The sequence below is a fragment of the Bos indicus genome, chromosome 14, assembly GCF_029378745.1.
Source record: "Bos indicus isolate NIAB-ARS_2022 breed Sahiwal x Tharparkar chromosome 14, NIAB-ARS_B.indTharparkar_mat_pri_1.0, whole genome shotgun sequence".
In the NCBI taxonomy this organism is placed as follows: domain Eukaryota; kingdom Metazoa; phylum Chordata; class Mammalia; order Artiodactyla; family Bovidae; genus Bos; species Bos indicus.
In genome coordinates, this window is record NC_091773.1 from 76,809,820 (window position 1) to 76,953,998 (window position 144,179).

At 43.3% G+C, this 144,179-nt stretch overlaps 2 protein-coding genes and 1 non-coding gene across 3 annotated transcripts; 1 reads left to right on the top strand and 2 right to left on the bottom strand.

The window, feature by feature from the left end:
* Window positions 1-5,547: 5,547 nt before the first annotated feature.
* Window positions 5,548-61,893, bottom strand: ATP6V0D2 (ATPase H+ transporting V0 subunit d2). Its single transcript, XM_019974131.2, has 8 exons — window positions 61,371-61,893; window positions 47,663-47,834; window positions 20,051-20,229; window positions 18,786-18,865; window positions 16,707-16,784; window positions 9,418-9,594; window positions 8,155-8,232; window positions 5,548-6,481 (listed from the first exon to the last, which is right to left on the bottom strand). Exons 1-8 carry the CDS (start codon window positions 61,498-61,500, stop codon window positions 6,320-6,322), a joined length of 1,056 nt encoding a protein of 351 aa, XP_019829690.1. The 5' UTR covers window positions 61,501-61,893; the 3' UTR covers window positions 5,548-6,319.
* A 3,974-nt stretch (window positions 61,894-65,867) lies between these two features.
* LOC139187064 (small nucleolar RNA SNORA61) lies at window positions 65,868-65,993 on the bottom strand. The gene has a single exon (XR_011570761.1). It is a non-coding gene; the product is annotated as a small nucleolar RNA SNORA61 (small nucleolar RNA).
* A 29,381-nt stretch (window positions 65,994-95,374) lies between these two features.
* PSKH2 (protein serine kinase H2) lies at window positions 95,375-105,087 on the top strand. Its single transcript, XM_070802180.1, is given in 10 exon segments — window positions 95,375-95,631; window positions 96,138-96,172; window positions 96,175-96,264; window positions 96,267-96,490; window positions 96,492-96,523; window positions 96,525-96,686; window positions 96,688-96,793; window positions 104,788-104,836; window positions 104,839-104,944; window positions 104,946-105,087. Coding segments are annotated over 10 exon segments (1,203 nt in total).
* Window positions 105,088-144,179: the final 39,092 nt, after the last annotated feature.

The following is a 144,179-nucleotide window of genomic DNA, read 5'->3' on the forward strand; positions in this document are numbered from 1 at the left end:
GACTCTCAGGAGTCTTTTCCAACAACACAGTTCAAAAGCATCAATTCTTCGGTGCTCAGCTTTCTTCACAGTCCAACTCTCACATCCATACATGACCACTGGAAAAACCATAGCCTTGACTAGACGGACCTTTGTTGGCAAAGTAATGTCTCTGCTTTTCAATATGCTATCTAGGTTGGTCATAACTTTCCTTCCAAGGATAAGCGTCTTTTAATTTCATGGCTGCAGTCACCATCTGCAGTGATTTTGGAGCCCCAAAAAATAAAGTCTGACACTGTTTCCCCATCTATTTCCCATGAAGTGATGGGACCAGATGCCATGATCTTTGTTTTCTGAATGTTGAGCTTTAAGCCAACTTTTTCACTCTCTTCTTTCACTTTCATCAAGAGGCTCTTTAGTTCCTCTTCAGTTTCTGCCGTAACGGTGGTGTCATCTGCATATCTGAGGTTATTGATATTTCTCCAGGCAATCTTGATTCTAGCTTGTGCTTCTTCCAGCCCAGCGTTTCTTGTGATGTACTCTGCATGTAAGTTAAATAAGCAGGGTGACAATAAACAGCCTTGACATACTCCTTTTCCTATTTGGAACCAGTCTGTTGTTCCATGTCCAGTTCTAACATATAATAATCTTAAAGGATTATTTTAATTCAAATGATTAGAGCCATGGTTAATGACTCATGTTAAAGTTGGTGGCTCAGGTAATACTGGTATTTCACAGAATTACCTCCAGCACAGGGAACAGTTGAACTATGAACTGATAATTCCCTATGATATGGTTTACGTTTATTTATTTGCACGTGTGGTTCTTGCATAACTTTCTTCCAGTCTTTCTACTGAAAGCCTTTCGGGTTCTGAAAGATTTGTTCAATACAAACCTCTCATCACAGCACCAGGGTGAATCCTTGCACACAACCATGTGATCTGGACACCCAGAGCTAGAATTGATGGTCACCCAAGCTTCCATATTTCCACATATCTTAAGAAATAGATTGAGTTAAAATATATCTAGTCATGATCACTAAGGGGCTTCCCTGATATCTCAGACAGTAAAGAATCTGTCTACAATGTAGGAGACCTGGGTTCAACTTCTGGGTTGGGAAGATTCCCTGGAGAAGGGCATGGCAAAGCATGCCACTATTCTTGCCTGGAGAATCCCATGGACAGAAGAGCCTGGTAGGCCACAGCCCACGGGGTGGCAAAGAGTCAGACATGACTGAGCAACTAACACAACCACAACAACCAACAATCACGGTCACTAAAATCTTACCTATAGATTTCCTTTCAATTTTCACTTACATTTTGGAAAAAAAGAAGCCAGCCTCATAGAAACAGAGAGTAGAAAAGTGACTAACAGGGGCAGGGAGTGGTATAAATAGAAGTTGGTAGAAAGGTCCAAACCTTTGGTTATAAGATGAATAAGGTCTTATTAATAGAATCGAACGTGTTACTTGATGACTATAGTTGGTAACACTGTACTGCATATTTGAAATTTGCTAAAGAGTAGAACTTAAATATTATCTCCCATACAAGAATAAAGGTGTTACCATGATGGGAGGACTCGCTTCACAGTGTCCGTGCCCATGCATATCAAATCATATTGTGCACTAAAGTATCTTACAATTTTGTCAATTATTCTTCAAAAACCTGAAAAAAACGAAAATATGTTAATTTTAAAAACTCCTGATGTTGCAGAAATGAACTGTAATATATTAGCATTTCACTCATTTTTTAAAAGAGCAGAAAATTAAAAATAAAACACTAAATCAAACCAAAAATTTAAAAACAGTGAACATCTTATCCAACAAAATATGTATCTCATCAGCATGAAGAGCTGAATACAGAATGAACTGCTTTAATTTTTCAAAACTTACAAAAGAAGAATCTGAAAATGTTTAGTTTAAAATCTAAAATTGCTGTTTGTTCAAAAAACGACAAAGGTAATAATGACTATCACCTCTGAAGAGTGAGACAGGGTCAGCGAGTCTGGTGCTGCCAGACCTTACTGGAAAGCAAGATGCCGCCCTGTCCCCTGGAGTTGCTCGCTCCTATCTGGCCTTGGGCGTGACATTTCTGTCTTCAAACGGCACAGAAGTAGTCCCTCCGGGTCAGAGTCAAGACTCATTTGCAGGTGATATACGTAGAAAACCATACCTACCCCAACCACCTGCAAAGACGATTGGAGAGTGGATAGCTTCGGCAGGCCTAAGAAAGGACTTCAGAGTGGCCACAGACACTGTGGGACCTATCAGTGGATGACTGCTGAGTGCCACTGTTCCATTTGTACTACTGCAAAGAAGTACCCTCGATTTAGCGGTTCAAAGCAGCAACTCTTTATTAAGCTCAAGGATACTGCAGGTCAGTAATTTAGGACAGGACTTGTCTAGGTAGTTCTCGCCTGGGATCTCTCATGCAGTTGTGGTCAGGTGTTGGGTTGAGCTTTAGTATCTGAAGACTAGCCTGGGCTAGACATGGCAGTCTAGATGTGATACTGTTGGTTGGGGCTCAACTGGGATTGTCATATTTGAATATACCTTGCTTCTCCATGTTGTCTGAGTGTCTAACCTTGGCTGCTGTATGTGGCTTGGCTTCCTCACAGTATGGGAGGCTCAGGGAAGCTGGACTACTTACATGGTAGCTCAGGACTTAAAATCCAGTAAGCAAAGGGAACTAAATAACCTTGGAAGGCATACAGCACTGCATTTCTGGATTTTGCTGGTTATGAGTAAGTCACTAAAGATAGCTTATGTACAAGGAGAAGGGACAAAGAGCCCCATCTCTAGGTGGAGGAGTTTTAAAGAATGTGAAGACATATGCAACCTTGCAGTAAAACCACTGCAACCAGTCTTAATGAGAGCCTGCTCTATTGATAGGGAGTCTGGTACTTGCTTCCTGAAATGGAGATCTAATAATTTCTTATGTATTTATCCATAAAACTTGCTTCCAACTTTGTCAAAAAGAGATCCACACTAAGTAGAATGTTGAAAACATTCTTACAGATATCAGAAGTCTGCATAGAGCTACCAATGTACTTTTATAGCTTGTCAATGATCCCAGTCTTTAAATGACATTTTGTGGATCTGAACAGAATGATAATTTTCTGGGGACAACTTCCAGTATATTGATTGACACTGGTTTCTATGTGCATCTTCTTCATGTATTCTCTTTCCTTTTCAAAGAGAACCCCAACTTGCCTTCCCTTGGAAAAGCAGCCAGCTGTTCTCATTGAGCAGTGCTCTGATCAATCATATTTCACTTAGTGATCAAGTTGGTTGTTGAAGCTGGAAATTGCAGCAGAAAGTGACTGAGGAGAAAGTGGGAAAGTGATTGATGGGAGGCCAGACAGAGTAATGAAGATGTAAAAGAGGAAAATGAGCATAGGAAATTGCTCAGGGCAGGTGGTTTGGCCCTTACGATAGTTTCTGCAGCCTATTCTCTTATTTATAAAGCTCCTACATTTTGTAACTATGCAGCCATCCAAACTAACATAAAAACTCCCAATATCAGGTCTCGCCGCAATGCGGGAGACGTGGGTTGGATCCATGGGTTGGGAAGATCCCTTGTGTTCTTGCCTGGAGAATTCCATGGACAGCAGAGCCTGGTGGGCTACAGTCCATAGGATCGCAAAAATCGGACACGACTGAATGACTAACACTTTCACTTTCACATATATCTTCATCTTACCTGTGAGATCTGACACTACCAGCATGTTTCAAGTGGTAGGTTAAAAGTTATTACTGATGAAACCTCTCAAATCTGATAACCAAGTCTTTCTTCACTCTACAAAGTTTTATTTATCTGTCTTAATGTCTTATTAAGTTTCTGCCATGCTGCGGGGAAGGGTTAATTCAACTTGTCCAATATTCAGCAAGACAGCCTTAGGTGAAATTCACCCAGATTCAGAATGGTCCTTTTTATTTGCTGTCAGCATTCCAAAAGCATTGCAACAAATAAAAGGACTGCAATTTTTTTTCCTGCCTCAGATATTCTCCAAATTTCCTGAGAACTGCAATTGCTGATTTTGAATCCCCAAGCACCGCAAATTCTCCTGACTGAAAAACTTTCTTATAGATTTAACAGGTTCCTGCCCACAGACAGACTGATAAATGACTTTGGAACCTTCGAGAAGGGGGTGGGAATGAAGGGGTGGGGGTGGCCGGAAGTCTGCCTGTGGCGCGGGCTGGACCGGGTGCAGACTGAGCAATTCTGGGTGTAGAATCCACTGGAGTACCGTGTGCCAAGACCAAAGTCAGCCGATTATAGAGGTGGAAATCTGAGACTGATGGAATACTGCTGGGAGGTGGGTGCTAAAGGGATAACAAAGAGCCTCAGCTTCCACCACTTAGGAAACGAAATGCATTTTTGCCTCGTGGTTTTTTGTGTTGCTTTCTGTACCTGATTTGCTGGCCTCGTTTCCAAAGGGTCCCCGAGGTAGGACAGAGAAATCGGATCCCAGCCACACTTAAAGGCTGTAACTTCGAAGCCAAGTTTTCCCAACAGCAGAGGGTGCACCCCGTCTCTAACAGGGCACAACCTGCAGCATGCGCCGCATGAGGTGACAGGAAATTCCCTTCTCTTCTGTCCACACGATGGTTAGACTTGGTGGCTAGGGCGGGGTTGCGGGGGCTGGAGGCTTCATTACCCGCATGGAGGTGATGAGAGCGGTAACCGCAGCCTGCAGCCCTGGGGCACGTGAAGGGCCCACACGGGTCATGGAGAGGCGGGTGGGAAGGGCTTGGTCTGAGAAAGCACCACTTTCTCTAAGGGGCCGCTGTGCAACCAGCATCTTTGCCCTCGACCCTTAGGGACGCCCAGTCTTACCAGTCTCCCCCGCTGCAGACTGCAGAAATGTAGTTTACGGGCATCTCCTGGCCTCCAGGCTTCGGAGGGGAAGACAGCAGCCGCAGGTAGGGGCAGGGGCGAGCCGGGGAGGATGCTTTCCACGGCAGAGGCTGCCCCTGGAGCAGCTCCTGGTTCTGGCTGCTGAATCCGCGCTGGAGCCTTTACAGCACGGCCTCCACGTGGGCACACGGCCCGGGCCCCTGCACAGCTGAGCAGCAAGGCACCTGCCTGCCTTCTGACTCTCTGAGCCACTGTTTTTCCTCCTGCTTAAAAAATTCCTATCACTGAAATTAGGAAATATTTTATAAGTTCAATTCCCAACCGCCCCCCCCCCCCCCGCCCCCACCAAATGGATTTACTTCTTGGTCTTTGTACTTAATTCAGTATAGGTATACTCCGTGTATTCCTGGACTTCCCTGGTGGCTCAGACAGTAAAGCGTCTGCCTACAGTGCGGGAGACCGCGTTCGATCCCTGGGCGGGGAAGATCCGATCCCCTGGAGAAGGAAGTGGCAACCCACTCCAGGACTCTTGCCTGGAAAATCCCATGGACGGAGGAGCCTGGCGGGCTACAGTCCAAGGGGTTGCAAAGAGTCGGGCACCACTGAGTGACTTCACTTTTCTATACTCTGTAAATATTCTTACTTGAAGAACTTTCAAATATAAATATATGTTTACCTTTTAAATATAGCAAAAAAACCCAGATTTTTCTATTTAGGAATTTTTTATTATTTTTAAAGAAAGCACTGGAACAGTGTTTGTTGATTTTTCTTTCTCTGGTAAACTGGAGTTTTATAGAGAATCCATATCCTATGAACCTATGATTTACGTTTCTTAATGAATAAAATATAACAATTTTTTCTTCTCAAAGTATTAATATGGAGAAACTGTAAGAAAGAGAGGTATACCTTTTGTTTAATGAAAGTTGTGAGAAAATAAGTCATAGTCGGCAGCCTTAATAAGAAGTTTAACACTCGTGCCCCTGTGGGACATGATTTGGAACTCTGGAGCTTTCCCAAGCCTACCAGATCAACGTGCATTAGAAGAAAGTACAGTCTTTTCCACCGTGTGTGTGCTCCTTGATGCCTAGGTACTACTCTGGATTTTTGTGGACATGGATAAGGAATGGACAGTTAATGAGTAAAGGAGACACTCAGCTTGTGGAGAAACATGGAAAAGCAAAACACTTCTTAATAGATTTGATTTTATAAGAAGAAAACGAGAATAGGGAAAGCACCACAGGTTAATTAAAATTAATGTCTAAGGCCCAGTGAAGAATGAGACATATAACAAGATTTAAGGCTCCTGGCAAAAGATATGCTTTGTTTCAGGGTTGCTTTGCTGTTTCCAGTGGGTGTACAATTCATGAAGTGCAACGTCTCTTACTTTTGTGTGATCTAGATAGTACAACACAACTCTTTTATTTCCCTCATAACTTCCTCTTAATGTTTATGATTTTCTGCATTTGAGGCCCCTCACTGGGTTATAAGATTGGAATGTAACTGTTAATTTTAGTTCGTTGTCTCTGTGAAATGCATTCGGCTATCCACACGATATTTCTCATTTCTTGTTCCTTCAGCTTGGTGTATGCATAAAACACACCATAGTGGAATTGCCTGTTAAATGCCAGCACGTTCATCTGTACCTGAGGAAGGAAAAAAAAAAAAAAAGGACCATCAACTTATATGGAACATACTACATTAATGAAATAATATGAAGCTACAGACCAGCTAGTGCTTGTTTAGTGCTTATATGTATTTAAATAGACAATTTCCAAATTGGGTCAAAGAAAGGGAAACAGCAGGAAATTCAGCAAATCTGAAAGGAGAGTGTCACTTTGCAGAGAAAGGCAGACAACCAGCAGTTTACGAAGTAAGTTTGGAAAATTACAAGACAAGCTCCAAATCTCAGTAGCACTGTGAGCACTGATTCACCTTGGGAGGACTTCGTCTGTGTGTGTGTGTGTGTGTGTGTGTGTGTGTGTGTGTGAGTAACTTGGTAGAGAATTGATTTGGCTTCTCTCATTTAGATAAGATATTTTTCCTTGGTGCACAACGGTTTACAATTTTCAAGTCGTTTTTAGGCTATTGGACTCCTTTTCAGGGCAATGTCATACAGGACTCTGGAATCTGGACCAGGTTACGCTATGAGTTTCCTTAGAAACTTGACATATAGTTAAACTGTTAAAAGAAAATTAAAAAAAATTTTTTTTTTAAACTAGGGTACAGTCTGAAATGGAACAATCCCTTTATTCTTTTCCATTTAGGAAAAAGAAGAGGTACCAAGTCCCTTACTCTGTTCTGAAAACCTCCAGCAAAGCTGTCAGGAAGGGGAGGCTCCCCGCTGTCAGGAGCAGGCAGGCATTTTTCCCGCCAAGGGGGGCCCTTTAACAGAGGTTTTTGCAGAAGCGCAAGAGTGTGGGCTTTTAAAGCATCCCTAATATATGAAACAACTTGCATTGTTTTCACTTCCTTCTAGAGAGCTGTTAGAAAATGTCTAGAGTAGGGCTTACAGGAAGACTCTCATACTGCTTTCTGGAGCCAGTCTGACCCTAAAGTGTGGGTAAATTTCAGGCTTCTCTCTAAAACTAGTGGTTTTAGGGAAATGAATAAAACACATCATAAAATATTGTCCGGATATGGGGGGCCCGCCATCGGGCTAGCTGCCCGAAGTCCTCTCATTGCACGTTTTAGTAGCCCATGAACTGGCTATAAGATTAAAGTACTCTTCTGCCTTTTCAGGAAAACAGAATAATCTAGACTGGATGGATTTCCACGCAAATAATTCCTAAGTGTTGTAACTGCACAGGAGTGATAAACCCTCCTTGAAGAAGGGATGGGTTAGAGGGTGTGCCCTTAACAGAGTGTGCTCCATGACGCCTGTCAACACGTGATCATGAGGGCATCCTAGCTTTGTTTCTCTGGGTAATTATGGACGAGCTACCTCACTTCCATATTCTTGCCTGGAGAATCCCCTGGAGAGAGGCGGCTGGTGGGCTACAGCCCACAGGGCCGCACAGAATCGGGCATGACTGAAGTGACTTAGGCACAGCGCAGCTGCCTCACTCCCGGAACTTCACTATGAGCACATCTGTCTGGATGGGACAATCCCACAAGAAGCCATCATTTGTGAACCTCAGGGCCTTGACGCTCCAAGGCAGAGATACTGACTAATACCTGTCCAAGCTACGGACGTGCCTAGTCAGTTGGCCTGGTCAACTGTAAAGAAAACCCAAGGTGTTAAAAAAATACAAAAACTAAAACCCAGAGTATGAGAAAAAGGGTGTAAATGCTGGGAGCATTTCCATTTCCACCATACCTCACGCTCATAAAACACATCCTCCAAAGTCTTTCCCCCACTGCTGTCACTTACGGCCTCAAACAAAGGCTTGTATACCTGAAAAACAAAGGCAAGACATTCTTTTTTAAACAAGTCTTCATGTTTTATAAGCATAAAAATCATATCTTTCCAGCAACATAAGAATTGTGCATCTGTTTTAGAAAATCTATCCAGAAGGCCTGAATGTTTTTTGTAGGCTCTTTGGTCTCTTGAGGAAATAACAAAAAAATCCAAACAAGGAGAGGAGGGATGGAATTCCGTTCTGTGGGCTTATTCAGGCCTACAAGGCGGGAGGCAAAAGCAATTCCGCTCTCTGTGCACGTGGTATGAGCTAATTTCCACGTTTGTCTCTTAGGGCTGGTTAGACACATTATAGAGGCTAAATGAGTGCTCGTGGGTTACTCAGTGTGGCTTCACGGTTCTTTGAGATGACAACTGATAAAATCCATATGGAATTTTAAGTGAGGAAGGGGTGAAAACCGGGGAGAAGCTCAAATTTTAAGATTGCGCTCAAGAGCCTCTTGCAGTGACGCAAGAGATGTTACAAAGATTCATGCATTGTTGGTTGGCTTATCTTTCCCTGGGGGCAAAAATCCATAGGCAAAGATGAGAGGGGTGTCATTCTAGTTCTGGAAAAGCTCCCTGGAGGGTGTGTGTTACTGTCTGCAAGTCAGAAGGGAGGGTGCCAGGGGATGAGGTTATACCCTTGAGCTGAGAAGCTTCAGGCTGTCCAAGAGCAGCCGGGTGCCGCAGTAAGAGAGGAGGCGGCAGCCCTCCTTCCCGAATGCTGGCCACCGAGCAAAGGGTGTGGTAAACAGTATGACCATTTCTCCCGTGTCCTTCTAGGAGACACTCTGTACCTAGCACTGTCTGTCCAGTGGGCACTTGAAAGGGCAGCTGGGGCAGGCTCTTACACATAACTCTGACATGAGCTCACATTTCCACTGCACCAGTCCCTTGGGGAATTTGCTCTATCAAGCACTTTATTAAAAAAAAAAAAAAAGGTTCGAATGACCATCCCCTGGAGATTTAAACAAGTACTTGCTTGGCAGGAATCTTAAAAAACACACTAGCTTGGGTTAGAAACTCGATGTATTTCTTTGGGAGAAACATCATAGCAAGAAATACTGCCTTCTAGCCTATAAACATTATAACCACGTTAGATAAAGTGTAAATGTGATGTGTGGACTTCTAAAGCATGCGAGAGGAAATCATGCGAGACATTCCGGGATAAGCACGCACTCCGTAACTGTCCGCTACCCTCTTCATCTGCTCGAAGTCCTCCGCCTGGGCCAGCAGGCGCAGCCCCTCGGGGTGGAGCTTGCCGCAGGTCGGGTAGAGGGTCTCCCGGTCCTCTTTGCTCAACTCGGTGCCAAAGGAGTTCAGAGTGATGATAAAAGCACGCCGGTCAGCCTCAAACTGAATTTGCAAGACATGAGAGTCAATGAAATTGAACCACCTACTAAATGCTCTAGACAAATCCATTTTCGAAACGATCTGCTTTCTTTCCAATCTGTGGCTAATTATAATACAGACGTGTTATTAATATCCCCACAGTCTCTTCCTGTCACAGAGCAACTCTGCTGGCCAGAGAAGGAGCTCACAGCCCAGGAGGCCAGGGCATCCCACTGCAGTTCCCAGGCTCTCTCTTATCAGTTACTCAAGTGTTTCTCTCGTGTAGCCCCCTAGAGTCCCAAACGCCCCTTCCATAAACATCAGAATAAGACCAACTTGCTGGGATCGATTCAGAAATAGGATGAGATAATGTACACAGAAGGTCCTGGCAAAGTGTTTAGAACAAAAAAGTGCATGTCATACCAGTTAACATCCCTTTCTGAATGCTGAGATCAGTTCAGTTCAGTCACTCAGTCATGTCTGACTCTTTGCGACCCCATGGACTGCAGCATGCCAGGCCTCCCTGTCCATCACCAACTCCCAGAGTTTACCCAAACCCATGTCCACTGAGTCAGTGACGCCAACCAACCATTTCATCCTCTGTCATCCCCTTCTCCTCCTGCCCTCAATCTTTCCCAGCATCAGGGTCTTTTCCAATGAGTCAGCTCTTCACATCAAGTGGCCAAAGTATTGGAGTTTCAGCTTCATCATCAGTCCTTCCAATGAACACCCAGGGCTGATTTCCTTTAGGATGGACTGGTTGGATCTCCTTGCAGTCCAGGGACTCTCAAGAGTCTTCTCCAATACCACAGTTCAAAAGCATCAATTCTTCTGCTCTCAGCTTTCTTTAGAGTTCAACTCTCACATCCATAAGTGACTACTGGAAAAACCATAGCCTTGACTAGCTGGACCTTTGTTGGCAAACTAATGTCTCTGCTTTTTAATATGCTGTCTAGGTTGGTCATAACTTAAATTGGGCTACTTACCATTTGTTTGTACTTCGCTGGTATTGGTTTTCTTCTTTCAAGTCCTAGGGTAGATATTGACAAATCTAAGCCTGTCTCTAAGGATCGTGGGACTTGGGACAAGTGACTTTGCTCTCCGGACCTGTTTCCTTATTTGTAAATGGTGAGGTCTGATCACATGCTCTCTCAGGAGGGGTCAGTCTACTCCCCACCTGTCTCCTCTGTGCTGAGCCCTACTAGACACTGAGCTCCCAGCCCCACGTCCCACCTCTCTGTTTCATCTGACCAGCAAATCCTTCTTGAAATCGCCCTCTATTTCTTCACACTCCTGTTGTTTCTGCTTCTACCCACGCTGACCATTCCATCTCGGTCCGTCCCCCACAGGTACCTCCTCTGCCTGCCAGGGGAATCTGCCATGATGACCTTGGGCTTAGAAGACCGTCTCCACCTACCCAAAGCAACCTGTGCTTACCACATTATTTTAAAATCTCTGCATGTTCCTTTCATCCCACTGCACTCTAAAATCTTTGAGGGGTCATGTCTGTCTTATTTATTTTTTGAATATCTAGTGCCTGACACAGGAAGATCTTAAACGTTTACCAACTCCAACAGAATAGTCCACAGTTCTACCACTCTAAAATTCTCTAATATTCTCTACCATGTTGCTATCCAAGGTGTGTTTCAAGGATTCGTAGCTTTGACCTCACTGGGAAGCTTGTTAGAAGTTCAGAATCTTAGACTGTAGTCCAGACCTAGTGAATTAGAATCTGCATTTGAAATAAGATCCCAAGCTTGCTCATATGCACATCAGAACTGAAATGAATTGCTCTACAGTATTATTTTTTTTTTTACTAATTAACCAATAGCAAATCCAGACTTACAACAGATCTTACTGGAACTGTTTTGTTAGAACAGGTGTTTCCTATCAGTAGAGCGAGAGTTGGTTTCTCTGATTCTTTTGATTGCTCTCATGGAAATTATGGGTGCGTCAGAGGCAAGGAGAAGCCTTATATGGAAGCAAAGGCAGCTGCCTCTGGCTACTGAATATAATCAAACTTGTCAGTAATCTTAGACCTTCCGGGATAAGAAAAGAAATGCAATAGGAAGATTTCATGGCAAAAAGAAACCCTGAAAATAACCAACAGGGCAGGCGGAGCAACAATGGAGTTCATCGCCCCAGATGCTCTTCAGCGTCCTTTCTAGCGCCAAAATGTTAGAATCTCAAGGAGAGAAATGGGGTGGGGTGGGGAGCACTGCAGGCACCAAGGCGGAGGAAGAAGTCGCGCGGGCAGAGCGTGACATCGGGGGGCAGTGCCCGAAGCTCCAAGTCCCGGGATGCAGCTGCAGAGGCGGCAGGGACAGGTAGCTGGGAGGGAACGGGAGAGGCTTCCCAAGCCTCGCCAGAAGAGAGGACTTTGACGGACGCGGCTGCTTATCTGCACACGCCTCTCACTTTCCAACTTCTGGTCCTTCCCCTTTGCCTACAGAGCACACACACCATCCCATAACTCTACAGGTTGAAATTCTACCTGCCTTTGAGGATCTCCTGAAATACAGTGTTTTTCATCTGAAGCCCTTCTCTCTTCTCTCTAATCGGATATGATTTCCTTTGGCGGAGCTGGTGATGGACAGGGAGGCCTGGCGTGGTGCGATTCATGGGGTCGCAAAGAGTCGGACACGACTGAGCGACTGATCTGATCTGATCTACTGCTTTCTTCTAGCCTAGAGGCTGTGTGCGTGTTTGTGTGTGTATTCTCTTCATGAAAAGAGCTATAATTTTTGAATTGTAAAGAGGCCATCCTGTCTTTGACCTAAGCAGACACTTTGCCATGACACCTGATTACAGAGGCGAGTAGCTGGGGTGGTACTGGTTTCCCGTAAGCCCAGTATCGCTTGCAGAAGGCAACCAGCCTGTGTAGCACAGCGTACCTTAAACATCCTGTCTTTCCTTTCCCTGCAGATACTCAGGCATTGTAAAACCATAACATTTTTTGTTGCTATTGCAAAAGATAGCTATGCATTTTGACAGATTCAAAACCCTTATCCGTTGCTTATGACAGAGTTGGGCTGATTAGTTTGAAAATTCTTGCCAGTTCCTTACAGGAGGAAGGGTCTCCCTGGTGGGAGCAGTGGATAGAGGGTTGACGGCAGAGGAAGAGCGTGAAGTGAACCAGCCCCTCCTTATCAGCATGTGTCCTGGCCCAGGGAGGTAAAACAAGCATACTCTGTGCTTATTATTTTCACGGCTTCATTAACCATGCAGATCATCGGAAAAGCAGGAAAGAGGCAAACAGTCCCCTGCAGCACATTTGCCTGGGACGTAAGTCAATTTCTTTTTTTAAATATGAAGCCACAATCTCGTAATTAGGTCACATTTTCACCTGAAAGCCTAGGTTTATTCCCTCTTCTACTATATTCAATCTTTTGAAGTCTCTTATCAAATAAGATCAAATGAGAATATATACGGAAGAACTTCAAAATTCTAAGTGCTCTATGGTTGTGCAAACAAAAGGGGAAGTAATTACATGACCTGGGACATTGACATAAAACTGACACACCTCTTCTGATCATATCATTAGACATGTAATAACTGCATACCATGTGTAACTGATATTTTTACTTAAGCATATAAAGATAGTTAAATGGATTTTTAACATTGCTTGAAAAAAAATCTAATAAGGTAGTATCTTGGGTATCGGGAAAGGACAAAGAGAACACAGGGCATATAGTATTTTGACCAAATCCTCCTGGTGACAAGTATTCTTCTAATACTGTGCTGTCCTTTTCACATTACCAAGGATGACAAAGACATAATTCTTATTTGCTCCTGGTTTTTAAAGCATGTGGAGTATGATCTTGCTTAAGAATTAGCACTTGGCATCATACAGAAGAGCTGCAGGTGAATTTGACGTGGAGGTGACCTAGCACAGTAGATAAACACATAAGAACCAGAGCCAGATAACCCAAATCCTGACAGCTGTTTGACATCAGGCAACTTGCTAGCCTTCTCTGTGCCTCAGTGTCCCCTCTGAAAAAGACGTCCTAAGCTACACATCTCAATGTGCTATTTTGAAGTCCAAGTGAATTTATATATATAAAGCACCTAGGACAGTATCTGGTATACAATAAATGTTAGCTATTAATACTGCCGTTGTATACCTCTGTAGGGTTATTATCTTTTTTCTTTTTTATTAAATGAAAGATTATTCTATAGCACTTTACGATTTTCACATTTCATAAAATCCCATAATAACCCTTCCTTTCCCCCATCCTGCCCCTCCCCCTTCACTCTCTCCACTGGTAACCATTAATTTGTTCTCTTTATCCACCAGTCTGCTTCTTTTTTGTTTTATTCACTGGTATTATTTTTTAGATTCCACATATAAGATAACATACAGTACTTTGTCTTATTTCACTTAACGTGCTGCTGCTGCTGCTAAGTCGCTTCAGTCATGTCCGACTCTGTGTGACCCCATAAGACGGCAGCCCACCAGGCTCCCCCGTCCCTGGGATTCTCCAGGCAAGAACACTGGAGTGGGTTGCCATTTCCTTCTCCATCACTTAACATAATGCCCTCCAAATCCATCCAAATTGCTGCAAATGGCGAGATTTCATCCTTTTTCATGGCTGAGTAGTATTCCGTTGTATATATGTACTACATCTTCTTTACCTTTTCATCTGTTGATGGACATTTAGGTTGCGTCCATTCCTTGGAAATGGTAAATAATGCTACTATGCACACTGGCGTGTATGTATCTTTCCAAATGAGTATCTTTGCTTTTTCTCAGATGTGTATCCAGGAGTGGAATTGCTGGGTCATGTGGTAGTTCTAGTTTCATTTTTTTTTGAGAAACCCCACACCAGCTTCCACAGCGGCTGCACCAATTTATGTTCCTAACTACAGTGGCGACGATTTCCTTTTCTCCACATCCTTGCCAACATTTGTTGTTTATATTCGTTTGGTGATAGTCATTTTGACAGACGTGAAGGTTATTAATCGTAACATAACTCTTTCCCACATATTTGATAGGTACAAAGTAGGTGAATCGTTGCTAAGCCACAGGAATTATGCCATGTAGAATCTGTACTTTGAGCCATAGATAATGTGGCTTTTTGTAGAGTGGCTAGTAGTTAAATTCTTGCCTGGAGAATCCCAGGGACAGGGAGCCTGGTGGGCTGCCGTCTATGGGGTCGCACAGAGTCGGACACGACTGAAGCAACTTAGCAGCAGCAGCAGCAGCAATAGTTAAATTTATGAAAAGAAAGTGAGGTGCTTCAGAGGGTCACTAGGCTGCTTGTATTATGTGCTCAGCATGTCTGGAACTCACTTTCTGACAACTGGCATGTCTTAAAAAAATATGTTTTGATGCCCACCACCTATGTAATACAGATAGAGATAAAAAATATTTTTGGAATCCTCCAAAGAGTTCTTACTTCAAGGACTGCTTTGACTTTAAATTTTCAACAGTATCTTTAACTGTAAAAGTTTAATAATTAGATATTTGAGGGGAATTACTTTTATCAGGGGGCTTCCCAGGTGGCTCTAGTGGTAAAGAACCTAGACTGCTAATACAGGAGATGTAAGAGATGTGGTTTGATTCCTCGGTCAGGAAGATCCCCTGGAGGAGGGCACGATAACCCACTCCAGTATCCTTGCCTGGAGAATCGCATGCACAGAGAAGCCTGGTGGGCTACTGTCCACGGGGTCGCAGAGTTGGACATGACTGAAGCAACTCTGCATACACACACTTTTATCAAATGCAGTATCAGAACATTAAGTTAAAATATGTGCAGATGAAGCTATTTCAGCTTTTTCTCTTCTTCTTCAATGAGTAGTTCTTATCAGGCTTTTCTTGAAATTAGAAATCATTCAAATATGTAAATATTAATATCTACCCAGTCCTGAGTGTTCATTGGAAGGACTGATGCTGAAGCTGAAACTCCAATATTTTGGCCACCTGATGCGAAGAACTGACTTATTTGAAAAGACTCTGATGGTGGGAAAGGTTGAAGGCAGGAGGAGAAGGGGATGACAGAGGATGAGATGGTTGGATGGCATCACCAACTCAATGGACATGAGTTTGAGTAAACTCCGGGAGTTGGTGATGGACAGAGACGCCTGGCGTGCTGGTTACAAAGAGTCAGACACTACTGAGAGACTGAACTAAACCCATCAATGAAGCCAGTATAACTGATAATCTAATGATTAAGGATATTCTTTAGACAAAACTTCTTTCCATAGAGCAAAGCAAGAGCTTTCTAAGCCCAGTAAGTTTTTTTGTTTGTTTGTTTGTTTTTTGGCTGTGCCACGTGGCTTCAAGGATTCTTAGTTCCCCAACCAGGGACTGAACCTGTGCTCCTGGCAGTGAAAGCGAAGAGTCCTTGCGCTGGACCACCGGGGAATGCTTTTTTTTTTTAAGATCCAAGTGAAATAGTAAGTCAGCAAAAGAGATCCAGGTAAAACACTCAGAGCAAACTACTCCCAGAATTCCCCTCCGATCCCTTGATCTCTGGCCTGAGTCTCCCGTGCGTGTGCAGATTGACATTTGCAAGCAAGAGGGCCTCTGGGCACAGATGAAAGCTGTGATGATGAAGAGGAATTAAAGGGAGTATAACATCTGTTAGAGAGGTGGGTGCCGAAGGTGGCCTCTGCCAGGCTGTGAGGAGTAAGCGGGCACGCCAACTGTGAATCACCACCCGTGGTCTTTCTGCAGTGGTGCTCAAGGGTTGCTCGTGGGGGCCTTTATTTTAGGACTTAATGAGAAGTGCCACCCGCAGTGGGTTTTGCTGACAAGTTGTGGGGGTTCCCAACAGGCCCGATGTTGGGAGGGAACTTGGTGATTGTTATGGGTACCTATAGTGCACCAGTTGTCCAAACCATAATAAATGTTTAACGAATTGTAATCTGCTTCCTTCATACTATATCCAAGTAAATCATGATCAAACTTCTATAAGCGTTATTCTTTTTTAATTCCCAAATAGCTCTTCTCTGTAGAAAACTGGGAAAATACCACTCTTACTGAAGACATCAAATGATACACATGATAAAATATATTGCTATTTTATTTCCAGATAAAAGAACTTCTAAGAATAAAAAAATGGTAGGATTATATAAATAAAAAGCATGTGAGCCCATTATTTGGCATAAAAAAGTCGAGGTCTCTTTCTTACCTCCAGAATGGGACACATGACTTCCGCTGTGACGTCACCATGATTCTTACAGAATTTATAGAATGCCTCGATGTAGGACTTAAAAAAGAAGAAAGATCACAAAACAAGAAAATGAACATATTTTCCTTTTGGAAATTTCTAGATCAGCTTTTCACGACTTATTAAACTCTTTAATGAAAATTGAATTACTTCTCCCATAGGGAGATATTTTATAATATATTTGATGCAAACTTTCATCTTGCAGCACATTGCACAGCCTAAAAAGCAAAACTCTGTAAAAGAACAAAATTGAACTTACCATAGCTTGAAATAACATACCAAGCACTTTTTTGCGTGGCTCTTGGATTATTTCATAGTTAATTCTCACTATTCTGACAAGACTATGAAACTGTCTTATGAGCTCAGCAAATAGGTCCAGAATGGGTCCTATGAAAAGTGAAAGTCCTAGCGCTCAGGAGACACTTTTGGGATGGCGCTGAGCGTGGGCAATACACAGGGAAGGCAGAGTCTAGGCTGTAGAGTCAGGCAGTCTGCATTTGAGTCTCAGCTCTATTACCTACTAGCTCGCTGACTTCTACCAACTAAATTTACCTCTCCATGTTTCAGTTTTCTCATCTGGGGAGCAGGGATGGCACGTAGTTTTGCTGAGTGGATTAAATGAACTAATGCCTAGAAATGCTTAAAACAGTGGTTTCTCTTAGCTGTATCTCAGGGATGCCTCCTCGAAGCCCATAAGTCTCTCTATAAAACGGAAACTGCTGCAATGCAGTGCCTTGGAGAGGCTTCATATGTTTCAGCATAAGAAGCTAGATAGAGGGCATATCCATTCAGTTGCTCTGTGAGCGTGTCTAAAGATGCTGCGGTTGCATGGGTGGAAATGGACAGCCCCTTTGACTCAGCGCCTATCACACAGGGCATCTCAGAGGGCGGCAGCACGGCCCAGAGAGATGGCCACACTGCACAAGGTGGTGCCTGTGGTGTGGTGTCCACAGGCTGGCCATCCTGGAATGCTGCACACTGTCAGTCAATTAAAACTGTGTGGGCAGGTTCACAGGGCTGAGGACATGGAAACTACATAACACAGGGGTCGCTGTGCGTGCCGCTGCTTTGGAAATGGATTGGCGTTGTTCACCCCACTCATCTATCGACCTATCCATCCATCCATCCAGTTGACACCTTTTATGTGCCAGGTGTCGTGTAAGAGCTAAGGATACAGAGAAGAATGGGATCATCTCAAGAATCTTGCTGGATGGGAGAACTTGCTGCTGCTGCTGTTGCTGCTGCTAAGTCTCGTCAGTCGTGTCTGACTCTGTGCAACCCCATAGACGGCAGCCCACCAGGCTCCCCCATCCCTGGGATTCTCCAGGCAAGAACACTGGAGTGGGTTGCCATTTCCTTCTCCAATGCATGAAAGTGAAAAGTGAACGTGAAGTTGCTCAGTCGTGTCCGACTCTTAGCGACCCCATGGTCTGCAGCCTACCAGGCTCCTCCATCCATGGGATTTTCATGAACTTGACATACGTGTATTTAACTAGAAGACAGGTCAGGACTAAAAAGAGATTTGTTTACATTATGTCTAACCTCATAATTCAGAAGTTGGCTAGCGAGAGCTAGTGCTGGTGCTAAGTCGCTTTCAGTCGTGTCTGACTCTGTGCGACCCAATAGACTGCAGCCCGCCAGGCTCCTCTGTTCATGGGATTCTCCAGGCAAGAGCACCAGAGTGGGGTGCCATTGCCCTCTCCAGGGGATCTTCTCGACCCAGGGACTGAACCCACGTCTCTTATGTCTACTGCATCGGCAGGCGGGTTAGCACCACCTTGGAAGCCCAGTACCACACAGCTGAGCCGATCATTGGTCAATAGAGTGAAAGTATTGGTCATCCGGTCATGTCCTACTCTTTGCAACCCAGCAAGAATAATGGAGTGGGTTGCCAGTTACTTCTCCATGGGATCTTCCCGACCTAGGGAGGCGAATTCTCTACCAGCTGAGCTGCTAGCGAGTAAGTGATATCTAATGAAGAACTCTGGTTACAATGTATTATGTAACAAAGAAGAACATCATATTTGGGAAAACAGTTACCTTGTATAGTTTATTCCGCAGGATTTCAATATTCAGTTCATCTAGAGCATTTTCAGAAGTACAGTCTTGAAAGAACGGAGCTGAAAGCAGAAATTATCATACAAAATACATCAAAATAGGATTTTACATTGTAGAAAATGTTCTGTGAATGTGCCACCCTCTGCTCACCCCGGACTAGGACACTGTAGAGTGAGGGCGATCGACAGCCTCATTGAAGCTGACAATGACGGTGACGGGGAGTGATTACCGAGGAAGCACTTGCTCCGTGCGAGCCGCCAGTAAACACTGGATACACTTGAACATATTCAGTCCTCACAACCTTGAACTACTCACTTCATGGTTTCCGTTTTTGAAGTCCCTCCCCACGTCAGCCGTAGTCACCATTTGCGACCTTACTATGTGACAAGTATGTAGCTGTATTCAAACTGTCCTAGTGTTTAAAACTCTTTGATAGGGAGAGAGTATTGTTTTCAGAATGAGGAAACTGGGGTGAAATGAGTTGTCCCAAGTCCCTTGGTTGGGGGCGACAGGGCCTGGTTTCACGCCTGTGGACCTGGGTTTTCAGACTCACCGTCTTTCTGCCGTGCTATGCTCCTGGAGCAACCGACACTTAATAATGATGTGATTACTTTTCTTTTTAAAGTTTGTTTTAAATGGCAACTATTATGATGAATGATCAACAGTGAACTGCTGTTATCTAGGTTTCCTGACAATGGAGATATAAAATGATTCCTTCAGCATTTTAAATGCTGCAACTCTTGTCAGTGCCAAGCTATGATGACATTAACATTTATTTTATCACGGCTTCAGGTTGTTTGACGGACACTCCTGAGCATCTCAGAAAAAAAATGGCATTCCCAAACTTCTTAAAACAAAGTGTTTCCCAGACACAGCCTTATACAGACAGAAATTTAAAATGAAAAGGTAAGGATTAATCAAAAAAGGAAAATTTTTTGAAAAATTACAAGTTTTATTATTTATTTGCTGTGATCAGGAGTGAAGCCCATGGGTTTGGAGGTTGGAAGATGAGGCCTGGCCTGTCTCGGCTACCAGTGGTCTGTGTGGGATCTGGGGTGGTATCACATCACTTGTCTTGATCTGAAAAAGGAGGGAGCTGGACCAGAGGATTCTGCATGTCCCCTCCCCTTCGAGGAAACTGTACAGTGTGACACTGTGTTCATGGAGACAACTGCGACGTGCAACTGCATTTTCTAATAGTGTGGTAACACACGCAAGCAGCTGCACAATTACTTATGCACTCGTACCTAGGGGTGTCTCGACCAGAATGGCATTGAAGAGGTCAGAAGGTGTCTCTGCAATGTTGACTGCCTCCATCTCCGTGAAGTGGCCCAGGGGGTGGCACTTCACCAGAACATCCTTCACAGGCTTGTTCTGCAGCGCGCCGTTCATCAGGAGGATCACATTGTCGATCATGTAACTGCAGCTGGTGTGGAAGGAGCACTCGATCGTTAGGACTCGATCATTAGGAAAATGACTGCATGAGGATAAGGAGCATCCCTCGGGTTAAATGAAAGCCACACACACACCGTTCAGGCACATACCTGTTCACGAAGGAAATTACATCTCCTTTTATTTTAAGCTCCAGTGTATGAGAGATGTGGCTGCGGTAAAATACTTGACTCCCAGAGGGAACTGTAGTTTGAAAAACCATATTCATAATAACTGACCGGCGGAACCACGTAGAAGATGACCCTACACACTAATTGTCGTATGTGGGGCATGGGGCTGGGGGCAGAGAGCCGCAAGGGTGTAAAATGGTTTGATTTCTCATGATGGACTATGGACTGACAAAGTTGAGAAACAGAACTGAAGGTTTCTTTCTACTTTAAAAACTGACTTTTGAAATCTGTGACGAAGCCCCATCACTGAGGATTCAAAGTTTTAAGTATTTAAAATATGACCCAGCAATCCCACTGCTGGGCATACACACTGAGGAAACCGGAAGGGAAAGAGACACGTGTACCCCAATGTTCATCACAGCACTGTTTATAATTGCCAGGACATGGAAGCAACCTAGATGCCCATCAGCAGATGAATGGATGAGAAAGCTGTGGTACATATACACAATGGAGTATTACTCGGCCATTAAAAAGAATACATTTGAATCAGTTCTAATGAGGTGGATGAAACTGGAGCCTATTATACAGAGTGAAGTAAGCCAGAAAGGAAAACACCAATACAGTATACTAACGCATATATATGGAATTTAGAAAGATGGTAACAAAAACCCTGTATACGAGACAGCAAAAGCGATACTGATGTATAGAACAGTCTTTTGGACTCTGTGGGAAAGGGAGAGGGTGGGGAGATTTGGGAGAATGGCATTGAAACATGTATAATATCATATATGAAATGAGTCACCAGTCCAGGTTCGATGCATGATACTGGATGCTTGGGGCTGGTGCACTGGGACGACCCAGAGGGATGGTACAGGGAGGGAGGAGGGAGGAGGGTTCAGGATGGGGAACACGTGTATACCTGTGGTGGATTCATGTTGATATATGGCTAAACCGATACAATATTGTAAAGTTAAAAATTAAAATAAAATAAAAAGGAATAAAATTAAAATATTCATTTTAAAATTAAAATGTTTTATTTATTAAAAATTAGACTGTTCTGGTCTTTTTCTCTTATGAGAGAGTGAGCTTTCTAGCCTCATCCCCCTCCCAGAACCCCAAGCGTCCGTAGATTCATACTTTATGTGATTTCTTCCTTCAATACAAAGCCCTATATTCCAAGGATGTTCCAAACAATGAGGTGGAGAAGTAAGAGAGACACAGTCGCCTCCTTTGTTGAAACATAGCTAAGGGAAGTACTGGACAAGGATCCACTGGGGTGCCCTGCAGTGCAGCACACAGGCTGCGTAGATTGCGGGGTGGTGCGCGGCTTCAGAGCCGGGAGTTTAAACCTGTCTGGGATCACGCTGATGAGATGGCTGGATGGGATCACTGACTCCATGGACATGAGTTTGGGTAGACTCCGGGAGTTGGTGATGGACAGGGAGGCCTGGCGTGCTGCAGTCCATGGGGTTGCAGAGAGTCGGACACGACTGAGCGACTTGAACTGAACTGGGATCAGACTTCCTAGGGAGTGACTTCAGGCTGCAACTTGCAGAATGAGTAAGAGCTGTCTAAGCAAAAGAGGCTGGGAATGGGGCGAAAGAATGCTTCCAGGCAGAAGGGAGAACACATGGAAAGCCCCAGAGGCAGAGAGCCAGGAACAAGGACATCCTTTTGCCTGAGGCTGAGTGCTGGAGGTGGGGCCCAGACTGAACAGGCGGGGTCCTGAAGGACAAGATGAGGAAATTAGATCGAAGGCCCTGGGAGACGCTGAGTGCCTTTTAAGGACAGGGGAGAATTATGATCTACATAGACAAAATAGGCATTAAAACAGAAGAGGGAAGCACACTTTAGTAAAATGCTTTTCAAAAGTTATACTGCATTTTTATTTAATTATGATAATCACACTGTGATGATAATAGGTACTATTATTAATGAAATTTTACAGACGAGCATCTAGAGGCCCAGACAGGTAAAAAATCTCAGCCATGATGACACAGCTAACAGATGAGAGAGCCGTGTGTCAAACTCGGTCTGATCCTGGAAGCTTTCTCTGAATGCTCAGGTTATGTTGTATTTAGTTGTCAAGGATGACACATCGGTTTCTGGTTTTAACAGTTAGAAGCTGGAGCCATTTGTTGAGATGCGAGTGTTGGAGGAAGAGCAGGTTATAATAGGAGCAGGTTTTGGGCAGAGTGAGCTCAGATGCCCAGGAGGAGACCCCAGGCAGGCTCCAGACATCTGAGTCCTGAAGACAGCGGTGGGGCAGAGACGGTCAGGGGACCGGGTGCAGCATGGGGCGGGTGGGGGCGGTTTAAAGGTAGAAGCAGGTGTTTGGGAGTGCTTGAGGTCACACCTTCAAGTGCACCTCGAGAGTTCCATCCTGAGAACTCTGGGGAACCCCAACATTCAAAGCCCTGGATGGAACCTTAGCAGGAATGACCAGACGGGAGGAAGAAAGCCACAGGAGGGAGTTCTAGGACGTTTCAGAAAGAAGAAGTCAAAGGCCACAGGAAAATCAAGGTGAGGTGAAGTTGCTCAGTAGTGTCTGACTGTTTGCGACCCCATGGACTATAGCTCCTCAGGCTCCTCTGTCCATGGGATTTTCCAAGCAAGAGTACCAGAGTGGGTTGCCAGTTCCTTCTCCAGGAGATCTTCCCAACCCAAGGATTGAACCCAGGTCTCCCACATTGTAGGCAGACGCTTTACCCTCTGAACCACCAGGGAAAATCAAGGTGGACGCTAAAGCCAAGTGTTTTCAGGATGCAGCCACTAAGAGGCCCTCTAACGCCAGAGTGAACACACGTTCAGGGGGATTTGCTTGTGGAAGGGAAAGGGCAGAAGGCAGAAACCTGGCCACTGTGTGTCTAAAACGAGTGGGAAGTAAAGGGGTTTTGTTCGTTTTGTTTGTTAAAAGAGTTCACACTACAGGGCAGCGGAAGGTAACTATATGGAGACCTAGGGGCTGAAGAAACTTTGGACTTCCAGTTTTGGTGTTTTTTTCCTAAAGATGGGAGCGAAGAGAACGTGATTAAGAGTGGAAGGGAAAGAGGCAGCGAGAGGCTGAGGTGGAAGAGACGGAAGGGACAGCTAAGCGATGAGACACAGTCCTCGGGTTTGACAGCGATGGGACTCAACCGCTGCACAGTTTAAGCTTGAAAACAGAACACCTTTCAGGACTTCCCCCGGTGGTCCAGTGGTTAGGAATCTGCCTTGCAATGCACAGGACTCGAGCTTCATCCCTGGGCAGAGAACCCGGATCCCACATGCGACAGGGCAACGAAGCTCCCGTGCCTCAACCAGAGTCCGTGTGCTGGAAACTAGAGTCCACACACAGCAGGTCCCGCCACAGCCAGAGAGGCCCACGCACCTCAACAGAAGATCCCGCAGGCCGTGACTAAGACCAGACACAGCCAAAACAGGATAGATAAATGTGAAAAAGACCAAACCCACCTTTCACAGGATGAAAATAAACCTGTCCACTCAGAAGCACAGTCGCTGGATTCTGGCTGCCTGGGTCACGGACTTCCTGGACAAGAATGCATTTCCAGCAGGAAAATAGTCTCCTACATGGCACCTGAACTTCTAAAAGTTATCCCAAGAAAAACTTTACCTAAAGAAGTTTAGAAGGAGGCACGTATCCCTTCATGAAATTGTGTAACTATGAAGTTTCTTCACCCCTCCAAACAGCAGTGCCAAATTTAGACAGTATAGAATTGGAGAATCCTTTTAATCTCCTGAAAAGGATATTAAAATGGAAGTGCTTATTTAACTGTCCCTTTATGGCTCAGAAGCTATTACCTGAGAGGGGAATTGCCAGCACTTAATAATCTTAGCAGACTCCAGATATTTAATTGTTCCCCATGGCACACCTGTGATGCAGGGGAGCTGCCAACATTCCCGATTTGCGGAGGACTATTAGACCGACGCTGACGGGGGCATACAGTCAGTGAGAAGTCAGCCCACAGGTAACAAAACTCAAGCCCACGCCTGTACAGCGCATGTGGGCGTGTGCACACGTGTGTGTGTGTGTGCACATGTGTGTATCGGGTGCTTTTTTTTTAAAGTTAACAGAAAGGCTAGGTCCTACATTGCAAAGAGAAAGGCATGCGGAGATTGAATTGCTTTATTTCAACTCATTTAAGTTGGCCTTGTTTTTAAGACAGGATAATAATGGCAGTTCTCATAGTTTCGTTCGGAAAACGAACTGAGAACTCAAGATTGGACCACGGCAGGGGAGAGGTGTCTCCTTCCTCACCTCCAGCGCGCAGGCACCGGTTGCATAATGAGTGGCGGTTTGGGGTGGACGGGGATGATATGCCCGGAAGACAGCTTGTTCTCTCCAGACTATGATCCTGATAACCTTCAGGGCCATGCCTCCAGCGGTTAGGAATGAAATCTCTAATGGGTCACTTGAGTCATGTTTGAGTTTAAAGTCACCTGGGTGCTCACCTAGTTCAAACTCCTCATGTTTCAAATACTTGTGCTTATAAGTAGTAACAGAGCCGAGACCCATGTCCCCTCAGTTGGGTCAATGTTTCTCCCACTCATGGTCTAGACAAACTTTCTCATTGAGCCCCTTCCAAATGTTTTCTTCTATAACTCTGACATCGGCACCTGTGAAAATCATGAAGTGAAGTGAAGTCAAATTCGCTCAGTCATGTCCAACTCCTTGTGACCCCGTGGACTATACAGTCCATGGAATTCTCCAGGCCAGCATACTAGAGTGGGGAGCCTTTCTCTTCTCCAGGGGATCTTCCCAACCCGGGATCAAACCCAGGTCTCCTGCATTGCAGGCAGATTCTTTACCAGCTGAGCCACAAGGGAAGCATGTGAATGAACCTAAACTTGTGAGAGTAAATGACACGATTTCAAAAAGTTTAGGTTTTAGAAAGACTAATTTTTAAGAATACCAACCTTTCTTGAGGTTGTCAACATGTGTCAGGCATTACATCCAATACACGCATGGTTCTACTCAAGACTCCCCACCAGTCAGTGCTTAAGGGCTACTTCACACAGAGCAATCAGGCTGTGGGGGTTCCACGCCTTGTCCAAGGTCACATTGCTGGAGAGGGGCCGGGCTGGGAGCCCCCCACCAGAGCCCGGCTCCATGCTGGATTCAGACAAAGCAGCTTCTCCCAGAAGATAGTTTAATATTTCCTTTTGGACTTAGTGTTGTTCTTTTTCCTTCTGCCCCCCAACTTACTTAAGGATCTCGAAGCTAACTAAATTAACTTTCCTGTGATATAACTATCAAATTCTGGGCTAATATAACAGTTGCTAAATGGTCAGACACTAGAGAGAGCCATAATTTGGTGTTAGTGGAACTGTTCTATGAATAAAAGTTTTAAGTACTTAAGTGTCATTAGCAGCAGCTGAGAAATGACCATCATTCCCTAAGCACTCTGGCGTGAGATAGGTAAAGAGAGAGAGCTCTTTTAAGAATATAGTTAGGAGAGGTTCAGAAGAAAGTGGTCACGTCCTTTCTGAAGACACATCTACTAACATGGCTGCTGCTGCTGCTAAGTCACTTCAGTCGTGTCCGACTCTGTGTGACCCCATAGACGGCAGCCCACCAGGCTCCCCCATCCCTGAGGTTCTCCGGGCACAGGGCAAAGCCAGAGGATTTGACAAACCCTTTAGGCTTCTCTGGTCGGATTTTGTCTGAGCACGTCATGCACCATTTGACCCCCTGCCTGAAGCACATTAATATTCAAGGTGTATGAAAAGGAAAACACTCATCAATAGAGTGAAATGAGGGGAAAAGAGATTTCAATAAATTTCTAGAAGCTCTCAAACAAGTAGAATTTTATTGATGGCTTTAGAGCAATGGAAGTCCCTGATCAGAAGGTACATGTGATAGAGCAGCTGCAGAGTTGGGAAACTGCCATGAAAGGTGTCAGGCCTGGACTGGTTCAGGAACAGCGACAATTGGTTCAAGGCTGTAAGGCAAGGGGTCAGGGCAATTGACTACAATAATTTTCCAGGGGTGTGACCTCCCAGGTGGGGTAGGGCAGCAAGTCTTAAGAGTGTTGCCATGGAACCACATGAAACAATTGCTGAAAACGATGCACCAGCTCATTTACTTTAAGTTGATACGTAAAAACTTTTATTGCAAGCTTAAATACTGCAAAGATATTTCTGGTATATCACAGATGTCAGTATTTAAAATGAAACTGTTAAATCAGTCAAATTAAATTATTCAGTGAAGTGTCTGGATACTCACTTGCTATAGGCTGATTTTTGTCCTCCTAAAATTCATGTTGAATGAAATTCCAGCAGAACTATTCAAATCCTTAAAGGATGACGTCATCAAGGTTTTGCTTTCATTACGTCAGCAAATCTGGAAGACCCGGCAGTGGTCACGGACTGGAAAAGGTCAATCCTTATCCCAATTCCCAAGAAGGGTGGTACTAACAAATGTACTGACCACCGGACAATTGCACTCATCTTCCAGGTTAGTAAGGTCATGCTTAAAATCTTGCATGCTAGGCTTCAGCATTATTTGAACCAAGAACTTCCAAATATTCAGGCTGGGTTTAGAAAAGGAAGAGGAACTAGAGATCAAACTGCCAACATTCGCTGGATCACAGAAAAAGCAAGGGCATTTCAGAAAAACATATATCTCTGTATCATAGACTACACTAAAGCCTTTGACTGTGTGGATCATGACCAACTTGGAAAGCTCTCAGCAAGATGAGAATACCTGTATGCGGGTCAAGAAGCAACAGTTAGAACCCTGTGTGGAACAACCGATTGGTTCAAGACTGAGAAAGGAGTATGGCAGGGCTGTCTGCTGTCACCCTGTTTAACCTATACACTGAGCACATCATGAGAAATGCCAGGCTGGATGAGTCACAAGCTGGAATCAAGATAGGCGGGGGAAACATCAACAATCGCAGATATGCAGATGATACCACTCTAATGGCAGAAAGTGAAGAGGAACTAAAGAGCCTCTTGATGAGGGTGAAGGAGGAGGGTGGAAGAGCTGGCTTAAGACTAAATATTAAAAAAACTAACATCATGGCATCTGACCCCATTTCGGCATGGCAAATAGAGGGGGAAAAGGTGGAAGTAGTGACTGATTTCCTCTCCTTGGGCTCCAAAATCACTATGCACAGTGACTGCAGCCGTGAAATCAGAAGATGACTGCTTCTTGGCAGAAAAGCAATGACAAGCCTAGACAGTATGTTGAAAAGCAGAGACATCACTCTGCCGGCAAAGGTCCATATAGTCAAGGCTATGGTCTTCCCAGGGGTCAGGTATGGTTGTGAGAGCTGGACTACAGCTAAAGAAGGCAGAGCACCAAAGAACTGATGCCTTTGAACTGTGGTGCTGGAGAAGACTCCTGAGAGTCCCTTGGACTGCAAGGAGATCCAACCAGTCAACCTCAAGGAAGGTCAACCCTGAATATTCACTGGAAATATTGATGCTGAAGCTGAAGCTGAAGCTCCGGAAGTTTGGTCATCTGATGCAAACAGATTACTCATTGGAAAAGTCCTTGATGCTGGGAAAGATTGAGGGCAGAAGGAGAAGAGGGCATCAGAGGATGAGATGGCTGGACTACATCACTGATGCAATAAGCATGAACTTGGGCAAACTGGGATATGGTGAGGGACAGGGAGGCCAGGTGTGCTGCAGTCCATGGGGTTGCAAAGAGTCAGACACGACTGGGTGACTAATCAACAAAAAATTCATGTTGAAGCCCCAGCCCCAGTGTGATGGTATGTGGACTTGGGGCCACTGAGGCTGTTAATTAGGTTCAAGTGAAGTCCCGATGGTGCAGCCTGCATGATTGGGTCAGTGCTCTTCTAAGGACAGCCACCCGGCATCTTGCTCTCTCTCCTGCTGTGTGAGGGCACAGTGAGGAAGAGAGCCTTCACCAGGGGACCAGATTGGATGGCACCTTAATTTTGGACTTCCGTGCCTCCACAACTGTAGGAAATTAAAGTCCAATTATTCAAGTCACCAAGTCTGTGCCATTTTGTTATAGAAACTCAAGCTCACTAAGACACCACCACTACTCAATTACAAATACATAAACAGAAAGAAATTATGTTGTTCTTTTTTTTCCTAGAAATGTTATATCTACTTCAATTCGCTGATGAAATTTTTACACTAATATAGCGTTTATGTCTTTATGTTGAAAGTCTTTTATGTCTCTCTATAACTCTCTACACATATAATTAAACACTAATTTTTCATTTCCTGTGATCATAGGCTTCAGATGTTAGAAGAGGTTTTATGAGTTATTATTACTGTTACTACCATGTGGATACAACAATATGGGATAAATTTTTAATTGAAATTTATTTATTTTAATTGGAGGTTAATTACAATATTGTATTGGTTTTGCCATACTTTTTAAAGCTTTTTATCTTGAAATAATTATAGATTCCCTAGGAAGTTGCAAAAATCGTACAGAGAGGTCCTAAGTCCTCTTCACTCAGGTTCCACCAGGGGTTACATCTTCATGGCTGTAATGTTAGCATTAGACAATTGACATCGATCCTCTGCACGTGTGTAGTTCTGTTACTTTATCCCATGCGTAGATTGGTGCAGGCACCACCACAATCACGGTACGGAGCTCCCTCGTCATCTGAAGACCTCCAGCGCACCACCCCTTCATTGTCCACCCTTTTCCCGTCAACCATCTCCTCGCTGTAAAGTTTAGCCACTCAGTCATGACTCCTTGTGATCCCGTGGACTGTAGCCCGCCAGGCTCCTCTGTCCATGGGGATTCTCCAGGTCAATAAGACTGCAGTGGGTTGCCATGCCCTCCTCCAGGGGATCTTCCCAACCCAGGGTTTGAACCCAAGTCTCTTGCATTGCAGGTGGATTCCTTACCATCTGAGCTACCTGGGAAGCCCATCTCTGAACCTCTGGCAAGTACTAATTTGTTCTCTCTATAGCTTTGCCATTTTTGTGAATAATATTTAACAAGAATGATATATCATGTGACATTTTGAGATTGGATATTTTACTTCAGCTTAATTCCCTTGAGATACATGTAATACATACAAGCTGCTGCCTGTAAATAATGTAAATATGGACACTTGTGTGTCAGTGTTTATGTAGAAATAAATTTCAGTTTATCTGGAATAATGCTTAGAAGTGCAGTTTGAGTTGTATGGTAGCATATGTTTAGTTCCTTTAGAAACTGCATAAATCTTCTCTCTTAAAACTTCTCCTTACCTTCCCTACTTATAATAGAACTGTCTTAACTATTTCCTCCATATACAGTAAAGACCACATCAGAAAAATATTAATTTTTGCTTCAACTGTCAACTATAATATAGAAAATCAAGAGGAGGAAGTCTGTTGTATTTACTCACGTTTTCCTCCTATTTTATTGTTCTTTTCCTGTTGTTTCCAGATTCCTTCTTTTATCATTTCCTTTCTGTTTCAATAATTTTGTTTAGCCATTCTTTAAGGTAGGTCTATGGGCCACAAATTCTTAGTTTTCATTCTTCTGAGGCTGTTTTGAGTCACCCTTCATTCTTGAAAGATGCCTTCACTGTATACAGAATTCTGGGTTAAGATTTCTTTCCCTTTAGCATTAAACAATGTTACAACCCTTCCTTCTGAACACCATGGTTTATAATGAGAAACTTACCATTGTTCACATCACTTTTCCCCCACGAATATCACAGCTTTCAGGCATTTTTGTGTTTGTCTTTTGGAAGTTTGACTATGATGTATCTTGGCTTGGGTTTCATTGGGTTCCTCTTATTTGGGGTTTGTTTAGTTCTTGAATCAGTAGGCTTGTGTCTTTTGCCAAATTCTGAGGGTTTTCAGTCATTGTTTCCTGGAACAGTTTTTCACCCTTTCCTCTCTTCTCCTCTCCTTTGGGACTCACTGCTGCTTTGCCTTGAGTCCCTGGTGTGATGGACGGTGGAGCCGGGGGAGTCTTAAAGGGTGAGGAGGGAAAAGTTGGAAGCTTGAAATCCAGAAGCTTGGAGAAGGGCTCTGCCCCCACACCCCCCAGTCACCCCTGCAGATGAGTTCTGCACCTCCACCTGCAAAGCAGAAGCCGGAGGAGCCACTTCCATCGCATTCTATCAACGGAGCCTCCTGGCAGCATAGTTCATGACCGCCTGTGCCAGCACGGGCACCCGGCTGAGGTGGTGTCTGCCAGACCCCTCCACCGAAAAGGCCCTGCCTCCTCTTTCCATACTGTCCTCTTTGGAAGTCAAGCATAAGAGGTGGGAAATATGGCACCAGCCTTGAGGATGCAGTGTCTACACAAATCATTCTGCAAGGGAGACTTGTCTTTTCTCCTGCCAGGGTCCTGCCCCGGCTGATCCAGGGTATTCGAAGCGGGGACGGCGTCGGCGACCTATTTATTTAAATATTTTATCAAAGATATAAAGAGTAATAAGATGAGGATAGCTCAGTAGGAAAATCTAGTGGAGAAAAGAGGCCGAGTAGCTTGGTTTACACGGGAGACCAATAAAACTTCAAGGCAAGAAGTGTGCACCACTTACGTAGGCCGAAGGCATCCTTCCGTTCTCCCAAAGGAGAGGAGACACTGAGGCCTCCCCGGTCAGATCTTAGAAGCCCAGGCATAATTAGCAAGCATGGTGGGTTCCGCGCTCCAGATGGAGACTCAGCCAGAATTTGAGAGAGAGAGCGACATGGGGAGACCAAGTTTCAGTGAACAAGGCCCGCACTTTATTTTCCAAAGTAGTTTTTATACCTTAATTATGCATAGAGGATAATGGGGGAAGGGGTGGAGTCATGCAAGGACAGCAGTTCCTGGTTCTAATCGAAGCCAGGCTTTCAAACTTATCATATGCAAAAGTTCAGGTGATTTACATCATCTTCTGGCCAGGAGGCCTGTTAACATTTTAAGGAACTTATTTTTCTCTAAAGGTGATTATTCTAAAGTCAGGCACCAGCCTCCAAAAAGCATTGGACAAAGCTGCATTCCTACAGGGCAAAGGTGAGGTGGGCTCAATCAAAAAAAGAATTAACTCAAGAGTCCAAGGTTACAAACATTGAGGCTACTACTTACATTTCTATACACCCATTATATCAATCAATACACTGCCAAGGACACAGTAGGTAAGGAGTATGGAGACTTAGCAGGAAACATTGGCCCAATAAGTGAAAAACCCTTCACCAATACAATTTCTAATCAATCTTTTAACTACTCAAAGGAATCTGTGTTTAGACAGTTTAGAACATCTCCTGCCTCTCACAGTTGGGAGGCTCTGAACAATCACATGTGGCCGGAAAAACCTATCCAGGCAGGCTAGAGGATTTCCAAAGGAGTTTGTAGGTTAAACACTGTCACACCCAGGAATTATTAACTGGAGCTGTAAGCTAACTCTTTTTTCAGAGAGAGGTAGTGGGGGACAGCCCCCCGTAAAGTCAGAGGTGTAGGTGAGAGCACAAAGCAGAAAGTAGGCAGACTCTGGTTTTGGGGGTAGATGCTCGAGAATTTCCAGGGGAACTCCTGAGGCTCGATCCTGCCTTTGCGTATGCCAAGCCTCCTTCCTCATGACCTTTGCCACGGGCGGAGCTCACTCCCAGCATTCTCCCTCATTTATTAAGGTAGCCAATCATTTACTTAGACCAGGATGGTCTTAAAAAATATTTATTTTATATTTTGGATGATAATTCAGTATAACTTCCCTTAATTCGCTGCTCGGATTGCTCCAGCTTTGGCCCCTGGAGCTCCTGCAGTCTGTTCCTGTGAGCTCCTTTAACACACCCCAAAGCACTTCGGGTTCTTTTGTTTCATTTTTCACATCCTCATATTCTGGTCTTACAAGATAGTTCAAGTTCATCTTGTATATTTCTCGCTCCAGTCCTAGAATAGCTGTTTCTGCAAGGAATGTCGGTTCCCTTTACGGGGGAATGGTTTTAGAAACCAAGATCTAACAAAAAAGCTGAAAATATACCCATTAGACTTAGCAACTAGAGTGGTTTTGAGGGCATGGTGGGGTCGGAACTAAGACTGAAGTGGGTTGAGAAAATAAGTGAGAAGATAGGAGTAGAGACCACCCTTTTTTAAGAAGCTTGGCATCAAGGGGTGGGAAAGGGCAGAATATCATTGTCTTCACATGATTGCTGTGCAAATTAAATCAAATCACACATATGAAAATAGTTTGTAAATAATCAATTATAACAGTAAAAGGAGGCCAAGCTTCGAAACAGATAAGCCTAATTCTAAGCCCAGTTCTGTTACTTAAAAACCATTTTAAAAAGAGCTCCATTTCCTCAGTCTCAAATGGAAATATTTATTCAACTTGAACTGCTGGCACCAGGATTAGTCATACATATGAAAACTCTCCTCCAGTAAAGGAGAGTCACATACCCTTAGAGGAAGCTAATTCTCTGTAAACTGGACCTTGGAGGAAGAGGAGGGAAAAATTAGAAGCTGTATATATAATATTTAGTGTAAAAATTTTGCATTGTTTATACTCTTTCATCAAGCCTGAGATTTCTATATCTCTATACTTTCACACTTGCTGCTGCTGCTGCTGCTGCTGAGTCGCTTCAGTCATGTCTGACTCTGTGTGACCCCATAGACGGCAGCCACCAGGCTCCCCCATCCCTGGGATTCTCCAGGCAAGAATACTGGAGTGGGTTGCCATTGCCTTCTCCAATGCATGAAAGTGAAAAGTGAAAGTGAAGTCGCTCAGTCGTGTCCGACTCTTAGCAACCCCATGGACTGCAGCCTACCAGGCTCCTCCGTCCATGGGATTTTCCAGGCAAGAGTACTGGAGTGGGGTGCCATTGCCTTCTCCGACTTTCACACTTAGTTCTAGTTAATAGAATCCTTTTAAAATTTACCTATTGCTCTTAGAAGACAAGGGATTAACCCCTGGTATGGCATGGAGATATGAGGCTGAAGGCCTCAGTCATCCGGGAGACAGACCATCCACAGGGCATAAACCACGACACCTGTTGGGATATTGGCCCTCAGGTCTGATTTACACCTTTTACAAAATCTGTCACCAACCTGTGCTGCATCTTATTAGAATTATGCTTGTGTGGTCATCGTTTCATATGAAGTCTCTGTTAAGATATCTAAACTTCAAAATGTTTAATGTTTTCTCTTTGGAAATGTAATCACTAATTTCAGAACATGCTGGTTAACTCATCATAAATGATAGCTGCTTTTATGTATAAAAAAGCCTGAACCCCTTAGTGTAGATGGAAGCTCTTCATGACTCAGACTGAACTCCCCCTCCAGGCGCGGCTGGATAGGAAATAACTTGGTGAACTTGGAGATGGGCAATAGATTCATCATCTCAAAGCACTGTGACTAAGGTCTGGCTTCATCACGGGAGGCACACCCTGATATCAAGACTGGTTCCTTCTGCCTAAGCGGCCGGGTCAGCATCCTTTCATCTGCAGCACGTCACATGGTGCTCTCAGCGTCAACGTTCTGTTCTGGGTGAGGAGGAGTGTGATATGTTTCCGGGTCATGCTTGTACATATGGAAAACACAGGAAGAGGGACATAAAATGCACAATTCATGGAAGGTATGGGGGGAGGACGTGTGAAATACATTCATTTCAGTTCAGTTCATTCACTCAGTCATGTCCGACTCTTTGCAACCCCACGAATCGCAGCATGCCAGGCCTCCCTGTCCATCACCAATTTTCGGAATTCACTGAGACTCACATCCATCAAGTCAGTGATGCCATCCAGCCATCTCATCCTCTGTCGTCCCCTTCTCCTCCTGCCCCCAATCCCTCCCAGCATCAGAGTCTTTTCCAATGAGTCAACTCTTCGCATCAGGCGGCCAAAGGACTGGAGTTTCAGCTTTAGCATCATTCCTTCCAAAGAAATCCCAGGGCCGATCTCCTTCAGAATGGACTGGTTGGATCTCCTTGCAGTCCAAGGGACTCAAGAGTCTTCTCCAACACCACAGTTCAAAAGCATCAATTCTTCGGCGCTCAGCCTTCTTCACAGTCCAACTCTCACATGCATACATGACCACAGGAAAAACCATAGCCTTGACTAGACAGACCTTTGTTGGCAAAGTAATGGCTCTGCTTTTGAATATGCTATCTATGTTGGTCATAACTTTCCTTCCAAGGAGTAAGCGTCTTTTAATTTCATGGCTGCAGTCACCATCTGCAGTGATTTTGGAGCCCAAAAAAATAAAGTCTGACACTGTTTCCACTGCTTCCCCATCTATTTCCCATGAAGATCCAGATGCCATGATCTTCATTTTCTGAATGTTGAGCTTTAAGCCAACTTTTTCACTCTCCACTTTCACTTTCATCAAGAGGCTTTGAGTTCCTCTTCACTTTCTGCCATAAGGGTGGTGTCATCTGCATATCTGAGGTTATTGATATTTCTCCCTGCAATCTTGATTCCAGCTTGTGTTTCTTCCAGCCCAGCGTTTCTCATGATGTACTCTGCATAGAAGTTAAACAAGCAGGGTGACAATATACAGTGTTGACATACTCCCTTTCCTATTTGGAACCAGTCTGTTGTTCCATGCCCAGTTCTAACTGTTGCTTCCTGACCTGCATACAGATTTCTCAAGAGGCAGGTCAGGTGGTCTGGTATTCCCATCTCTTTCAGAATTTTCCACAGTTTATTGTGATCCACACAGTCAAAGGCTTTGGCATAGTCAATAAAGCAGAAATAGATGTTTTTCTGGAACTCTCTTGCTTTTTCCATGATCCAGCAGATGTTGGCAATTTGATGTCTGGTTCCTCTGCCTTTTCTAAAACCAGCTTGAACATCAGGAAGTTCACGGTTCACATATTGCTGAAGCCTGGCTTGGAGAATTTTGAGCATTACTTTACTAGCATGTAAGATGAGTGCAATTGTGTGGTAGTTTGAGCATTCTTTGGCATTGCCTTTCTTTGGGATTGGAATGAAATTTGACCTTTTCCAGTCCTGTGGCCACTGCTGAGTTTTCCAAATTTGCTGGCATATTGAGTGCAGCACTTTCACAGCATCATCTTTCAGGATTTGAAATAGCTCAACCAGAATGCCATCACCTCCACTAGCTTTGTTCGTAGTGATGCTTTCTAAGGCCCACTTGACTTCACATTCCAGGATGTCTGGCTCTAGGTCAGTGATCACACCATTGTGATTACCTGGGTCATGAAGATCTTTTTTGTACAGTTCTTCTGTGTATTCTTGCCACCTCTTCTTGATATCTTCTGCTTCTGTTAGGTCCATACCATTTCTGTCCTTTATCAAGCCCATCTTTGCATGAAATGTTCCCTTGGTATCTCTAATTTTCTTGAAGAGATCTCTAGTCTTTCCCATTCTGTTGTTTTTCTCTATTTCTTTGCATTGATCGCTGCACTTATTTCATTCCTCAGCAACAGCTGATCCGCCTTAACAAGCCCGCCAGTTCTTTGCTGTCACACAGACAATGGGGCTGGGCTTCTCAGGCGGAAGAATCTGGCTGCCAGTGGAGGAGACGTAAGAGATGCGAGTTGGATCCCCTGGAGGAGGGCATGGCGACCCACTCCACTATTCTTGCCTGGAGAATCCTGTGGTCAGGAGCCTGGCGGACTATAGTCCATGGGGTCACAAAGAGTCGGACACGACTGAAGCGACTGAGCACAAAAGCAGATGATAGGGCCATGTAGGAAGTATTGTCCAATGTGTCAATTTTCAAATGAAAGCTTTTCTTGACTGCACTGATAACATTTCTGTGTTACCCCAGATGTACTCAGTCCAATGCTAATCCTATATATTCAGATGGGGCAGCCCTGCGTTTAGTCTGATTTGCTGAACAGGCGGCTAAGATTTGGAATCTCCCCATTAATATTCTGTTCCTTCTTGAAACTGGACATTTGGGGTCACATTTCTTACTCCCCTGAAGTTTCCTACTTTTTAAAAAGAGGAAGTGAAAATTAAAGCCATTTTTAAAAGCAATTCATTTTGCTGTCACGTGCATTTTTTTTTTCCTCCTAGGAAAATAAAATATTGAAAAACTATTCTGAAGTCAGCATTGCTGGAACAGCACATTTCAAACAAGGACGCTGGTCACTATGCATTTCTCAAACCCGCGGGAGCTCTGGAATCTCTAGCACTCTTCCCTAGTACTTAAGATTCTCGACAGTCTTGGTCTAACCCATTTGTGTGGATTAAAAATTCTTCAAACTCATTTGTCCTTTTCTATATCAGTGTGTTTGTTCCTACTCCTCTTTAGATGGAAAAAGTATCCATCCCCCACCAGTTGCTAAATGCTGAAATCCTTCCCATCTTTTAAGGCCAATATTCAAATATTTATTTTAAGCTTTTAAAATATCTCTAGCTAGAAATGATATCTTTCTTCTGTCTCTGAAGCTCTGTATTTATATTTATCTTGGTGCAAAATTAATTTTCAGTATACATTGGCAGTAGCCATGGCGAACATGGGGAGGAGTTAGCTCATTCATTCACAAATATTTATTATATATCTAAGGAGCTGAGACCTGGATTCAGCATTAATTCTGTCACTATTCAACTGTGTAATCTTGGGTAAGTGATTTCACATGTTCATTTCAAATGTAATTATTTACAGATAATTCCTACTTGTTTTTATTCCTTACAATACCCTTAGAGACTGTTCATTTTTTGTGGCCTCCAAGAGGCCTGAACCATACTTGCCCAGGACAATAGCACAGTGATGATGTTTTTCAATTGATGAGTACATTTCTTCCTGTAACCCTAACTCTGACAGTCCCTGGGTAAAAAGGATGAAGGAGATTCCTGGTACTTTGTCTAGGGATCATAGCTGCTTATTCCTTGCTCTTTCTACACTTTTCTATTGAGAAGAATAACATTAGCAAGATGGCTTCAATGCTGCCTCTTCCATAGCAGTGTATGTAAATATTACAGAATTGATAGGAATACTCCAATGGGGTGATGACTCTTCTTGTCCATTAGACAGTTAAACATGCTGTGAGTGTATATTGTAGGGTGTTCTCCATCTGGTCAAGAATAGTGACTGGTGAATTTCATGTTTATTATATTCAAAACACCAGTCACAACAGGTTTCGGAGAATCTTATTTCTTTCAATGAGGAAAGAAGAAAAAGAAACAGCTGAGAAGATAGGGAAAGGAATAAAACATTTCTGCTGATAACTGTCAAAATCCAGAACCTGCACAGTTATGGACAAAGCAATGTCACTTCTGGAAATCCCTCATAAAGAAATGCCGGCAAGAGACAGCAAACATAAGAGGTACAATGATTTCCATTGTAGTATTACTCGAAATAGCAAAGAGATAAACTATATGGACAAACGAGGGAACAGTACACAACATATGCTTTAAAATAAAGTAGATCCATGTGCACTCATGGCTTTCCAGGTGGCTCAGGGGTAAGGAATCTGCCTGCAAAGCAGGAGACACGGGCTCGATCTCTGGGTCAAGAAGATCCCCTGGAGAAGGAAATGGCAACCCACTAAAGTATTCTTGACTGGTAAGTCCCACGGACAGAGAGCCTGGTGGGTTACAGTCCGTGGGGTCACAAAAGAGTCAGATATGACTTAGCCCCTAAACAACATTATGCACTTCTGTAGAAAATTCTTAATATCAATAGATTACACTAAAAAAAAAGACAAATTGTAAACAATACATCATATAATTTAACTGTTCTAAAAAAATTAAAACCAGCTATGTATATTTTACATGTTGGTTTAGATATAAATACATGCATACATATAAACTTTTTTCATGTTGAAAAAAATTTGAAAAGGCATACATAAAATTTATGAGTGCTTCCTTCTGGGCTTGGGAAATAGGTACTGAAGTAAAGACTTAACTTTTGAAACCTGTTCTGTGTTTCTGAAAAGCCACCTCATAGGATTGTGGTGAGAATTAAATTTCATGCATGAATAGTGACTGTAGGGTTTCCCAGGGGTTCAGTGGTAAAGAATCCGCCTGCCAATGCAGGAAACTTGGGTTCGACTCTTGGGTGGGGAAGATGCCCTGGAGAAGGAAATGGCCAACAAATCCAGTCTTCTTGCCGGAAAATCGCGTGGACAGGAGCCTGGCAGGCTATTCCATGGGCTTTCAGAGTCAGATGTGACTTAGCAACTACACAGCGACAAAGTGACTGTAAAACTGTTGGTTTGCAGAAAGCACTAAATGCATTTTTTAATAAAAACTATTTAAAAAAAAATACAGGTGCTTCATTTTAAATTTTAAAAATAAAACAAACAAGATAAAATACAACTAGGGCAGTGGTTATATGAATTAGTACCAGGGTTATGGGACAGTCTCAAGTCTTACCAAACAATTGCTGGGGAAGGAGCAGAGATGCGGAGAAAGGGTTACGGGGATCAATCGCGCCCCCTGGTGGTTGACTGCCGCCTAGCCAGAATGTGGATAAACAAAGAAAACGATGCATCTACCTTGATTTCTCACTCTGGGGAGAACTGTTGTAGCATCCTAAGGTCTTTTACGCCCATGACCTTAGCGTCCTTAATCTTCAGACACTACTTTTGCTTTTATCAGTTAAGTGGTATGGGCAATCCAGCAGCAGTACTGGTTAAGCCTATGTTTCTGCTCTCTCCGCTAGATTTTTCCCTCCTGGCCGCGTACAAACAGGGTCCCCTCCTTCCAACCTCAGTCTCAGCATTACCTCCTTTATGCAATCTTTTCTCACTTTCACAGGTGATAAGACCCTAATGAGAAAAATTAGCTGTATTGAGCAAATGTATGTAGATATACTGTGTGTGTGGATTTATTTACATATTATATTCGTGTATATTTTTCAGTAAGCTTCCCTGATGGTGCTAATGGTAAAGAGTCCACCTGTTAATGCAGGAGACGCAAGAGGCACGAGTTCCATCCTTGGGTTGGGGAGATCCCCTGGAGGAGGCCACAGCAACCCACTCCAGTATTCTTGCCTGGAGAATCCCATGGACAGAGGAGCCTAGCAGGCTACAGTCCATGGGGTCGCAAGAGCTGGGCACAACTTAGCTACTAAACCATCACCATGCTTGGTTTAATTCTCTGCTGTTGGTCTCTTGAAATTACTGTTCTTTACCAAGGGCCATGTATTTTCATTTCACTGGGCCTCATGCAACATAGAACTTTCAATTAACACTTATGACTCTATATTGTATATGTGTTTTCAGGTAAACTTGCAACTCTATTGTATATAATTATTATTCTAGATGAGGAAAAGGCTTTGATTGACTAAGGAACTTTTTCAGGGCCCCACAGCTGGTGTACTGTACACTCAGAGCCTGCCTACTGGCTGTAAGAATTTCTCATGTACATCAGGATCCCTGTAGGGCCTACTGAAAGTATAGATTCCTAAACTGCAGTCCAGGATTTACTAAAACCTGATTTTTAGAGGCATGGTCTTGGAATCTGCGCCTTAAGTAACTCTTCCACTGGCTTAGAGAAGAAAGTCTGTATTCAATTCATCTCCAGTCTTAGAACCTAGCATAGGCCTTCACTCACAGCAGTCACTTAATAAAGGTCATGCGGATTAATTAGGCTTCTGTTGTGACACAGCTGGTAAAGAATCCGCCTGCAGTGTGGGAGACCTGGGTTCAGTCCCTGGGTTGGGAAGATCCCCTGGAGAAGGGAAAGGCTACCCACTCCAGGATTCTGGCCTGGAGGATTCTCAAAGAGTCGGACACCATGGAGTGACTTATTCACTCACTTATGCTGATTAAGTATCGTTCAGTTACAGAAAGACCAAGTATTGCTTTTGTAGAAGAGCACCAGTGTTTTCAATTCCAGAGCCTGGAGAATTTTACACAAAGAAGGTCTCATCAGCAGCTGGACTATGGACATTTTTGCTTCCCATTTAACATTCGCATAGAATCTCTGGATATAAAACCTTTAAGATGGTGCAATTTGTAAGGTTTCAGAAGATCTTTTCTGGCCAAAGAATCAAAATCACAAATACACAGTGTTGTCAACTGGGTATTATTCAACCTGATATTTTGTATTGGGGATTTGATTCTTGAGCTCAGAATTTAACAAATTAAATACTTTGCAGACTTGGAGGTCAGGAAGAAACAAAACACATCTAGAATGTTCATGACCAGACGGAAGCCTATATAGTCATTTAAAAATACTAGAAAAAAACTTTTAACATAAAAAAATCCTGATAATAGATATCAAAGATTAAATTATTTTACAGAGTGATCTTAATTCTTTTAAAATGTATGAGTATAAAAATATATCAAATCATGGTGCGACTAAGGATAATTTATTAATTTAATGTAACTTAAATAGGCTTCTTATTCTTTTTGATTAGAAATAAAACAAAACTCTTTATCTTATTTGCAAATGCTTTGTTGCCTTAGCTTAGGATTCCAGGAATCATTGATTGCTTTCTCTCACTCATTGCATCATAAGTCAAGATGCTAAATTCTGTCAGGTCTGCCTAGCAACTGCATCTAACCACTGTCGTCTCCTTCCTATCTCTACTATCAATATTTTAAGTGTAAACGTTTAAAATAGCTTCCTCTATAGTTTCTCTGCTTCATGTCTCATTTCTTCAATGCATCTTTCACAATACCAGCAGAATCACCTTCCTAAAATATGTAGCAGATCATTCCCCCTCACTTTTCAAGACAATGAGAGCTGAAAAGTAAAAACAAACAAGAAAAAGCAGCATCTTTGAAACACTATTTGGAAAACCCAATGTCACATTGCAGAAGGAAATGGCAACTCTTGCCTGGAAAATCCCATGGACGGAGGAGCCTGGTAGGCTACAATCCATGGGGTCGCAAAGAATCAGACATGACTGAGCGACTTCACTTTCTTTCTTTCTACAGTTCCTTTTGGAGAGGGAAATGGAAACCCAGTCCAGTGTTCTTGCCTGGAGAATCCCATGGAATGGGGGTGGTGGGGTGGTGGTGGTGCCTGGTGGGCTGCAGTCTATAGGGTTGCAAAGAGACAGACATGACTAAGCAACTAACACACACATACACAATGTCACATCTTAGGGTCTCTATTACTTACTAACAAAAAGGACGTGGGTGTTTGAAGCAGGGAGCGGTAGCACCCTTCCTGAAAAGCTTCCCTCAACTGGCTGTTGCTGATGGAGACAGGTGAAGCCTTGCATCAGGCCTGCCTCTTATCTCATTCCCCAGTCACACGCCTGCTCTTGCCTGGGCTCCAGCCACGCCTGAGATGACCCATCACCCCCAGGTAGACAATCTTCTCGTGTCTCACTTACACAGTGTATTCTTTCAATCTGATGCCCACTTGAAATCCTGGTTCAAATTCTACCTTCTCTGCAAACTCTTTCAACATCAGGATTAGTCATCTCACCCTCCAGCTCCCTCCAGCTGAATGTTCACGTCCATTGCAGCTGTTGCGTAATTCTGTCAGCTTTTCACCCTTTGCGGATGCATCTACCTGCTCCACTGGAATGTGAGTTCTCACTGACTCAGAGGTATGCTATTTATGTTTTGCCTAACAAGTGATGGGGTGACCAAGTTTGTGATCCAGTTTGTGGAGGAGTCTGGTAAAGAATCTTCCTGCAATGCAGGAGACCCCAGTTCCATTCCTGGATCTGGAAGATCCACTGGAGAAGGGATAGGCTACCTACTCCAGTATTCTTGCCTGGAGTATTCCATGGACTGTATGGTTCATGGGGTCACAAAGAGTCAGACACGACTGAGCAACTTTCACTTCCTCATTTTAGCACCAGAAGACCTGATTCAGAGAAACTTTTTAGGGCAAACCAAGCTGTACAACACAATGCAAAACCTGTAGAGGGTTATAAAGTGTCACTGAGATACTCAAGAACTTTTGACTAGCTTTTCTAAATGAATCTCTAAAGCTTTCTTCACTGTGTGGATCTTAGCCTATGATTCTTGGTTGATGTTACTGTGAAGTATTGAAGAGTATATTTCCTTGGTTATCCTACATTGAGAAAATTTATTTTTAAAGATTAATAAAACTTAAAGCTGAAAAAGTTAAATTAGTATTTTGAATATTAAAATATTTTAATCAGAGAGCTAATCTCAAAAGATAGAAGTTGAAATGCTGCTGGAAAGGGCTGAGTAGGAGGGAAGGAAAACAAAAGAATCCAAGCCTATATTATACAGTCTCTTCATTAAAATGCTATAGGATTCACTCCTTTGTTTCACAGCACTGTGTATAATTATAGTACACAAAACCTCCAGATCTTCCTGCGATTAGGCACTTAAAAATATCCATCCAGATTTTCAAAGCAAGTTTCACATATACAGTAATTATATCACACGAATGTACAGTTCTTGTACATTCATACTGTATCTATCATACCACTTTAAATATAGACCGTTTCTATTAGGGTTGGCTTAATCATTTTCATAATGATACCCTGGGAATTTCCTCATAGGGCGGGAAGTAAGCCTACCTGATGGCAGTTCAAGGTGCTAGATAGACACTTGACTTTGCAATATTTTTTAAAAGAGAAGTAAGAAAAACAGATTCAGAACTACTGGACACCTGTCCTACACACATACACCTTTGTTTTGGTAATGTATCTCCAGGCACTAAAAGAAATCAGTCCTGGGTGTTCATTGGAAGGGCTGATACTGAAGCTGAAACTCCGATATTTTGGCCACCTGATGAGAAGAGCTGACTGATTGGAAAAGACCCTAATGCTGAGAAAGATTGAGGGCAGGAGGAGAAGGGGACAACAGAGGATGAGATGGTTGGATGGCATCATAGACTCAGTGGACATGGGTTTGGGTGGACTCTGGGAATTGGTGATGGACAGGGAGGACTGGTGGGCTGCAGTTCATGGGGTCGCAAAGAGTCAGACACGACTGAGTGACTGAACTGAACTCCAGGCACTGCTGGATGCTGGCACGTCACATGAATGGTGGGACAAACCATGGACTGAGATTCAGAAGACCTAGGCTTTGGTGTGATTCCTTTGGTCTCCAACAAGGGGATAACACTTTTCATTGTAATTAACTGTGGCTAAAGACTCACGGGAATAATTGTGAAAGTGACTTCCAAGTCATAACGTTGGGGCACCATAATGGGACATTTTCAGTTAGGGGTGCCCATCTGAATAACCCAGGTGCTTTCCAAAATACAGGTGGGCCCCACTCCCAGGTCAATTAGGTCAGAATCTCCTGGGATAGGGATCAGGAATATACTTCTGTTCTAAAGGCCCACAGATACTTCTGATTTATTTGCCTTTTGACAAACTGTGGAGTGAGTGCAAGACCATCAGCTTTCTAGAATGATGGACCCACACCAAATGCTTTCCAAATCTCTTAATAATGCTCTCACTTTGAAATACACATTGATTCATTGAGCCTCCGTTTCTCTAATTTGAAAACTGGAGATATAAACACTTCTTTGCATGGTTCTGGTGCAAAGATGCAGGTAAAACATCTAGGTCTGATGCCTGATAAGAAACCTACACATCTGGGGTCTGATAAGTAACTTAAATACCTGCAGATCATAAGACAGAAGGGAGTGTTGGAGACCGTGGCTAATTGGGGAATGCAAGCCTTAATGAAACATATTTTTTAATATTACTGTAAAGACTACCCTGGCCACATAAAACACATCTATAGGAATGACATCTGGTTTTTAGCCCTGACATACCATTCAATAAATAACCAATCCTCAAGTACCATACATGAATTAAATATAAGACATAAAATCCTGAATTGTCTGAAAGTATGTTTCTATATGCAGGTGTAGGATGTATATATAATATATACAGGATTATATATTGATTCAACAAATATTCAGTGTTCATTATTTGCTAATGAGTCCAGATAGAGATACTTAAAAGAACTAGTTCAAAGAGTTTACCGTCAAGAGAGAGAGAGGAAGAAGATGAATTAAAACACGCCCATTACTAACAATGCGAATACTACCAAAACGAGGCTTCCGTGTCCATTTTTGCATTAACATTCTACCCAGGTATCTGTGACTATCTATACATACTTATACACAGTTTTTAAATATCACTAATGACTAGAAATATTTTAAATTTTAAGTATTTATTTTTAGAAACAGTATATTTTAACTAGATCAATATGATATGATATTTAACTAGATAAATATGATATAAAATATGATAGTTTGTTGTGAAATAAGAAGTCTTGCTGAATTAATCTAAGGTTCCTTCCAGGTTTAAGATTCTATAGTTAGAAAACAATCAATCATGGAATCATCACATAAGAGAAACCACTGACCAAATGCCTCAGCGTCATTCTTAGAGTATTTCTTAACATATTGGGGAAAATTTCCATCATGTGAGATCGTCTCTCAACCTAAAAAGTACAAAACCTGGCAGCTTTCAGATTTAATTAAAATTGGACTTGCCCTCTGTCTTCACCACAGGTCAGCTTTTCTGCACTCACCTAAGTCTGAGCAAAATAATTCTGCACAGCCTACTGCTAACATTTATTTCAAATCACTTTTTAGTGGTTTGGGCAAGTTCTTGCTCTTAAGTTTTCATTTCCTCTTCCTTAAAACGGTGATGACCAGAACTGAGTAAGACTTGTCTCTGAAGACTCCATAATCTGACTGGAATTTTCTTCCGTAGCCTCCCTTACCCATCCCGCTCCTCTTTCTGCACAGCCTGCTCCAGCCAAAACTGACCGGTTATTACTCACTCAGCGTCCTTCCCATCGGCATGCTTCAAACCCAGCCTTCTCCGGAATCTCCAACTTCTACTCCATTTCCAGCCTTGCCAACAATGTCGGCCCTTCTGGGAAGCCTTTCCAGAATCTTTCTCAAAGAAAATGCTTGGGCTTTGGACTGAGTCAGACCCAGGTTCATATCTGATCTTCATTCAAACTAGTTGTTTATCGGTGGATTCTTTCAAAACGTCAGCATCTATACCTTGTCTATAAACAAAATCCCAGACTACAGCACTGTTAGGAGGCTAGATTGCACAAACAGGGAACACAGGCGCTAACAACACGTCTCAGGTTCATCAGTGATTGCTTCCTGCCTTGAACTACGATCATTCCTTCTAAGTACTTACTGGATCGTTATTTGGGAAAGACAATTTGAGCTGGATCCCTACTCTCATTCTTTACACCAAAATACATTTTACATGAATCAAAATTTTAAATGTAAACAGCAACAAAAGAATGGAAGAAAAGACAGGTGAATTTACTGATGCTCTGGAGTGAAGGCTTTTCTAAGCAGGACACAATAATCAAAAGATTGTACAATAAAAAAACTGATGATAACTACATAAAAAATGTCAATATACCTACAGCAAAAAAATTAAAATAAAAGTTAAGTTATATCAAATGGACGAAGGGCTAACTTTCTTAATTTATAGAGTCCTTGTATATCAAGGAAAAATGCTGCATACTCTAATAGGAAAAATACACAAAGAATTGGGTCAGGTAGCAAATATACATGACTAGTAAGTGTGAAAAGATATTCCTTTTTGCTAATAAAGAAATATGGAAAGTGAAAGTCAGTAGTGTCCGACTCTTTGCCACCCCATGGACTGTAACCTGCCAGGCTCCTCTGTCCAAAGAATTCTCCAGGCAAGAATACTGGAGTGGGTAGCTGTTCCCTTCATTCCCTCTCTCCAGTGGATCTTCCCAACCCAGGGATTGAACCCAGGTCTCCCACATTGCAGGTGGAGTCTTTAGCTCCTGAGCTACCAGGGAAACCCAAGAATACTGGAGTGGGTAGCCTATCCCTTCTCCACGGGATCTTCCTGACCCAGGAATTGAACCGGGGTCTCCTGCATTATAGGCAGATTTTTTTTACCAGCTGAGCTACCAGGGAAGCCCATAAAGAAATTAAATTAAAGCAAAGAGATAGTTTTTAACCTATTGTTAGGGTAAAAATTAAAAAGATAATATCTGATGTTGGTAATGGTGTAGGGGCACAGGCTTTCTCATGCACTGTTTTGGGGGTACAGATTGGTGCTACTTCCGTTGTGTTCAACTTAGCAAATTTTCTAAAATAAACAAAGGGACATTCCTTTGACTCACTCCTTGCACTGCTAGAAATTTAGCTTAGAAATAAATTCAAGACCTACACTATAATGAGTTAGAGCTAGTTGCAAACTTTTTGTAATAGAAAAAAAAAGTTATTTGTTAATCAGTTCAGTTCAGTCGCTCAGTCATGTCCGACTCTCTGCGACCCCATGGACACCAGCACGCCAGGCCTCCCTGTCCATCACCAACTCCCAGAGTTTACTCAAACTCATAATAATGCCTGATAAACTGAGTTATAATGTCTACCAAACATGGACTTCCACATAGTTATTAAAAATGCATGACGTGGATGAGGATATTTCTAACAAATATTAATGGAGGAAAACTGATGTCATCTGTATGAATTGAAATGTGGGAGTAGGGTGGGTTGAGTTTGTATCAATATACATACACACAGTGCAATTTTTTTTTAGAAAAATAATAAGTAACTGAGAAGTGCTTACTTTTAGGAAGAACTGTGTGGGGAGGAAGGGGATAGGTGGAATAGAGGGATATTTTTATTATAAGCCTTTCTCAACCAGTCTATGGCCTGGATGTAGTAATCATAGCTGTATATTAATCTAAATTATATGTACATGATAGACAGCTCATCCTTTGTGGGCATTCATTCTCAGCTTATCAGCTAAGACAACTGAAGGGGCCCAAAGTTTTGAGCACTGGATATAGTTTGTTAACTAGATTAAGAAATACAATTTACTACTGTGTAGAAATTCAAACACTTTTTAGAAAGAAGGGCCTTCACACCGCAAGACTGGAACCACTGGTGACAGAGAGGGATAAAAATAAGACACGTCTAACTATGATGGGAGCTCCTTATTCTGTTGAAGGGGTAGGTGTGACTTTAAGAAAGATCTGTGATATTTCAACCCCACCTTGACAAGCGATCTGAAAATGTGGCGTAGTACCTACCTTCAGTTCCAACATCTGGAAAGTTTCAAACATCAGCAGCACTTATCACTGCTTAGAATGAATGACCTAATCATGTTTATAAGTAAATGAAATAAATAAATGAAATCTATTTTCTAACAGTGAAAATGTGGCTCTATGCTCTTCCCTGGTCACTTAGACGGTAAAGAATCTGCCAGCAATATGGGAGACCCAGGTTCCATCCCTGGGTTGGGAAGATCCCCTGGAGAAGGGGATGGCCACCCACTCCAGTATTCTTACCTGGAGAATCCCATGGCGGAAGAGCCTGGTGGGCTACAGTCCAGGAGGTCGCAAATAGTCTGGGGACAGAGTGACTAACACTAAGATAAGACACGCTTTTATCAGTTCTCAGATCTGAATGCATTCAAACTTACAAACAGAAGTGGTCTTGAACTTCAGGCCAGCCTAACCCCACCTGGAACTCTTAGGGGTCGCTCGCACAGTTACCCTGGGGAGGAGCAGGGCCCCTGCTGCCACTTACGTCATGTATGTGAAAAAGGTGCTTAGCGGCTCCAGGGAGTGATTCCGGAAATACTCAAACTCTCTGCAGAGCTTTTTCCTCATCTCCGTGTCAATAACAGAAACAGTAAGAGGAGTGGCTTGATTAGCCAAGAAGTTCCCATAATCTGTGGTCTGGAGATGAATTTTCAGATCTGAAATTAAACAAAGCACCAGATCAGGTTAAATTTGGAACATGCATGAAAAAGCTTTACAACACTGACTGAATTTGCAGTAACTTTATGATAAATGCATATTTATTTACTGTTTATTATTTATTTGATTGCACTGGGTCTTCGTTGCTGCGGTGATGTTTCCTGCTGCAGAGCACAGGCTCTGGCGCATGGGCTTCAGTAGCCCCAGCCCCTGGGCTCAGTTGTGGCTCGCAGGGCCTGTGGCACTCAGGCTACAGTAGCTCCGGCCCGCGGGCTCAGGAGGGGTGACTCGCAGGGCCCGGGGCACTCAGGCTTCAGTAGCTCCAGTCTGCGGGCTCAGGAGGGGTGACTCGCAGGGCCCGGGGCACTCAGGCTTCGGTAGCTCCAGCCCGTGGGCTCAGGAGGGGTGGCTCGCAGGGCCCGGGGCACTCAGGCTTCAGTAGCTCCAGCCCGTGGGCTCAGGAGGGGTGGCTCGCAGGGCCCGGGGCACTCAGGCTTCAGTAGCTCCAGCCCGTGGGCTCAGGAGGGGTGACTCGCAGGGCCTGTGGCACTCAGGCTACAGTAGCTCCAGCCCGCGGGCTCAGGAGGGGTGACTCGCAGGGCCCGGGACGCTCAGGCTTCAGTAGCTCCAGTCTGCGGGCTCAGGAGGGGTGACTCGCAGGGCCCGGGGCACTCAGGCTTCGGTAGTTGTGACTCAGGGGCTCAGCTGCTCTGCAGCATGTGGAATCTTCCCGGATTAGGGATGGAACTCCGATTTCCTGCACTGGCAGGTAAATTCTTATCCACTCTTCCACCAGGGAAGTCTGATAAATGCATATTTAATTATTACTACTTTATTCAGTTCAGTTCAGTTGCTCAGTCATGTCCGACTCTTTGCGACCCCATGAATCACAGCACGCCAGGCCTCCCTGTCCATCACCAACTCCCAGAGTTCACTCAGACTCACATCCATTGAGTCAGTGATGCCATCCAGCCATCTCATCCTCTGTCGTCCCCTTCTCCTCCTGCCCCCAATCCCTCCCAGCATCAGAGTCTTTTCCAATGAATCAACTCTTCGCATGAGGTGGCCAAAGTACTGGAGTTTCAGCTTTAGCATCATTCCTTCCAAAGAACACCCAGGACTGATCTCCTTTAAAATGGACTGGTTGGATTTCCTTGTAGTCCAAGGGACTCTCAAGAGTCTTCTCCAACAGCACAGTTCCCTTAATATAAGGTCTACGTAAGATTTAGACTTGCATGTTAATCTCTAAAGCAATAAAAGATTCAATGTTAATGCAGGTAATCAAAAACAACTTTTAATTACATATGAACTCTAGAATCATTGAGCACAGTTGAAAAGAACATTAGAAACCACCTAGTCCAGAGATTGCAAATTGGTTTTAACTGAGCCACTATTTGGAAATAGTGCTAGGAAAACTGTTTGAGGATACTAAGCCTCCATCCCTGCTTGATGGCAAAGAAAAGTTTATTACTAATATTTACCCTACAGATGAAGACATTGAGTTTCAGTGGGTCTAAATGGGTTTTAACCTTTAAAAAACAAAGATCCAATCCCATCACTTCATCAAGATCATGTTGTGAAATTGATTCAAAGCCAGTATCATACCTTTAAAAAAATCTGTATTTTATTACCAATCAATTAAATCAGATCATCAATTATTCTGTTACTTAATTCTGTCTCGTGGAATTATTTAACCTCACTCATCTGAATTTCAAAATACCTGGATAATACTTCTGGAACACCTCCTATTCCAGGATATTACAAAGTCTTAATATGTTAACTCCAAAGAGACAGTTCCAATTTCTTAGTAGTATCTTTTATCTTTTGGTTCCTGTGTGGTACCCAACACATAAGTGTCTCAAATATCTGAACATCAGAAATGTCTTTGGCACCATCTAGCACATGACTGGAGGCAATAGAGCATCCTAGACTTTATTGCAATTTTCACTGAAACATTTATTGAGTATCTATTATGTGCTGTTACCACAGGAGACAAAACATATTCCTCATCTTCAAGCAAACTCATAATCTGGTGGAAGAAGAGGCACGAAAAAACAGATGATGCAACCAGCTGAGTTCAGGAATACAGATAAGAACCTTGATTTATGGGAACATAGAAAACGACTCAACAGATATAAGTTTGGGTAAACTCCAGGAGTTGGTGATGGACAGGGAGGCCTGGCATGCTGCAATCCATGGGGTCGCAAAGAGTCGGACACAACTGAGCCACTGAACTGAACTGAACTGAGAAAATGAGAGCAAGACTCAGAGGGATGAAAGCAAAACAAGCCTAGGAAAGTTTCCGGAAGAAGGTTAAGCCAGAGATGAGCCTTCAAGTGCTACGAAAGAGTGCAAGGAAGGCATTCCATGAATTTGTACAGGTGGGGAGGGGCAAGAAATTCAAAGCAGTTCAGTGCTGTTGAAGAGCTGAGTGGGAGAGAAGGAGGGGTAAGAAATGAAGCCAGATAAATACGCAGGGGCTGTCCCCAGGAAGATTTGGTGTGACATTCTTGATCCTGAGGATAACAGGGAGCCCTGTGGGTGATGAGCTAATCACTCTGGTAGCTGATGCAGGAGGGGGCATTTGCAGTCAAGTGGTTCTTGAGTCTCAGCAGACAGGCATTCTTCAGGGTCTGGAGTAGATCATGCATCAGAAATGCTCTTCATCTGACTGACCGCAGAATTTATTTGCTCAATTATCTATTTAATTAGCTTAACTGAAAAAAAAAAAACATACTCTTTTGCCATGTCTTTTATTTTGACAGTTCAGATTTTTTACAATTTGACAGTGTGCAGTCTCAGCATGGAGAAATATTTGCCAACAGGAATGACACAAATGGTATTTCTTCCAAAACCATGATATATGGCTCACGGGACATATGTTTCTCTTTCAGCTGCCAGTGAGATGCTGAAATTAAATGTCTCAGGTATTTCAGACTCTGCTTAAGCAATCTTGTAAAACTGTGGTTGGTGGACAGTTTAAGATGGGGACCCTGGAAATCAGAACCGAAGAAAATCTTAGCTTGAAATATCTGCTCTGAGTTAATATCATTATCTTTCAATGATAACGATCATGCTGATAGTTTTGGGGTCACATGTTTTTCCTCGAATTTGCCCAAGTGCTTATGTAAACGTGTGTGCCTACATGCTCAGTCGTGTCCAGGTCTTTGCGATCCCACGGACTGCAGTCCAATAGGCTTCTCTGTCCATGGGACTTTCCCAGGCAAGAATTCTAGACTGGGTTGCCATTTCCTGCTCCAGGGGATCTTGCCAACCCAGGGGTAGAACTTGTGTCTCCTGCGTCACCTACATGGGCAGGGTGATTCTTGCTGAGCCACTGGGAAGCCATGCTTATCTTAGTAGGTATGTGATGAATAGAGCTTTGTGGTCAGATACATTTGGAATAAATAAGCTTTCTAACTGCAGGAACTGAAAGCCTTTAATACATTAATTTGAATGATTTCTTTGGAAAGAGTTTGGTACAGAACTTCCCAAGCCACTGGAAAACAATGCAGCCTCCCACAGAGCACACTTTGGAAAATTACTCTTTTTTTTATCCAGAGTCGTGTTGCAAGTGACACTTTTTCTTTTTTATTCAAATGAGGAACTATGAGATCACTGCCAACTAAATCCATTTTATCTGTCCCAAACACAATAGCACAACAGGAACAGATTCAGCTATTATAGCAAATATCCGAGTATGTCACACAGAGTGTAATAGCATATATGCGTATGTGCCTGCATGCGTGTACAAAGAGTCATAATGTAAAAATGCTTCTTCTGTGGGTTGCAGTCACTGGGTTCAGGGAATTAGCTGAGATCTCTTGACTCGTGAGGCAGGAAAACTCTCTGGTTGCTATCTTTTCTCTGTTGGTTTGTCGGGTAGTTCGTTTTTCTTTCCTGTGCAGCTTCCTGTTGGCACTCTTTAAAAATGAATGTCCAGACGGTTCACACTCCAGGTAGGTTTATGCCAAGGCAGCACCTGTACTTGTGAAGGATGCTATCTTTGAGCAGCCCCCTACCTCTTCCCCACATTCTGCTTGATGCTGAACTTATGGAAATTACCTGACCTTTCCAAACTCAGTTTTCTCACCTTCAAAATGGGTTAGAATGTATGCTTTTTGGGTTACTGTGCAGCTTTAAAAAAGATAATGTAGATGAAGACCTTTTTTGCCCCCTTACTTATACCTATCTCCTTCCAAAATAATTTGATTCGATTGGCTGACTTTGATTTTTATTCCCTAAATCAGAATTTTCTTAAATAATATATTACCATCATACTTTACAATTACTTAATTTGAATAAATCTATCACTATTTTTAAAGCCAGATGCTTCTTCCTCCATTTTTGCTACGGTACTGCCATTCTCATGGTGATGAAACTTTGAAGAGTTTTCTTCAAGTCCTCTTTGAAGATTTATTAACTCCAAATCCCCTGCATCGTTTCTAGATATCTTCCCAGATTTCCTCTCCTTATACCCCAATTTGGAATTACAATGTCATAAACCTAGATCACTGTGGCAATCTCTTAATAGATTCTTGTCATAAACCTAGATCACTGTGGCAATCTCTTAATAGATTCTCCCAAGTTTGTTTCCTTTCTGTACTCCATGCCTCAAACTTTCATCTTTCCTAAGAAACGCTTGGATCTTAGAATGACCCTCTAAGTAGCATGGAGCTACTGAATTTTAGGCAGATTAAAAGCAGCTTGCAAATTATTTGTATTTTACCACTGACAGATGATTTTAACATACAATATAAGCCTTAACAATAATCCCCATTCCACAGATGAAGAAGCCGAGGCTCAGAGAAATAACCTGTACATCTTTCCATGCATACAGGTATTTGACTGAAGATTTGGACGTGACTCTCTCCTCACTCAATATTCTGAAGTTCCATAATTAGACCTTTGGTGGCCCTCGAAAATTTTCCCAGCACAAACTCCTGTGTTATTGGAATACTCTAGTACTGCAGGCAACTGCTTTACCCCTCACCAGTATGCCTTTATGTTTTTCTACTTATAGTCCATTAATTCTCCCCAAGAGCCTAGAACAGCTTATCAGCTCAACTCCCCTGACCCCACCTCCAGTTCCCCATTTCACTGACATTTTCCCAACCCACTGCCCTTCAAGATTCAGTTTACTTTCGAATATATCCTCTAGCTATAAACTCTTCTTAAATTTTAATAGTTTTTATTTATTTATAGAATGATTGTTTCCAAAACAAACCAGTGCTCTTTGAAGGAAAGCAGAATCAACAACATAAGAGTCATACACCAAACACTATTAACCACAACCAGGCAAAGGGAAGGATTATTTTAGGGATTTAAAAGTCTAGCAGAAGAGGGTAAATTAATTTGTGTTGTATATACACGGCAATTCAGGCTGTGTTCTTATTACTTCCAGGGAATTCTCGTGATTTACAGTTTACAAAACATTTTCAGAAATGTCTGATTCCCTTAGAAACTGGGAGTTAGGCCAGGGAGATACCATCTATCAGAAAGGAAAGCACCATGGCTAAAAGTTAAGCAGCTGGCTTATACCCCAGGCCCAGGAAGCAGAGTCAGGACAGGCAGACATATTGCGTATTTTCAAATTTTTACCACGTGCAAAACACAGCCTTAGGCTAGGGAAGCTAGGAGACGAAAAAGGATATGCTGTGGTTTCTATCCTTTAAAAAAGGTCTTTTTTTTTTTTTTTTTTAAAGTTCAGTTTTACTGGGGTATAACAAACAAATAAAATTCTAAGGCACTTAAAGTATACGTCGTGGTGATCTGATACACTCTAACACTGTGAAAGGATTCTCCCACCTCGTTAACTAACCCCTCTATAAGCAAACCTGTTTACAGTTTCTGCCCTTGAGAAGCTTACAATTTAGGAGGGGATAGATTCATTTATTCATTTAGGAGTTAAGCCCTTAACTGTGATATCTCAGGGGACTAGATAGATAAACGAGACAAACGTCCTGTCCCAGAATGACATACTTATGCAAATATCACAGATGCTGTACAGAATTAAGTACATTACACGGCACAATAAAGCACAAAATTGAGACTTGTCAATTCTATCCGAATAGGAATGAGTACAAAAGGGTTTATAGAGAAAATGACTTCGAGTGGAGATTTTAAAGAGGAATGGGCATTCTCCAGGCAAGCAAGATGCAGAATGGAATTTGTGGCTGAAGGAATATCTGTAGAGAAAGGCAGAAGAGCTCTGAGGAAATGCTTACCAGGTAGAGATGGGATGGTAACTGGCCAGTCAGCTCAGCTGGTTAGCTGCTGCTGCTCAGCCGCTTCAGTCGTGTCCAACTATGTGCGACCCTATGGACTATAGCCCGCCAGACTCCTTTGTCCACGGGATTCTCCAGGCCAGAATACTGGAGTGGGTTGTCATGCTCTCCTCCAGGGGATCTTCCTGACCCAGGGATCAAACTCAGGTCTCCTGCATTGCAGGCAGATTCTTTACCATCTGAGCCACCAGGGAAGCCCCATTGGTTAGAGTGTGGTGCTAACATCACCAGGGTCACTGGTTTAATCCTCATAGGCCAAGCTGTCTAGCTTTTAAATTGAGTTAAATTTATCCTGCCTGATGGAAGTATTTTTGAACACTGACAATACTGTATATGCATTTTTTATACAAAGCAGAGAAAATAAGTACTATAATTAGGGCTTCCTGGGTAGCTCAAATAGTAAAGAATCTGCCTGCAATGCAGGAGACCTGGGTTACATCCCTGGGTCAGGACAATCCCTTGGAGGAGGGCATGGCAACCCATTCCAGTATCCTTGCCTGGAGAAAACATGGACAGAGGAGCCTGGTGGGCCCCAGTCCATGGGGTCCCAAAGAGTGGGACACGCCTGAGTGACTAACACTTTCATTTTCACATAATTAGAGGTACAAATAGTGTGTAAAGGAGAATGATGAAATTCCTTTGAAATAAGAGTCTTCCTTCTATAAGAGTTTTTTAAATTTTAGACTACCTTTTAATAGATAGTAGGTATTTTCCCTTCCATGCATTGGAGAAGGAAATGGCAACCCACTCCAGTGTTCTTGCCTGGAGAATCCCAGGGACGGGGGAGGCTGGTGGGCTGCCGTCTATGGGGTCGCACAGAGTCGGACACGACTGAAGAGACTTAGCATAGCATAAGGTCTCCTACTTGTCAACTACGTATCCACACCACTGCCACTCATTACTAGTCCCAGTAACTACTATTTTTAATTCCACATGAATCCTTTCACAGTTTATTATGCCTTTTCTTTTTTTTTCTGTAGTTATAGGACATTACATTATATAACTGTTCCATAATTCATTTAACCAGCTCCCTTACAGTGGACATTTAATTTGTTTTTCATTTTCTGCCAGTCCCAACAAAGCTACATGAAGTCCCCGGCCAAGCGTGCATGCATTTAGAATTGTGAGGCCCAACCGCTCTCATTAAGGGGTTCTTACTCTTTCAATGTTTTTATTCTTTAGAGTGGGAGCCCTTTTAGGGCAGGGTATTATCTTTTTCATCTTTCCTTCCCTGGCCCTAACTAGAACGTGCTGAGTACACGCATTAATTCCCACATGAAGGCACAGTTGGAAAGGAATGGAGGTCATGTCCCTTGAAAAGGAAGCATTAATGATTGTTCATAAGCTGTAATCAGCTCCTCTCATCCACTTCCCAGAAACGACAGCAGAGACGACAAGGGAAAGGCTGGGTCCAGACCTCTCACCATACCCGAGAGCCGGGGTCACATTCAGCACGTGTTTCAGAGAAAGCTTCCTGTTTGTTGTTCAGCTGCAGCCCCGGGGACTGCAGCCCACCACGGTCCTCCGTCCATGGAATTCCCCAGGCAGGAATACTGCAGTCTGCGGCCATTGCCTTCTCCAGGGGATCTTCACCATCCAGGGATCCAACCGTGTCTCCAGCATTGCAGGTGGATTCTTTACCTCTGAGCCACCAGGGAAGGCTATTTCTTACTAAATTTTTGAGCTCTGAACTGTTCATCTTACCACTTTGTCTTTTTTTGAACATGAAAGAATACTTACAACGGTCTGGTTTGTAATTTAAAAATCTAATGAAAATAGCAGTGTTGCCATGAAAAGACATGAAGGAGCCTCAAATGTGTGTTATTAAGTGAAAGAAACCCGTCTGGAAAGGTTACATACTTAATGATCCCAACTGTGTGACATTCTGGAGAAGGCCAAACTAGGGAAACAGCACAATGACCAGTGGTTCCCACAGGGGGTCACGGATATGGAGAATAGTCAGAGCACAGAATAATTTCAGGGCAGTGAAAATACTCTGTATAATGTAACAGTGGTGGATACGTGTTGTACATTTGTCCGTTCCCACAGAATATGAAAGAGGAGAGTGAAAAATCTGGCTTAAAATTCAATAGTCAAAAAACTAAGATCATGGTGTCTGTTCCATCACTTCATGGCAAATAGACGGGGAAACAATGGAAACAGTGACAGACTTTATTTTCTTGGGCTCCAAAATCACTGCAGATGGTGACTGTAGCCCTGAAATTAGAAGACACTTGCTCCTTGGGAGAAAAGCTATGATTAACCTAGACAGTATATAAAAAGCAGAGACATTACTTTCTCAACAAAAGTCCATATAACCAAAGCTATGGTTTTACCGATAGTCATGTATGGATGTGAGAATTGGACCATAAAGAAGGCTGCGCACTGAAGAATTGATGCTTCTGAACTGTGGTGCTGGAGAAGACTCTTGAGAGTCCCTGGGACTATAAGGAGATCAAACCAGTCAATCCTAAAGAAAATCAGTCCTGAATATTCATTGGAAGGACTGATGCTGAAGCTGAAGCTCCAATATTTTGGCCACCTGATTTGCAGCACTGACTCATTAGAAAAGACCCTGATGGTTGGAAAGATTGAAAGCGGGAGGACAAGGGGACGACAGAGGGCAAGATGGTTGGATGGCATCACTGACTCAATGGACATGAATTTGAGTAAGCTCTGGGAGGTGGTGAAGGACAGGGAGGCCTGGCGTGCTGCAGTCCAAGGGGTCGAAAAGAGTTGGACATGACTTCGCAAATGAACAACAATATAGAATGTATAAGTCCAATGTAAACTCTGGACTCGATTATGATGTATCGAGCATAGGTTCACAGATTACAAAATTGCACCTTTCTAGTGGAGGACACTGATAACGGGGAGGCTATGCATGTGTGGAAGCAGGGGTTATATAAAAAATCTCTGTACTTTCTCCTAAATTTTGCTGTGAACCTATAGTTGCTCTAAAAAAAAAATTAATTAAAAATTAGCAGTGTTAATTCTTCTGAAGATGATTTTATGGCCCTTTCACATTATTATTTTGGTTCAAGTTACTGTAAATAACTTTTTTAAAAAGTCACTTTTTAGAAATTTTCTGTGTGCAGTACCAGTGATACAGGCTATGTGAACTGGCTTCCTCTCCTATTCCCGGGAAGGACTGAGTCATGGAGCGGCCTAAAACAGAGGGTCCTAGTGACTGGTTCAGCTGACTGTTAGTCAGGGTGAGATCTTGGAGCAGGTGAGTATTTCTGACCACACTCACTTGCACAATCATAAATGCCAGGATTTTTCAAAGCTTTTTGGACAATCTTCATATTTGTCTCTTCCAAAATGACCTGAAACCTCCTGTGTTCCTGGTAAGTGGTTCCAAAACAATTCGTTGGTGTCAGGATACTTTTCTTTTAAAGACTAGAGAAATTTAAAAGACTAAAGGTGAATTTAATCTTTGCCAAATTAGCTTTCCTTTACCGAAAGTGCCTGCTTTGACTCGGTACTATCCCGACACTGCTTTCCCTGCCCTTCTTGACCGTCATGTGTATGGTGAATATTACGTTCAAAAGTAACAGAAATCTAAAGTCCTTAACTTCTGTCCCGAGAGTGTCCATGATTTCTCTCCGCGTGTTTTAAACCAGCTGGGAAAGTGGCTGGGTTTCTCTCGGTAAACTCACAGATGCAACAGCTGAGCTGCTTTTCACAAGTGCCTTATTTCCCAACATCCTGTAAGTGAGAGAGTCATTTCCTAGGCAGGTTGATAAGGAGTCTAGGGGTCCCCAAGGAGAGAGGGGTCTGGAATTCTCAAGGAGGAAGAAAGGACAAACTTTTTTTCCTTCTCTACATTCCTTAGGATTATGTAACAATAATGTATCCTGCCTAAGGACAGTCTTTGGATTAAACCTTCTGTTATCTTAAAATGTAAATTATAGGAGTAGGTCTGATGAGGTCTTTACAACCTCCAGACATTCTTTGGATTCATTGGAAAGTATGTAACTTCTTTGTTAACACTAGCAAGCGGGTATTCTTTCTGCCCCCTTCTGATGCCTATGTCAGAAGCTTTCTCTGTCTCCTTTATACTTTAATAAAACTTTATTACACAAAAACTCTGAGCCATCAAGCCTCGTCTCTGGCCCCAGATTGAATTCTTCTCCTCCGGGGGCCAAGAATCCCGGTGTCTTCGCATGAATCAACAACAACCTTTCATAAGGTAAACAGGCAAGGCAGACCTTATTATTTTCTATATCAAAATGGAGCTGAGAGCAGCATCGACCTATTCATGGATCTTCCATTCATGCTCAGGAGGCAGACATTTTAGTGGAAAAAGTATAATAGCTGCAGACGTCTGCATACCTCACCCTTGGTGAGGTGGTTAGATTGGTCATAGCCACGCCAAGCCTCAGAGTCCTCAACTGAAGACATGAAACCTTTATTTAGATTTATTTTCTCAGCAGTCATTATAACCTGCAGTTTGAGGGCATATTTGATATTCACAAGAGTCTCCAAAAAGATTGGAAACAGATTCAAACACAGTTGTGAAATGAATGGCTGAAAAAGAAATGTAACTGGGAGAAAGGAAAGGTAGAAACCATGAGATATCATGAAAATAATGAACGGTGTACGTAGGAAGGTTTCTTATTCGGGGCTCAGGATGACTTCAGCTGGTCCATGACTCCTTGATATTACATGGAAAATTCCATATGTGTGCACCTGTGTGTATTTTTCTAAGAAATTCACTCTTCAGGGCTTCAAGAGTCTGAAACCTTTCCTTCTCCCCCAAATTGAAGCTGAGGGTGATTTCTCTCTGAATTCTTTAGTGAGCAGGCTTAAACCTTGCTTTGTATCATGAAGACATTTATGTATGGTTTGTGTTTAAATTTGCATTCCTCAACTCATTTAAAAGCCTGCTGCAAACTACTGAATTCATTCAAATGGTTTCTCTCGGAAGCATTCATTCTGCCTTGTGCTCATTAATTTTTTCCTACCTCAATTTATGCTTATTTTCTATATGTGATTAACATTCTCCAGGCACCAAACTCCAAACTAGATATGCTGAAATGATTTAGGATTTGGAATTAAATTGCAATTATTTGTAGCCAACAGAATTAGTTATCATCTACAAGATTTGTCTAGCCATTTCCATCTCTAATGAAAAGAGAGGAGCTCCCTTAACTTAGGCAGTTCTGCCTTAATCCTGTTTGGCTTTACCCTCAGCCCTACCTGAGAAGCGTACAAAGTCATCTTGTTTTTTTGTCTTGTTTTCACTTTCTAATACTCTTCCTGGCAATTTATTACTTTCTTGTTTTTTCTAGAATGATCTGGACATTTTAAAGCACCCTATTATTAACATGATAATGATTTTATAAACATGTTTCAAAGTTATAAATGTAGCCGTATTTAATAATAAAGTGAAAGTGAAGTCGCTCAGTCGCGTCCGACTCTTTGCAACCCCATCCATGGACTATTGCCCATCAGGCTCCTCCATCCATGGAATTTTCCAGGCAAGAGCACTGGAGTGGGTTGCCATTTCCTTCTCCAGGGGATCTTCCTGACCCAGGGATTGAACCCGGGTCTCCAACATTGCAGGCAGAGGCTCTACTGTCAGAGCCACCAGGGAAGCCCCTTTAATAATAAAAATACTATATTATAGATGTGAGATCTTTGGTAAGGCTTTGAAAACATTATAGCTTAATTTCCAGAGAGGAAGGGGAAGTTGGGAGGTACTGGTCAAAGGGTATGCAGTGTTGGTTACACAAGACAAATAAGTCCTAGAGATCTGCTGTAGAGCACAGAGCCATAGTCCTCACACACATGCACACACAACAACAGAGGGCAGGAGAAGACTTTTAGAGGTGCCAGATGGGCTTATGGCACAGACTGTGGTGATTTCCCAGGTGTACACTTATCCCTAAACTCATCCAGTTGTATACATTAAATATGTACAGCTTTTGTATGTCAATCATATCTCAGTAAAATGGTTAAAAAAAAAAAAGAAAAGATAATTGGCTTTGTAGAGTCCTAAAGGAAATCAACCTTGAATGCTCACTGGAAGGACTGATGCTGAAGCTGAAGCTCCGATACTTTGACCACCTCATGCGAAGAGCTGATTAATTGGAAGAAAAAGACCCTGATGCTGGGAAAGATTGAAGGCAGGAGAAGGGGATGACAGATGGCTGGATGGCATCACTGACTCAATGGACATGAGTTCGAGCGAACTCTGGGAAGTGCTGAAGAACAGGGAAGCCTGGAGTGCTGCAGTCCATGGGGTCGCAAAGAGTCGGACACATCTTAGCGACTAGAGAACAAGAGTGCTTCATAGCTCTTCACACATTCTCCTGTGCGTTGCCTTATTTATTTCTCCAAACCACTCAGCAGAGCAGGCGGCATTACCACCCAGTTTTACAAAGAAGGAATCAGGCTCGGAGGTTTTGAGCCTCAGGTCTGACCCTCTGTAGAGGTCAAAGTCAGGGCTTTTGAATCCAGGGTGGCCTCACCACAGGCCTGTCTCTTGATTTTTTTTCTTAAGCTCCAGTGAAGACAAATCTCAAATACACATGCCCTCATATTAATAGACACAGAGAAAGCGGATAGAATAAAATTCTCTATACCAAGGTTTGGGGGTGGGGGAAGGAGGGGGGAATTAAGGCTGTAGATCCCTGGACAGTTTGGTGACACCCTTCTGCAAATATTTATAAATACGTAGAATGAAAATATATAGAATTACCAAGAAAACAAAATATATCAAAATATAGTTACGAAGATATTGTAAAATGTGACAAGGTGCTTCTTTATTAAGACAGTAAATATCAAGGCTGAGTCCAGTATCTAGCATTCTTTGAAACAGTGAAAGCATAAAAGGTATTTCAAGGCATCTGCAAGAACAGTAAGAGGATATGAAAACACTGGATTACTATTCAAAGTGCTAACCAGCTGTGATTTGTTGCCTGTCTTCATAATGAAAGGAAACGCTAAATTTCACTTAGAGACTATCGAAAATATAGATGCAATTTATTCCTCCCTAGTCAAAATTCAGGAGCCCTGATGTCTGCATCTTGGGCTGAAGACACCGCCCTGGACTCTAGGCCAGGGGGACGCAGCCCCTGGCCGCGCTTCCTTCCAGCGGGCGGCGTCAGCCCCTTTTTTCCCCACTCGAGTATTCTTGCCTGGAGAATCCCATGGACAGAGGAGCCTGGCGGGCTATAGTCTATGGGGTCGCAGAGAGTCGGACACGACTGAAGCGACTTACACAAGAGCGGCGCTTACCTTCCAGGTTCTCACACTGGACCAGGTTGACGTAGTCCCGCCGGGTCAGGAGGCCGGCCTTGCAGCCGCGCACCAGGCCCTCCAGGTAGCCATGGTCGGCGTTGAAGTTCAGCTCTGCGCTCTCGAGCATCGCGGGAAAGACCGCCCGAGGCTGCAGGGGCGCTCGGGTCCCGAGGGGCGCGCGGGTCCGGAGGGGCGCGCGGGTCCGGAAGGGCGCGCAGGTCTGCAGGGGCGCTCCAGTCTGGAGGGGCGCGCGGGTCTGCAGGGGCACGCGGTTCTCCCGAGTGGTCAGGCGGCGATCTCTCAGCTGATAGTCACGCTGCGGTGACCGGTTTCCTCCGCTTTCAAAGGCTTTCCGTACAGCCGGCCCAGCCCTGTTTTTCCATCCACAATGGATCAGCCAGATAACCCGAGGGGGACCCGGGAGCAAAGCCCTGCAGGGGGAGCGGGGTCGTGGGAGGGACGGAGGGTCAGAGGCCGGGTCCCCGCCCCGCTCTGCTATTGCAGCCTTGCTACACCTGAATGTTGTGCAAACAGTGCTTCCCCATCCGAGCTTCTGTGCTTTCAGTTGTAAATTACATTCCTCTTAAACGTATTGAGGGCTACTAAGAAGAGAGGGGTTTAACACACACACACCCCACACACCTTATGTGAATAGATCCAATGTGAGCAGGCGGTTTGGAGAACCCTGAGAAGCTCATTTGGCAGCACGGTGTTTGTAAAACAAAACTCTAGTAATGCCTTGGGCTTAGCCGCTCAAGTCGTGTCCGACTCTGCGACCCATGGACTGTAGCCCGCCAGGCTCCTCTGTCCTTGGGATTCTCCAGGCAAGAACATTGGAGCGGGTTGCCATGCCCTCCTCCAGAGGCTCTTCCCGACCCAGGATTCGAACCCAGGTGTCCCGCATTGCGGGCTGATTCTTTACCGTCTGAGCCCTCCGCAGGGAAGCCCCAGTAATGGCTTAGCCTACTCCAAGTCTCCTAGCTGCTTCCCTCTCGGCCAGGTCCTGGGGCAGAGACCAGAAGGCAGTCCAGGGAGCAGGCACACAGCGCTGTGATTCTATAATAATAAGCCACTTTGCAAACTCTGAGTCTTTAGGAGGTGCTCTTCATTCTTTTTCCCTTCTAGATCTCAGGATTTACTCAGAGGAGTATCTGGACTGACTCTATTCCTGAGGTCAGGCCTGTCCTGCTCTTTACTGTAGCCCCTCCAGGCTCCTCTGTCCAGGGAATTTTCCAGGCAAGAATGCTGGCTGGGTTGCCATTTCCCACTCCAGGGGATGTGGCCCTACTCCTGGGGCTTCCCTGGCACCTCAGTCAGTAAAGAATCCGCCTGCAATGCAGGAGACCTGGGTTCAATCCCTGGGTGTGGAAGCTCCCCTGGAGAAGGGAATGGCTACCCACTCCAGGATTCTTGCCTGGAGAAGCCCATGGACAGAAGAGCCTGGAGGGCTACAGTCCATGGGGTCACAAGAATTGGACCTGACTTAGCAACTTCACCACCACCGCCTCTCCAGGGGATGTTACCCACCCAGGGCTCCAACCCAGTATCTCACATCTCCCGCATTGGCAGGCGGATTCCTTACCACTGCGCTGCCTGGGAAGCCATAGTGTTGGTGTGGTGGTGCTGGTTTAGTGGCTAAGTTCTCTTGGACTCTTTGTGACCCCAGGGATCAAACACACATAAGCCATAGTATTATTACCAAATCACAAATAAGGGACCGACTCTCAGAAGTTGGGAGGCAGCTCAGAATGCACAGCATAATTAAGCCAGGGTGTAACTGTTGTTTCCTGCTCCCAAAAGGAACGCTGATTCTCCCTTATACCTAGCTCAAACATTGTGCCAAGTATCCTGAACATGATTTTACACATGTTGCATTTCACTGTCATATGTATTATGTCAAATTCTTAACTGAAGTTAAAGTGTCAGAAAATCTCCAGTATTTCTAAGTCTTTCTCAGTATTTCTAAGACTGCGTGCCATGGAGCAGGGCAGCTGTCTTGGGTTCCCTTCCCCTGATGCCCTCCGGCCTCTTCCCAATCAAAGTCTTTTCTTTTGTCAGTACGTGTGTCTCCTTGGACAGTGTATTTCTCAGTGTCACACAAGAGCCCACTCGGGCTCTGAGAGGGGTCCCCCTTCCGGTAACAGTTACATTGTGAATTGGAAAAAATTTGAAGAAATAGTCTTTCAGTGTTCAAAACCATTGACTACTTCTTTTTTTCAACAAAGAAGCCAGTCACGTTACATATGCCTTCACTGTTTCATTTTTGTCCTACTCGTTAATGTAAGTAAAAATACCAGCCAACCACCCTGAAACTACACTCGTTTGTCACTTGCAACCAAATGCTGGCAACAGAAACTAGAGCTGAACAAAAACCAATGAAAGCATACTGTGAAAATCAATAGGCTAAATGGAATTTATATGAAAAAACATTATTGCTATTTGTAATTTGGGTGATACACATCCATTATATCATAAAATTTAGGATAAACATATGTACCTATTTTGGAGGGAGAGCCAGTTTTTAAGCATGTACAGCACAACACAAAATCTTCATAGTTTTGCTGCTAACTAGCCCTTAATGGGAGCAGGCAATGGCACCCCACTCCAGTACTCTTGCCTGGAAAATCCCATGGATGAAGGAGCCCGGTAGGCTGCAGTCCATGGGGTTGCACAGAGTCAGACACAACTGAGCGACTTCACTTTTACTTTTCACTTTCATGCATTGGAGAAGGAAATGGCAACCCACTCCAGTGTTCTTGCCTGGAGAATCCCAGGGGTCGGGGAGCCTGGTGGGCTGCTGTCTATGGGGTCGCACAGAGTTGGACACGACTGAAGTGACTTAGCAGCAGCCCTTAATGTCTTGCTCCCAAAAGGAATGCTGGTTCGGACACAACTGAGCGACTGAACTGAACTGAACTGAGCCCTTAATGTCAACACACTCAAAAAAGAATGGATTTTGTGTGTGTGAAAACTTGTTTCTTATATTTTATATTCATAAGCAGATGAGTTCCAATGTTTCTTTAAAATTATATACATCTACTTTCTCTACTTTTATGAAATTGGCGGATGAGGTAAGCAAAGTATTTCCCTTTTTCTTGAATGAGCAAACATGTCTTATTCTTGCTAAAGATGCTTGTAAAAAAAATGAGATCAAACTCATAGGATATGAGAGGAAACCCAGAACAGTGACAATAATCTAGAGCTTCTTTTTATATGGGTCCTTCTAGCGGAAACATAATAAATTCACTTCAGTGTTTAAACTACCAATGATGTTCAGGAAAGCGGGCTTCGGCGTGTGACAGAGCCTGAGTTTCAGTGACTTCTCTTCTCCAAGTGCCAGGGCTTTCATGTGTAAAATGAGGATAATAGCACCTCGGTTTGTTGTAAATATTAAGTGAGATACAATCCTATATATACTTAGCAAGTGTGGGTATATGTGCTAAGAAGCAATTGCAGCGGCTTCTCCTCTTCCTCTCGTCACTGTAAAACACTGTGATTTCAGTTCACCAACTAGACTGCATTCCTGGAAGCCAGGATCAGTATCTTATTCATCTTTCTGTCTCTCAAGTGCCTAGTCGCATGCCTTGAGGAAAGCAGATACTCGATAGCTGTCCACTGGATAAAATTATGCTTAACAGAATCTTTAGCTCCATGTGTCTCTAGGAAACCTTATATTTGGCAATTGTATTTGAAGAATGAAGGTATTTTGTGGTTTTCTAGCATGCTATACATCTGTGTATATGTGTATGTATGCCTACCTATATAGAATATATAGGACTTCTTACAACTTTCTGATAATTTTAAGAGCTCCCAAGAGTCATTAGTTTTGCAGCCATTAGAAGGTCAACTTATTCTATAAAGAATGGAGTTATTTTTTAGAGGGATGCAATGTCTATTCTCCAAAGCATAAAATGGTTGTCTTTTTTTTAGATGTAGCAGGATCTCAAGAGGACAGGGAGGAAGCAAAGAAGATCTAGACGCCTTCCCACAGGCCTGGATATTGCCATTCAGTTGACCAAAGCAAGCCAGGGCTAAACTCTGAGGTAGCTGTGGACAGCCGCACCCGCCCCCAGACAGTCCCTCAGAGTGTCTTCAAAGTGTTGTGTAGGATTCACCCTGGGGTGGGCCCGGGGTGCCATCCTTAATGACAAAGTCAAAGGCCAAGTCAAAGCTATCAGCACTTAAAACAAACAGTCTCCGTTGCAACTGTTCACCTCTGCCTTTGCAGCATTCCTAGATCACACAAACAAATGAACTTGACTGTTTTCCAGTAAAACTTCACCAAACACATGTGGTGAGCCAGATTTGGCCTCTGGATCACTGTTGCTGGGTCTGCTCTATAGCATCACCCATCTCCTCCCTTCCCTGACTGACTGTCAAGGAAACCCAAGATACCCTATGTCTTGTCCATAAATATGTCAGTATCTCTAAAAGACAAAATCCTTTAGTGATAATATTTTTTTTTTCTTATTTTTTTTTTTTTTTTCTTTTCAACCTTGTCTGAAACTAGCCCACGTGCTGTACAGCACACACCACGAGCACAGTTTCAGTACTACTATTCCTCCTTTTATGACCACCAAGACCAGGGTTTAGATCCGATGGGAAAGGGAACTGGAGGGTTAGTGATAATATAATATTATGTGAATGTTTGTGTTAGTCACTCAGCTGTGTCCAACTTTTTGTGATACCATGAACTGTATGTAGCCCATCAAGCTCCTCTGTCCATGGAATTTTTCAGACAAGAAGACTGGAGTGGGTAACCATTTGCTTCTCCTTGGGATCTTCCCAAACAAGGGATCAAACCTGGGTCTCCAGCATTGTAGTTGGAGTCTTTACCATCTGAGCCACCAGGGAAGTCCACTGATGTATACACTATATTATATCTTAATGACCTGGATAACCACAGTGGTGTGGTTACTCACCTAGAACTTAATATCCTGGAGTGTGAAGTCAAGTGGGGCTTAGGAGGAATTACTATAAAAAAAGCTAGTGGAGGTGATGGAATTTCAGCTGAGCTATTTCAAATCCTAAAAGATGATGCCGTTAAAGTGCTACACTCAATATGCCAGCAAATTTGGAAAACTCAGCAATGGCCACAGGACTGGAAAAGGTCAGTTTTCATTCCAGTCCCAAAGAAAGGCACTTCCAAAGAATGTTTAAACTATTGCATAACAGCACTCATTTCACATGCCAGCAAGGTAATGCTCAAAATCCTTCAAGCTAGACTTCAATAGTATGTGAACCAAGAACTTCCAGATGTACAACTTGGATTTAGAAAAGGCAGAGGAATCAGAGATCAAATGGCCAACATCAGTTGCATCATAAAAAAGCAAGGGAATTCCAGAGAAACATCTACTTCTGCTTCACTGACCATGCTAAGGCCTCTGAATTGTGTGGATTACAACAAACTGTTGAAAATGCTTAAAGAGATGGGAATACCAGACCACCTTACCTGTCTCTTGTATGCAGGTCAAGAAGCAACAGTTAGAACCGGACATGGAACCATGGACTGGTTCAAATTTGGAAAGAAGTACGTCAAGACCGTATATTGTCACCCTGCTTATTTAATTTCTATACAGAGTACATCATGAGAAATGCAAGGCTGGATGAAGCCCAAGCTGAAATCAAGATTGCCAGGAGAAATAGCAATAACCTCAGATACACAGATGATACCACTCTAACTGCAGAAAGTGAAGAGGAACTAAAGAGCCTCTAAATGAAGGTGAAAGAGGAGAGTGAAAAAGCTGGCTTTAAAACTCAACATTCAAAAAGCTAAGATCATGGCATCTGGTCCCATCACTTCATGGCAAATAGATGGGGCAACAATGGAAACAGTGACAAACTTTATTTTCTTGGGCTCCAAAGTCACTGTGGAAGGTGACTGCAGCCATGAAATTAAAAAATGCTTGCTCTTAAAAGAAAAGCTATGACCAACCTAGACGGCATACTAAGAAGCATATACAACTCTCAGCCGACAAAATTTTGTATAATCGAAGCCATGATTTTTCCAGTAGTCATGTATGGATGTGAGAGTTGGACCATAAAGAAGGCTGAGTGCCAAAGAATTGATGTTTTTGAATTGTGTTACTGCAGAACACTCTTGAGAGTCCTTTGGACAGCAAGGAGATTCAACCAGTCAATCCTAAAGGAAATCAGTCCTGAATATTCATTGGAAGGATTAATGGTGAAGTTGAAGCTCCAGTTCTTTGGCCACCTGATGTGAAGAACTGACTCATTTGAAAAGACCCTGATGGTGGGAAAGATTGAGGGCAAGAGGAGAAGGGGACAACAGAGGATGAGATGGTTGGGTGGCATCACTGACTCAATGTATCTCAGTTTAAGCAAACTCTGGGAGATAGTAAAGGACAAGGAAGCCTGGAGTACTGCAGTCCATGGGGTTGCAAAGAGTTGGACATGGCTTAGTGATTGAACAACAAATATTATATATTATAATATAATCATAATTATATTACACTTTAAGTTATTCCTTAGTATTAAATATCTGGTCAATGTCCAAATTTTCTCAAGGTAATGATTTTTTACACTTGGTTTGCTTTAATGATGAGACATTACAGTTGGATTTTATGTATCTTAATTTCCTTTTAGGTACACCTTCCCTCCATTAGCTTTGCATTTTGTTTAAAAAACCTGGTCACAGAATCTAGAGAGTTTCCCACAGTTAGGAATTTGCTGATTACATCCTGATGTGTCATTGAACTTGTTGCTCTATATCCTGTTATTCCTATAAATTGGTAGTTAAATCTGGTGGCTTGATCACTTTCATGTTAAAGTTTTTGTAAGAGCACTTCATAGTGGTATTGACTACTTCTATCAGGATGCCTGTAACATTTTTTTTTAAATTTCACCTGCCATTTATGATTACTACTTAGATCCACTGTTTCATTGTCACAAAATGATTATATTTTAGACTATCATTCCTTCTTCATTTATTAGCTGCAGAACTTACATAGAAAGAGACTTTTCAACATCAACTGTTGGTTACCTTACCTTACATTTCATTCAAGAAAGATAGTATAGAGGACTTCACTGGTGGGTCAAGAATCTGCCTTCCAGTGGAAGGGACGTGAGTTTGATCCCTGGTTGGAGAACTCAGCCCCACATGTGCACGAGAGCTAAGCCCGTGTGCTCCAATGAGAGAAACCTGCCTGCTGCAGCTTACCAAGCTCGCACACTCCAGAGCCTGTGCTCGGATAAGCCTGTGAGCCGCAACTAGGGAAAGCCAGTGTGTTACAGTGAAGATCCAGCACCGCCCCCCCACCCCCACGCCCAAAAAAAAAGGCTGGATAAATGCTTAACTCATTCCATTTACCAGCTTTCCAAATAATGTCTTGGTTCCCTAGAATCCTCCAAAAGTGACCAATAAAGGTTTTTCTTTTTATTTAATGTATTTATTTTAATCAGAGGCTAATTACTTTACAATATTATAGTGGTTTTTGCCATACATTGACATGAATCCTCCATGGGTGTACATGTGTTCACCATCCTGAACCCCCCTCCCACCTCTCTCCCCATCCCATCCTCTGGGTCATCCCAGTGCACCAGCCTGAAGCACCCTGTCTCATGCATCGAACCTGGACTGGTCATCTATTTCATATATTGTAATATACATGTTTAAATGCTATTCTCTCAAATTATCCCACTCTCTCCCTCTCCCACAGAGTCCAAAAGTCTGTTCTTTACATCTGTTTCTCTTTTGCTGTCTTGCATACAGGGTTATCGTTACCATCTTTCTAAATTCCATATATATGTGTTAGTATACTGTATTGGTGTTTTTCTTTCTGGCTTACTTCACTCTGTATAATAGGCTCCAGTTTCATCCACCTCATTAGAACTGATTCAAATGTATTCTTTTTAATGGCTGAGTAATATTCCATTGTGTATATGTACCACAGCTTTCTTATCCATTCATCTGCTGATGGACATCTAGGTTGCTTCCATGTCCTGGCTATTATAAACAGTGCTGGGATGAACATTGGGGTACATGTGTCTCTTTCAATTCTGGTTTCCTTGGTGTGTGTGCCCAGCAGTGGGGTTGCTGGGTCATAAGGCAGTTCCATTTTCAGTTTTTTAAGGAATCTCCACACTGTTCTCCATAGTGGCTGTACTAGTTTGCATTCCCACCAACAGTGTAAGAGGGTTCCCTTTTCTCCACACCCTCTCCAGCATTTATTGCTTGTAGACTTTTGGATAGCAGCCATTCTGACTGGCGTGAAATGATACCTCATTGTGGTTTTGATTTGCATTTCTCTGATAATGAGTGATGTTGAGCATCTTTTCATGTGTTTGTTAGCCATCTGTATGTCTTCTTTGGAGAAATGTCTGTTTAGTTCTTTGGCCCATTTTCTAATTGGGTCATTTATTTTTCTGGAATTGAGGTTCATGAGCTATTTGTATGTTTTTGAGATTAATTCTTTGTCAGTTGCTTCATTTGCTATTATTTTCTCCCATTCTGAAGGCTGTCTCTTCACCTTGCTTATAGTTTCCTTCATTGTGCAAAAGCTTTTAAGTTTAATCAGGTCCCATTTGTTTATTTTTGCTTTTGTTTCCATTACTTTGGGAGGTGGGTCATAGAGGATCCTGCTGTGATTTATGTCAGAGAGTGTTTTGCCTATGTTTTCAAATCTCTAGGAGTTTTATAGTTTCTGGTTTTACATTTAGATCTTTAATCCATTTTGAGTTTATTTTTGCACATGGTGTTACAAAGTGTTCTAATTTCATCCTTTCACAGGTGGTTGACCAGTTTTCCCAGCACCACTTGTCAAAGAGATTGTCTTTTCTCTTTTGCATATTCTTGCCTCCTTTGTTAAAGATAAGGTGTCCCTAGGTGTGTGGATTTATCTCTGGGAATTTTCTTTTTGATAAAAATATTATTATTAACACATGGATTTAAGCATAGTCGTCTTCTCCTTTTTACATGTTTACTTCCTTGTTTGGCTGTACCAGTGGCTGGTTGCAGCACGTGGGGTCTGTTTCCCTGACCCGGGATGGAGCCCAGGCCTCTGCATTGACAGCCCAGAGTCTTTGCCACTGGATCACCAGGGAAGTCCCCATCGTGTTCTTCTGATTTACCCCAGTAGTCTTTGACACACAGAAGGCAGTGGTGCCCCACTCCAGTACTCTTGCCTGGAAAATCCATGGACGGAGGAGCCTGGTGGGCTGCAGTCCATGGGGTCGCACAGAGTTGGACACGACTGAAGCGACTTAGCAGCAGCAGCAGCAGTCTTTGACAACTTCCTTGCTTTCTGTAATGACAGCTTGGTCTGTGCTTCTTTTGTTCCATTTTCACCCAGACCTAGAATCAGCTATTTCTCCAAGGAGCTCTGCTTTAACACTTCAGTTCAGAAAAAAGTGTTCAGAAAAAAAGCAGATTCTCTGCAGTGGGGTGGACAGTGTGCTCAGGGATGTGAGAGCCCCACATTGCCTGCTGGAAGCTAAGGTTAGTCCATGCAGGCAGGGGGTTTTTAAGAGCACATGGGCCCAGTAGAGGCAATGCTTGTGTCAACGGGTTTGCGGTTACCTCTGCTTAACTGTTTTTTCCAGTACTCAAGCTCTCCAATTAGAACATGTGAACATAAACGCAGACTTCCCATATCAGTCCAAAAAATCCCCTCATATTGAAAAACTGAGTTTTGAAGCCACATGAACTTCCGTGTATGTTCTTCAAGAATCCCAGCTGGATTAAAGGGGGTTACAGTGAGAAACCCCAGAGAGCATGTGACCGAATTCAGTACGAGGACTCCGCAGGCAAAGCAGGATGCTTCCTTGACACTGATTCAGAACAGCTATCACGGTGCTCAGCCCGGCTGTGCTCCTGGTTTTACTCTCTTAGAAGCAGGAGGGTTTGCCATCAGCATCATTGCCTTTCTGGGCCACGTCGGTCAGGAGAATCTCTTGTTTAAGGTTAAAAGTGGGCCTATTTTTGCTTTGTTGGCTTTGGCTAATTTAAAGTTTTAAGGATGTTTTAATATTTTTCTTCTTGCCAAAGAGAAGACGAAAAGCACTTCATGTGTTGGCTGGTGATGAAATCTGTTTTGTCAGGGGTTTGTAAGGTGCTATCTGCCCTAATATTTATCTTTTATACTTTATCAAAATGATATTCTTTAAACCTTAATTAAGGCTGGACCTGATATAATATGTGTCTTCCTTCATGATATCTTATTGTTCTTCAGAGACCCTGGTTTAATGTCTTAGTACTAAATCTGTTCTAGGAAAAAAATTTTAATCTGATTAGAAAAGTACAAAAAACGAATCATCACTCATAATATTTAGATAAAATACTTATATAACTTTAAAGAAAAGGTAAAAGGGCCCAAATCCTGTTTATTTAGAAAGGCTAAGAGCATTAATGTACTTTAATCCAGATTCTATCTTTGGGCTTGCAGAGAAATGAACATCTACCGAGAAGGGTGATCGTTTCCTTTGTATTTTGTTTAGCCTTCATTGTGTTTTGCTCTGATCACCAGAGCAATGCATGCTTTTTGCAAAACTTTTGACTATTACAGAAATACATGAGATGAAAGTCCCTCTAATACCACTCCGAAGAGATAACCACTGACAATAGTGTGGGGAAACATGGAAAGGAGTTACTTAAACTCTAAGATACTTGCTGCTCATGGTGCCAGGATTAACTTTTCAAAGGATCATTTTGACTTTGAACTACAAGGGGTCATCATAACATTATAGCAAGCATCTTTTCATTTGATTTACCAGTCAAAAACCAATTCAACTGAGTATCTCTGAAAGTGTAATTAGCTTTATTAGACAATTCATGAACCAGGAAGCATTCCATCTGGTACTAGAAGGGCACTCCAGAGGCCAGGAGCAGCTCAAGGCAGAAGGCTTTTATAGAAACTGGGGTGGGGTGAGGAAGTCATTAGTAAAAGAAAACAAAGGATTATTGGGGGCCAGGATAACTGCTTTTTGGAAGGAAGAGACCCAGGGGTTTTATCATGTGATTCCCTCTTCTTCCTCTGGTGTGGTGTCAGGGAGAAGGCCCATGTGCTGCCTCAGTGCAGTCAGTTCAGTCGCTCAGTCGTGTCTGACTCTTTGTGACCCCATGGACTGCAGCACGCCAGGCCTCCTTGTCCATCACCAACTCCCGGAGCTTACTCAAACTCATGTCCATTGAGTCGGTGATGCCATCCAACCATCTCATCCTTTGTTGCCCCCTTCTCCTCCCGACTTCAGCCTTTCCCAGCATCAGGGTCTTTTCAAATGAGTCAGTTCTTTGCATCAGGTGGCCAAAGTATTGGAGTTTCAACTTCAACATCAGTTCTTCCAATGAATATTCAGGACTGATTTCCTTTAGGATGGACTGGTTGGATCTCCTTGCAGTCCAAGGGACTCTCAAGAGTCTTCTCCAACACCACAGTTCAAAAGCATCAATTCTTCAGTGTTAAGCTTTCTTTATGGTCCAGCTCTCACATCCATACATGACTACTGGGAAAACCATAGCTTTCACTAGACTTTGTTGAGAAAGTAATGTCTCTGCTTTTTAGTATGCTGTCTAGGTTGGTCATAGCTTTTCTTCCAAGGAGTAAGCGTCTTTTAATTTCATAACTGCAGTCACCATCTTACAGTGCTTTTGGAACCCAAAAAGATAAAATCTGTCACTGTTTCCATTGTTTCCCCATCTATTTGCCATGACATGATGGAACCAGATGCCATGATCTTAGTTTTTTTAATGTTGAGTTTAAGCCAGCTTTTTCACTCTCCTCTTTCACTTTCACTTTCATCAAGAGGCTCTTTAGCTCTTCTTCACTTTCTCCTATAAGAGTGGTGTCATCTGCATATCTGAGGTTATTGATATTTCTCCCTGCAATCTTGATTCTAGCTTGTGCTTCATCCAGGCCAGCATTTCTTATGATGCATAACGTATATGCATATAAGTTGCATATAAGTTAAATAAGCAGAATGACAATATACAGCCTTGACATACTCCTTTCCCGATTTGGAAGCAGTCTGTTGTTCTATGTCCAGTTCTAACTATTACTTCTTGACCTACATACGGATTTCTCAAGCGGAAGGTAAGGTGGTCTGGTATTCCCATCTCTTCTAAGAATTCTCCACAATTTGTTGTGATCCACACAGTCAAAGGCTTTGGCATAGTCAATAAAGCAGAAGTAGGCATTTTTTTTTAAAACTCTCTGGCTTTTTTGATGATCAGCGGATGTTGGCAATTTGGTCTATCGTTCCTCTGCCTTTTCTAAAACTAGCTTGAACATCTGGAAGTTCACGGTTCACATACTGTTGAAGCCTGGCTTGGAGTATTTTGAGCACTACTTTGCTAGCGTGTGAGATAAGTGCAATATGCGGTAGTTTGAACATTCTTTGGTACTGCCTTTCTTTGGGATTGGAATGAAATCTGACCTTTTCCAGTCCTGTGGTCACTGCTGAGTTTTCCAAATTTGCTGGCATATTGAGTGTAGCACTTTCATAGCATCATCTTCTAGGATTTGAAATAGCTCAACTGGATTTCCATCACCTCCACCAGCTTTGTTTGTAGTGATGCTTCCTAAGGCCCACTTGACTTCACATTCCAGGATGTCTGGCTCTAGGTCAGTGATCACACCATCGTGATTATCTTGGTCGTGAAGATCTTTTTTGTACAGTTCTTCTGTGTATTCTTGCCACCTCTTCTTAATATCTTCTGCTTCCGTTAAGTCCATACCATTTCTGTCTTTCATTGTGTTCATCTTTGCATGAAGTGTTCCCTTGGTATCTCTAATTTTCTTGAAGAGATCTTTAGTCTTTCCCATTCTATTGTTTTCCTCTATTTCCTTGCACTGATCACTGAGGAAGGCTTTCTTATCTCTCTTTGCTATTCTTTGGAACTCTGCATTCAAGTGGGTTTATCTTTCCTTTTCTCCTTTGCCTTTGGCTTCTCTTCTTTACTCAGCTATTTGTAAGGCCTCCTCAGACAACTATTTTGCCTTTTTGCATTTCTTTTTCTTGGGGATGGTCTTGATCACTTCCTCCTGTACAATGTCACAAACCTCCATCCATAGTTCTTCAGGCACTCTATCAGATCTAATCCCTTGAATCTATTTCTCACTTCCACTGTATAATCATAAGGGATTTGATTTAGGTCATACCTGAATAGTCTAGTGGTTTTCCCTACTTTCTTCTATTTAAGTCTGAATTTGGCAGTAAGGAGTTCATGATCTGAGCCACAGTCAGCTCCCGGTCTTGTTTTTGCTGACTGTATATAGCTCCTCCATCTTTGGCTGCAAAGAATATAATCAATCTGGTTTCGGTGTTGACCATCTGGTGATGTCCATGTGTAGAGTCTTCTCTTGTGTTGTTGGAAGAGGGTGTTTGTTATGACCAGTGCATTTTCTTGGCAAAACTCTATTAGTCTTTGCCCTGCTTCATTCCGTATTCCAAGGCCAAATTTGCCTGTTACTCCAGGTGTTTCTTGACTTCCTACTTTTGCATTCCAGTCCCCTAAAATGAAAAGGACATCTTTTTTGGGTGTTAGTTCTAAAAGGTCGTGTAGGTCTTCATAGAACCGTTCAACTTCAGCTTCTTCAGCATTACTGGTTGGGGCATAGACTTGGATTACTGTGATATTGAATGGTTTGCCTTGGAAAAGAACAGAGATCATTCTGTCGTTTTTGAGATTGCATCCAAGTACTGCATTTTGGACTCTTTTGTTGACCATGATGGCTACTCCATTTCTTGAGGGATTTCTGCCCGCAGTAGTAGATATAATGGTCATCTGAGTTAAATTCACCCATTCCAGTCCATTTGAGTTCGCTGATTCTTAGAATGTTGACATTCACTCTTGCCATCTCCTGTTTGACCACTTCCAATTTGCCTTGATTCATGAACCTAACATTCCAGGTTCCTATGCAATATTGTTCTTTACAGCATCGGACCTTGCTTCCATCACCAGTCACATCCACAACTGGGCATTGTTTTTGCTTTGGCTCCTTCTCTTCATTCTTTCTGGAGTTATTTCCCCACTGATCTCCAGTAGCATATTGGGCACCTATCGACCTGGGGAGTTCATCTTTTAGTGTCCTATCTTTGGCTTTTCAGTATAAAAAGGGGTTCCCAAGGCAAGAATACTGAAGTGGTTTGCCATTCCCTTCTCCAGTGGACCACGTTTTGTCAGAACTTTCCACCTTGACCCATCCGTCTTGGGTGGCCCTACAGGGCATGGCTCATAGTTTCATTGAGTTAGACAAGGCTGTGGTCCATGTGATCAGATTGTTAGTTTTCTATGATTGTGGTTTTCAGTCACTCTGCCCTCTGATGGAGAAGGATAAGAGGTTTATGGAAGCTTCCTGATGGGAGAGACTGACTGAGGGGGAAACTGGGTCTTGTTCTGATGGATGGTGCTATGCTCAGTAAATCTTTAATCCAATTTTCTGTTGATGGATGGGGCTGTGTTCTCACCCTGCTATTTGCCTGGGGCCAAACTATGGTGGAGGTAATGAAGGTAAAAGGGGCTTCCCTGGTGGCTCAGAGGTAAAGCCTCTGCCTGCAATGCTGGAAACCTGGGTTTGATCCCTGGGTTGGGACCCTGGAGAAGGAAATGGCAACCCACTCCAGTATGCTTGCCTGGAAAATCCCACCGATGGAGGAACCTGGTAGGCTACGGTCCATGGGGTTGCAAAGAGTGGGACATGCCTAAGCGACTTCACCGTATACTGTATATAACAAAGATAATGGCGACCTCCTTCAAAAGGTCCGTGCACGCACTGTCACACCCAGTGCTCCCGACCCTGCAGCAGGCCTCCGCCGACCCTCGCCTCCTCCAGAGACTCCTGGACCCTCCTGGGCAAGTCTGGGTCAGGGTCCTGGTACACAAGGTTCTGCTTGTGCCATCCCCGAGTCTGTTTCCCAGTCCTGTGTAAGTTCTGGCGGCTCTATGGTGGGGTTAATGGCGACCTCCTCCAAGAGGACATATGCCCAGAAAATTCCAACTGCTTGATTAAGGTTGCATTTCTGAGGAAGGTTGAAACTACAATTAGATTAAATCCAGGTGGAATCATGGGCTTTGGCACAAGTGGCATTACATGTGGCCTGTGGTTTTTCTCTTTAACATACGTTAACAAACATCAAGGAGTTCTCCTACTTCCTGTCCCTTACTCTGCTGACCAAACTGTTAGGGGAAACACTGACTGAAGCCGTCCACCCTGGCCAGGCACCTCAGTGACCATTTGCATGAGTTATTTTACAGTTATTTTATGACAGGAGGCCTGGTAAGGAGCAAGGAGCTGACATGCTACCACCAACCAGAAGAATTTGGGAAAGGTCAAAAGGAAACACCAGTCTGTGTGACCTACCAACCTCCCAGGATCCTCTTCGCTGGAATCCATCTTGGCTGAGCAATGCGCATACCACCAAGAAAGACCCTGAGCCAGGATGACTGGCCATAGACAACCTGGAAACGAATCCCCTCACCATGACCCTGGAGACTGAGAGCCTTGTGGCGGAGCTGGGTTCCCTTATGCTCCTGCTCTCCGTCCGGGTGCCCCTTCCCAAAGAAGCCTCTGGTTTTGTCAGCATGGTGTCTCCTCAGATGACCTATTTCCTGGTGTTACCCAAGAGCCCACTCTGGGACCCTGGTAGGCATCCCCGTCCCTGCAACAAAGCCATCACTGGTTTCCCCCATAATGCAAGCCCTTCTCTTCATCCTAAATAGCATTAAAAAAAAAAATGTTTTCATCGGTTATTTCACAATCTGGTTGCATTCACCCTACATATTCACTGCAACTTACCTTGTTTTAAGGATCTGTAAACAGAAAAGAACAGAATGTTGCTCATCATCCAGTTATACAAAGGGTTAAGTCGCAACCGACTGACAGCCTCCAACAGTGAGTCCTGAACTCAGGGAACTCAGGATGGAAAAAATAGGATGAGCATTCTGTGTTTTGGATTTTGGTCCAAGGTAGTTAAGACGCATATCTAAGGAAGAATGTTGGTGACTCCAGATTCTCGCACCTTCCCATAAACAGAAAAGCACTAAACTCATTGACTTCATATATCTGGTTTTTGTGTGTGTGTGATTAGCAATAATCTTTTATCAAGATGTATGCTTGACTACACATATTTTCCAGCCCGAATTCACATATATATTGGCGGCTCTTTCTCAACCTCTTCAGAGCCATTCTTCAGACCTATCTGAGAGACTGTCTCCTGGCTACAGTCCTCAGTAATGTTCCCAAGTAAAACTGAATCTCACTGCTTTTAAATTGTGATTTTGGTTTTCTATCTTTTATTATCAGTCGATATTTCCTTGAGATATGTTCTATGGTGGAAGGAAAAGCTTTGTGAACAAACAACCAACTTGGACAATCAAAATGCATGCTAACATACTGAAGTCTCTGGGAAGTCCTTTGGTGATTAGAGCCTTTGAACTTTAAGATAGCATTTTCCAAACAATAGATTGGACAATGGCTCCCTTTGTTTGGGCAACTAGTGTCTTTAGTGACTTGAAGAAGTAGTATTATTTTGAATAGTATTTGAGAAATTCTGATTTATAACATTAATTATTTTAAAAAGTTATAAAATTCATATATCACACAATTGTATAAATATTCATGTTTTTACTTGAAGAAATTATCTACTTTTGAATTCATGCACATTTTAAAATGTAATTGGAGAAGGAAATGGCAACCCACTCCAGTGTTCTTGCCTGGAGAATCCCAGGGATGGGGGAGCCTGGTGGGCTGCCGTCTATGGGGTTGCACAGAGTTGGACACAAGTGAAGCGACTTAGCAGCAGTAGCAGCAGCAGCAAAGATGGAAAATTCACCAGTGGGAATAATAAATGGCATTGTTATGCTGAGAACATTATTTCTATGAAAAAATATGAACTAAGAAAAAATGAATTATTAGGTAGAAAGGTCATTATTTTACATTATTATAGAGGTCATTATTATACATTATATTTACATTTTTAAAAATGTTACCCAAGAAAGATTTATAATCAGAAATAGTTTTATACATACAAAGCTTATAATCTTAGCATAGGAAGGGATGTTATCAGAGAAAATTTGATAGGATGTCACACCAACTGAAGAAATATGGAGACACTCACGGCTTTTTGTGGCTAATTCTTTAAAGAATCTGGAAAAGAAATTTCTTGATTTGAGTTATCCCAGTGCCACATTTCATAAGATTATAAAATGTACTGGAAATTATAAAGAACTTAGGAACATCAAAAACAGTCTTCTTGGGCTTCCCTGGTGGTCCAGTGGTTAAGAATCCGCCTCCTAATGCAGGGGACTCTGGTTGGATCTCCGGGCCAGGAAGCTCCCACATGTCACGGGACAACTTGGCCCAAGGACCCCAACTACTGAGCCTGCACGGTGGAGGCCCTCGCTGCAGCTGCTGAGCCCACGCCCACGTCCTAGGGCCTGCGCTCCACAGCAGGAGAAGCTGCCGCAGTGAGAAGCCTGCGCACGGCTGCGGGAGCGGTCCCCACTCTCTGCGAATAGTCAAAGGGAGAGTGAAGTTGCTCAGTCGTGTCCGGCTCTTTGCGACCCAACGCTCTTCAGTCAATGGGATTTTTCAGGTGAGAATGCTGGAGTGGGTTCCCATTTCCTTCTCCAGGGGATCTTCCCGACCCAGGGATCGAACCCAGGTCTCCCGCATTGGGGGCAGACACTTTACCGTCCGAGCCACCACGGGAGCCGTCTACAACTAGAGAACTAGAGAAAGCCTGTGCACAACCACCAAGACCCAGGGTCGCCGAAAACAAATAAATAAATATTAAAAAACAAAACAAAACACACAGAAAAACCCGACCTTCTTGCCTCAAAGAAAGGGAGGCCCAACTTCAAAAAGTTAAGGATTAAAAAAAAAAGCAGATATTACAAATCAATAATTGCAAATCTGGAGATAAAGATATTCTGACTCTAGGTTTATGATTCATTCTACTATTTAAAAAGTGATTCATAAACTATTCACATTGTTGTTTGTTGTTTAGTCGCTGTCATGTCTGAGTCTTTGGGACCCCATGGATTATAGTCAGACTCCTCCGTCCATGGGATTCTCCAGGCAAGAGTTCTGGAGTGGGTTGCCATTTCCTTCTCCAGGGGATCTTCCTGACCCAGAAATTGAACCTGCGTCTCCTGCATTGGCAGGCGGATTCTTTACACAGAGCCACCAGGGAAGCCCCCGTAAACTGTTCGTGTGTGCGTACGTGCTCAGCTGCTTCAGCCGTACGCTACTGTTTGCCACCCTATGGACGGTAGCCCACCAGGCTCCTCTGGCCACAGGATTCTCCAGGCAAGAATACTGGAGGCAGTCTTCCCCACCCAGGGACTGAACCCAAATCTCCTGTGTCTCCTGCATTGTAGGCAGATTCTTTACCACTGAGCCACTAGGGAAGCCTAAACTATTCACAATTTTATACAAATATTAAGTTATTACTGGAGTGAGTGACCTTAGAGCTGTATTGTAAAATCGGATTATTCTCTAAGGGGGAAAAAACCTTCACTTTCCATTTCCACCACTAGATGGCAGGCTACTGAATAATACACAATACAGGATTTCACAGGTCTAGAGTGCAATGGCGGAGAAGACAATGTCACCCCACTCCAGTACTCTTGCCTGGAAAATCCCATGGATGGAGGAGCCTGGTAGGCTGCAGTCCATGGGGTCGCTAAGAGTCGGATACGACTGAGCGAGTTCACTCTCACTTTTCACTTTCCTACATTGAAGAAGGAAATGGCAACCCACTCCAGTGTTCGTGCCTGCAAAATCCCAGGGACGGCGGAGCCTGGTGGGCTGCCGTCTATGGGTTGCACAAAGTCGGACACGACTGAAGTGACTTAGCAGCAGCAGCAGCAGCAGCAGCAGCAGCAGAGTGCAATGGCACCCCACTCCAGTACTCTTGCCTGGAAAATCCCACGGACGGAGGAGCCTGGTGGGCTGCAATCCATGGGTTCGCTAAGAGTCGGGCACGACTGAAGCGACTTAGCAGCAGCAGCAGCAGCAGAGTGGTAAATAGGGTCAGTGAGGACAATGGCAAGTTGCAAAGTCACAAGAGATAGGACGTTATAAACAGTCTGGTGAATAGGGATTTACCCGAGGAGAATGAGGCCGTAACTTTCCCGTACTTTACCTCTACAGCAGTGAGAGCCAGGTCTAACAGCTCCTGAACGCTGAGATATAATTTGCTTTGGTGATCGCCAATCTGTGTGATGGGTAGAAAATAAGAAACTGATTAAAAATTCAAAGGCTGATTGCACAGTGCATTTCTACATCACAGTGTATCCAATTTGGGAGTCCTTTCTGAGTACAATGCAAAAAGCAGAAGCAATAAAGGAAAAAGCTTAAGAAGACGTCAACAGGAATATTTAAAATATCTGCGTGCTGGGATTTCACTGGTGGTACAGTGGTTAAGAATTTGCTTTGGCATGCAGGGGACACAGGTTGGATCCCTGATCGGGGAACTAAGATCCAGCAGCAGCTAAGTTCCACACCACAGCTAGAGAGTTCATGCATCAAAACAAAAGATCCACATGATGTATCGAAGACCCTGCATGCTGCAACTGAGACGATGCAGTCAAATCAATCAATATTAAAAATAAATAAAGTGAAACATCTATGTTGAAAGACATCCCATGTCCACCTCACAGTGGGACTAAATATTCAGTGGCAAAGGAATATTTAAATTGCGGAATAGCTACATGATGGAATGCTGGTTAGTCATTTAAAATAATTGTTTAGATAATTTTTTACATAGGAAGTAAAGATACTGGCAAATGGAAAAAATGTTACATTATATCAATATATACCATAATATGTTTAGGGAATAATGAAAAATAAAAATGAAAAATAATGACATTTATTTACATCCATAAATCAAAGTTCTTTTTAAAGGTCAGCTTTCTTTTCGTGTTTTCACAAGTTGTACTAAGCATGTATTATCTCTGAAATTGGAAGACAACGAAACTAAACATTTAACAGAAAGGTTGGTAAAGCAGCTCCTTTACCCACTGCGCTCCTGCTGTCCAAGCCATCGAGAGCTTGCCCTGCTCTCTCTCTTTTTCTCTCTCCTTCTCCTGGTAGAGGTGGTGACTACCTAATATCTGATTTCCCTGGAGGTGATGGCACTTGGGTGGTGTCTATGAGTTCGCTGTTTAGGTGGTCAGTGTTGCCATTCATGAGTAATAGTACTGAATATAGTTATGAATCTTTGGTTTAAATTTTAATGACTTGTAGTTTTCAATGTCTAAAACAATATGTTCAAACTGTGGTTTATAGACCACTTTGCATTGATTTGTTAAAAGTGCAGATTTTGGGGCTTTTTCCCAGGCTCAATGAATCTGCAGTTTTGGAAAAAGTGTTCTGAATTTTCATTTTTAACTAGCTCCTTGAGTTATTTTTATGCATACTGAAATTTGAGAACTGTTGGTAGTGGTTGGGATCAAGTGTGAGAAGAACAAGAGTGAAAACATCAAACTAGGGAACACTTTCAAAGTCTGAATATTTATCAGACGTTTCACCTCAGCCATTTTTCCCAACAGATGCTTATATATTCAATATTTTTAAAGGCACAAACATATAGTGACCAACTAATGATAATAACTTTAATAACTTAAGCACTTCCCCATCAGTCATATCAAAAACTTGCTACTTCATAAAAGCACCCAGCATATATGTGGAAATTGCAGTAAATAAACCAAGAAGTAATGTCTCAAAAAGGACAAAATGAAACAAAATAACATTTCAGAAATAAACTTCTCGTAGTGGAGGAATAAGTCTGGATTTAGACATTCTCTGTTTTTCCTGAAGTCAATTGGCACCAGACAAATTTGGATGCCAGAGGCATTGATGACAGGGTGAAGAGCTCAGGTCTTGAAAGCTTTCCCAGGTGGTTTCAGCATGACCATGGGCTCCTCTCGGAGGTAAGGTTGTGTCCTGATTCTGAGACTGACGTTTGCAAGGAAACGGTGACCTCCGATTTCAGTCCACAGCAGGTTTCCACTAAATGCTGGAGAGAGAAAATTAGTCACAGACTAACAGTTGGAGAGAAAAGCATTGCCAAGGATACAGTTGACAGTGTCCAAGGATGAGAAAGCTATTTCCCTGGTGAGAGAGGCTTATGTGGGAATAACAGATATTAGAGAAGTATCACGTTGTGGAAATGCCTTGAAAGCACAGGCCAATAAAAAACCAAGGTTCTCATCCCTGTTGACTTTTTTGTAGAGTCTTGTTTGATTTAAATATTGCAGCGGGGAAATCCAGAGCATGTTTCAGTAAATAGTTAAGAAATTTGGATTTATTCAAGTTAGGAATCAGTCTCTAGGTCACTGGCTTTTGAAATGTTTATGAAAACTGCGCAAACTTTCTTGGAATAAACATTTTGATTTGCGGGGCTTCAGTGGTGGAGAATCTGCCCACCAATGAGGGAGACATAGGTTCGATCCCTAATGCGGGAAGATCCCACATGCTGCTGGCAGTCAAGCCCGAGGGCTACAACTACTGAGCCTGTGCTCTAAGAGCCCAGGAGCTGCAATGACTGAGCCCATGTGCCCCGAAGATCGTGCTCGCCAAAAGAAGACACTGCAAAAACAAGCTTGTACCCCACAACCAGAGAGGAGCCTCCTCTTGCCGAAACTAGAGACAAGCCCGCTCAGCAAAGAAGACAGAGCAGTTCAGTTCAGTTCAGTTCAGTCACTCAGTCATGTCCGACTCTTTGCGACCCCATGAACTGCAGCACGCCAGGCCTCCCTGTCCATCACCAACTCAAGGAGTTCACCCAGACTCATGTCCATCGAGTCAGTGATGCCATCCAGCCATCTCGTCCTCTGCCGTCCCCTTCTCCTCCTGCCCCCAATCCCTCCCAGCATCAGAGTCTTTTCCAATGAGTCAACTCTTCACATGAGGTGGCCAAAGTACTGGAGTTTCAGCTTCAGCATCAGTCCTTCCAAAGAAATCCCAGGGCTGATCTCCTTCAGAATGGACTGGTTGGATCTCCTTGCAGTCCAAGGGACTCTTAAGAGTCTTCTCCAACATCACAGTTCAAAAGCATCAATTCTTCGGCACTCAGCCTTCTTCACAGTCCAACTCTCACATCCATACACGACTACTGGAAAAACCATAGCCTTGACTAGACGCACCTTTGTTGGCAAAGTAATGTCTCTGCTTTTGAATATGCTATCTAGGTTGGACATAACTTTCCTTCCAAGGAGCAAGCGTCTTTTAATTTCATGGCTGCGTTCACCATCTGCAGTGATTTTGGAGCCCCCAAAAATAAAGCCTGACACTGTTTCCACAGTTTCCCCATCTATTTCCCATGAAGTGATGGGACCCGATGCCATGATCTTCGTTTTCTGGCCAAAGCTAAATAAATGCACATTAAAAAAAACAACAACAAGTTTTGAGTTTTGTTTGTTAAAAAGCTCATTTCAAAGTAGTTTAGCTGTTGAAATATGGCTTTCTTTTCATAATAACTGTCTTGATACTTGATTACCTGTGGCAGCCATGAGAACTACACCTTGAGAACTTCCTGCTGCTGCTACTAAGTCACTTCAGTCGTGTCCGACTCTGTGCGACCCCATAGACGGCAGCCCACCAGGCTCCCCGTCCCTGGGATTCTCCAGGCAAGAACACTGGAGTGGGTTGCCATTTCCTTCTCCAACGCGTGAAAGTGAAAAGTGAAAGTGAAGTCGCTCAGTCGTGTCCGACTCTTAGCGACCCCATGGACTGCAGCCTACCAGGCTCCTCTGTCCATGGGATTTTCCAGGCAAGAGTACTGGAGTGGGGTGCCATTGCCTTCTCCGTGAGAACTTCCTACTGCAGGGAACTGACTGCCGGAGGAGCCGATGAACCGCGCGTGTTCAGACAGGCATTCTCTGATGCCCCCACGTGGTAGGCATATTTGGAGAGCCTTAGTCCTGAGAGTCAGTGGATGCTTCTCCCCTGACTTTGTTGTTTGAGAGCAGCTAAATTTGGAGATGTGTTATGAAACAAGAGATAACTAACACAATCCCTTAAAGCCGTTTATTTAGGCTAGTTTTTAGTGAACTATGTAATTATTATGGGGCTTCACTTGTGGCTCAGATGGTGAAGAGTCTGCCTGTTTTGATCCCTAGGTCAAGAAGATCCCCTGGAGAAGGAAATGGCAACCCACTCCAGTACTCTTGCCTGGAAAATCCCATGGATGGAGGAACCTTGCAGGCTACAGTCCATGGGGTCGAGAAGAGTTGGACAGAACTGAGCAACTTCACTTAGCCAAAAGCGGCTAAATTTGGAGGTACACAATCCCTTAAAGCCATTTATTTAGGCTAGTTTTTAGTAAACTGTAATTATTGTATATAATACATTACAATAATGATAGTTATTGAGCATTTATCAAGTTCTAGGTAGTTGTTCTAAGTGCTTTACATGAATGAAGTTATTCACAGCAACCTTATGACGTTTGTGACGCTATCATTTCAAATTCATGGATAAGGTGGGAGAACAGACAGGCTAGGTAACTTTGCTAAGGTCCTAGTGCTGGGGAGTGGTGTTAACAGGACTTGAACTTGGAAGTCTACTTTCAGAGCCAAGCTTTCCCGAAGTGGCATCAAGCTGTCATCTGGGGCCGTAGTCATCTCAGGGCTCAGCTGGGGATGTGGAATCTGTTCCGGCTTGTCATATAGCTGTCAACAGGCCTTGGTTCCTTGCTGCTTGATTTTTGGCTGGAGGCCTCCTTCCACACCACAGGAACTTATCTCATTAGTGAGTTTACAAATGAGATCACACAATATAGGGTTTCTTTTTTACCTTTTTTCCCACCCAGAAATATTAATGTATTGTAAATTTTTTTGCCATGTAACTAAACCTATTTCTAATCATCATTTTTTTCTAAAGGCTTTGGATACAATTTGTCAAGTTAAAAATGCAGAATTCTTTTGGGCAAATCATTTAAAATATTATGGAAAAACTCACTTTATCTTCTTTGATTTATGCACTAAAACTTCACTCACAGTTGGCTGTTGGCTTCTTTGATTCATTACTATTAAAAAAGGGAAAGATTTGTGTTTTTATTTGACAGCAGAGATCTTACTGGCAATTTAGTGCTGTATTTTAACATTTATCTTCTTTTTGTAATTATCGAAATTCTACAAAAATGAAATACTTTTTCAGTGCTAAATGTAGAGCTATGCAAATTAACAGGAATGACTCACTGCTATAGTGGAGGCAAAATATTTAAAGTAATTAAAAATTTCTTGCTGACTTGTCTGGATTATTATAATTTTTTTTAAATGTGTGTATGTGTTGTGATAATGAAAAATAGTCTTCCAGGGGTAGCAGGAACGTTCTTCTCATCTCTACATTTCACACAAAGGCATCCTACTTAATGGTTCTTCATTATTGGTTTTATGGAAAGAAAGCTCAGAGAGGAGTTTTGCACTGTTGGCTCCACACTTGACTGTGTATGTGAAATTGACTTAAAAGAGCCCCGTTCTAGTCCTCATTAGAAACACAGCCCCTGCACCTTGGCAAATTGGAAGTCAAGAAGATGAACACCTTCAAACTGATGTTTCAGGCATGAGTTCATTCGAGAGAAAATTAACCCCAATGAAAGTTAAGTCGCTCAGTCGCATCCGACTCTTTGCAACCCCGTGGACTGTAGCCCACCAGGCTCCTCCGTCCATGGGATTCTCCAGGCAAGAATACTGGAATGGGTTGCCATTTCCTTCTCCAGGGGATCTTCCCGACCCAGGGATCGAACCCAGCTCTCCCGCATTGCAGGAAGACGCTTTAACCTCTGAGCCACCAGGGAAGCCCCAAGGGGGCTCTAAAAAGAAGGAGAAGTTGAAAAACAAAATTGCAGCTATTCAAAAAAAAACACAAACCCATCCCCAATGCAGCAAATTCCTCCTTTTTATCTGTTAAATACATCCTTTGGTTTTATCTTTTTATTTTTAATCTAAGCAGGTCATAGAATTGTAGGGCTTCCCAGCGCGTCACTTTTTGTGACATCCCTAATTTCTTGTGTTGCTCTCTTTCCTTTAGTGACGAATACTAAAGACTGACAATAGAGAGAATAGAAAAATTTGTATTATTTTTCTGTGTTGTTCGCCAATATCATTCATGTAAGAGAGAAATGAATTTTCCCTAAACGATCTTTATTGAGCTTTTGATTTGGCTTAATTCCTTACATCCTTTCAACAGCTTCCCAGGTGACTCAGTGGCAAAGAATCTGCCTGCCAATGCAGGAGATGCAGGAAGCACACATTCGATCCCTGGGTAGGGAAGATCCCCTGGAGAAGGATGGCAACCCATTCCAGTATTCTTGCCTGGAGGATACTGTAGACAGCAGAGCCTGGCGGGCTGCAGCCCCTGGGGTCTCAGAGTCGCACGCGACTGAGCACAGCACAGCAGCAGCAATAACAAAGGCTCTGTGTGGAAGGTAAGGGTATCATAACTTCCTCACAGGGACAGAGGAGCCTGATGGGCTACAGTCCACTGGGTTGCAAAGAGTCAGACAAGCACGTGCTCTTAAAACCTTTCAGTGCAATATTCCTTAGGACTGGATTACAATTTGTTGAGTATGTCTTTCACACATCAAGTTGCTTAGTTGAGAGTCTCTGTTGCCTAGGATTCCCTGTGCCCTGCTGACTCTACTTTTTGAAAGCTGGGTATAGGAGGCAACCCAGCCCTAACTGATTGGTGCAATGTATTACATATTGCTCTGAATGTTATCACCAACTATTAATGAGAATTTGTGACTTGTGGGTAATGAGTGGGAGTTGAGGATGAGGTTGGATTTTTTTCTTTAGAAACTGGAGGTTCAATGTATTTCATCCTCTTCAGAAAACACTGCTGGAGTAAACTTTAGCACCAGAACCAGATGTTAGTTAAACACCATCATCCTTCTTCAGCTGCTGTGAGTCTCACAGGAAGCCGTTCATAAGCACTAAATACATGAACATAAAAATAAAAGTTCATTTAAAATGAGCCTAATGTCTAAAACTTACTTCAACAGTTGTATTACTTCAATTAGGATAAAATACATAATTTAAATAGCTATAAATAGTTAATTAATGTGTAAACAGCATGTGATCCCCAACAACGTTTGCATGGTTTCGAAAACAATGGAGCAATTATGACAACAAAGACAAATACACACAGGGGATTTCGGGAGGATGCTACTCTACGCAACACAGGTTCTTTCCAAGGGGTTAGATTGCCTGGAAAATCCCACAGACGGAGGAGCCTGGTGGGCTCCAGTCCATGGGGTCACTAACAGTCGGGCACAACTGAGAGACTTCACTTTCACTTTTCACTTTCATGCATTGGAGAACAAAATGGCAACCCACTCCAGCATTCTTGCCTGGAGAATCCCAGGGACGGGAGAGCCTGGTGGGCTGCCGTCTATGGGGTCGCACAGAGTCGGACGCAACTGAAGCAACTTAGCAGCAGCAGCAGCAGATAGGCCACAAGAACACACTGATGATGTGTGCTTAACATTTTGATTTCAAAGCTTGGTGAAAACCCATAAAAGTTTTGACTACGTTAAGTCATTAAATTTTGTCTCCTGCCATGGAATTTATATTTTCAACAACACTTGCAGTTATTAACAATGGTTGGTGCTTTCCAAGAGAGACCTAATCAGTGGTTTCTAATTTACTGTTTTCATTTTTAAAGGCCTTAAAAGCCAGAGATTGGATTAGCCAATTTTCAAGCAAAGTTCAGGCTGAGCAGTAGGCTCTTGATGAAGCTCTCACCGCAGGGTACCAGCTCTATGGACTGACCGCCTCTGGGAGCTGCAGGAGGCTGTCCTCGTGGCCCAGGGCCCGGATTTAGGAGCACGCTTCCTGTGCCCTGGGCAGCTGCCCGCATCCTCAGCTCACAGCTCTGGGCTCCCGAGCAGCGAGCTGGCTCCTTGAGCAGCCTCTAAATGTCTTATTTCTCTCCATCAGCGCCCCTTTCTTTCCTTTCCCATTCCACGTCTTTCGGTCTTTTGCCTATTCTGCCAATTCATTCAAAAGCCTGAAACGCAAAAGCACAGATTCTTTACTGGCTTACCGTCAACCTTCTCTCTTTGTCCCCCAGTATCTGGAGAATCCTGCAGGTTCTTTTTTGTGAAAAGTCTGTTTGTCTGGCGCTTAAGCTCCCTCTGCAGAATGGGCTCATTTTCTCTAAGCTACACCCAAGTCATATTTTAAAATTTCCTTCAAAATACAATTAGTTCTTTCGGGCAAATCCAGGAGTAATTGACCCATCACAGATGTTCCCTGTTAAAACAGACTAAACGCTGTCTGAGAGTGCTCAGTCCTGTCTGACTCTTTTGTGATCCCACGGACAGCAGCCTGCCAGGCTCCTCTGTCCATGGGTTTTCCAGGCAAAAATACTGGAGTGTGTTGCCATCTCCTTCTTCAGGACCGTCGCGACCCAGGGACTGAACCCACCTCTCCTGCTTGGCAGGCAGATTCTTTACCACTGAACCGCCTGGGAGGCCCCGGGTTATCTGAAATTATAAACGAAGTGACCACTAAGAGGGCACTAAACGGGGAGACCTGGCCTCCAGTTCTGGCTCCATAACCTGTGAGGGTGTCTGATCGTCACCGAATTTCACTTCCTGTGTGTCATTTATATAAACTTTATCAATATAAATCACGTAAAATCAATATATTGATATATAACCCAAACTTAAAATATCATTTATTAAAATACTTATAATGCATGCAAACACATAAAAACACTTATGAAGGTAAGAATGAAATATACAAAACAGAAGATTATATATTATAGAATAATTAACAATTATAGCACAATTATATTATTAATATTCATATAACTATTAATATTCATATAACTATTAATATCTGAGACTCGTAGCTCAGTCAGGTAAAGAATCCATCTGCAATGCAGGAGACCCTGGTTCGATCCCTGGGTCAGGAAGATCTCCTGGAGAAGGAAATGGCAATCCACTGCAGTATTCTTGCCTGGGATATCCCATGGACACAGGAGCCTGGCTGGCTACAGTCCATGAAGTTGCAAGAGTCAGATGCGACTTAGCGACTAAACCACCACATAATTATTAATACAATTTCCCCCCACAGGTTTTATCCTGGTGTTTGCACAGTGTATTGCGCTTAGTTCTAGACACCCGGTTTTGCCCAGAGTTTTTGCGTCTCAGATGCATCACTGGGAGAGTGTAGCTCATGTCTCTCCTGGCTGGAGGAGCTGGCAGAGAGCCAGACATGGACTAGCGTGCACAGCTAACGCAAAGGAGTACAGTGACGTTTCATACTTTAAATATTACAAGCTCTTAGAGCTTAAAAATAATGTATTTAAAGTTCACATTGTCATTCCAAATCATGACGAGACAAAGAACTGAGGAACATACACTCGCGTGACAGTATCAATTTAATACGAGTGAGCTCTGCTTTGGAGACAGGAAAAGTCCTTTAGAGGGAAGCTATACTTTATAGATATAACTTCGTATGTTCACGTCCCCATTTCACAGACCAGAAAACTGAGGCTCCTGCCTTCTCCTCCACTTTGCTTTTACCACCTCTAAATCTATTAGGGTAAGTGGTCAGTGTGGATCAAGGCAGTCTGACGTCGGCAAGGCCTTCTTCCCAGCAAGGACTCCTGGGCCGGGTGCTCCTTCCCACCTCCCTTGCGGTTCCGGTGATAAGTGGGTGGCTACCCCCTGTGGAGCGGGCCCCTGCTCCCTGCCTTGGCCCTGGGTTGCAGCAGAGGGTCAAGGCCAAGGCCACTCCGGAGGACCCTGACCCACGGCCACGCACAGGATGCAAGCTGCCTGCTTCTGCACCAAGTTCAAGCCCCGGGGCCTCACCAGGTAAAGTGCAGTGCAGCGCTGGGGGAGCGGGAGGGCTGGAGTGGAGCTGAGAAAGGTGACCGGCGACCCAAGGCCTTGCCATTCGCCTAGACTTGCCAGAGACCTAGTGAAGTCACTCAGTCATGTCCACCTCTCTGTGACCCCATGGACTATACAGTCTGTGGAATTCTCTAGGGTTAGGGTTAGGGTTAGGGTTAGGGTTAGGGTTAGGGTTAGAATACTGGGGTGGGTAGCCTTTCCCTTCTCCAGGGGGTCTTTCCAACCCAGGGATGGAACCAAGGTCTCCCACACTGCAGGTGGATTGTCTACCAGCTGAGCCACAAGAGAAGCCAGGAGCCCAAGGTCTTCTGATAAAAGGCCCCTGACCTCCCTAAAATCTCAGCCCAGCCCCTTGAGATGTAAATGTTCTACAACCTGGGAATGTCTTTCTCCAGGACTTGGGCCATCCTTTCTTTTGAAATACTATCATCAAGAAAAGAGCATTGAAACGTGTATATTATACGTGAAGTGGATCGCAGGTCCAGGTTCGATGCATGAGACAGAGCACTCAAAGCCGGCGCACTGGGAAGACCCAGAGGGATGGGACGGGGAAGGAGGTGGAGGGGGTTCAGGATGGGGGGCACATGTACACCCATGGCTGATTCATGTCTATGTGTGGCAAAAACCACCACAATATTGTAAAGTAATTAGCCTCTAATTAAAATAAGTAAATAAAAAGTAGATCCTGGAAACAAAAAAAAAAGAAAGAAAGAAAGATCCTGGCCTTATGAACCAGTCTCTACAGGAGTCCAGAATCTAACTCCCGGTTTCCCTCTCCCGTGGCCTCTGCGGTTGATAGTGTCCTACAAGCTCGCTCCAGCCTCACACTCTCCTGCCATGTATTTCCACAGCTGTTCTTTCCCAGTACAGTAATTTTGACCCCTATTGCAGTAATCTGGAATAAAACCTTCTTTGCTCTTTTAGCCAGTGTCTCTTTGAAAAGAGTAGGGAGGGCAGAGGATAGGGAAAGTTCTAGACTAAAAGGAAGGAGGAACCACAAGGAGGAAAGGGAGGGAATCCCTGATCTCAGAGTCCAGGGGCAGGAGGAAGGTCTCCCATCCACACAGCACCAGATAGGGGTGGGGTGCAGGGGGATTTGGTAGAGGGGGTGTTGTTGTTCAGTGGCACAGCTGTGTCTGACTCTTTGTGTCCCCATGGGCTGCAGCATGCCAGGCTTCCCTGTCCTTCACCGCCTCCTGGAGCTTGCTCAAACTCATGTCTGTTGAGTTGAGTCAGTGATGCCATCCAACCATCTCATCCTCTGTCATCCCCTTCTCCTCCTGCCTTCAGTCTTTCCTAGCATTGGGGTCTTTTCTAATGAGTCAGGTGGTCAAAGTATTGGAGCTTCACCTTCAGCATCAATGAATGAATAGTCCTTCTAATGAATATTCAGGACTGATTTCCTTTAGGATTGATTGGTTTGATCTCCTTACAGTCCAAGGGACTCTCAAGAGTCTTCTCCAACACCACAGTTCAAAAGCATCCATTGTTCAGCACTCAGCTTTCTTTATAGTCAAACTCTCACATCCATACATGACTACTGGAAAAACCATAGCTTTGACTAGATGGACCTTTGTTGGCAAAGTAATGTCTCTGCTTTTTAATATGCTGTCTAGGTTGGGCATAGCTTTTCTTCCAAGGAGCAAGCGTCTTTTAATTTCGTGGCTGCATCACCATCTGCAGTGGCAGCGAGGAGGACCATGCTTTGGATACACTGGGGCTGGGGTGTGTGAAGGATCCTTGAACAGCAAAGACATCAAACCAGTCAATCTTAATGGAAATCAGCTCTGAATACTTGTTTGAAGGACTGATTCTAAAGCTGAAGCTCCAGTATTTTGGTCATCTGATGTGAACAGCTGACTCATTGGAGAAGTCCCTGATGCTGGGAAAGATTGAGGGCATAAGAAGGGGGCATCAGAGGATGAGATGGCTGGATGGCATCACTGATGCAATGGACATGAACTTGGGCAAGATCCGGGAGATGGTGAGGGTCAGGGAGGCCTGGTGTGCTGCAGCCCATGGGGACACAAAGAGTCAGACATGACTGGGTCACTGAACAACAACAACATTAGAATGTTGTGAGGTCTATTAGGTAATATACGTAAATGATGGTGCACATCTTCATGTGATATTATTGTCTTCTTAAGGTGAAGGGAATCAGTCCTGAGTGTTCATTGGCAAGACTGATGTTGAAGCTGAAACTCCAATACTTTGGCCACCTAATGCAAAGAGCTGACTCATTGGAAAGGACCCTGATGCTGGGAAAGATTGAGGGCGGAAGGAGAAGGGGATGCCAGAGACAGAGGATGAGATGGCTGGATGGCATCATCGACTCAATGGGCATGAGTTTGAGTAAGCTCCGGGAGTTGGTGATGGATAGGGAGGCCTGGTGTGCTGCATTCCATGGGGTCACAAAGAGTTGGACTTGACTGAGCGACTGAACTGAACTGAAGGTAGACATAAGATCTAACTGATATGTAAGTAATGAGCAAGGAAGGCCAGCCAGTTGGTTGGCCTGAGAAGGAATTTGGTCAGAGTGCCCTGTGTTGGCCAAGCGGAAGACAGTCATCATGGAATCCTCTCCATTCTGCAGCATTTGGAGGAACACAGATGTGGACGGCCCAGCTGGAGTCTAGCCCGGGGGTTATTTGCTTGTTTCTTCACAGTGTTCTGACCAGATTCTATGCAGAGCCTTTTCCTGCTCTCCATGAGAAGTTCTGGCACAAAGATGACTTGATGATTAGTCCAGTATCCGCTAAGCTTAGAGAGGAACAAAGTTGGTGGATGCAGCTGAACTTGAATTAGAAGGGACGTGGGATCTTGTCAAGCCTGAAATGGTTGGGTGGCATCTCTGGTCATCTGTAGCCAGGAGGCTCTGGTATAGTCTTTATCTACCCTTGTAACTCAGCTCCTTACAGTATGAAAGTGTCGTAGAAGGTGAGGATCTCAATACTCGAAGGACTTTAGAGACTAAGTCAAGGCTCTTCTTTAACCAGCGAGGAGTTGAGCCCCAGAAGATTAAGTGACTTGTCCAAGTTGGTGGCAGAATTAGGTCTAGAAAACAATTGTCTTTCCTCTCCCTTGTGAGCCTACAGGGAGAGATAGATGATAGAATTTAAGTCTGACTATATTCACTTTCTTCTTGGGAATTCATTACAATTGTTTCTGTCAAATAGGTATTATTGTCTTTTCCATTTTTTTTTAAATCATGTTCAGAAAATTCCCAGTTTGTGGCAGCTGAGGTCAAAGTAATAATTTGTTTCCTGTAATCTCTGAGATGATGACCCACAAAACTACCTTTGGGGCTGTTTTGTGGGAGGCTGGGGATGGAGGGTGGGAGTGGAGCAGATGGGCTGGCCTTGTAGATGGATTCTCCCACGCCTGATTCCATTCTCAATGTTTTCAAATTACAAGTAATAATTGGAAATAAGCATTCAGTGACTGGGTCTCTTCATTCAACATTTATTGCTGTCCCTTCTGTGCCAGGCGCTACACAAGATACAGCTACACGAGTCATAAAAATAGTCACCATCCATGGCCATCAGCAGCTCACGAGCAAGGCCACCATCCATGGCCATCAGCAGCTCACGAGCAAGGCCACCATCCATGGCCATCAGCAGCTCACGAGCAAGGCCACCATCCATGGCCATCAGCAGCTCACGAGCAAGGCCACCATCCATGGCCATCAGCAGCTCACGAGCAAGGCCACCATCCATGGCCATCAGCAGCTCACGAGCAAGGCCACCATCCATGGCCATCAGCGGCTCACGAGCAAGGCCACCATCCATGGCCATCAGCAGCTCACGAGCAAGGCCACCATCCATGGCCATCAGCGGCTCACGAGCAAGGCCACCATCCATGGCCATCAGCAGCTCACGAGCAAGGCCACCATCCATGGCCATCAGCGGCTCACGAGCAAGGCCACCATCCATGGCCATCAGCGGCTCACGAGCAAGGCCACCATCCATGGCCATCAGCGGCTCACAAGCAAGGCCACAGCTTCCAGCTTGTTATAGGACGTTTGTTTTCTAAAACCATTTATTTCCACAACTCTAAATTTTGGCTTAAAGCTTGCTGTTTCTTCCAATGCCAAATTGCTAGCATTTTTTTTTTTTTCTCAAATTGTTGGTATATAAAAGCCTGTAACAGTGTTGAGTAAAGCTTCTTTTATTTGAGTAAGAGTGTGGTTCCTCAGAAATGGTAATTTCTGATAGCTGATGATTAATCCCATGAGCAAATGAATTTTCCTGCAGTTTTGAGGGCAGAGTGATAAATTAGTATTTGCAAAATGCTTTCATCCACTTTAGAGGTAATGTGTTCATCTGCAAACCAACAGAATTTGAAATGCCTGTGATTATCTTCAAAATCACACTGGGAATGCATGCGAATAAAAATAACAGAGTTGGCAAGAGAAGAAGGGGCAGAATCCATTTAAGATTGCTAAATTGCTATCTGTTTTGATAAGGTAATTGGCCAGAAAATTAAATGCACTGTATAGAAGAAAGCTATTTCCTGTACGCTGGTACAGCCAGAGGCCATTTTTATTCATCAAGCACAGGAATACAAGGAATAAGTAAGTGGATCAAACCAAAAAGAAATTAGAGGAAGAATAAATTCAACAAAAAGAAATAAGATTATTTAAAGTACAGGTTGATATCTGCATTTGAATCTTTGGTATTGAGTATGTATCTAAAAAAATTATCTTTTCCCTGCACCCTCCTTGAGTACATTTCATTTGTTGAAATCCTTACTTGGGAGAAATTGTAATAAAGTGGGGAAAGCAGCGAATTATGATGCAGGTACAGACGCCTGGGTTCTAGTCCTCACTCCACAGCTTAACCAATCAGCTAGCCCGATCTTCAAATGGCCTTATTGCTAAAATGAGAGATTGGATGAAATCATTCTCTAGTATTCTCTCCAGCTGTAAAATCTTGATTCTAAGTCAAGCGCTTCCTCAACATTTCCTAAATAAAGACAGAAGATTAAATTCTGATAGGATTCTTAAATTTACATAGTCATCAACAAAGATAACTCAAGGTGAAGAGCCCTAGCCTTTGAAATCCACTTGACTTCCTGGTCTTTCTGAGAGATGACTACTTTACACGTTACTGACACACAGATTCTGTTGGCTCCTTAAATATTGCAAGCGCAGGGGAGTCGTCGGGAAAACGATGAGAGCTGCTGGCCGCAGGGTGGTCCTGATACCACCCCACCCATCTTCTGAAAGCTGCCCTTTCAATAGCACAGCTACGTTGAATTTCTCAGTGGTCATCTGTGAAGGAGCATCTCTGGGCGAGAACTTGAGTGAAATACGAGACGTTGCTGGGACTGAGAGCTCGCAGTCAAGCAACCTGAGGAAGCCTACTGCTTGCACCCTGCCTCCTGATACCGTTTCCTCCCTCTTTGGAGAAGTTATAACTAGGACTAAGTTTCTTTTTTATTTTCTCCACCTGGTTTAGGTGGTTGCTGTTGCAGAATGATAAACATAAAGAGTTGTAGGGAGGAGAGAAAATGCTAGATGGAGGTCCCAAAATTCTTCAAGGAAAATTTGGAGCAATACATTTGAAGGAATTAGATTTAAGTTCCATCTATTGCAACTGTATAGCCTTGGGAAATCACTTAACTTTTTAATATCACCCAGCAGGAATTTTATTGGATACAATTTAAAAAAAGATCCTAGCACATAATAAATGCATAATTAATGGTAGTTATTGTTATTAAGATTGTTTGTCTTTCTACCAACTAATTACTTTTTATCCCTTGCCTCCATTTCAAAAGAGGATTTGGGGGGATTTTTAAAAATAATGAACACAAGTAAGGAAACTGGATGCGGGAATGTAAAGCTAGAAAAACTGACGTAAAATATCGAATTAAATCATTTTGAAAATCATCACTTGAGAGGATAGCAGATTTATTTGACTTTTCTTCCAACAGATATGATATCAAGACTTTTACTGGGACCGACAGTTTCAGGAGGTGGTCAGGGTGGAGCTGAAGACCACCAAGAAACCTTTTGCAATACAAGTGATGGAAACCAGAATGAGAGAAGGCAGAGACATGTGTAGTCTGAGCCGCCTGTCCTATGCGGGGTTAGCCACTGTTCCATCATCCAGCTCCTGGAGATCTTTGGGGCCCAAGATCGAGTTTACATGGTGGTGGGGTTGGGTCCAGAAAGGGAGTTCTTTGATCAACTCATCTCTCAGGGATCCTTTACAGAGCAAGATGCTGTCAGAATGCCCCACGCGGTTGCTGATGGTAAGAGGTATGTGCATACATTGAGAATAACTCAACAGGGACCTAAAGCCTGAAAAACTTACGCGATCACCCAGGAGTAGACTCAAACATTTTAATCACAGACTTTGATTTGGCACACTCTAGGAACAAAGGGGGTGACTGGACAGTGAGGATGCTCTGTGGGACCCCAGAGGACATAGCTCCCAAAGTTTTGCTGAGAAAATCCTATACCAGCACAGTTGACATGTGGACTAATTGAATATGTGTTACTTGGCAGATCCCTGTCTTTTGACGATGAAAGCCATGTGAGACTTTACAGGAAGATTCTGAAAGGCAAAGATAGTTATACAGGAGAGGTAAGAGCTCAGTTTCCTTCTATTGACTTGGTCTTGAATAGATTTTCTTTTTAAATAAATGAATAGGTTTTATTTGGGGTTGTCCGGGGTCTTTGTTGCTGCATGCGGGCTTTCTCTGGTTGCCGTGCGCAGGCTTCTTACTGAGGTGGCTGCTCGTGTTGCAGAGCACAGGCTCTGGTGCGTGGGTTTCAGTGGCTGCGGCGTGCGGGCTCAGCCGTTGTGACTTGTGGGCTCCAGAGCTCGGGCTCAGTGGCTGTGCTGCGTAGGCTTCGCTACCCCGCGGCGTGCGGGATCTTCCTGAGGCAGGGTTTGAACCCGTGTCCCCTGCACTGGCGGGCAGTTGAACAGAGTTTCTCAATTTCAACACTATTGGTGTTTTCAGGGGGATGGTTCTTTACTGGAGCGGGTGGGGAGAGGTGTGGGGTATGGCTGTCCTGGGTGCAGTACGATGCTAAGCCTACCAAGCAGGTACCAGGAGACACACCACTAGCAGAGTCTGCTAGATACTGGCATCCAGTAGCTACACTAGAAACACACCTTCCCCAGAGTTGTGACAATTAAAATTGTCCTCAGACATTCTTAAATGGCCCCTATGGGGCAAAAATCACCCCTGATTGAGAGCCATGTCTCAAGGTAGCAGAGGCCCTCAATGACTGAGCTGTCTGTGGCTGGCACATGACGTTGACAATCAAGTAGGTAAGTGAGTTTGCCACGCCTTCAGTCTTCATGCAGAGCCTGAGCCCCTGTGAGGACGAATGTGTACCCAGAGGCTCACGGTGATGCTTGGGTGTTTGGGGAGACATTTTCTGCCTTGATTCTAGAGGATCCAGGCCCTCTGTGAGATGCAGTGTTTTCTCAAATATTTAACCTTATAGTTTGTGTAAAATAGTTATCCATTGTTTAAACTTGGAACTCCCAGTGCTTAGGAATGTGTTAACTTTTCGTTGTTTTGTTTAGGGAAGGAAGGTTGCCAATGCCCCCATGTGGGAAGCCTGACAAAACAGGAAATTTACTTCTTATTGAGCAAGTGACCAAATTTATTTGATGTTTAATGATGAAGGGGCTTTTTTTTTCCTCTTACGGAAAAGTATCGATAGCTCGATCATACATACTTAAAGTGTAACATCTATATGTATAACATCTTAAGCACAATTAAAAGTTAAACAGCAAATTGAAAAATAGTATTTTCTATCCTCTTGCAGATTTAATGTCTTATTGTACATGTATTTGTTTCTATACAAATTGGTAATTGAGAACTGAGATTTACACAGGGTGGTAGGAAAGGATGGGAAGAATTCACAGACAACATAAATCATGAGACGCTTTAAAAAACCGTCTAGCTTCACTAATGCCCAAAGAAATGCAAATGAAGACAGCCGTATCTTTTCTTTGTCTTTCAAATTGATAGAAAAATTTTAAAAATGCCCAATTTTACTCATTGCTGCTAAGAGTACTAAGAGATTAGCCCTCTTATTCACTGTTGGTAGGGGAAGAATTGTTACAGATTTCTTGAAAAGTAGTTTGAAAGATATATCTAGAACAGAGACTGCACATGAAATTAAAAGACACTTGCTCCTTAGAAGGAAAGCTATGACAAACCTAGACATTGTATTAAAAATCAGAGACATCATTTTGCTGACAAACGTCCATGTAGTCAAAGCTGTGGTTTTTCCAGTAGTCATGTATGATGTGAGAATTGGACCATAAAGAAGGCTGAGCGCCAAAGAATTGCTGCTTTTGAACTGTGTTGTTGGAGAAGACTCTTGAGAGTCCCTTTAATTAATTTGCATATATTGAAGAATCCTTGCATTCTTGGGGTAAATTCTACTTGATTACGTTGCATGGTCCTTTAAATATGTTCTTGGATTTTGTTTGCTAGTATCTTCTTGAGGATTTTTGTGTTTATGTTCATCAGTGATATTGGGCTGTAATTTTCATTTTTTGTGGCATCTTTATCTGGATTTGGCATCAGGGTGATGGTTGCCTCATAGAAAAAATTTGAGAGTGTTCTTCTTTCTGCAATTTTTGGAAGATTTTGAGCATGGTAGGTATTATCTCTTCTCCAAATGTTTGATAGAATTCACCCGTGAAGACATCTGGTCCTGGACTTTTTTGCTGGAACATTTTAAATGACAGTTTCAATTTCAGTGCTTGTGATCTATCTGTTTATATTTTCTAATTCTTTCTGGTTCAGTCTTAGAAGACTGTACCTTTCCAAGAATTTGTCCGTTTCTTTCAGGTTGTCAGCTTTATTGGCATGTAGTTGCTATAGTAGTTGCTGATGGTCCTTCGTATTTCCATGGTGTCGGTTATGATTTCTCCTTTCTCATTTCTAATTTTATTGAGTTCTCTCCCTTTCTTCTTGAAGAGTCTGGCTAAAGTTTATCAATTTTGTTTATCATCTCAAAAAACTAACTTTTACCGATCTTTGATATTGCTTTCTTCATTTCCATTTCATTTATTTCTGCTCTGACCTTTATGATTTCATTCTTTCTACTGACTTTGGGTTTTCTTTGTTCTTCTTTCTCTAGTTGCTTTAGATGTAAGTTTGGATTGTTTACTTGAGATTTTTCTTGTTTCTTGAGGTGAGATTGAATTGATCTAAACTTCCCTCTTAGAACTGCTTTTGCATCCCATAGGTTTTGGGTCATCATGTTTTCATTGGCATTTGTTTCTAGATATTTCTGTTTCTTTAGTTCTTTAATTTCTGCAGGGATCACCTGGTTATTTAGCTACACACTGTCTAGTTTCCATGTATTTGTGTTTTTTTTAAAGATTGCTTTACTGTAATTGATTTCTAATTTCATAGCATTGTGGTCAGAAAAGATGCTTGATACAACTTCAATTTTCTTAAATTTTCCAAGGTTTGATTTGTGACCCAAAATGTGGTCTATCCTGAAGAACTGAGACGAAAGTTTATTCTGTTGCTTGTGGGTGGAATGTCCTATAAATATCAATCAAATCTATCCGGTCTATTATGTTATTTAAAGATTGTGTCTCCTTGTTTATTTTCTGTCTAGATGACCCTTCAGTTGGCGTCAGTCTGCTATCAGAGTCCAATACTACTGTTGTGTTACTGCCAATTTCTTCTTTTACGGTTGTTAGCATTTGCTTTATGTATTCAGGGGTTCCTATGTTGGGTGCATAAATGTGTATAATTGTTATATCTTCTTGGATTGATCCTTTTTCAAAAATAATTTAATTTTTACATTTATTTTTTGGCTGTGCTGAGTCTATGCTGCTGCACAGGCTTTTCTCTACTTGCAGCACATGGGCTCCTCACTTCAGCGGCTTCTCTTGTTGCAGAGTACAGGCTTCAGGGCGCTTGGGTTTCAGGACCCACAGTGCATGAGCTCAGTAGCTGCAGCTCCCGGGCTCTAGAGCGCAGGCTCAGCGGTTGTGACCTACAGGCCTAGTTGCTCCATGGCACGTGGGCTCTTCCCAGATTCGGAATCTGTATCTCCTGCACAGGCAGGCAGATCCTTTACCACTGAGCCATCAGGGAAGCCCTGCCCGACCCTTTTAGCTTCAGTGCTTTCTATATAAGTGAAGAGCTGAAAGCATCCTTCCTCTAATGTCAAGAGCCTCTTCAGTTCAGTCCAGTCGCTCAGTCGTGTCTGACTCTTTGCGACCCCATGGACTGCAGCACACCAGGCCACCCTGCCTTCACCGGCTCCCGGAGTTTGCTGAAACTCCCGTCTATTGAGTCGGTGATGCCATCCAGTCATCTCATCCTCTGTTGCCCCCTTCTTCTCCTGCCCTCAATCTTTCCCAGGAATCTTTCCCATTGCTCTCAATTTCTTTTATTTCTCCAAAGCTAATAGTGCGATTTCTAATACTGAGTTTCAGTTTTCTGCCTTCTTTGTTGTTGTTTTGTACAGTTTAGCTAGTTTCTATTACAGAGGACAGAGAAATAGGCACAGATGAGGAAAGGGACAAGAAAGGAGGAAAAGGCCCACACTGTTCATGAATATTACAATGTGCTTGTAACTAACTGGATGCCTTGGATGAAAGCAAAGGGCTGTCTTTGTCTTCACATGGTTCGTTGCCTCTTCACACAGGATGGTGTTTTTATTTTTAGTTTTGATGGCATATATTTGTCACAGTAATAGTAAGTGGAATAGGTCTGAGAACTTTTGGACGATTTTCATCTTCTAGTCCTCTAAGTGTTGTTGGTGAAATGTATCTATAAAAGAGTCACATGGTGATTCAATAGTAACCAGAACAAGAGCAACAGCAATCTAGGTAATATTTTGTACTTCAAAAATCATTTTTCACATACTTTGTTACTTTGGTCCTAACAGAAAATCTTTTCTTTGATTTATATTATATATTTTCTTTTTCGATGTTTCTTATGCATTTGCCTGCGTCGGGTCTCAGTCGTGGCACGCGAGATCTTCCCTGCATCACGTGAGATCTCTCTCTGCAATGCACAGACTCTCTCGTGGGGGCACACGGGCTCCAGAGCTCTCAGGCTCAGTAGTTGTGGTGTGTGGGCTTAGTTGCTCTGTGGCAGGTGGGATCTTAGTTCCCAGACCAGGGATCGAACCTGCATCTCCTGCATTGCAAGGTGGATTCTTAACCACTGGACCCCCAGGTTGCTGCTGCTGCTGCTAAGTCACTTCAGTCGTGTCCGACTCTGTGCGACCTCATAGACGGCTCCCCCGTCCCTGGGATTCTCCAGGCAAGAACACTGGAGTGGGTTGCCATTTCCTTCTCCAATGCAGGAAAGTGAAAAGTGAAAATGAAGTCGCTCAGTCGTGTCCGACTCTTCGCAACCCCACGGACTACAGCCTACCAAGCTCCTCCATCCATGGGATTTCCTAGGCAAGAATACTGGAGTGGGGTGCCTCCCCTCAAGGCAATCTTATGAAAGAGAGTTAGTGATCCCCACTTTTCTGGCGCAGAAACTGAGACCTTGCAGTTCAGAGTTGAGTGTAGCCGCTCAGCCTCTCTCATCCAGACCCACTGACCTCAGTCCCCAGCTCTCTCCGTGTTATAGCGGGTTGCCAGGCCAGTTGATGGCACTGTCTTCCTGAGGCTGAGGAGAAACGCCAGATGGGAATTTTCAGTCCGAAGAGTGGACATGGCCAACTCTAGGAAGAGAAATGATGCAGTCAGCCTCAGTGGCCGTCACGTGGGTGTGAAAGCTGCTCATGGGGCTGAATGACCTCACCAGGTGACAGCGGTCCAGAGGAGGAATCTTATTAAACCTGTGATCCCATGAACTGATCATTTTGTGTCACATTATACTATTCAAGAAGTTTGAGCATGCATGCTGTTTTTATGCATTTCTAGAATATATACATGTATGTATATTAATCTGTTTTGTTCTTTATGAAACATAGGCAAAAATAAAATTTAGATTAAGAAGATAAAAATATAGTAGACATTCTGACATTTTTTTAGTTTTACTTGTTGTTTTCTAATATGCAACATGAAATCGTCTTCTATATACTCTCCAGCTGTTCGTTATGGCTCAGGGATTCTGTAATTTGTAACCTGTGTTTGAATAATGAGGTTTGTCTGAAGAATTTTTGTCCAGGACACCAGTTACCTTATTTTCTGCATTTTCAATGTATATTCATTTGGTCATCTTAATGAGCTCTCCATAAGTCTCATTGCACATATTTTGTATTCTTTCCAGTTTTCAGTGGCATGTCTTATTATAATGTTCCACTGAAGACAAATGGTTTAACTTTAAGTAGCCTTGAACCCAGATAAATATGTATGGATCCAGGACCAAATAAATATCTAGTCAGAATCGGAGGACGTGGCATCATGAGTCAGCCACCGACACGCTTGGTCTAGACTTGCAAGGTTTGTGTTTGATTTTCCCTGTGTTTGAGTATTTGGCAAACACATTCATTTATTTTGAGAATTTTATTTTGGGGAAAAATATTTCTCATAGGTCATCTATCTAAATAAACTGAGAGGGGAAAAAAGAAAAATAATTCCTTTACTGGTTTCTTTGATCCAAATCTTCAGAATGCTAAGAGATTGGAGGATGTAATGTTTATGTATGGAATTTGATTTTTTTTCCCCCACAAGAACAAAGACAATAGTTTGTAGGGATTCCCTTATTTATCTTGAGATTTAAAATTTAAAAAAAATACACACCAACTAGAAATTGTTGTTTGAGGTATAGCAAATATACGGGCAGTTTTCTCAATCTCTCTGCTTTGTAGATGAGGAGGGATACAAAATCACAGTGTTTTTTTTTTTTTCCTAGATACATGCTCATTGGTAGGTAACACAGAAAAGGAGTTTGAGAAAAAACAACTGCCCTTTTGTCCCTGTTCTCAGAAAAGTCACTGTGGTTTTCTGCCATTGCACTGAAGTGCAAAAGCTGTAGACTTTGCCAGAATATGTCCCTGAAACCTCAAATAGCTGAATGCACATGTCATATCTCTGCTACAGGCGGAATTGCACTTGTAGGCAGCCAAGTGGCGCAGAGAGGCCTTCTGTGCTCAGAGGAAATGCACCGTGGTGGGTTCTCCCCTGAAGCCCCCTTCTCTCTCCATACTGGAGATGTAGGCGTAGTAAGTCCAGAGAAAGCTCTCTTCTTGTTGCTGTTGTTGCTTTGTTTTAATTTTTTAAATTTATTTTTTAATTGGAGGAGAATTGCTTGATAATGATGTGTTGGTTTCTGCCATGTAACAGTGCAAATCAGCCATAATTAGACATATATCACCTCCCCCATGCACTTTCCTCCACTTCCGCCACCCCCCGGGTCCTCAGAGAGCGCCAGGCTGGGCTCCCTGTGTTGCACAGCACTTCCCACCGGCTGTCCGTTCTCCGCATGGTTGTGTCTACGTGTCGATGCTGCTTTCTCCCTTTTTGAATTCTCCCACTCTCTCCCTCTCCCAGTGTCCACAAGTCCGTTCCTTACATCTTCATCTCCACTCCTTCCCTGCAAGTAAATAGTTTTATCAACACCATATTTCTAGATTCCATATGTATGCGTGTGTGTGTGCTTAGTTGCTTCAGTCACGTCCAATTCTCTGCAACCCTAGGGACCATGGCCCGCCAGGCTCCTCTGTCCATAGGATTCTCCAGGCAAGAATACTGGAGTGGGTTGCCATTTCCTGTTCCACCATATATATGCATTAATGTACAATAATTTTCTTTTTCTGGCTTAACTTCACTCTGTGTAATAGGCTCTAGGTTCATCCACCTCACTGGAACGGACTCAAGTTCATTCTCTTTTCATGGCTGGGTAATATTTCACGGTATAGATGCACCATATCTTCTTTATCCATTCATCTGTAGACGGATATCTAGGTAGCTTCCATGTCCTGGCTATGGTAAACAGTGCTGCCGTAAACACTGGGGAGCGTGTGTCTTTTAGAATTGTGGCTGTCTCAGGGTACATACCTAGCAGTGGGATAGCTGGATCATATGGTAGATTTATTCCTAGTTTTTAAAGGAATCTCCTTTCTGCTCTCTACATTGGCTCTATCAGTTTTCATTCCCAACAACAATTTCAGAGGGCTCCCTTTTCTCCACACAGTGAGCTTTCAAAATTCGATGATGTTCATTCCACTTTCCACTCTAACTCATTCTTGGAGTCACAGGGACTCTGTGACATGACCACAATGGGATAAATGCTCACCTAACATTTGCTGGTGGAGTTCACCAGCGACGGCTGCTTCACCTTGTCCTGCTCGTGTGAAAGGGTGTGGGAGCTTTCACTGCTGATGGCAGCACACTGGACAGGTTGGAAAAGAACTCTCATTCGTTAGAGAGTTGAAAGAGAATTGCTATGTTTATCTTTCACTAAAAAGAGTGTGTTTTTTTCCTTTTTCAAAAGTGGAGTTTTAGGCTCACTATATATTTGATGACATGATCTTTGAGTGGCTTATTTGAAGAAGTCATTTGGATTTGATAAGCTGTGATCTTTATAGTTAAGAATGTAATTCTATATATGTGTTTGTGTATATGTGTTTGTTTTATTATTTTATTCTATTTTAATTGCTTACTTTTCTTCTCAGCCTTGGCCAGCTTTTTTACACTGGGTGAAGAACTTTATACGCAAGCTAGTGATTTGGGGGGTAATCATCACTTGTCAGCTAGGCAGGCCTGGAACCGTTCCTGGGTCATCACCATGGCTGTAGGGTCTTCCATGAAGACTCTTCAAGGGTCATTTCCTGGAATCTCATCAGAGTGCATCTCCCCATCCACAGAGTCCTGGATCTGCACAGTCTTCGAAGGCATATTCTTATCATAAATCAAGGCATATGTGGAGCAAGAGAAGCTTAAGGGCAGAAGAATCACCGCTATCTGTGCTTTAGTGAGTAGATGCCCTTTAACTCACTTTATCCATTTTAAGCCAGATACATTGACTTCATAAGTAGCATTAGATCAATAGGGATCATTTCATCATGGTTAAGGTACCTAAAGTTCCAGAGATCTGAGGGCATGTGGTTATTATTGGATAATGGTGACCTTCATTTTTAACATTTTTATCTGCAATTGTTCCATATAAAAATATATAATTCTCCAAAATATACTACTGTAAAAGACGACTCATACCTTCATATAATAGGAAATAGTAGATAAATCTGTTAATAATGATGGATTAAATAAAATATGAGATTATAGGCAAAAGGGATAAAAAAGTGAAGGGATGCTGAATCAGAGATGCAGCAGGCATGGTTAGATATGGGGGATAAATGCACTTGTTCTGAAATTATTGCTTTATAGTTAAGACCAGTATATGGGTAACACTCAGGATAGTCACAAGTGTCTGTCAATTTCATATTTAGCCTGCAACTATTCATTGAAGTTGTTAATTATGGGGAATATAAGGAAACTTAGCAGGCAATAGAATAAAAATAAATAGTGATAATACTTCGAACTAGAAAGCTTCTGCACAGCAAACTACAAAGCAAAGCACAGCCCACAAGATAGGAGAGAGTATTTTCAAACCATATATCTGATAAAAGGTCCATCTCCAATATAAAAGAGACTTCTATAGGTCAATATTAAAAAACAAACAAAATAAAAAAACTAGCACAGTTTTAAAAATGGGTTAAGGACTTGAATAGACATCTCTCTACAGATGGCTATTAAGTACATAAAAAGGAGCTCAACATCACTGATCATCAGTGAAATGAAAATCAAAACCACAACATCACCTCACATCTGTTACTAACGAAGCAAAAGACAAGTGTTTGTGAGGGTGTGGAGAAAAGGGAATTCTTGTACAGTGGTGGTGGAAACGTGCATTGGTGCAGCTACCGTGGCAAGCAGGGTGCTGGCTTTTGGGTTAGAAGAGGTAGGGCTGGCTGGAAGATGGGTTGAGTCCCAGAGAAGAACAACAGAAGGGAGCGTGGAATCCAGGGAAGTGGTCTGGGTCAGTGGGGACCAGACCAGAAGGATCAGGCACCCAGATAGAGGGGGACAGTAAGGGCTCAGTGCCCAGGAGAGGGGAGAAGGCAATGGCACCCCACTCCAGTACTCTTGCCTGGAAAATTCCATGGACGGAGGAGCCTGGTGGGCTGCAGTCCATGAGGTCGCTAAGAGTCGGACATGACTGAGCGACTTCACTTTCACTTTTCCCTTTCATGCATTGGAGAAGGAAATGGCAACCCACTCCAGTGTTCTTGCCTGGAGAATCCCAGGGACGGAGGAGCCCGGTGGGAGGCTGTCTATGGGGTCGCACAGAGTCGGACACGACTGAAGTGACTTAGCAGCAGCAGCAGCAGCAGCCCAGGAGAGGAGCTTGACACCAGGCCCGCGGTTCCCCAGGGGCAGAGCGTTTGTTTCCACGGTGACTGGGGACGACTGATGAGAGAACCCACAGAATAGAAGGGCCCGGAGGGATCGTGGCTTGTGTGATTCATGTCTCCTACATTTTCGAATTCTGAAGAGCAGGCACCAGACCTTATTTGCTTTGGAAACCCCAGAGCCTGGTAGTCTGCATTTACCAGGCATGCGCTGTTTGAAAGTGAAGCTGGACTGGTCTCCCCCTGCCCTTGTCCCAAGGGTTTCCCTGCTGAAAAAACAAGTCCCCACTGACCTAAATCTCTTAATCATCTGTAGACACTGGGTGGATGTGACAGGAAGGGCTCGAGCTGTCTAGCAGGGTGGATACCGGGGGTTTTCACAAGCAGAAGAAACACCCTGCTCTCTCCTGCTGGCTACTCGTGGACCTCACTCACTGTCCCTGACCTGATAAAGGATTTTGAATGGAGGGCTGTGATTTGGGTAAGTCCCCTTCTTTCCAGCTTCTGTAAAGTTCCTACAAATCAACTTACTTTGTTTTTGATTGTCTCCCTGAAACAGTCCATGGGGTGCCAAAGAGGTGGACACTACTGAGAGACTGACACTTTCACTGAGAAATTCACGGTTCTTTCACAGGCTGGCTTCCTTGTTCCGTTGGTTTGTGTGAGCAGGAGCTTGTAGGTCGTATTCTAATGTCCATCTCCTCTCTCCACCATGGAGAAACAGACTGATGAGCCAATCCACCAAAACCCCGGCAGTATCATCTTCCGAAATGCTAGCTTTGAAAAATAGATGTGTATTTATTCATTTACGGCAGCGCCGGGCCTTCACTGAGGCACTGGGGCCAGCTTAGCTGTCTCATGGCATATGGGGTCTTCCCGGACCAGGGATCGAACCCACGTCCCTGGCATGCCAGGCATGTTATTAATACCATGGAACCACCAGGGAAGCCCTGAATAAAACGACTTCGACAGGTTTACAAATCACGGAACTTTGTTGTGAGCTCCTGAGAGAAAACTACAAATTAGCTGTTTTTCATATGTTTTAACCCTCTCCTGCCATCCTCTGGTGAAATAAGGTATTGTCAACCAGTTTCTAAACAGCTGAATCTTTACTTGAACGTGGTTAACATGAATTGAGTGAAAAGAACACAACTCATTTTATAAAAGATACGTTGTCTCATATTTCCTTTTACATTTCTTCTTTTATTACTTTTATGAAATCGTTTATATTTTTCTAATAGAGAAAAAAGATTTATCCTGAATAATGATATCAATTTCCTCCTTCATCATTGTCTAATATCCATTTAGATTGTCTTGTATTATTATTTGTCCTGAGTTTTTTATCTAAATATTTTCTCTCTTACCCTTTCTCCCTGTCTCCTGGTGGTTATGTGACTGTTTACTATTATCTTTGCTTGCATATTTTAAAAAGGGTTGTCAAAAAAGATTTACTTTGCATGATATAAGGTTGATAACTATATTTCAAGGAGTTTAATATTTGATTGATATAATCTGGATAATAGAAATCATGCACATGTGAGCTATATTTTTTCATTCTATTGCATATCATAGCATTATTTATTAAAATACATCATGTAACAATGTAATGGTGAATAGCCTTTAAGTGCACAAGCTTCTGGAAAGTTAAAACACTTAAGCTACAGTGAAAACATCTTCAACTGGATATGTGGAATAATTACTGATTTGTGTTTGAAATTTTTTTTTATTGAAGTGAAGAAGTTTCACTTTCAAAAAAGCACTTTAACCAAGAGTTAAATTCATAGAGAAAGGCTCTGAAACCTGAAACATGGATTGATCTGAATCTGGAGATGACGCATCAATTCCCCAGGGCTCCACAAACTGAGAGGCTCAAAGCAACAGAAATGTGCTCTGGAGACCAGAGTCCAAAGTCCGGGTCCCGCGGGTTTGATTCCTCGTGGAGGTTCTCGGGGGAATCGGCTCCGCGCCGCTTTCCTGGCTTCCGGTGGCCTGGGGCCGCCCTCCGGCTTCTGCCTCCCTCCTCACACGGCTTCTCTCTCTGTGTGTGTCTCTCTCTCTCTGTCTTTTATAAGGACACGCATCACCAGATTTACCGCCTTAATTTAGGATGATCTCATCTCTGGATCTTTACCTTGATTATATTTTAAAAGACTCTTAATCCAAACAAGATCATGTTCTGAAGTTCTGCTTGGCCTCGTGTTTTAGGGTCACCATTCAACCCACTACAGATGGAAATCAGCACCTGTGTCTGTGGCCCTGAGGTCACATGTGGGGTCCTCCGTTAGATCTGCCTTCCTAAAGCATCTTCCTCTTTCTGTTGCCAGTGGCCCTGGCCTTGGGGCCCCACTTCCAGTCTTTCAGGAAATGGTGCTCTGAGTATTATTAACTAGTGGGTTTGTTTGAAGCAATGTTCTATGGAATTGTCCCAATTCTATAAAATTGCATAATTCCATTCTATTTCCTAGTGTATCAATTCAGGGAAAGGGAACAGTTAAATGTAAAATTATAACATAAAATTTATAAGTAAAAATATTAAAAACCATAGATTGTAGAAGGTGATTTGCTAAAGATAAACTTCAAATTTGACTCTCAGCTTTCTAGGAGTCAGTTCAAAGAAGAAAACAGGTACATGCTTCACAGTGCCTGTAAAATTAAAGCAAATTAATTTTAATTAGTTGCTTGGAAAGAGCACATTCATTCCTGACTCTGGGACTCAAAAGAAAATTTCTTGTGGGATCTCCGCAGAGGATGCGCCGTGTAATTAGCAAGTGCAATACGATTGGCAGCATCTTTAGAGTAAACGCAGTGAGAAGTTTCAACAAGTTTCTTGTTCATGATGGCCCTTAATATAAACCAGTGGGTGATTTGGTGAAGATAGTTCCTGGGAGCTCCAAAGCTCCAGGTACCGAGCTCAAATGTTTGTCTGGGTTGCTGGAGAGAGGGATTGTGAGACAATCAAAAGGAAGGGATATCTCACATGCCTTCCAAGTGATACTGCAAATATATTGCTTCTCAGCGTGATTTTGGCTTGTGCTGTACGGCAGTGACAGCAGGCTGCTACAGAGCCTGGAGGACGGCGTCCTGCAGGGTCAGCTGTGTGTGCTCTGGCCGGCCGTCAGAGGGGCAGGCCGACAGCCAGTCTGGCACCTGCCCCAGGGAAGGAGGGTGAGGGCACCGCCTTGGGGGCCGCACAATTTCCTCCAGGAGCCGGTGTCTGCTGCAGGGCCCGAAGGGGCTTCCCAGGCGGCTCAGTGGTAAAGCATCCGCCTGAAAATGCAAGAGACGCAGGAAGATCCCCTGGAGGAGGGCATGGCCACCCACTCCAGTACTCTGGCCTGGGGAATCCCATGGACAGAGGAGCCTGGTGGGCTACAGTCCATGGGGTCGCAAAGAGTCGGACTCCACTTAGCGACTGAGTACGCACCCAGTCCCCCAAGGAAAGGGCATCCAAAACCACCGAAGCTCCATAGCAAAACGATAGCGGTGATTTTATATTTGAAAACTCTTTAGATGTTTATGGCGAAATACTTACTGCAGATGTGAAAACATTTCAGCAAAGTTTCACAGAACCTTTACTATTAAATAATGTTTTTTTTTCTTGAACTTCTGAATATTCATTGGAAGGACTGATGCTGAAGCTGAAGCTCCAATACTTTGGCCACCTGATGTGAAGAACTGATTCATTGGAAAATATCCTGATGCTTGGGAAAGATTGAAGGCGGGAGAAAGGGCGACAGAGAATGAGATGGTTGGATGGCATCACCGACTCAATGGTCATGAGTTTGAGTAAACTCCTGGAGCTAGTGATGGACAGGGAAGCCTGGTGTGCTGTGATTCATGGGGTTGCAAAGAGTCGGACATGACTGAGTTAGTGAACTGAATTGAATTGAACTTCTAAAATAAATGAGCATAAAAAAACTATTTCTAGGGATTCCCCTGGTGGTCCAGTGGTTAAGAATCCGCCTTCCAAGGCAGGGGTCTCAGATTCGATCCCTGGTCAGGGAAGTAAGACCCCATATGCTATGGGGCAAGTAAGCCCACAAACAGGAACTCGAGAAACTCCAAAGAGCTACTGAGCCCTCGGACTGTAGAGCCTGTGAGCCTCAGTCAGGAGTCCAGGGGCTGCAACACAGACCCTCAGGGTCAAAACTTAAAATATATATCTCTATATATCTAAACAAATAAAACACATCATTAATTATGCCTTATGGCATTTATTCAAGAAATATTTAAGAAGTTATTTCTAGAGTAATAGTAAATTAACATACCATGTAGACAAATAACTTTATGCTAGTTAAAAGCTGGGAATCATCTGACCAAAACAACGACTTTGATTCTAAAAGATCACTAGCCCTTCTTTCCAATAGATACCAGACAGCAGTCTCATCTGTTTATCGAAATCATACCTAGCTAGTGGCAACATAACCTTTTATTCTGCATTTTTAAAAAGTGACAGCCTATGGCTTTATTTTATATAGGATTCCATACTAGGTATTAACACGTTTTCTTGATAAAATAAATGATCTAGCGACAGATAGAAGGTAAACTCCTCTCAGTGGCAAGGAAAAAAAATCTTTGTTTTAGCAAAAGAGCAAGCACATTTTTGTTTTGGCCACCTCATGCCATAGCAGGACCAGAGAAAAGCCAGTTTCACTTGCTTGCCATCACTGCAAAGGTTTGAGATGCGTGAGAGGGGTTGTCATTTTTAGGCTGGGTACTTGACCACATGCATCTTTGTGTGTGCATGCCAACTCTTTGTGACCCTATGGACTGTAGCCCGCCAGGCTCCTCTGTCCATGGGATTCTCCAGGCAAGAATACTGGAGTGGGTTGCCATGGCTCCTCCAGGGATCTTCTTGACCCAGGGATTGAAGCCTTGATTCTTATGTCTCCTGTGTTGGCAGGCGGGTTCTTTGCCACTAGCACCATCTAGGAAGCCCACGCCTCTGGTCCCCTTGAACGCCAGCACCTCCAGCATTTGAAAACTGGGCGAGAGCCTGGAGCAGGGGGCACTGCTCAGGGTCTGAGGGGCCGTCCAGGGAGTCGGCTTGCGGGGTTCTGTTGGATGGTTCTCCTGTGAATCCAGAGGCAGAATTCTGCTTGTTCTTCAGTTCAGTTCAGTTCAGTTGCTCAGTCTTGTCCGGCTCTTTGGGACCCCACGGACTGCAGCACGCCAGGCCTCCCTGTCCATCACCAACTCCCGGAGCTTGCTCAAACTCCTGTCCATTGAGTCGGTAATGCCATCCAACCATCCATTCTCTGCCGTCCCCTTCTTCTCCTGCCTTCACAGCCTCAGGGTCTTTTCTAAGGAGTCAGTTCTTTGCATCAGGTCCATCTGAAGTTAGATTCATGCCTCTGGCAGTGCTTCTGGTGCTAACTCGGTGTGGCAGCTCTGGCCGCGGTTTAGAGCAACTTCAGAAGAGCCCTGTGCCAGGGCTGGCTTTGGATTGAGAGTGATCAGTGCTGTGCAGTCCTAGGTGCTGTGCATTTGCAGGACTTCTGTGCTAAGGACATTTATGCCACAGTAAATGCCTCCTACTCAGTGTGGGTTAGGGACAAGCCGGATACTGACAAGGGGTGGGTGGTATGGGAGACAGCATTTTATGGCCTTTTAGGAAAGATCTGTGCTCAAAACAGAAACACAAAGCCTAAGGGAAGGGAGTCAAGGACAGGTCACTTCTCCGCACACACCCCGCTGTCCCTGAGGAAACCAAAGGACTCTCTTTCCCCAATCAGAGCGAGTCTGAAGCAAACCTGCGCTCTGCAGTGGGGAAGGCGCCCCAGGGTGAGTGATGAATCCCAGCTGGGGTTGAGGTTTTCATTAGTCTAGGCTCCTGCCAAGACAGGGGCCCTGGACTGGTACTTTTCCAATGGCTGGCTGGTCTCCACTGGGGTCCCCAACAAAGCAGGAGACTCCACCAGCTGGGGGAGGCGTGCTCACTACTGCCCGGAGGCAAAGCCGGGGAGGAAGCTGGCTCTATGGAGGTGTGACTGTGTGCAGAAGCCACTGTGATGTGCCCGTGAGCGGAAGTCTTCTGAGTGGACCCTGCTTGCCCCTAGTGGGAATTATTCTCCATGAAAGACCAGTATCATAGGAGCAACTGCTTTCTATGTCCAGATATGGGTGTTTCTGAAAATAGGCTTTCTTTAAAGTCTTAAATAAAGAAAAACAAACAAAAAACCAAAACTTTGTAGCTGCTGGATGGAAATGAAAAAAAGAGGCAAAAATTAGTCCAGAAGGATCCTCAAAATTCCTATTTAGTCAAACCTTCAAGAAGGAAAAAAACCTTATGAACAAAACTTTATCAGAAGCCTTTATGTAATTGATAGATTGAAATATGTTTCAGACCTTAGAAAATCAGCCTTTGATATATTACCTCTGTTGGAATGTACACATGTACATGAGAGAACTTTCACAACTGTGATAGCCAATCCAAACAAGTAGAGGAACACATTTCATTTAGAAGCAAGCATCTATTTACAATGTTGTAAAGCTTAGACAAGGTTTTCAACAATAATAAAGCATAATTGACTGTATGATCTTGTTAATACATATTTTAATAAAAGTAAAATTTAATTTTTTTAACCAATGACATTTTACTGTTAATAAATAAAACTTAAATTTCTTAAAAAATTTTATCTTTAGTATACCCTTTTGAAATCACTGCATTTTCCATAAAGTATCTATCAATAGCATATTGGTTGGCCAAAAGTTCCTTTGAGTTTTTCTGTAATATTACAAACTTTTGGGCCAACCCAATAGTATCTGCAAACAATTTTAAAGTATATAAAAACACAAATACATTTACTGATTAAAAACTAGATAAGAAAGTTTGGGGACCATTCATTTAAGCTATCAAATGAGTATTTCTAACTATTAGCACACTCAGATTTAACTTTTCAATATTATTGAATATTCTGAGTTCTGCTTTAAATTCAGGAATGCAACCTTACAGAGTCAAATTCAGAAGAAAGGCCAATAAAATCCACAAATAATTTTGCTATTCCTGACAAATTTTCCCCTGAAAGACTGAAAGTATATAATTGTGGACAATAGCCTAATCTAGAATTAATTCATCAAGAAGAAAAACGGGGGACTTCCCTGAACACAGGTTCGATCCCTGGTCCGGGAAGATCCCACGTGCTGTGGAGCAGCTACTGAGCCGTGGGCCCCAGAATAAGACAAGCCCCTGCAGAGAGAAGCTCTCAAACAGCAAGGGAGACCCAGCACAGCCATCAGTAAATGAAAGAAGGACAATGAGAAATGGCATTTCTTTGCAATGTTCAAGTTAATAGTTTAGACTTAGGAAGAGAATTGCTTCTTTAAAAATGGGAAAGACCACCACTGGCCTCAGGATAACATGGTAGATATTATAACCAAAGAGGCCAGAGTTGAAGCTTAAGATTCACAACAATTGTTACATAGTTTTGAAGGCAGAATATCACCTTGTTGGTTAATTAACATCATTTTCTTCCAGCCTTCTCTCTCTATAAAACATTATTTAAAAACTTTTTCTTGAAAAAGCTGGGTCTTATGGTTTTTAGTTTTTGGGCCACTTGCATCCTATGCTCCATAGTGTCTGCAAGAATTTTCACTGCTACCAACAGTGCTGAAGGCTCCCTTTTCTCCTGTCTCCATCATTTTCTATTTGTAGACTTTTTGATAAGGACCATTTATTTTTACTTTCGAAATTCTGCACTACCATAGTAGCTTCCACACTGGAAGCTCTGCCTGTGGTTTCTTTTCTTTCAATTCGTCTTCTGCATCACACACACACACACACACACACTCCGTATTTCTGAAACACAGATCTTAATTGTGGCATTAGCGTGCTAAAAATGCTTGAAAAAAGGCCTCCAATGACCCACTGAACACGTCCAAGCTCCAAGTAGAGTCTTCGTGCCATCTTTCGAAGATCAAAGCCACCTTCCGGCCCTGTTCCCTGATGGCTCTGACTGTGGTCACACGGCCTCTCCCCGTTCTGAAACCCGCTGCCGGCTGCAGTGCCCTGGGCGCGCTGCGCAGCCTCGGCGAGGGCGTCTTCCTCCTCGCCTGACTCGGCGTGAGTCTGCACAGGTGCGCTGCCCTGTCTAACCCTGCTGCGGGACACGCATCTGAGTTATCATGAAAACGAAAGCTGAAGGAGGTTCATGTCTCACCGCTTGGATCCTAAACAGCAGGGGCTCTTGGCTGGCCCCCGTACGTCTGCGGAGCCCCCCTTACACAGTCACGAGTATCTCAGGAGAACAGTGGGCGCTTCTGTATCTTCATTCAGCTCACGACTCGATCTGACACATGACGCTTCCTCCTTTTCCTTTTTTAAATGGAATTTTACTGTTTATTCTCCAGATTACAGTGGACATACACGCTCATTGTACAAATCTATAAACTGCAAAGAGAAAGCCAAATTGCTTATAGTAACAATAACCAGAGATATCTACAGTTCAAATTGCCGTACTTTATATGTACACTCTGTTTTACAGTATTTTTTTTTCTATTTTTAGATTGTGAAAATTTTCTCTTTTGAAACATTCTTCCATACACTTTTTAAAATGACTGCATGTTGCTTTATCAGGTAGATAAGATCATCACGTGTTTAGCTATGATAGACTCTACTTTTGAGTGTATAGGTTGTTTCCAAAACTTTGTTATTATAAATAAAAATACAATGAAAATATTTTAGCATCCTTCTTTCCACATTTGTCCTTGGGATGAATCTTCAGGATAGAATTGAGGGATCAAAGGGCATGCACTTTTTATTTTCTAGACATTCTCTATAAATTGATACCTCCTTGCCAAAATATTGGGTACTCGTAGTTTAAAAAGAATCTACTCAAACTGGTAAAAAAAAAAAAAAAAAAAAAGGTGCCTTGAACTGCTTTTTTACTTTTCAGCTGCAGATGATTCCAACGGTGAACTGGAGGGCAGAGAACAGAACTAAGCACACGCATGCAAGGATAGTGTGTTGCACTAGGAAGGGCTGCCTGACCTCCCCATCCGGGGTGAGCTCGTGCCGGCCTGCCCTGAAGGACCGCAGTCTGGCCGTTCACGACCTTTCGCTTGAGGCAGAGGCAGGGCAGACTTCACTTGCGCCCACGTTTCCGTGAGCCGACGTTCGGACGACAGAATGACATCCACCTTTCTGTTCCTGTGAGTGGCTGCTCTCAGCGAATTCTGTGGATCTGATTGCTCGTTCGTGCGTTCAGGGAGCCTGCAGTCAAGTGGCTTTGCTCAAACTTGGGAAGCTGTGGAGTCTCATAGGTACTTTCTTATGCAAAAAGGGCAAAATTTAAAGATTCATTTACAATAGCTAATGGGCGGTGGGCGCACCAGGTGGGGATGGGTGTAGGGGTGGGGAGGGCATAATAGCTAACAACTTCTCACATTGCAATGAAAATACCAATTGTTTGCTTTTCTATTTTACCTTATTTTTTATTTAATTTTATTGACAATTGTTTCGGTCATCAATATTTTCTTTTTAAAACATAGTGTAATTCTGCCACTGTATTTCTATTCTCATCCATTCAATTTGCTTAGCTTACCTTGTTCCAGGTACTATGATCAGCATGGCAGCCGCAGAGAGGACTCGCCCTGCTCTTTGCTGCGTTCCTACCTGTCCAGGAAGGAAATGGGCATGACTGGGGTAAAAATCACATGGATTCAGTGGGCAGTAGGTAGAGTGATTGCTAAGTCAATTCAATTGTGTCCGACTCTTTGTGACCCCATGGACTGTAGCTCGCCAAGCTTCCCTGTCCATCACCAACTCCTGGAGTTTACCCAAATGCATGTCCATTGAGTCGGTGATGCCATCCAACCACCTCATCCTCGGTCATCCTCTTCTCCTCCTGCCCTCAGTCTTTCCCAGGATCAGGGTCTTATTTCAAATGAGTCAGCTCTTCACATCAGGTGGCCAAAGTATTAGACAGGGATACCTAGTCCTAGAAGAGCAGATTACAGTAATAACTCTGACCACTAGATGGCGCCATAAGGCACTCATACGTTAATCTTTGGGAAGTCGAGTTCAAACTGAAGCTTGAGGTTGAAAAAATTGATTAAAGAAAAGGCGTGGTTTCTAAAGTCTACATTTTTTCACCTTTGTAAAAATCTTCATATATTCCTCAAAACTAATGGATTCTAGACATGAATTTCCCGAGTTAGGTAAGAAAGGCATCTGGTGTGGATATGAGACTTTATGCTTGCTGAGCGGGAAGAACAGAGAGGCATGCTCTGCAGAGGGCAGCTGACATGCAGAACAGCCAACTGTGATCACCGCTCTCTGTTGCTGGACTTACGATAGTGCCAAAATTTAGTGACAGGCTTGTGGGACAAGAGACAACTGAACAGATAGAGAAAATAAGAGCAATACCTGTGGAATTAATAGAAATACATGTTAGTACAGTGTGTGTGTGTGTGTGTGTGTGTACACTCAGTCGTGTCCAATTCTGTAACTGCATGGTTTGTATTAAGAAGAGGTGGCAAGAATACACAGAAGAACTGTACAAAAAAGATCTTCATGACCCAGATAACCACGATGATGTGATCACTCACCTAGAGCCAGACATCCTGGAATGTGAAGTCCAGTGGTCCTTAGGAAGCATCACTACCAACAAAGCTAGTGGAGGGGATGGAATTCCAGTTGAGCTATTTCAAATCCTAAAAGATGATGCTGTGAAAGTGCTGCACTCAATATGCTAGCAAATCTGGAAAACTCAGCAGTGGCCACAGGACTGGAAAAGGTAAGATTTCATTCCAATCCCAAAGAAAGGCAATGCCAAAGAAGTTTCAAACTACTGCACAATTGCACTCATCTCACACACCAGTAAAGTAATGGTCAAAATTCTCCAAGCCAGGCTTCAATAGTATATGAACCGTGAACTTCCTCATGTTCAAGCTGGTTTTAGAAAAGGCAGAGGAACCAGAGATGAAATTGCCAACATCCGTTGGATCATTGAAAAAGCAAGGGAGTTCCAGAAAAACATCTACTTCTGCTTTATTGACTATAAATCAATATAGTGACTATAAATCAATAGGATCACAATAAACTGCGGAAAATTCTAAAAGGATGGGAATACCAGACCACCTGACCTGCCTCCTGAGAAATCTGTATGCAGGTCAGGAAGCAACAGTTAGAACTGGGCATGGAACAACAGACTGGTTCCAAATCGGGAAAGCAGTATGTCAAGGCTGTATATTGTTACTCTGCTTATTTAACTTATATGCAGAGTACATCATGCAAAATGCCAGGCTGGATGAAGCACAAGCTGGAATCAAGATTGCCAGGAGAAATATCAGTAACCTCAGAGACACAGATGATACCACTCTTATGTCAGAAAGCAAAAAAGAACTAAAGAGTCCCTTGATAAAGTGAAAGTGGAGAGTAGAAAAGTTGGCTTAAAGCTCAACATTCAGAAAACTAAGATCATGGTACCCTGTCCCATCACTTCATGGCAAATAGATGGCGAAACAATGGAAACAGTGAGAGACTATTTTTTTGGGCTCCAAAATCACTGCAGATGGTGACTGCAGCCATGAAATTAAAAGACGCTTGCTCCTTGGAAGAAAAGTTATGACCAACCTAGACAGCATATTAAAAAGCAGAGACATTACTTTACCAAGTTCTGTCTAGTCAAAACTATGGTTTTTCCAGTTGTCATGTATGGATGTGATAGTTGGACTATAAAGAAAGCTGAGCGCCAAAGAATTGATGCTTTTAAACTGTGGTGTTTGAGAAGACTCTTGAGAGTCCCTTGGGCTGCAAGGAGATCAAACCAGTCAATCCTAAAGGAAATCAGTCCTGATATTCATTGGAAGAACTGATGTTGAAGCTGAAACTCCAATATTTTGGCCACCTGATGCGAAGAGCTGACTCATTTAAAAGCTGACTCATTTAAAACGACCCTGATGCTGGGAAAGATTGAAGGCAGGAGGAGAAGGGGACAACAGAGGATGAGATGGTTGGATGGCATCACTGACTCAATGGACACGAGTTTGGATAAACTCTGAGAGTTGGTGATGGACAGCGACACCTGGCGTGCTGCGATCCATGGGGTCACAAAGAGTCGGACAAAACTGAGCGACTGAAGTGAACTGAACTGATGGATTGCCGCCCATCAGGCTCCTCTGTCCATGGGATTTTCCAGGCAAGAATGCTGGAGTGAGTTGCCATTTCCTTCTCCAGGGGATCTTTCCAACCCGTGGATTGAACCTTCTTCTCTTGCATCTCCTGCATTGGCAGGTGGATTCTTTACCACTAGCACCAGCTGGGAAGCCCATGATAGTTCAAAGGATGGATTAATTCTGCCTTGGAGCTTCCGTAGGAAGGCTGCTCAGAGGAGGTGACCATAAGCAAAGTCCTGAAAGATGAGTAGGGGCTTGTCGTCACGCTTGTGTGCTGCTTAGTCACACAGTCCTTTCAGACATTTCCACCCCCACCCACTTTGGGCTGTAACCCGCCAGGCTCCTCTGTCCATGGATTCTCCAGGCAAGAACACTGGAGTGGGTTGCCATTTCCTCCTCCAGTGCATCTTCCTGACTCAGGGATGGAACTCGCATCTCCTGCAATGCAAATGGATTCTTTACCCACTGAGCCATCAGGGAAGCTGAGTAAGGGCTTGCAACCTATCAAAAAGAAGAAAGGAGACTCCAGGAAGAAGAAATACGTATGTAACAGCACTATGTGAGAGAGCAGAGTGAGCCAGGGTGAAAATGGGGAGGAGGCAGGCGGTGGGTCGCGAGGGGAGGTGGGCCCGGAGGCCAGGCTGCAGCTGGAATGTGAGGAACCGGACACCATGCTGAAAAATGCGTGAGGTAATTTTTGGCGTTGGCAATGGGAAAAAAGTTTACTTTGTCCATTTAAAAACAGCACAGCGATTAATGACTTCCTGGGGTGAACAGTTTTTGTCTGGCTTCTGGTGGAATCGGCCCTTCTGAGGTTCTCACATAGACACTACAGTCAGAGAATTCTTCGGAAGGGATGCTGCTGCCTCAATTACTGTGGCAGATAGGAGGGTTTTAAAGGCAAGAGCAGATCTCCTGACTGCTCAGTGGAGTTATTCTAGGAGACACACAGGCAGATAGTACAGCGGGTTCAGAGCAAAATTTTGGCTTCAGAGTGCCTGAGTTTGAATTCTGACTCCACCATAAGTAAGTTGGTAATCCCTTAAAAACTTCCAGTCTCTTCATCTGTGAAACAATGTGAAAATAATACTGGTCACCTCAGGGGGCTGTATAGCTACTGAGACCACGCTTATAAAGCATTTAACTCAGTACCTCCAGCACAGGGAAACACTGTAAATATTAGCTAACAAAAGGTCCAGCTATTATCTAAGATCATGGAGCCTGAGTCTGTCATGGTTCCACTTGAGAGCTGCCTCATTAGAAATTCATTGAGGTTAAAAGCGAGTCTTGTTTCCTGGGACCCTATTAAATATTCCTTCCCAGGCTTTATATGACGGAAGCTCAGTGACGGATGAGCAACAGCTATCTGTGCGTCTGCCACTCTGAGACCCTGAAGTCATTAAGACCATAAATCTGAACACACGTGGTTTTCTCTCAATTATTTTTGTGACAGTTAAGATCTTTGAAACTCACATTTTTGGTTATTGTGAAGCAGAAAGATTGGAGGAACTTTGAAGAGGCCGTTACTCTTGTCATCATGAAAATGAAAGAATGAAACGAGCTAAAATGTGGATGTTAGTGGAGAGTCAAATGTACATCCCTACGCAGCGTGGCTTAGAAGATGCAAAGAAGAGTTGTAGTCAGGGAAGTGGAAGGCGCTGGATGTAAAAGGCCCCAGGAGAAGAGCTTTGAAAGAAATGGCTGGTAAGAACAGCTATTAATCTCTGCTTCTCCTCTCTCAGCAGGACTGGAAGATAAGATGGCGTGGGGAAGGACAGGCTGATTATCTAGTTTAGCAGACCCATGGCATTGACAACTTCTAGAGACCAGGCCTAGACACTGTGAATGTTTAACAAAGGAAACACAACAGAAAATGCAGAAAACATCTTTGTTAAAAGGGGTAAGAGGCACCTCTTCTCATTTTACCAAGAAGGGGAAGATCTTTTTCATTTAGCTCATCTCTGCTCACCGCAGAGTGACCACAGACAATGGGAGGGATGCAATTATGTGCAGAAGCCACAGAGAATTGAGAAATTTCATGAAAAAACAATGATGCTGACTTAGAAAATCACCTCACCCCAAACTGTTGATTTGACTCTGGGGACTGTGGAAATGAATTATTCTCATATGTGATGCTTCTGTGGAGGACCTGGAAGGTTTGTACTTGTATTTCTGAGGTCTGCTGGGGATAGTGTTGGTACAATACACATTTTTTCTGTCTCTCTCTCAGTCCCTTTACTGTTTCAGTAGGATTTCAAGGAGAACAATACAACATTAGAAACATAACTAATGAATGACTAAATTAACACGCATATATTTCAACTTTTATCTACTAGATCTTAAAGACCTTAAGGGCAAAAAATGTCATGGTGTTCCCACAACATCTTATAACTGCTCCTAATGGACAGAGAAGCCTGGCGTGCTGCAGTCCAGGGGGTTGCAGAGAGTCAGACACGACCAAGCGACTGAGCTGAACTGAACTGAATGTGGCCTTGGGTAAGCCATGTAAGCTGTCAGTGCCATGCCTTTACTGACTGTAAATGTGAATAACAGTAGTTCCTGCCTCATCTGGTTACTGTAATAATGAAATAACACAAGGGAAGCCGCATCCCAGGGCCTGACACGTGTGCTCTGTCTGCTAACGCGGCGCGTCCCAGGCTTGTAAATGCACGCAAGGCATTTCACTTGGGGTGTTGCATCTTTCAAAACTTTTATCATCTTACTTCTGAGTCCCACAGACTGCGTGGCTCAAAACAACAGAGACCAGAAGTCCAAGACTAAGGTGCTGGCAGGACCACACTCCCCCAGAAATCCGTGGGAGGGTTCTCGCCTTTGCTTCCAGGGGTTTCCTGTCGGTCCCTTGCAGCTGCAGCCTTCAGTCTCTGCCTCCATCATCACATGCTGTTCTCCTTGTGAGACAGTCTCTCCTTTTTCTACAAGGACACAGTCGTCGTGGGTTAAGCGCCCATTGTACTCCAGGGTGACCTCAACTTAACTGATTACACCTCTAGCTAATTGCATCTTATTTATAAGGTCACCTTATGAAACACCGGAAGTTAGGACTCCAACGTATCTTTTGGGTGATACAATGCAAAACATAACATTATTAGTACTTCATTTTATGCTCATTAAAACTATGACTATGTATGATCATCAACCATTTAGTTCACAATCAAATCATTTGAGAAAGGGGAGGTCATTTAATTTGCCCATTATTATGGTAGACTAGAGTCAACCTCTCTGCTTCATAGCTCTTTCTTAATACAAAATCTTACCTGCAGGTATGGACTGCAGATCAATGAATAGCAAATGGAATATTCGTTTCTTTGGCTAATATATACTTACACATATTGTATTGATTTTAATCATGAATCAGCTATGATGGCGTTTTCATTCCAAGCTTTGTTGTAACATTACCAAGTACAATCGCAAAGGAAACAGCCTAGAGACAGAGCAGATGGTATTATAGACGCTCCCTGGTGCAGACGAGGGGACAAACATGAAGCTGAAGGCCTTTGCTGTCTCATTGTGGTTTTTGGTTCATCTGTTTGTTCAGTCAAAAGGGAAAGGTAGGAACTTTTCTGGCGGTCCAGTGGTTGAGACTCGGTCTTCCAATGCAGAGGGTGGAGGTTCAATCCCTAGTCTAGCAGCTAAGATCCCACATGCCTCATGGCCAAAAAAACAGAAAATAAACAACAACAAAAAAAACCCCAATAATGTAACAGATTCAATAAAGACTTTAAAAATGCCCCTCCCACACACACACAAATCTAAAACAAAAGGGAAAGATATTTTTTCTAAGAAAAGGCTTACAGAAGAGATCCAACAAGAAGAGAAATTTTGAGAAATTCTTTTGGATACAGATGTAGATTTAAGAAGTTGGCTTATGCAATGCTGGGGACTGGCAAGCCCTGAATCTGTCGGGCAGGCCACGGGCAAGAGCTGATTGGCAGTCTTGAGAATGGAGTGTGTGGGCTGGCTGACAGGCTGCAAACATAGCGAGGAGTCCTCTGCCACAGTCTTGAGGCAGAATTCCTTCTTCTCAGGGAAATCGCAGATTTTCCTCTAAAGCCTTCACGTGACGGGATGAGGGCGATTGCCTGTTAGCAAGGGCAATCTCTCCTCTCTTTTTCACTCTTTGTGACCTTGATGAAGTCAGAATTAAGTGGCACTGTTGACCAAACTTGCAAGAGCGCACACTGAGAAGAGCAGTCAAAAAGTTTTATTTGCAAATGACTCAAGCGGTTCAAACGACTACAAGGGTGAGGAGACAGAAGTGCAGGAAGTGACTGTCGTGGGGTTACCGGGCGGGGCACCGCTAGAAAGCTCCAGACCCCTCGCCCAGCGTCTAGTCCGGCCCCGGGCAGCGCCTTCTGCCGGCCTTCTGCTCCTGTACTTGACAAGTGTCTGCAGCATCTCGGTTTCAGGGCTATGTGCAGGCCTCTCAGATCCCACCTGCTCAGAGAGAATGGCATCCTTAACGATTCTTCTCATCACTTCACTCTTGCTTTATGTTGTCATTGAAGGATGTCTAATTTCGATAGATTATACTTTCTAGGAATAAGCCTGATTATTTGTAACTCAGTTCAAAAATCTATATAATAGCAAGAAAATCTATGGAACATCGGTTGAAAAATGTTTAGCTACGAGTCATCAACCTCACCTATCACTTTGACCCTGAGAACTCCCAGAAACAGAGGCGCTGTGACGTCCTGTTCAGAGGTTAGAAAACACACTTGGCAAAGCTGGTGCTTGGTCCACAGCCTTTCAGGAGGAAACAAGTCCGTCTGAGGTGACCTTAGGATCATCTTGGTGTTTTTTTTTTCCCCTTTCTTACTGAGGCATAGTTGATTTATGATATTATGGAAGTTTCAGGTATACAAGGGATCATCTTGGTTCTTAAATGTCTCTATTTCCTTCTGAAAGCTGGCTAGGACTAAGGCTCCTGTTAGTCATGTTTTTGTCTGCTGAAGTCTACCACGTGGCCATCACTCTGCAGTGCCCCTTAGCTGAAATATTCTAAAGCATGTCTCAGGGGCACTGAAAGTGCTGGTGACTCTCAGAGTCGCACCTTAGGGTGCTGGAGGCTGTTCTCGAGGAAGCTCCCATTTGCAGACGTCAGCTCTACTGTGGACCATGCTGGCTTGTCTGGATCTCCGCATTTTCTAGCTGCTTACATACAGAAACGTGCCAAGAAAATGTACACAGACTATTTGAGAAGAGCAAAAATTTATGGAAAAAACCTGATGCTTTTCAGTTTTTTTGTGTGTGCCTGACTGCTTTCTTTAGAAGATAATTCTTATACAGAGTGATGGTTAGCACAGAACATAAAAGGTCTCATGATCACAATTCACCCCTCAGTCAGCATTTCTGTTGAGTTCTAAATATTGCCTGCACATTCCCAAACCATTTTTGTCGTTCTGGCATTTGCTTGAAAGAGTAAGTTCTGTTGCTCTTTTCAATCATCTCTCTCTTTGACGTATTATCATCCAGATCTTCCTTTACACAGGACGATGAGCAGTCCCTCCTGTGAGGAGCTGGTCACTGCTACTTCTGAGGTTGCAGGAAACTGATAGCATGCAGAGATGAAGTGTGTGAGCTCTCAGCTCTGCTTCTTACTCAAAATTGCTCAGCCTCTTTAGTCTCAGTATAACGATCAGTTAAATAAAGATCATAGCAATTGTACCTGTTCTTAGGGGTTTAGAGAAGATTATAGGTGAAAGGACACAAACAAAATCTAGAAAATATATTAGCTCAAATTATTTTCCCAATTATTCCTATCAATTCAGAAGCCAGAGGACGTGCACACTTACATATGTCTTGAGAAATCTCTTTATTTTAATTTTATTAGTTTTGGCTGTGCTGGGTTTTTGTTGCTTTTTTTTTTTTTTTTTTGGAGTGGGGGATACCTTCTCTAGTTGCCAGCGAGGCTGGGCCACTCTTCACTGAGGTGTGGGGCTTCCCGCTGTGGGGACTTTCTGTGCTGCTGAGCACAGGCTTTAGGCACGGGGCTCCCCAGTAGTTACCCTACTCGGATTCAGCGGTTGCGTCTTGTGGGCCCTGGAGCTCAGCAGTTGTGGTGCACAGTCTTAGCTGCTCCGGGGCAGGTGGAATCTTCCCAGACGGGGGATGGAACACTCGTCCCTTGCACTGGCATGCCAGCTAAGTCACTTCAGTTGTGTCTGACTCTTTGCTACCAAATGGACTGTAGCCAACCCCCTCGCCCTGCCCCCCCACCCCAAGGCTCCTCTGTCCATGTGGACTCTCCAGGCAAGAACACTGTAGTGGGTTACGATTTCCTCCTCTAGGGGATCTTCCCAGCCCAGGCTTCAGCGGGCATCTCTGACCTCTCCTACACTGGCAGGGATGGGTTCTTTACCACTAGTGCCACCCGGGGGCAGACTCTTATCCACTGTGCCACCGGGGAAGTCCTTGGGACATCTTAAATCAGTTTTACGATTTAATCTCTAATCAGTCAGTGAACCCTTGGATAGCAGGACGCTAGGCTGGGCGCTGAGAGTGCAGGGGGCAAAGCATGAACCCCTTTTGCAGGAAGCTCACAGCCCAAAGGGGAAGTCGTTCTGGAGACGCCAGGTTGCACAATGCGCCTGTGATGACACGGGCGCAGGGGAGGCACAGGGGCGGCCCCAGCAGGGAGCCCTAAGCGGAGGCCGCCCATGGTGAGGACGCCCAGGCAGCAGGCGGCTCTTCGTGCCCTCCCTTGTCCAAAGCGTCGTCAGTGCCTACAAAGTTACCCTAGCAACAGGTTCCTGCCACTCCATACCACTGCAGACGCCCATCAGCTCTGGCCTGGACGATTGCAGCAGTTCCGTGTGGTCTCCAGACTTGCTCCTGCCCTGTTGGAAAGGAAAAAAAATTTTTTGTGGGGGTGGGATTTTCTGTTGGAATCTGTTGGGGAAAAAACAAAAAACAACAACAGGTCCAGACTTTGTAAGGGAAGACTTTATTCCCAAGGATGATTGCGAAGAGATGCAGGAAGAGTGTGAGATGAACCGCGGCAACGGGGAGAATGCTCTGACCTCCAAGTCTGCAAGGGCTTCTCTGTGTGGAGGAGCAAACAAGGCTAGAAAGAAGCGGGTTGTGGACTTGGGTGGAATGGCCGTGGCCTATAGGACCCCGTCAGCAGAGAGTGTTCTCAGGAAACGGCTGGCTTTCAGGAGTGGCTGTTGAGGAGGGGCGGCTTGGTGGCTCAGACTGATGGGGCCAAAGTTCATCTCATCCCAAATCTGAAGAACAAACCCTTTGTTCTGACTGAGCAGTGGGGACAAAGCAGTTCTATTTATGAAGCAAAAATGGAGATCTGGCAGGTCCGTGTCTGGCTTGTCAGAGATAAACGTAAGGTGTCCTCAAGTCTTATCCGAGTCATATGGGAAGTTACTTCTTTGCATAAAGGCTTCCAGAACACACAAGAGATTTCTGAAGCTTTACCCTTCTGTAGCCATAAAATTAATAGATGTTCCTTGGAAGGAAAGCTTTGACAAACCTAGGTAGTGTATTAAAAAGCAAAGATATCACTTTTCTGACAAAAGTCCATCTAGTCAAGGCTGTGGTTTTTCCAGTAGTCAGGTATGGGTGTGAGAGTTGGACCATAAAGAAAGCTGAGCGCTGAAGAATTGATGCTTTTGAACTGTGGTGTTGGAGAAGACTCTTGAGAGTCCCTTGGACTGCAAGGAGATCCAACCAGTGCATCCTAAAGGAGGTCAGTCCTGGGTGTTCATTGGAAGGACTGATGCTGAAGCTGAAACTCCAGTACTTTGGCCACCTGATGTGAAGAGCTGACTCATTGGAAAAGATCCTGATGCTGGGAAAGATTGAAAGTGGGAGGAGAAGCGGGTAGCTGAGGCTAAAATGGTTAGATAGCATCACATACTCAATGGACTTCCCTGGTGGCTCAAACGGTAAAGCGTCTGCCTATAATGTGGGAGACCCAGGTTCAATTCCTGGGGCAGGAAGATCTCCTAGAGAAGGAAATGGCAACCCACTCCAGTATTCTTGTCTGGAGAATCTCATGGACGGAGAAGCCTCGTAGGCTACAGTCCATGGGGTTGCAAAGAGTCAGACAGGACTGAGCGACTTCATCTTCACTTTTCACTTTCACTCAATGGACATGAATCTGAGCGAACTCTGGGAGATGGTGAAGGTCAAGGAAGCCTGGTCTGTTGCAGTCCATGGGGATGCAAAGAGTCAGATATGACTCAGCAACTGAATAACAATGACAAAGGGTGGGGACCTGATTCAACAGAATTAGTGGCCTTATAAGATGAGGAGGAGAGAGAGATGTCTGTCTTTCTGCGTGTGATGAGAGGAAGGGCCATATGCCACCATGGTGAGGAGGTGGCCAGTTGCAAATCAGGAAGAGAATTCCCACCAGAAACCAAACCCTGCCTCCTGGACCTCACTCTGGAACTTCCAGCCTCCAGAACCATGAAAAACAAATTTCTAAGTCACCCAGTCTGTGGTATTTTTATTATGGCAGCCTGAGGAGACTAATACAGAAGAAAAGGGAGATGAAGGAAGGAAAAGTACACAGTTTTCTGTAGATTCAGATTCCATATAAAGACAAAATAAGAGATTAAGTGGGCTCAGTTTGACATGTGCAACTGAAAGCTTGCTTTTAAAATATCACCTCATACATTGGAATACTCAGCAGTCAGAACAGAATTTGGGAAGGGGATGACTTTTTGTTATATTACCAAACCAGGCTCATTTTGCCCCATGAGCATCAAGCCAAGTCTGAGATGCTGACATTTGTGATACAGAGAGGGTTATTCGCAAGACATCCAAGAGAGGAAAGAACACGTCTTAGATCTGCTTCCAAAAGGCAAGGGGCTGAGGGTATTTATGGAGTGAAGAGTAAAGAATTGGGCAGTCTGAGAAATGAGGAGCCTGGGGAAAAAGTGAATGGAAAAAGGTCCAGTTCTGCCCAGAGGTAACTGAGCTACAGGCCAGTGCCTATTAAAAAATGGAGATGCGCAGCATGATCTGAGGGTGGAGTTTTTGCCTCTGATATCAAAAGGGCACCAAGTGGACCTTTGCTCATGTACAGTCAGAGGGTCAGTAGTCCTATCCAGTCTTCATAGCTCAGCTTGGACTAGACACCGCTGTCTCCAAGTTCCTGGAAAACAACTGTGGCAAACATCGTACTGTTGAGGTGCTACTTGGAGTAAGTCTGTCATCAGCAGCCTTGAGTAGTGAAGGCAGGTGCAGTGGATGTGACCGGTGACTCCTTGTTCCAGGTCTCTTATCTTTGATCCCTTCTCAGTCTTGGAGGAAGAGAGGCAACAACAGCTCTGGCCACTTCCTGCTGATAGAGGGCTCTGGGAATGAAAGGATTTAGCACTCCTTTGAAAATATTCTCTGGTTCTCAGTTGTCAGTTAACGTTTTGATCCCGATAAACAAATGCCACCATGTTCTGTCAGCTGTTAAGGCATTCATACGTCAGGATAGGTAAACCACCGACCAAGATGCCCCCTGAAGGGACACACAGAAATGCCAGGTACATGGAGAAGATTTAGGCTCTTATTTTTAGGGATTCTGTCTAGGCCGCAGTCAAGTCTGTGGTCAGTGTCTTACCATTTACGTGTTGGAGGGTCTTCATCATTATTATCAGTTTGGAATAAGCAATGTCGGCGTCCTTTATCGCCTGCTGCTTCTAATCCTCATGCTGTGCGTCTCATCAGAGAGCTGCCACTACATACCCTGCGTGCTTTCTCTCAAGCCAATAACCTCACCAAAGTTTGAGGGTATGGCCTGGAAAGGATCTTGTTCAGTTATCACTTTCTCTTCTAGAGGAAGCGAAAGCTGAAATGATCTCTGAAAAGAGGTCAAGAGTAAACTGGAGAAGAGTGCCCTCTTAGCAACACAAGTAGGTCTTGTGTACCCTGGTAGAAGGCAAACTTGGTTATTCCTAAGGGGATTTATGTGGCAAGAACCTGAGCCCACTGAGTCAACTCCGCAGTAATCCATTCAATCTACAGATCATTTTGATTGCCTTGTGTAGAAGAATACTCTGATTGCTCATTTTAAAAGCTTCCATTAAAATCTGTCTACCTTCATTTTCTTGCTTAGATGGCAGGATAGCTTTGGAAAATTTAGTATATATTTTAATGTACATGATTTTGGCTCTAGACTCCATGAAATCTCACTTCTTCCCTTACTCCAAATATTTAAAGAGCATTTTAATAAACAAGCTGGCAAGAGCTGAGCTTCTTATTTATATTCATGGTTGTTTCCAAGTATGTCTGTGTAATAATAGGCTTTGTAATCACATGGAAATACAGTGGCTGACCCAATCAGCAGGACCTTTTCCTGAGACTTGCCAGTGAAGAAGAGTTTATGCTGAGTCATTCATATTCATATATCCAGTTTCTATTTTGCACATTTTGCTAGAGACCTGGGCCAGCTGCCAGGGTAGTGAGGGGTGGGGAGATGGTGAGGGAGAGATTCCTCTTGAGAAAGGCCAAGTGATCTAAAATGGACAAAATTTCTACTTCAGTAGCTCCAGACTGTCATCAATAGAACTATCTAGGTTGGCCCTTGCCCTGCTGAACTGGCTTGTGTATGAAGAGTTAGTTCTGGCTCTGTTGAATGGGAAGCTTGATTGGCCACAATGTACCACTTTCTAAGTCATGAGGTGATGGCTCTTCTGTTTAAATTAAATCAAATTTTCACATGCTGTTATAGTTGCCTGTTTTTACCCTCTTGTAACGTTGAGTAGTCCCATGATCCCCTACTTAATATACTTTCCACTATGAACTGTGACTTTCAAGAAAGCAAAGACCCCCACGCTTGCATCACAATCCCAGCGTTCAGCACAAGCACTCAATAAAATTGTATGGAATTTAGTTAAATACATATTAATTTTTTTATAGAAATGGATTATTCACAATGATCAATAATAATAATTTAAATACTCTGAGCTTTTTCCACTATTGCATATTTATAAAAATTGGTTTAGGTCATCAGGATTTTAACTATTACACAGAAAATTAAGAGAAGAATGGTCTATGGAGTATTTTCAGAAACGAGCCTTTTATATAAATTCTTGATATAAAGGCAAATTATCTTTTGGATGGAGATGTGTTCTTATACAAAAAGAGATCAGTTCCATTTTCAGAGGTAATTCGAGGACATATGTGCTGGTGGCCTCCTGTTTTCTATCAGCACTAGCTACAGAACACAAACTGCCTCGTGACAGTTTGTGACATTGATCATGCCCTTCAAGATGAAAAATCAAGAGTTTATGAGTCTCAAATGATTATCTTATTATTTCATATAAAGACTAAGTAGCAAGTGATAATTAGGCTTTCAGATTCAGATTTTCAGTGTCACACAGAGGGAAAACCATAATCTTTATTTCTGTGTTGAATTACCTATATACAAACCTGCATATTTACCCATTAATACATGGTCTGTAAAATATGAGAATATATGTAATATATTACTTTGGCTGCTTAATATCCATTTCCAAAATGGAAATGATTTAGCAACAAAAGAGACTGTGTGTTCTGAAGTACATGAACACCTTAAAGATTGTTCCAGAGAATTTTTCCTAAGGCCATCGACATTACATTAGCTTTTCACTTGCGCTCATTACTTCAGCAGTGATTAAAATGAGTCAAATATGTTCCAAGAGAGTTTTAACATAACTGTATTAATGCAATTGCCTGTAAGTTAATTAAAATTCTGAATGTTGTAGTCCTAGCTGCTAATGACAATTTTCATTTTGATCCTGGATTGTGTACACACAGCGTTACTTACATTCCTCGTCCATGGGGTTTACAATCTAAACGTGACACAGGCAAGGTGCAGAGAAGGGACAGGGATCACTCAAGGGGAAGGAGATCTTCATGCACCAGAAAGCAAGAACGCTCGGCATTGTTCAGTGGACCCTGGAAATCTTAAAGCGACTCAAGCTGGCTCCAAGGAAAGGTGGGGTTTGAGAAGGGATTAGTATGAGGGAAGAAAAGGAGACAAGCTAGTGAGCTCATTTATTTTGTTCATATGCATACAAAGAAGAAAAGAAAGTGCAGCTATGAGAAAAAATAAAGAAGCTATTCTGTTGTTGTTCAGTCCCTAAGTCGTGTCTCTTTGCGACCCCATGGACTGCAACTTGCCAGACTTCCCCATCCTTCACTATCTCCCGGAGTGTACTGAAATTCATGTCCATTGAGTCAGTGATGCTATCTAACCATCTCATCCTCTGCCACCCCGTGCTCCTTTTGCCTTCAATCTTTCCCAGCATCAGGGTCTTTTCCAGTGAGTCGGCTCTTCACATCAGGTTGGCCAAGTTTTGGAGCTTCAGCTTCAGCATCAAATCCTTCCAATAAATATTCCAAGGTTGATCTCCTTTAGGATTGACTGGTTTGCTCTCCTTGCTGTCCAAGGGACTTTCAAGAGTCTTCTCCAACACCACAGTTCAAAAGGATCAATTCCTTGGCACTCAGCCTTCTTTATAGTCCAGCTCTCACATCCATACATGACTACTGGAAAAACCATAGCTTTGACTCGATGGACCTTTGTTAACAAAGTGATGTATGAATATGCAGTAAGAAAAGGCAAAAATTGGAAAGAATCTATTAAGAAGTTACATTTATCCAGGTTAAAGAAAATGTATGGCGTTAAACAAACAAAGAAAGTAAGTGGGCCAGAGAAGAGGTGAATGGTCTTGAAAGCAGAAGGGCTGCTGATCTAAATGTAACAGGAGGATAAGCATGGTTCCTATAATAGTAATCATAGTAATGTGATCATAGACTGTGCAATTATGGACACATTTTTGTTGTAGATAAACGAGTCAGGAGAATTGTGTCCTAGTTATGCTTTTTGGGACAAATTATGCAACAGTGGCTGACTTTATTTTTGTGGGAGGGCTCTAAAATCACTGCAGATGATGATTGCAGCCATGAAATTAAAAGACGTTTACTCCTTGGAAGAAAAGTTATGACCAACCTAGACAGCATATTAAAAAGCAGAGATAAAGCTCCGCCTAGTCAAGGCTATGGTTTTTCCAGTAGTCACGTATAGATGTGAGAGTTGGACTATAAAGAAAGCTGTGGTGTTGGAGAAGACTCTAGAGAGACCCTTGGACTGCAAGGAGATCCAACCAGTCCATCCTAAGGGAGATAAGTCCTGGGTGTTCATTGGAAGGACTGATGTTGAAGCTGAAACTCCAATACTTTGGCCACCTGATGTGAAGAGCTGACTCATTTGAAAAGATCCTGATTCTGGAAAAGACTGAGGGCAGGAGGAGAAGGAGACAACAGAGGATGAGATGGTTGGATGGCATCACCAACTCAATGGACATGAATTTGGGAGGACCCTGGCAGTTGGTGATGGACAAGGAGGCCTGGCATGCTGAGGTTCAAGGGGTCGCAAAGAATTGGACATTACTGAGCAACTGAACTGAACTGAACTGATGCAACTTTTATTTCAGTTAAACAATCTTTTTGATCATCAACTATTTGGCTTGCCCTTTGCAGGTATCAGAAACTCAGAGGTGAATATCTATCTTAAAGGAACTGGGAGTGTTGGGGAGGGGAGAGGCTGTCTTGTATATGAATTAAATCTCAAATTTCCTCAGCTGTAAAATGAAGATAATATGTGTAATTGTGGTTCAAATGAGTTTTCTGGAAGGTTAAATATGTTTTGCTTCAGTAAAAATAATGGCTTAGTAAAATTAATATTTGAGATTAGTTTGAAGTGTATCTTATTTGTACAGTAATTCCAATTTATTGGTTTTGGTTTTGTTTATTGAAAGTCCCAAAAGAAAAGTCTGAGAATGCTCCCCAGATATCACCTAATCTTTTTTTTTTTTTTTTTACAATTAATACAATTAAAAATTGAAGTATAGCTGAGTTACCATATTGTGTTACTTTCAGGTAACCAGTCAATCCTAAAGGAAATCAACCCTGAATATTCATTGGAAGGACTGATGCTGAAGTTGAAACTACAATACTTTGGCCACCTGATGTGAAGAGCCAACTCACTGAAAAAGACACTGATGCTGAGAAAGATGGAAGACAAAAGGAGAAGGGGGCAGCAGAGGATGAGATGGTTAGATCGCATCACTGACTCAACAGACATCAATCTCAGCAAACTCCAGGAGAGAGTGAAGGACAGGGAAGCCTGGCCTGCTGCAGTCCATGAGGTCGCAAAGAGTTGGACAAGTTAGTGACCGAACAACTACAGCAACAACCACAGGTGTGCAGGCAGTATTTTGCAGAGTATATTCCACTCTGGGCTTCCCAGGTGGCTCAGGGGCAAAGAATCTGTCTGCAGTGCAGGAGACGTGAGTCTGATCCCTGGGCTGGGAAGAAATGACAATCCACTCGTATTCTTGCCTGAGAAATCCCATGGACAGAGAAGCTTGGCAAGCTCCAGTCCATGGGGTCACAAAAGAGCCAGACACTACTGAGCAGCTACACAACAGCTACATGAACCCCACTATAGGTTATTAAAGAATAATGGGTATAGTGCCCTGAGCCATATATATGCTGTCCTCAGTCGCCTCAGGAGTGTCAGGCTCTTTTGTGACCCCATGGATTGTAGCTGTCTGGGGTCAAAAAGCATATCTTGGACAGGTAAATTTTACTGTCATATTGTAGGTATTTCTAAGATCCCTTGGAGAAAGAACTTTGTGTGCGCCAGAACCCAGGAGAAAGGAGCAGTGACCCCACAAGAGACTGACCCAGATTTGCCTGGGAGTGTCCAGGAGTCTCCGGTGGAGGTGTGGGTCAGTGGTGGCCTACTGCAGGGCTGGGGGCACTGAGTGCAGCAGTACATTCATGGGATCCTTTGAAGGAGGTCAACATTATCTTCATTACCTCCACCATAGTTTCAGTTCAGTTCGGTCACTCAGTCATGTCCGACTCTTTGCAACCCCACGAATCGCAGCACGCCAGGCCTCGCTGTCCATCACCAACTCCAGGAGTTCACCCAGATGCACGTCCATCAAGTCAGTGATGCCATCCAGCCATCTCATCCTCTGTCGTCCCCTTCTCCTCCTGCCCCCAATCCCTCCCAGCATCAGAGTCTTTTCCAATGAGTCAACTCTTTGCATGAGGTGGCCAAAGTACTGGAGTTTCAGCTTTAACATCATTCCTTCCAAAGAAATCCCAGGGCTGATCTCCTTCAGAATGGACTAGTTGGATCTCCTTGCAGTCCAAGGGACTCTCAAGAGTCTTCTCCAACACCACAGTTCAAAAGCATCAATTCTTCGGCACTCAGCCTTCTTCACAGTCCAACTCTCACATCCATACATGACCACAGGAAAAACCATAGCCTTGACTAGCTGGACCTTTGTTGGCAAAGTAATGTCTCTGCTTTTGAATATGCTATCTAGGTTGGTCATAACTTTCCTTCCAAGGAGTAAGCGTCATTTAATTTCATGGCTGCAGTCACCATCTGCAGTAATTTTGGAGCCCAGAAAAATAAAATCTGACACTGTTTCCACTGTTTCCCCATTTATTTCCCATGAAGAGATGGGACCAGATGCCATGATCTTCATTTTCTGAATGTTGAGCTTTAAGCCAACTTTTTCACTCTCCTCTTTCACTTTCATCAAGAGGCTTTTGAGTTCCTCTTCACTTTCTGCCATAAGGGTGGTGTCATCTGCATATCTGAGGTTATTGATATTTCTCCCGGCAGTCTTGATTCCAGCTTGTGTTTCTTCCAGTCCAGCATTTCTCATGATGTACTCTGCATAGAAGTTAAATAAACAGGGTGACAATATACAGCCTTGACATACTCCTTTTCCTATTTGGAACCAGTCTGTTGTTCCATGTCCAGTTCTAACTGTTGCTTCCTGACCTGCATACAGATTTCTCAAGAGGCAGATCAGGTGGTCTGGTATTCCCATCTCTTTCATAATTTCCCACAGTTTATTGTGATCCACACAAAGACTTTGACATAGTCACTAAAGCAGAAATAGATGTTTTTCTGGAACTCTCTTGCTTTTTCCATGATCCAGTGGATGTTGGCAATTTGATCTCTGGTTCCTCTGCCTTTTCGAAAACCAGCTTGAACATCAGGAAGTTCATGGTTCACATATTGCTGAAGCCTGGCTTGAAGAATTTTGAGCATTACTTTACTAGCGTGTGAGATGAGTGCAACTGTACAATAGTTTGAGCATTCTTTGGCATTGCCTTTCTTTGGGATTGGAATGAAAACTGGCCTTTTCCAGTCCTGGGGCCACTGCTGAGTTTTCCAGATTTGCTGGCAGATTGAGTGCAGCACTTTCACAGCATCATCTTTCACCTTAGTTTGGCCCCAGGTAAATAACAGGGAGGGAACACAGCTCTACCCATCAACAGAAAATTGGATTAAAGATTTACTGAGCATGCGCCCCCTCCACCCCCAATCAGAACAAGACCCAGTTTCCCCGTCAGTCAGTCTCTCCCATTAGCAAGCTTTCATAAACCTCTTATCCTTCTCCATCAAAGGGCAGACAGACTGAAAACCACAATCACAGAGAACTAACCAATCTAACCACATGCCTTGCCTAACTCAGTGAAACTATGAGCCATGCCATGTAGGGCCAACTAAGACAGACGGGTCATGGTGGAGAGTTCTGACAAAATGTGGTCCACTGGAGAAGGGAATGGCAAACCACTTCGGTATTCCTGCCTTGAGAACCCCATGAACAGTATGAAAAGGCAAAAAGATAGGACACTGAAAGATGAACTCCCCAAGTTAGTAGGTGCCCAATATGCTACTGGAGATCAGTGGAGAAATAACTCCAGAAAGAATGAAGAGAGGGAGCCAAAGCAAAAACAACACCCAGCTGTGGATGTGACTGGTGATGGAAGTAAAGCCCGATGCTATAAAGAGTAATATTGCATAGGCACCTGGAATATTAGCTCCATGAATCAAGGCAAATTGGAAGTGGTCAAACAGGAGATGGCAAGAGTGAACGTCGACATTTTAGAAATCTGTGAACTAAAATGGACTGTAAAGGGTGAATTTAACTCAGATGACCATTATATCTACTACTGTGGGCAAGAATCCCTTAGAAGAAATGGAGTAGCCATCATAGTCAACAAAAGAATCTGAAATGAAGTACTTCGATGGAATCTCAAAAATGACAGATGATCTCTGTTCATTTCCAAAGTAAACCATTCAATATCACTGTAATCCAATTCTATGCCCTGACCAGTAACGCTGAAGAAGCTGAAGTTGAACGGTGCTATGAAGACCTACAAGACCTTGTAGAACTAACACCCAAAAAAGATGCCCTTTTTATTACAGGGGACTGGAATGCAAAAGTAGGATGTCAAGAGATACCTAGAGTAACAGGCAAATTTGGCCTTGGAGTACAGAATGAAGCAGGGCAAAGGCTAACAGAGTTTTGTCAAGAGAATGTACTGGTCATAGCAAACACCCTCTTCCAACAACACAAGAGAACACTCTACACATGGACATCACCAGATGGTCAACACTGAAATCAGATTGATTATATTCTTTGCGGCCAAAGATGGAGAAACTCTATACAGTCAGCAAAAACAAGACTGGGAGCTGACTGTGGCTCAGATCATGAACTCTTTATTGCCAAATTCAGACTTAAATTGAAGACAGTAGGGAAAACCACTAGACCATTCAGGTATGACCTATGTCAAATCCCTTACAATTATACAGTGGAAGTGACAAATAGATTCAAGGGATTAGACCTGATAGAGTGCCTGATGAACTATGGAAGGAAGTTCGTGACAGTGTACAGGAGACAGGGATCAAGACCATCCCCAAGGAAAAGAAATGCAAAAAGGCAAAATGGTTTTCTAAAGAGGCCTTACAAAGAGCTGAGAAAAGAAGAGAAGTGAAAGGCAAAGGAGAAAAGGAAAGATATACCCATTTGAATGCAGAGTTCCAAAGAATAGCAAGGAGAGATAAGAAAGCCTTCCTCAGTGATCAATGCAAAAAAAAATAGAGGAAAACGATAGAATGGGAAAGACTAGAGATCTCTTCAAGAAAATTAGAGATACCAAGGGAACACTTCATGCAAAGATGAGCACAATGAAGGACAGAAATGGTATGAACCTAACAGAAGCAGAAGATATTAGGAAGAGGTGGCAAGAATACACAGAAGAACTGTACAAAAAAGATCTTCATGACCAAGATAATCACGATGGTGTGATCACTCACCTAGAGCCAGACATCCTGGAATGTGAAGTCAAGTGGGCCTTAGGAAGTATCACTATGAACAAAGCTAGTAGAGGTGATGGAATTCCAGTTGAGCTATTTCAAATCCTAAAAGATGATGCTGTGAAAGTGCTACACTCAATATGCCAGCAAATTTGGAAAACTCAACAGTGGCCACAGGACTGGAAAATGTAAGTTTTCGTTGCAATCTGAAAGAGGGGCCATGCCAAAGAATGCTCAAACTACTGCACAATTGCACTCATCTCACACGCTAGCAAAGTAATGCTCAAAATTCTCCAAGCCAGGCTTCAACACTATGTGAACTGTGAACTTCCAGAGATTCAAGCTGGATTTAGAAAAGGCAGAGGAACCAGAGACCAAATTGCCAACATTCACTGGATCATCAAAAAAGCAAGAGAGTTCCAGAAAAACATCTACTTCTGCTTTATTGACTATGCCAAAGCCTTTGACTGTGTGGATCACAACAAACTGTGGAAAATTCTTCAAGAGATGGGAATACTAGACTACCTGACCTGTCTCTTGAGAAATTTGTATGCAGGTCAGGAAGCAACAGTTAGAACAGGACATGGAACAACAGACTAGTTCCAAATTGGGAAAGGAGTGTGTCAAGGCTGCACATTGTCACCCTGCTTTTTTAACTTATATGCAGAGTACATCATGAGAAACGCTGGGCTGGGTGAAGCACAAGCTGGAATCAAGATTGCCGGGAGAAATATTAATCACCTCAGATATGCAGATGACACCACCCTTATGGCAGAAAAGTGAAGAACTAAAGAGGCTCCTGATGAAAGTGAAAGAGAGTGAAAAAGTTGGATTAAAACTCAACATTCAAGAAACTAAGATCATGACATTGGGTCTCATCACTTCATGCCAAACAGATTGGTAAACAGTGGAAACAGTGACAGACTTTATTTTGGGGGGCTCCAAAATCACTGCAGATGGTGACTGCAGCCATGAAATTAAAAGATACTTGCTTCTTGGAAAAAAAGCTATGAGCAACTTATACAGCATATTAAAAAACAGAGACATTACTTTGCCAACAAAGGTCTGTCTAGTCAAAGCTATGGTTTTTCCAGTAGTCATGCATGGATGTGAGAATTGGACTATAAAGAAAGCTGAGCACCGATGAATTGATGCTTTTGAACTGTGGTGTTGGAGAAGACACATGAGAGTCCCTTGGACTGCAAGGAGATCCAACCAGTCCATCCTAAAGGAAATCAATCCTGAATATTCATTGGAAGGACTCATGCTGAAGCTGAAACTCTAATACTTTGGCCATCATTGTAGAAGGTTTTTACAAGTTGATACTTAAATAAATAAATAAAAACTTTATTCTAAAACTCATGGAATTATTCACTATGAGGGACTCTGTCAGATTGAGTTTAGAGTAGTGTAAAGCATTTGCCGGGTCCAGGAGAGGTTTGAGTTAGGTGCAGGGTGTCTGCTTTTCAGGGCTGGTCCTGGGTCTGCTTTGTGTTTCAAACCAATGGCTCCCTCGTAGTCAAGGCTACAGTGACGCATTCAGAGGCCAGGGACAGATGCAATCCCAGCCCTGAAGTTGGAGGAAAGAATACAGACTGTTAGAGCTCAAGTTAGTCTCTCAGATATTTTAGTGATAATCAGGTCATTTGTTTTTACAAATAGTTTTTAAGATACTGCAAGTATTAACCCAAAGAAAAATTACCGTATTGTTTTCAAGCCTAACAGTTTTCTCTCTTCATAGGTCACTTGTGTAAGAACAGGTCTCTAAATATTCACTCAGACTTTATGTTGTTTTGGGGGTAAAGTAAAAGGAAAAATTATGGTTTTGCGAATGTAAAAAGGTACTGATACACTCCTGCCATTATACATGTCGCCATGAAGTTATTTCTTTAATGGGCTGCCAAGTGGGTAGAGACAAGACCAGGAGGAATAATAGCTGCTTGACCTTAAAGTATTTTGTTTCTATTGACTAAACAGTAGAACAGCAAGGGATATTCCTATAGGACTATTTAAGAGCTAGAAAATGCTCCTTTTAATTGGTTGAGAGATATCACCCTAATCTGATCTAGTGAACATTGCTTGTCTTCACATATCAGTTGGAAATTTACTGTACTTAAAAAAAGGACTATTATGTCTCTCAGAGAGATCCTTAGAAAAGACCTATTCCAGACCATGTTATTCCTCTTTTTTTTTTTTTTTTATTAAACACACATAACCAAATGAAAAAAATATGTTGGCAGTGAATTGACCCTAGTCATCTTATTTGGGGTTCAGAGGAAGTGGAAGATGTTCAAACTGGAAGAAAATCAAGCAGCATGAATCTGAGGAAAGAGGAAGGACAAATGAGCACTGCTCATAAGGCATGGAAACCAATTAGCTAATTAGCTAGCAAATTTGCAGTTTCTACCCAAGAGAAAAGGACTTGGGCTACTAACACATGAGCAGGCTGAAGAGCTTCTGGAGACACAGATGTGAATACAAACTCCAAAGGCCGTTCAGCTTTACCAGTAAACAATCTGATATGTGAAGATGATTAATCAGTTTCCGCTGACGGGGTGGGTGTTTGCCTATTTTGTAAGCGTCAAGTGCTTCAGGATAAAAAACAATATATCCCTTTAATAAAATCTTTTTAGCTGACAAGTGTCTACCTAGGAAGAGAAAGGTAAAGAAGGCTGGATGGGGGCTGGGAATAATGCTTAAAGGGTTCTGTTAATACTGGACAAGGCGGCTGTTGCACCCACCTTGCTAACCTTTATGGGCCATAATATCCCTATAATGCACAATTTGAGAAGATGATTAAGATTATTCTCATTGCAATAATACAGAAGTAAATGATTTCCCCAGATGTCAACCGAAAAACACAGAAGTTGAGTCTCTGTCCTTTCAGCTGCTTCTCTGTAGGGAAAGAGCAGTTGGCCAAGACGGTGGTGGTCATGCTCTCTCGCCCATCGGCCTCTCGCCCTGGCCCCACGTTCTGTGGATACGTGGTTACGTAAGGGCTGCGCTCGCTCATAGCACTGCACGTGCGCATCGCAACGTACCTTTTTGGCCACAGGCGGAGTAAACACGTATAAGCTCCCCCTGAGAAGCCCTTGTGTTCTCACTACGGCGGCGTTATGGCCGCATCCGCTGGGTCAGTCAGGACAGAATGCAGCGTGTCTGCTGCCATGGCCGCCTTGCCGGTCAGCAGAGGATAAGCGTGCCTGCAGCTCCCTACGGCTCCTCGAGTTTTCTTCCAGCTTTCCCGCTCGTGCCTTGCCTGCCTTGGGTTCAGCGAACAGTGAGATACAGCGAGACATTTTCCAAACTCCATTTCTTACAGAACCCACAGTTCAAAAGCATCAATTCTTCGGCACTCAGCCTTCTTCACAGTCCAACTCTCACATCCACACATGACCACAGGAAAAACCATAGCCTTGACTAGACGAGCCTTTGTTGGCAAAGTAATGTCTCTGCTTTTGAATATACTATTTAGGTTGGTCATAACTTTCCTTCCAAGGAGTAAGTGTCGTTTAATTTCATGGCTGCACTCACCATCTGTAGTTATTTTGGAGCCCAGAAAAATAAAATCTGACACTGTTTCCACTGTTTCCCCATCTATTTCCCATGAAGTGGTGGGACTGGATGCCTTGATCTTCGTTTTCTGAATGTTGAACTTTAAGCCAGCTTTTTCACTCTCCTCTTTCACTTTCATCAAGAGGCTTTTGAGTTCCTCTTCACTTTCTGCCATAAGGGTGGTGTCATCTGAATATCTGAGGTCATTGATATTTCTCCCCGCAATCTTGATTCCAGCTTGTGTTTCTTCCAGTCCAGCATTTCTCATGATGGACTCTGCATAGAAGTTAAATAAACAGGGTGACAATATACAGCCTTGACATACTCCTTTTCCTATTTGGAACCAGTCTGTTGTTCCATGTCCAGTTCTAACTGTTGCTTCCTGACCTGCATACAGATTTCTCAAGAGGCAGATCAGGTGGTCTGGTATTCCGATCTCTTTCATAATTTCCCACAGTGTATTGTGATCCACAAAGTCAAAGGCTTTGGCATAGTCAATAAAGCAGAAGTAGATGTTTTTCTGGAACTCTCTTACTTTTTCCATGATCCAGCGGATGTTGGCAATTTGATCTCTGGTTCCTCTACCTTTTCTAAAACCAGCCTGAACATCAGGAAGTTCACGGTTCACATATTGCTGAAGCCTGGTACATATATTTGGTAAATAGTTTTGGATAATACGGATATCAATTTTTAAAAATATCCAGGGTTCATCTTCATAAAGGGCTGCAGAATAATCTTTCCATTTAGCCATAGCTAAGGAGGCTGTCTATGACACCACCCTTATGGCGGAAAGTGAAGAGGAACTAAAAAGTGGAGAGTGAAAAACTTGACTTAAAGCTCAACATTCAGAAAACGAAGATCATGGCATCCAGTCCCATCACTTCATGGGAAATAGATGGGGAAACAGTGGAAACAGTGTCAGATTTTATTTTTTGGGGCTCCAAAATTACTGCAGATGGTGACTGCAGCCATGAAATTAAATGACGCTTACTCCTTGGAAGGAAAGTTATGACCAACCCAAATAGCATATTCAAAAGCAGAGACATTACTTTGCCAACAAAGGTCCAGCTAGTCAAGGCTATGGTTTTTCCTGTGGTCATGTATGGATGTGAGAGTTGGACTGTGAAGAAGGCTGAGTGCCGAAGAATTGATGCTTTTGAACTGTGGTGTTGGAGAAGACTCTTGAGAGTCCCTTGGACTGCAAGGAGATCCAACCAGTCCATTCTGAAGGAGATCAGCCCTGGGATTTCTTTGGAAGGACTGATGCTAAAGCTGAAACTCCAGTACTTTGGCCACCTCATGCAAAGAGTTGACTCATTGGAAAAGACTCTGATGCTGGGAGGGGTTGGGGGCAAGAGGAGAAGGGGACGACAGAGGATGAGATGGCTGGATGGCATCACTGACTCGATGGACATGAGTCTGAGTGAACTCCAGGAGTTGTTGATGGACAGGGAGGCCTGGCGTGCTGCGATTCATGGGGTTGTAAAGAGTCGGACACAACTGGGCAACTGAACTGAACTGAACTGAAGGAGGCTGTCTGGGGTCAAAAAGCGTATCTTGGACAGGTAAATTTTACTGTCATATTGTAGGTATTTCTAAGACTTGGAGATATTTTACTAAATTCTGTTTAAAATGTTTCTAAGTGCATTAATATTAAGGGATTGCAAGTACATGTAAATTATTTAAATACATGTAGTAAGATAGTATCTTGAAATATTCATGTTTGTATTTTACTTTTCCCCACTTATTTATGCATGAGCTTTCTTCTACATTAATCCAAGAAGTAAGATTGTTTTCCTAGGACCAAAAGATGAATAGTTTGTGCACCTTTATTATTTAAAAAAAATGACCCAAGTCACACGCTTGTTAATCACCAGGAAGAAATGTGAAGTAAGCCAGCTCCAGATGGTGTGAATTAACAATAGATTTGGAAAGATGTGGAAGAACCACTCTACCCACACTGTCCTCCAGTCCCTTGAGATCAGAAGCAGAGTCTTTAGAAAGAAGCAGAAGTGACAGAGGGGGAGCAGGAGGTAGGAACTTCACTTCCAGGGGACTGGACGGAGGGGAGAAGGGAGGATGCGAGCTGGCCAGACCCCAGGTGTGGAGCTGGGGTGTGAAACTTCTGAGGACCACATGGGCCGAGCAGTGCTGGCCGTCTCTCGAGGGAAGCAGGACTAGTTGTTCTGGGGAAAGGGCCAAGCATCTCTCCACCGTCAGACTCGGATGATCCCAACTGATGCCCGAGATTGTGAACTCTCAGCAGTCCAGGACATGCTTAAGCTCCCGGCAACAGAATAGTTATCTTCAATACTCAAAAGGGGATGGGTATGTGTAAGAGAAAACCCCAGCCCTGGCGCTCGAATGAGGCTGGCTGGCAGTGAAACTGAGAAGTAAGGAAAGGTAATTATTCAGTTACTGGAAATAGGGAACGTAATTCAAGTAGCCATAGGAGATAGGCTGGTGTGGGCATCCCTGAGCAGCAGAAATTCAACATTTCTCTCTGGTGAGTCACGCCGCTCTCATCCCTGTTTCTATTCTTCCCTGGGAGCTCTTCTGCTTGCATCAGATCCACAGCTGGCTGCCACCAGACTCTCAGCGAAGCGGCCAACTGACACATTTTGGGTAGAGGTTTGCCTTTTTAAATGTGGCAAGTTAAACATGAAAAACTTTTCTTGACCCAAAGAGGAGTTTTGTGGTGGGATTAAAAGTTTTAGGAGGTTGTGTAGGAAAACTTAACTGAGTAATAAAAAGGATTGAGCTACTGATACACGTAACAGTATGAATGAATACAAAAAAAAAATTATCCTGAGTTAGACCAAAGGGTATATATCGTATGACACTATTTATGTAAAACTTTAGAAAATGTAAAGCAAATTTGAAGGAATGGGAAGGGACCGGAGGGAGGGGTTACAGAATGGCACAAGGAGACTTTTGGGGACGATGGACGTGTTTGGTGTCCTGATTGTGATGACGGTTTCATGATTGTACACATATGCCAAAACATAGCGAAGTGTACATTGTAGATATGTGTAGTTTACTGTGTCTAAACTGTACTTCAGTAAAACTATTTGGAAAAGAAACAAACGAACAAAACTTGATGGAGTAATGTGCTTTGAACCAGAGCAGACAGCTGCCTACAGCACCTAGCTATAAAGATGTCACCTGGAAACTGACTCTTGGTAGGAATTGAGCCAAAAGGCACAACCAAGCCAAAGAGCGGGAGAAGGAAGGATTTAGCACTTGAGGCAAGTAAGGAAGATACCAGGGGTCTTTCCCAAAGCAGTATCTTATGAAGGAGCTTGGACTGTTGACAGAGCCCAAGTTTTAGTTGATTGAAGTGATGAGCATCAGAAAAGAACAACATAATCATCCCTTCAGTTCATTAGCTCAGTTGTGTCCAACTCTTTGTGACCCCATGGAGTGCAGCATGCCAGGCCTCCCTGTCCATCACCAACTCCTGGAGCTTACTCAGACTCATGTCCATCAAGTCTGTGATGCCATCCAGCCATCTCATCCTCTGTCGTCCCCTTCTCCTCCCACCTTCAATCTTTCCCAGCATCAGGGTCATTTCCAGTGAGTCAGCTCTTTGCATCAGGTGGCCAAAGTACTGGAGTTCCAGCTTCAACATCAGTCCTTCCAATGAACACCCAGGACTGATCTCCTTTAGAATGGACTGGTTGGACCTCCTTGCAGTCCAAGGGGCTCTCAAGAGTCTTCTCCAACACCACAGTTTAAAAGCATTAATTCTTCTGCACTCAGCTTTCTTAATAGTCCAACTCTCACACCCATACATGACCACTGGAAAAACCATAGCCTTGACTAG

Excerpts from the sequence above, each read along its gene's own strand:
- ATP6V0D2 (XM_019974131.2), bottom strand. The coding sequence starts at position 61,500 with ATGCTCGAGAGCGCAGAGCTGAACTTCAACGCCGACCATGGCTACCTG. Across the intron at positions 20,230-47,662 it reads ACCTTTTTCACATACATGAC|CTGCAGTTACATGATCGACA; the intron begins GTAAGTGGCAGC and ends CTTCCACACCAG. Across the intron at positions 6,482-8,154 it reads ATGTGTTTTATGAGCGTGAG|GTACAGATGAACGTGCTGGC; the intron begins GTATGGTGGAAA and ends TTCCTTCCTCAG.